This window comes from Papio anubis, chromosome 7 (genome assembly GCF_008728515.1).
Source record: "Papio anubis isolate 15944 chromosome 7, Panubis1.0, whole genome shotgun sequence".
Lineage (NCBI taxonomy): Eukaryota > Metazoa > Chordata > Mammalia > Primates > Cercopithecidae > Papio > Papio anubis.
In genome coordinates this window covers 3,330,813-3,469,619 of record NC_044982.1, presented here as the reverse complement: position 1 = coordinate 3,469,619, position 138,807 = coordinate 3,330,813, and the positions used below count along the sequence as shown (strand labels likewise).

Here is a 138,807-nt window from a genome sequence, read left to right as displayed (position 1 = left end):
CGATGTATCAGAGGTTTCAAATGTCATGGAGTGGTGAATCCAAAAACTGAACAGTCCACTCACTGACAGCCTATATGTGTTTCCTGAGCAGAAGTAATTGAAAGTTAGAGTACCTAATATTGCTCTATAAACAGTTTTATTCAAAAGCATTATTCTGTGCTTTCCAATCGAAACAACTAGGCATTTCCAAGCAACATTAAATACTAACTGCACACACGTTAACTAGAAATACACCACTTTAGAGTTACAATGATGTATATGTTAACATAAATGAGTTTAAATACTTGTAAAATATATTGATATTTCATTAAAACACCACCTTCTAAGTTCATTCTTCTCTATAACTGAAAATTTATACTTTTGTGCAAACTGAGTTCCTAAGAGAATAATGTAGTTTGTAATCACAATTTCCAAAGAGCCAAAATACAACTTTGAAAACATGTCTATGTTATAGAACACAGTTCCTGTTTAGATTTGGAAAGGTCAGATCTCATAAAATATGACCTCCACACATGGTGAGAAGAGCTTCCTCCAGGGAAACCCACCAGTAATGCCTGGTGGAGAGAGGCGGCTGCACAACGGCCCACAGGGCCCCAGCCCTCAGACTAATCTCCTTCTAGGTACCAGGGCAGAGGCCAGTGGGACAACACCTTCCCAGCAAAACCAACTTTCTCTTTGTTTCCTCCTCCCAGTCACACTCACAGGTGGTGCACCAAGTTGAACCTGACAGTGGAACTGTGTGGGTTTCAACATCGAGTGATCAGAAAGGAACGGTAAACAAGCTGGATGCAGTGGCTCACGCCTGTAATCCCAGCACTTTGGGAGGCCGAGGCAGGTGGATCACCTGAGGTCAGGAGTACGAGACCAGCCTGGCCAACACCGTGAAACCCCATCTCTACTAAAAATACAAAAATTAGCCGGGCATGGAGGCGCGTGCCTGTAGTTCCAGCTACTCAGGAGTTTGAGGCAGGAGAATTACTTGGACCCAGGAGGTGGAGGCTGCAGTGACCCGAGATCGTGCCACTGCACTCCAGCGTGGGCAACAGAGCAAGACTCCGTCTCCAAAAAAAAGGAAAGAAACTGGAAACAAAATATTCAGATTTTAACATGCACCAAAGAACTCACTTTCAAAGCAATAGTGAAGTCAATTAATTATTCAGTTGGAAATCATGTCACTGACAAAGGATGCTAGAAAGTAAATATTCTTAATTTACTGATACTATAACTAACCAAGAATGGTAGTTCCCACAGAAATAAAGCATCACAGGCTGTCCTTGATCTCAGGGCCTCTTTCTACTGCTGCTCTCACAAGATAGTGTGTAACATTTCACTACAGAGCAACTCAATAGAAGCCCTCTAAAGAATACTGCAACTTAAATTTTATTTGTAAACAAAATTCCAAATTCCAGTTACCAATCTGGCAGAGCAGGAGGCCTCACTGTGGAACACTTTCACTTGTTTCTTCGTATAAATATCAGCTTTATCAGCCCCAAAGATTAGAAATTACTGGTTCAAACTGAACAGTCCTAGCCCAGTGACGCAAATGACCCAAGGATAAGGTTTTCATAGGTCTGGCCTGAACATACGCATTTCCTCCTCCTACTCAGTGGTTTTAGGTGAGATAGTCTGAGGGTCTTGACAGCACACCCCTGTTAGGGAGAGATGAAGTAAAAGAGTTTCACTCTGCGCTTTTACCTGTCTTTAGGATCCTAATTATCGTTAAATGGTTTAACCAAATTTTTGTCCTAAAAAAGCATAATCGGTTAGCTGACCAATGATTAAAACACAGATCCCGAACTAACTAGAGAAGGCATGCAAAAATCAGATGAGAAAGTTTTTAAGTGATAGCTCCAACTACCCCTCCAAATATCACAAAGGTCTAGCAGAATTGGAATTTAAAAAGAAACAAAAAAAAGTCCTCTTGCACGGTTTATTTAAAATAAAGCCTTAACCTTAAAATCCCCTTGAAGGTGTTACAGCAAAGTGGGTGTTCAGGCTATGGCCAACAAGGGGATGTAGACAGGCTGTCACCCAGGAGGGGCCGTTAGTGCTGGGCTCGCTGGAGATGCAAGGGGGTCCCATGGGGCAGTAGGCGAGGCAGATGCAGAAAGCACACCCAGCTGCCCCCACAACGCAGAGGAGCGTGGGGTGGGGAAAGCGAACTAATTCCACGCTGCCTCTGGACCCCAAAGGCGAGGTGCAGGGGCGGGGGCGGGGGCGGATATCCCAGGGAGTGCTGCAGGAAATGATATCCAGACTCGGAGGGTGGATCTAGGAAGCGGCCAGGGCGAGGGCCCGGCAGGGGGGGGGGGGGGGGAGTGGGAACGTAGGATGTGGCTCCGAGGGGCAGGATGAGGGGGCGGGACGATCGAACGCGGATGTCCAGGCTGGGGAGGGCAAGGAGGGATGAAGAGCTAGCGGAGGAACGAGGGCGCACGGAGCGGCTGGAGAAAGATGGGCAGCGGGCCCGGGGACGCTGCCGGGGCGAGAGGAGGCGAAGCCCACCGGCTGGGTGGGCAGGAGGGCGGCAGGGTCTGCCCGGGCGGGCGTGGGGGTGCGCGGGAGGGGGCGCAGGGGTCGCAGGGCCGCAGGTCCGGCCCGGCCGGCGTGCACTTACCCCACTCGAGGAACTCGGCCACGTACTTGTCGCGGCGCAGGGCCGAGTGGCTGCACTCGGTGTACAGGCAGACGAGCACGTCAAGCAGCGTCTCCACGCTCAGGGCGCTCTCGTTGCGCCAGGGCCCGTCCAGGAGCAGCTGCTCCAGCTTCTTGAGCCGCACCTTGGCCGACATGGTGCCGCGCGGCCCGCTCCCGACGCGCCGGCCTCTCGCAGCCCGCTCGGCCAGTCCGTCAGGGCGCGCCCTCGGGGGCTCGGCGGCCGCGAGCCCCGGCAGCAGCGGCGCCTCCTCGCCGCCCCGTCCGCGTCGTCGCGCCCCGCCTAAGGCCGATATCTGGCCTCCATCCCGCGGCGCAGAGCCCAGCGCCGGGCCCCGCGGGTCCATGGGCCGCTCTCCTCCCCTCGGTGCCGCCGCCCTCCCAGCTCGGGCGGCCTGCCCTCACCTCGCCGCGCCCCCGCTGTCCACCGCCCTCAGCTCCTGCCTGCGCCGCGTTCTCCCCGCCGCCGCCGCCGCGCCGCCGCCGCCGCTGACTCAGGGAGCGGCGAAGAGTTCCAGCGCTGCAGCAGCCCGGCTGGCGCCTGAGCCTCGACTCCCAGCCCCGACCTCGGCGGCCCAGCCCCGCGGCCCGCAGCCAACCAGGGCGCGGCCAGCACCGGCGCAGCCAACCACTGCGGGGCCGGCCACTGCCGCGCTGACCTCAGCGCGCCGCCCCGCCCCGCCCCGCGCCCGGCTCCCAGCTCCCGGCGGGCTCGGGCCTCGCCGCTTGCCGTAGGGAGCCGGGATGCTGGGAAGGCAGGGCCGGGCCCGGGGAGCGGCGCGGGGGGGACGGGAGGGGCGGGGCGAGTGCGCCGCCGAGATTGCGGGGTCCGCGCATGCGCAGAGCGCGCCCCGGTGGGCGTGTGCGCCTTCGCCCAGCGGACCCGGTTCCCTCGGTGTTTGGGGTCCGACCGCGTGCGTCTCGGATCCTGGGGCCGAAGACGACCCCAAGTATCGAAGAAGCAGAATCGCGATCTCAGGCCGTCGGGCCCCGTCCCACAGTCCCCGCGGGCCCATGTTGCCTGGGGGTCTTGGACCGGCCCGGCCGAGGTGGGTGTCGAGGGCCGCCCGGCAGGCGCAGCTCTGATGGCCTCGGCGGGGCTATTTAAAACGGCTTGTCCCAGCTCGAATTGGTCCTAGAAGACTCGGGTCCTACCCCTGACTTTACCGACGAGAGATCGAAGCCCAGACGGTGTGGGGTCAGGGCCCAGGCTTGTGGGGGCTGCTGCCAAGGCGGGAGCCAGCGTCCCCAGTGCCCGGTGGATTCGTGATGGCTTGCAGAGGGTTTCAGTTTCCACTGTCCAGCCCTCCCTGCAGACCAATACCTGGGTGTGACAGTTTGGTTGCGGGGCGGATATTTGTCTCCAGGCTGGGTTTGCCTGGCGAGTAGCTGTATTTACTAAGATTGTTGGTTAATTTGGGTGGCTGGGGGAGGGAGGTTGATGGAGATACCCCCCACCCCAACAAACCCTTGGCGTCAGGAGAGGAGGGGCTATTCCTGAAGCTTGCGGAAGGTCACTGAAATCGTGGGGGTGGCTGAGAGCTTCTGGGGCGCGCGAGTACAGGGGAAGGGGTGGAGCCGATGAAGGGGCAGATAGGGGTTTGAAGCCGGAGGCTAAGGGAGCCTGAAACATAACTAATCTCTAGAGCCAAAAACAGGAATGGGCCCGGCGCGGTGGCTCACACCTGTAATCCCAGCACTTTGGTAGGCCGAGGGGGCGGATTGCCTGAGCTCAGGAGTTCGAGACCAGCCTGGGCAACACGGTGACACCCCGTCTCTACTAAAATACAAAAAATTAGCCGGGCGTGGTGGCGCGCGCCTGTAGTCCCAGCTACTCGAGCGGCTAAGGCAGGAGAATTGCTTGAACCCGGGAGGCGAAGGTTGGAGTGAGCCGAGATCGCTCCACTGCACTTCAGCATGGGCAACAGAGCGAGACTCCGCCTTAATAATAATAATAAGAGGAGTGGCTGCCTATGCCGGAGTTGTTGACCGGAACAGGGCGAGGAGCCTTCTGGGCTGCTGGTAATGTTCTATGCCTGGATTTGGGTAGTAGTTACATGGGAGTACGCATAAGTAAACATTCTTCAAATTGTCTTCTTAAGATCAGTGCATGTCACTGTGTGAATATGTATATAATACCTTCATTTCTTAAAGGCAGGTGAAAACAATCTGGTGTTAGAGGTGAGAGTACTGGTTGCCTTTGGGGTATGAACTGGAAGCAGACTCAAGGAGAGGCCTCTGGGGGGCTGGGTACATTCTGTATCTTCATCAGAGCCATCTTGTAATGTGGGTCTGTAAAAGTGTATAAATTCATCAAACTATTCTAAATATTTGCATGTTACTGTATGTGTATGAAACCTTAATTAAAAGTTGTTTTAAAAAGTCTGAGCAGATCACCTGGCTCAAAATCAAAGACTTCCCACTGGTTTTAGAATAGACACCAAAGTTTTTTGTTTTTTGTTTTTTTTGAGACAGAGTCTCCCTCTGTCGCCCAGGCTGGAGTGCAGTGGTGTGATCTCGGCTCACTGCAACCTCTGCTTCTTGGGTTCAAGCGATGCTCCTGCCTCAGCCTCCCAAGCAGCTGGGATTACAGGTGTGTGCCACTACTCTTGGCTAATTTTTTTTTGTATTTTTAGCAGAGACGGGGTTTTGCCATGTTGGCCAGGAGGGTCTTGAACTCCTGACCTAAGTGATCCACCCGCCTTGGTCTCCCAAACTTCTGGGATTACCGGAGACCAAATTCTTTACCAGTAGAATAGCCAGATATCTGCATTTGTAGATATCTGGCCTCTTTCTTTCTTTCTTTTCTTTTTCTTTCTTTTATTTATTTATTTTTTTTGAAACAGAGTCTTGCTCTTGTCGCCCAGGCTAGAGTGCAATGGCATGATCTTGGCTCACTGCAACCTCCGCCTTCTGGGTTCAAGTGATTCTCCTGCCTCAGCCTCCCTAGTGGCTGGGACTACAGGCACCTGCCACCATGCCTGGTTAATTTTTTTGTAGTTTTAGTAGAGACAAGGTTTCACCATTTTGGCCAGGCTGGTCTCAAACTCCTAACCTCATGACCCACCTGCCTCAGGCTCCCAAAGTGCTGGGATTACAGGTGTGAGCCACTGTGCCTGGCCAGATCTCCATCTTTCATCCTGTCCCTGGGTAAGTTTTAACTGTATCCTCACAGGTGACTGGATGTAGACAATGTGCTCCCATCTCCTGATACCACAGGCTCTGCCTGGCCTGCCCAGCCCTCCCACCCTGTTCTCTGCCATGTCTCTTCAGCCTCTGACTCCAGTCTCCCTGATCTCCTTGCTGCTCCTCAGTGGTCCCTACTCCTTCCTGCCTCCCGGCCTTTGCACTTGCCTGCCCCTCTGCCTGGGATGCCCCTCCCACACTGCCTCCACTTTGTCCACTTAACCAAATCTCTGTTTCCACATCGCCTCTTCAGGGCAGCCTTACCTAACTCTCTGGGCGAGATCAGGCCCCAGTTCGCCCTGCAGGTTTCCTTCTCGGCACTTGATACAATGGGTATGTGGGGGTCTTGCCTCCTAGCCTGGACTAGAAATGTTTTTGTGCCTCAGTCTCAGATGTAAAGGCGGAATAATAGGACTGACTTCGGCATTTCAGTGAGTTTGGGAGGGGATTGAATGAGTTGATACCCAGGGAACACTGAAAACAGTGCTTGGATCATAGGAGGTGCTGCTATCATACATTAGAATGAGTATTTCAGAAGCCAGGGACTCTATGACCAGCTGACAGATGGAGCAACCATGGGTCCTGGCTCTTGGCCCCTAGGCCAGGGAAGCCCAGCTGTGTGTGTCCTCAGGCACCTGTGAACTTCTGCTATATCCTCACAATAAACTTCTACTTGACTGGCTCCAGTCAATTTCTGGTCTTTGCAACACACCAACCCCAGACTAAGCATAGTCTTATCCCCAGTAACCTAAAATGTATGCACTCTACAGCTACTGCAAGCCAGAACTAATAAATTTGTTCCGAAATCAGAATGTTGAGATTTGCAGAGCTAAACCTCTGGCCTTAACTTTAAATCTTCCCCCTTGGACCCCTTAGGACCTGAGATGAGCAAGGGGAAAGGGGGCTGTGCCTGGTGCCATCTCCTTCTTCCCCAAACCTCCCTTGGCTCGCTCAGCCCCCTTCTGCCCATCTAGAGCCACCACCGGGAGGGGAGAAGTGGGGAAGGGCTCCCATCCCATCTGGATTGGCAGAGGGTAAAGTTGACCCTCTCTCTCCTGGGAACATTCATGGGCTCCTTGGTGGTTCCCTGCTGCTTTGTCTCCCGAAGTCCCCTTAACCCAAGCAGGTGTGCCACTGGGTGGGTGCTTACCTGGTGACTGTGGAGGGGAGGGGCCCTCTGTTCTTCCTGAGGGACTCTTGGACAAGACCTCAATGGTTCCATGGGTCTCGTGCTTGCTCATCCACCCAGCTCACATCTGTCCTCAGGAAACACTGGCACACTTCTCGCCCCAACGTTAATGAACAGGTGGATCCCAGCACAGCAGCACAGCTCTGCCTCCGAAACAGCACGGGAGCCCCTCCTTCCTGGCTAGGAGCCAACCCCTAGGCCACTGTGCCCTCCAAATGGAACACCAAATATTGAGCTCTCTGAGAAATCCCTTGGAAGCCCCCCTCACAGGCTTACAGTGAAGGAAGGAGGGCCCGTCCTCTGTGTCCCCGGGCGGGATCACCTCACCAAACCTTCTCTTCCACTCTCATCTTTTATTCCTGAGTGTGGGGCAGATTCCCAAACATTTCCCTTGACAATCTACACGTGGCGATCTGACACAGCCTTTGAGAAGTCCACATCTGCTCTCTCTTCTTGCCTCCTGGAAATTTCCATGTACTGTTCTTATACATTTACAAATGTACGCCAAAGGTCATTGTCCCTTTGGTGGACAGTCCTTGTATTGGTCTGCCCTCACTCTCTCTGTCTCCTGAACACCATACCCTGTGAGTCTCCGCTCCAGCTCCACTCTGATCATAGGATTCTAGAGGGGCTGGCACCACATGTGACCCAAGACCCTAGTCAGCACTTCATCCCCCTTCAGTCATCATGTGACTGAAGCCAGGCCAATCAGAGAACTTATTTATGTATTTATTCATCTATTTTTTAGAGACAGGGTCTTGCTCTGTCATCCAGGCTGAAGTGCCTTGACAGAATCATAGCTCACTGCAGCCCCGAACTGCTAGGCTCAGGCAATTCTCCCATCTCAGCCTCCAGAGTAGTGGGGACTACAGGTGTATGCCACCACATATGGCTAATTTAAAAAAATTTTTTTAGAGAAGGGGTCTTGCTATGATGCCCTGGTTGGTCTTGAACCCCTGGTCTCAAACGTCTTGCTCCCTCAGCAGATAACTTATTTAAAATGTTTTATACTGGCTGGGCGTGGTGGCTCACACATGTAATCCCAGCATTTTGGGAGGCTGAGGCGGGCAGATCATTGGAGGTCAGGAGTTCGAAACCAGCCTGACCAAAATGGTGAAACTTCGTCTCTACTAAAAATACAAAAAATAAGAATAAAAAATTAGCTGGGCATGGTTGTGCACACCTGTAATCTCAGCTACTTGGGAGAATGAGGCAGCAGAATCACTTGAACCCAGGAGGCGGAGGTTGCAGTGAGCCAAGATGGTGCCACTGCACTCCAGCCTGGGTGACAGAGCGAGACTCCATCTCAAAAATAAAAATAAAATTAAAATTAAAAAGAAGGCCAGGCGCAGTGGCTCATGCCTGTAATCCTTGTTTTGGGAGGCACTTCGGGAGGCCGAGGCAGGTGGATCACTTGAGATCAGGAGTTTAAGACCAGCCTGGCCAACATGGTGAAACCCTGTATCTACTAAAAATATAAAAATTAGCTGGGCGTGGTGGCGCATGCCTGTAATCCCAGCTACTTGGGAGGCTGAGGCAGGAGAATTACTTGAACCCGGGAAGCAGAGGGTGCAGTGAGCAGAGATTGTACCAGTGCACTCCAGCCTGGGCAACAGAACAAGACTCCATCTCAAAAATAATAATAGTAATAAATAAAATAAAAAGTAAAAAGAATGTTTCATACTAAAAATGGGGGAGCTTCTTATCCCTTCCTTTAGACCAGGGGTGGGTAAACTTTTTCTGTAAAAGACCAGACAGTAAATGTTTCGGGTTTTGTGAACCCTATAGTCTCTCATCTACCATTATAGCAAGAAAGCAGCCATAGACATTATAGAAAAAAATGAGCATGACTGTGTGCCAGTAAAACTTTATTTACAAAACAAGCAGCAGGCTAAATTTGGCCTGCAGACCCGTAGCTTGCTGATACTTGCTTTACAACACAAGCTGTGATGGTGAGACTTACGATCAACAGCCACAACACCCGTTAGAGAAAGAGAGCAAAATGAGAGAGAGATCTGGTTAAATGAAACAATAAATTTTCCTTTTTTTCTTGGCCAGGTGTAGTGGCTCATGCCTGTTAATCTTGACATTTTGGGAGGCCAAGGCGGGCGGATTGCTTGAGCTCAGGAGTTCGAGATCAGCCCAGGCAACATGACAAAACACCATCTCTACAAAAATGCAAAAATTGGCCAGGTGTGGTGGTGTGTGGCTATGGTCCCAGCTACTTCGGAGGCTGAGGTGGAACCATCACTTGAGCCCAGGAGGCAGAGGCTGTAGTGAGCCAAGATCACACCACCGCATTCCAGCCTGGGTGACAGAGCAAGCAAGACTCTGCCTCAAAAAGAAAAAGGAAATTAATTTCTGCTTCTAGTCTAGATGGTGTGATCGGGACCAGATTTACTCTCTTACCTGAAACAATGAGAGAGAAAAAGAAAATGGACAAATCACCTAAAACAAAGATTTTCATGACACTGGAAATCAGGCATCAAAGGACAGTAATTAGCCAAGTGTGGTGGTACACACCTGTAACTCCAGCTACTCTGGAGGCTGAGGTGGGAGGATGGCTTCAGTTCAGGAGTTCAAGGCTGCAGTGAGTCATGCTTGCACAATGCACCCCAGCCTGAGCGACAGAGCAAGACTCTGTCTCAAAATATACATATTTTTGACAAAGTACAGTGATCCCTATCCCTGAGACATAGTAAAGAAAAGAGGTGGTTCTATGACTGCCCTGCCAGGGAAGGGGAACTGAGGTGGAGCTCAGTGGACTCCCTTAGGTGAGGAGACAGAGCAGAAACTGGGGAGACCAAGGCAGCTAGACCTCTCAGGACAGAGTACCATAAATGGAGTGAGCTGCACAGAGAAAGCCCTGGAGATTGGTAGAGAGTCTCCTCAGGCAGCCAGCAGCACGCTGGCGAGTGCTCACGCGGATGGAAGCTACCACATGCTGGATGAGGGGAAATAGTGCCAAAAAGGATTGGAGGAAATGGTGCCTGATGCTCACACAGACTGAGAGTAGTGTTGTTTTCCACTGGCCAGACTGGAAAAACTAATAATTCACAGGTATTGGGTAGAATTCTCAGGAAAGTTGTGCCTTAGTAATAGGATTCTATCACTAGGAAGTCATCCACTTGCCTTTCCCCCAGCATCCCAGAAAAAGTTCTAGACTGAGCACTGCTCCAGATCTGCCTAACAAATTACAAATATAAGACACGAAAGTATTAAACAGTTTCCAAGTAATTTCATCCCAGAACAAAACTCAAGAAAATGTATAGGAGGCCGGGCGCGGTGGCTCAAGCCTGTAATCCCAGCACTTTGGGAGGCCGAGATGGGTGGATCACGAGGTCAGGAGATCGAGACCATCCTGGCTAACACGGTGAAACCCCATCTCTACTAAAAAATACAAAAAACTAGCCGGGCGAGGTGGCGGGCGCCTGTAGTCCCAGCTACTCGGGAGGCTGAGGCAGGAGAATGGCGTGAACCCGGGAGGCGGAGCTTGCAGTGAGCCGAGATCCGGCCACTGCACTCCAGCCTGGGCGACAGAGCGAGACTCCGTCTCAAAAAAAAAAAAAAAAAAAAAGAAAATGTATAGGAATACAAAATATTCAGCACCCAAAGAGGTAAAATCACAATGTCTGGCATCTAGTCAAAGATTACCAGACATTCAAAACACAGCCTATGATGAGGATGTCATCAGTTAATCAAAACCAACCCAGAATCCACACAGATGTTAGAATTATCAGAAAAAGACATTAAATGTTATTATAACTGTATTTCATGTGTTTGAAAAAGTTAATAGAATCATGAAAATCATTTTTAAAAACTAATATAATTTCTAAAGATGAGAAAACTATTTCTGGGATTTAAAATATACTGTATGGGGTTCATGGCAGATTAGACATTATTTAACAAAAGGTTAGTGAATCTGAAGAAATAGCAATAGAATTTATCCAGAATAAGACAATGAGACAAAAAAAAAAAAAAAAGAATATGAACAGAGTATCAGTGAACTGTGGGACTATTTCAAGCGGCCCAATACATGGATAATTGGAATCCTGAAGGAGAAGAGCAAGAAAGAGGAGGAACAGAAAAAATATTTGAAGAAATGACTGAAACATTTCCAAACACAATGAAAATTACAATCTCACAAATTCAAGAAGTTCAGTGAATCCTGAGAACAGGAAATATGAAAAACAACAACAAAACACCAAGGCACATCATCATCAAATTGCTCAAAACTAGTGATAAAGAAACAAAATAGGCCGGGCACGGTGGCTTATGCGTGTAATCTCAGCACTTTGGAAGGCCAAGGCAGGCGGATCACCTGAGGTCGGGAGTTCGAGACCAGCCTGACCATCATGGAGAAACCCTGTCTCTATTAAAAATATAAAATTAGCTGGGTGTGGTGGCGCGTACCTGTAATCCCAGCTACTCTGGAGGCTGAGGCAGGAGAATCACTTGAACCTGGGAGGTGAAGGTTGCAGTGAGCCGAGATTGCACCATTGCACTCCAGCCTGAGCAACAAGAACAAAACTCTGTCTCAAAAAAAAAAAAAAAAGGCTGGGCGCGGTGGCTCACACCTGTAATCCCAGCACTTTGGGAGGCCGAGGTGGGCGGATCACGAGGTCAGCAGATCGAGACCATCCTGGCTAACACAGTGAAACCCCGTCTCTACTAAAAATAGAAAAAATTAGCCAGACGTGGTGGTGGGCGCCTGTAGTCCCAGCTACTCGGGAGGCTGAGGCAGGGGAATGGCGTGAACCCAGGAGGTGGAGCTTGCAGTGAGCCGAGATCGTGCCCATGCACTTCAGCCTGGGCGACAGAGCAAGACTCTGTCTCAAAAAAAAAAAAAAAAAAGAAACAAAACAAAACAAAAAACCAAACATACCCAAGAAATAAAACACATTACATACAGGGAAACAGAGATAAGGGTGACACCAAATTTCTTACTGGAAACCACTAAGTGAGAAGACATTGAAACAACATCTTTATTTATTTATTTATATGTATTTTTGAGAGAGTCTCGCTCTGTTGCCCAGGCTGGAGTGCATGCTTACTTCTGCCAACAAGTTTTCTTCATTTCAGAGGCAGCTACTGGCTTACTACTGGGTCTTAATATAAACTGAATCTTCGGCCAGGGATACCAAGAAACTATGTGACCCAAGCTGTTTGGCCGTCAAAAAGCAAATGCTATCTTATCCACTGACTCATAAAACTAGATATGTGGCAGGGTATGGTGGCTCACACCTGTAATCCCAGCACTACAGGAGGCTGAGGTGGGTGGATCACCTGAAATCAGAAGTTCGAGACCAGCCTGTCCAACATGGCAAAACCCTATCTCTACTAAAAATACAAAAATTAGCAGGGCATGGTGGTGCGCACCTGTAGTCCCAGCTACTTGGGAAGGAGGCCAAGGCAGGAGAATTGCTTGAATCCGGGAGGCGAAGGTTGCAGTGAGCCAAGATCATGCCACTGCACTCCAACCTGGGCGACAAAGCAAGACTCTGTCACAAAAAAAAAAATAAACACACACACACACACACACACACCCAGCAGCATTCCACTGTAAGATGAGAGTAGGCCCAAACATTTCCAGGAGGAACAAGTAAACTTCCTGAGTAGGTGCCCTAGACTCTTAACAGTATTTGCTCCTACTGTTTTGCAACATTTGTTTTCTTTTTGGTTTTTTGTTTGTTTGTTTGTTTTGTTTTGTTTTTGAGACAGAGTCTTGCTCTGTCATCCAGGCTGTAATGCAAAGACTCAATCTCGGCTCACTGAGACCTCTGCCTCCTGGGTTCAAGGATTCTCCTGCCTCAGCCTCCCAAGTACTGGGATTACAGGCATGCGCCACCACACCTGGCTAATTTTTGTATTTTTAATAGAGATGGGGTTTCACTGTGTTGGCCAGGCTGGTCTTGAGTCAACCTCAGGTAATCCACCCACCTTGGCCTCCCAAGCATGAGCCACTGCGCCCAGCCATTTTGCAACATTTCCTTTTTTTTTTCTTTTTGAGATGGAGTCTTGCTCTGTCACCCACGCTGGAGTGCAGTGATGTGCTCTTGACTCACTACAACCTCCACCTCCCAGGTTCAAGCAATTCTCATGCCTCAGCCTCTTGAGCAGCTGGAATTACAGGCATGTACTACCACACCCAGCTAACTTTTGTATTTTTAGTAGAGACAGGGTTTTACCATGTTGGTCAGGTTGGTCTCGAACTCCTGGCCTCAAGTGATCCACCCACCTCAGCCTCCCAAAATGCTGGGATTACAGGCGTGAGCCACCGCGCCCGGCCCTGCAACATTCTTAACCTGCAGCTATGCCTTCATGGGGAATACTTTGTGATCAGTCAACAGAAGATGAAAAAGTGGGTCTGGTCCGAAATTTTTTCTGCCTGGAGTGCTAGCTTCCATTAGAGGTAGACGTCTAGTGCTTTACAGACATAGGAGAGGCCCAGAAAGTCAGCATTGAAGAAAAATCCTTGCAGAAGACAAAACTTGTACAGTGATTCACAGGCTCTAGCTAATGGGTTGGCTGGACAATTAGAGACTTGACTAAAATGTTCCAGGTGGTCTTCCGGACAGGCAAGGGGATGGATTTCTCAGAATGGACACAGAGTACCCACAGGAATGAATGCTCATTCATTCACGGGCACTTACTGCGGAGGAGGCTCTCAGTACCCAGGCAGACAAGACGGCCTCTTCTGAGGACATCCATTGGCCTCCTCCCTCCCCTTCCCCAGTGCTGCTCAAAGAGCCTGTGGACAGATGACTGAGGCAGCAGAGAGGGAAGCTATGTAGGGGCTCAGAAGCATGACCTTTCCTCACCGAGGCTGATTTGGTATCCATATGGCTGAGTGCCCAACCCTCACAGCAGGGACCCACCCTGAGCTCCTAATGTGGTGCCGTTCCCACAAGGTACAGTTGCTGGTGGCCAGCTTGATGACATTGGACCCCTTCCATCACGGAAAGGGCAGTGATTTATCCTCACATGTTTTAGGTAAGGACTTGTTTTTCCAGCCACATACTTCTCTCAGCACTACCATGTGTGAACTCGGACAGCGCTTTATTTATCCATCATCATGGCATCTCAAACACCATCACTTTGGACTGAGGGACTCATTTCATGTTGAAGGAAGTATGCCGGAGAGTTCATGGCTGTGAAATTCCCTGAATTTACCATGCACCCCATCACCCAGAAGCAGCCGGTTTGAGAGAATGGAGGAATCGTCTGCAACAGACGCAGTTAAGGTGCCAGATGAAAGCCAATAGCCTGTGAGGTTAAGGTACCATCCTACAGGGTGTGGTGTGTGCCTCAAGCCAGCAAATGGTATGTGGTACCATCCCCCGATACCCTGAATGCATGGGTCCAGGAACTGAGCAGTGGAGGCAGGAGGGGCCCTTCCCATTACTACACCAAATAACATACTGGAGGAATTTTGCCTTCCTTCCTGTGTGTGACCTTGGGCCAGTGTCCAGGAAAATGTTTCCATCAGGAAACACAGTCATGGTTTCGATGGATTATGGTGGAACTGCCCCTCCCCCCACTGGCAATTTCCAGTTCCTCGTGCCACTGAACCAACAGGCAGAGAAGGGATCACTGTGCTGGCTGGGATGACAACCCTCATCCTCAGAGGGAGTTTGCATTGAATCGATTCTCACACTGAGGCAAGGCGCGACTTACCACAGTCATGCACCACGTAATGGTGTTTTGGTCAGTGACTACCGCATACATGACAGTAGTCCCATAAGATTATAATATTATGTTTTTACTGGACCCCTTCTATGTTTAGAGACACAAATTCTTGCCGTTGGGATACAGTTGCCTACAGTGTTCAGTACAGAAACATGCTGCACAGGTTTGTAGCCTAAGAGTAAGAGCCTGTACCGTACAGCCTGGGCATGTCCCGTCTAAGTTTGTAAGCTCACTCTGTGATGTCCACGCAACAACATTGCCTGATGACACATTTCTCAGAATGCATACCTGCCACTAAGTGACGCATGACTGTACTTTCTTTTTTTCTTTTTCTTTCTTTCTTTTTTTTTTTTTTTTTTTTGAGAAAGGGTCTTGCTCTGTCACCCAGGCTGGAGTGCAGTGGCACAATCTTGGCTCACTGCATCCCTGACCTTCTGGGCTCAAGTGATCCTCCCACCTTAGCACCGACACCCCACCCCCGCCCCTTTTCAAGTAGCTGGGACTACTGGTATGCACCACCATACTTGGCTTTTTTGTTGTTGTTGTTGCATTTTTTTGTAGAGTTGGAGTTTCACCATTTTGCCCACGCTAGTCCCAAACTCCTAGGCTCAAGTGATCCGCCTGCCTTGGTCTCCCAAAGTGCTGGGATTACAGGCATGAGCCACCACACCCAGCTGTGACTCTACGTCTTGCTTAATATTTTTTATTATCAGGAAAAGGGAAGGGAGCTCATTAAAGACAAGAAATAAAGGAATCAGATTCTGAAGGAACAAAAGTTTGGCTATCCCACCAAGGCTTTAAAAAAAGAAAAAAGTGCTGGCCAGGCACGGTGGCTCACACCTGTAATCTCAGCACTTTGGGAGGCTGAGGGAGGCAGATCACTTGAGCCCAGGAGTTAGAGACCAGATTGAGCAACATAGGGAGACCCCCTTCTCAAAAAAATACAAAAACTAGCCAGGTACTGTGGCTCACGCCTGTAATCCCAGCACTTTGGGAGGCCAAGGCGGGCAGATCATGAGGTCAGGAGTTCAAGAGCAGCCTGACCAACATAGTGAAACCCCATTTCTACTAAAAACACAAAAATTAGCCAGGCATGGTGGTGAGTGCCTGTAATCCCAGCCACTTGAGAGGCTGAGGCAGGAGAATTGCTTGAACCTAGGAAGGCTGAGGTGGGAGGATCACCTGAGCCTGGGAGGTAGAGGCTGCAGTGAGTCGTGATTGCACCACTGCACTCCAGCCTGGGTGACAGAGTAAGACCCTGTCTCAAAAGAGAGAGAAAAAGAAGTGTTGCTGAGGAGCCAGCCGAGGGGAGAGGCCATGGAATGGCGGCTGAGGAACGCGGCCTGGGCAGCGTGGCTCGGGAGCATCCGTTGGCAGGTTGCTTCCCTCCTGCCCATTCCCACCCCCTCTCACCTCAGTGAAGAGGCTGGCAGTGCCCGGCTCTCAGCCTCAGGTTGGTGCACACACAGTTGAGGGTGACAGGACGTCATGTGCCCTGGGTGCTGAAGACACAGGGCAAGCGTGGAGACCAAAGGGCAGCAGGGTGGATAGCTGCTGGATAGCTGCCTTTGCCCCTCCAGACCCACTCTCCACCCTGCTCTGTATCCCAGATGGGCTGCGCCCACAGGCCACCTGGTCCTCCAACTGCTGGGTTTGGCCAGTGGGGGCTCTGGCATGTGGCTGGGAGCTAGGGGAGAGGGGGGGAGTACTTGTTCCCCAGATTTCCCTGGGAGCTGCGCCTTGGCCACGTCTTTCTACTGAAGTCTGGGGTCCCTCTCCTCGGAGCTTTTCTCTCCAGGATCCGGCCACTCCTCCCTCCTGCCGTCCTCAGAGGACCCAAAGGTGGAAACAGCTCCCTCCCTGCCTGACATGCTGGCACCCTGCCCACACCTTGGCAAGGTGGCCTCTCTCATCCTCTCCTCCATCCCCTTTGTCAATGTGAGCCCTTCTGGGACTGCCTAAGACACAACATGCACAGTGACACTCATTGCAGTGCTCCTGGTTTTAAAAATGAAAGCTTAGGCCAGGCGCAGTGGCTCACGCCTGTAATCCCAGCACTTCGGGAGGCTGAGGCAGGCAGATCACGAGGTCAGGAGTTTGAGATCAGCCAGACCAATACGGTGAAACCCTGTCTCTACTAAAAATATATATATATAAATTACCAGGCGTGGTGGCGTGCTCCTGTAGTCCCAGCAACTCAGGAGGTTGAGACAGAAGAATCGCTTGAACCCAGGAAGCAGAGGTTGCAGTGAGCCGAGATTGAGCCACTCTACTCCAGCCTGGGCAACAGAGCGAGACTCCTTCTCAAAAAACATAATAAAGGCCAGGTGTGGTGGCTCACTTTGGGAGGCTGAGGCGGGCAGATCACAAGGTGAGGAGATCAAGACCATCCTGGCTAACACGGTGAAACTCCGTCTCTACTAAAAACACAAAAAAATTAGCTGGGCGTGGTGGCAGGCACCTCTAGTCCCAGCTACTCGGGAGTCTGAGGCAGGAGAATGGCATGAACCCGGAAAGGTGGAGGTTGCAGTGAGCCGAGATGGCGCCACTGCACTCCAGCCTGGGCGACAGAGTGAGACTCCATCTCAAAAAATAAAATAAGTAAACAAACAAATAAATAAATAAATAAAAATAAAATAAAAATAAAGATAGCCTAAGTGTCCATTGATAGACAAATAGGTAAAGAAATTATGGTGCATCTATAAAATGGAAGCCAGGTAGCACTAAAGACGTGAGGCAGGGCCACTCGTTCCAGCAACCCAGCGTGGCTGGCCACCCACGGCATGCACAGTTCTGGGTGCTGAGGACTCCAGGGTGTCCCTTCTGGTCTAGGGGCAATAGGCCGCGTTCACCAGGACACAGGGGAGTAAAAGAGAATTTCGGAGAGGGATGAGGGTTGCAAGAACAGTGGACGGTGTAACTGGTGTGTGAGGGGTGCCTGCCTTACAGATGGGGGAGGCTAGGAAGCCTCTCTCCAGCGGCGACTTTTTAGGGAGATGCAAACAGCCAGGAGGAGGCAGCCCTGTGCAGCCTTCCAGGCACAGCAAAGCTCGGCACAGATGGGAGCCGAAGGTGGCTGCCGTGGGATGCTGGGGTGGTGCACAGGGCCAGCCCTACAGGCCTGGACGAGCACGGCTGGGCCTCATAGGTGGGAGTCTCTGCAGTTCCCCTTCCCTGCCCGGCATGGAGGAGTCTCCAAGCCCGCGGCCATGGTGACCCTGGCATTGGTTCCTAGGGTTTCCTGCTGCCTAACTCTGCAGCTCTTCTGAACGGTGTTTCTCCTCATTCTCAACATCCATGCTGACCACATTGAAGGTCAAGCAATTGAAGGTCAAGGGCCAATACCCTGCCAGGGCCAGACACAAAGAGAGTGCCCACAGAAGTGTCTGTGAGATGGAAGGAGGCAGAGAGCCTGTGATGAGGGGGACAGGAGGGGATGCGAGGGGCCGTAAGTGCTGCGGGAGGTGGGGGGCCATCTGGAAGGTGGCTGGGTACATCAGGTGGTGGGGTAGGGGAGGGCGACAGCCTCTCTCCTCCTCTTTCTTCTACTCTGCAGTGGTGGTGGTGGCCAGGGAGTCAGGGGAGTCATTATCCTGGAGGCCCAAGTAGCCAGGGACACGTGCATAGTCTCAGAGAGCCAGGAGGCCGGTCCTGTAGACCCACCAGGACCCGGGAGAGGGGAGCCAGGCTGGGGACAGCCTCAGAGCAGAGCTGGACTGTGGGCCAGTGGCCCTGTATGCAGGCTTAAAACTTTGCTGTCAACCAGGGTCCTAGCAGGAAAGAGCTGGCACCCTCAAATTAGGGTGAGTCCAGGTGCGTCTATTTGGAAAGAGCCCAATGGGGGGTCCACCAGGGCTGGTGCAGGAAGGAGCTGGCAGCAGCACAGCTGTCACCACCCATGTACCACATCTTCCAATGTCCTCAGGGCCACTGCCACCTCTCTCCTGGCTCTGTGCCCTCTGGTTTGCACTTGGGGTCAGCTCCTGGAAGTCCTGATGGAGGTCGGGAGGGAGGGAGGAGACAGCAGAGGGTTTTTATCTCCCGGTTCCTTCCCTGCTGCATGGCCCCGGGCAGTGACCCCGGCCAAAAGTCACTGTCCTGTCCAGACAGCCAAGAGTCAGCGACACGGTTTGCTCTGCGTTCCAGTCTCTGAGGCCTTCACTTCTTCCTTCTAGCCGTGGGTGGGGCCAGCCCTGGGGCTGGCAGCTGTGCCAGGCCTACACTGTCCTCTCTGAGCCTGCTGCCTCTCGCTTCTGGGCACCTTGGTCTAACCCTGGCCACAAGCCCTGCCCTCCTGATCCCCTCGCAAATGTCCTTCAGGGCAACGCTCCACTGCAGCTGAGAATGTTCCCTGCATTGAAGAGCAGTGAAGCCAGCAGGGCCCGCCTGAGACGCCCTGTGAGCTGGGAGAGGGCTCACCCACTGACTCTGTGACCTCCTTCTAAGGGGAAGAGGAGCATCTGTAGTCATCCTTGTGAGGTTTCATGGAGGTTGCGGGTGCAGCCCGCAGTCACACTGGGGACAGAATGTACAGACAGCCCTCTGTGGTGTTAACAGGCAGCAGCTGATGACATGACGCAAGGTGAGAGGCTGGAGGCGCTGCCCAGCACAGCCTGCGCAACCCGTCTGAGCACCACTGCACTCCCCTCCCCAGTGGCCTCGCCCAGCTTCCCTGGGCTGCCAGAGGCATCTTCCCCAAGGCTGACTCTGTCCACCTCTCTCTCCTGCCCAGAAACCCGCCAGGGGTCCTCGGGGATAAAGGGGGGCTCTTGGGCCTCCAACCAGGCCCTTTGGAGCCTCTGATCTAGGATTCTCTTCCCAGAGCCCACCGTGTGACCTGAGGGAATTACTCATGCCTGGGTGGGGTGGGTGTGGAGGCTGGGCCAGGAAGGCAGGGAGGGGCCATTAGGAGGCACTAAGGATTCACAGTCATGGCTGCAAACACTCCACATCAAGCCTGTCCAATCTGCCGCAGCTGAACGGGGCTCAGGACGACTTTGGATACGGCCTGACACAAATTCATAAACTTCCTTAAAGAAAGGCTGAGCACGGTGGCTTACGCCTATAATCCCAGCACTTTGGGAGGCCGAGGTGGGCGGATCACCTGAGGTCAGGAGTTTGAGACCAGCCTGGCCAATGTGGTGAAACCCCATCTCTACTAAAAATTCAAAAATTAGCTGGGCATGGTGGTGCACGCCTGTAGTCCCAGCTACTCGGGAGGCTGAGGCAGGAGAATTGCTTGAACCTGAGAGGCAGAGTTTGCAGTGAGCTGAGGTCATACCCCTGCACTCCAGCCTGGCGACAGAGCAAGACTCTGTCTCAAAAACAAACAAACAAGCAAACAAAGAAACAAGAGCACCATCTCAATGGCCTCTGTGTGCCCAGCGCTTCCCTCACATCTGCTCAAATAGCTGCACGTGGCCTTGCTCCCCTCCTCACTGTGCCGATAAGGAAACTGAGGCTCAGAGTGGGCAAGAGACTCGCTCGGGGCACCCGGTGAACTGAGGGAGGTGCCTGGACTTCATCTAAGCTGGTGCGGTTGGCAGAGGCCGGGCATCGCCCCTGAGCACAGAGATGTCCACAGAGGCTGCAAAGCTGTCATATCCTGTCTGGGATGTGGACCAAGGAGGCCCCCTCTCTGGGAGAGGCAGTCTGAGGACACTCCTGTGGACTGGCAGCAGCAGCGCTTGGAAACTTGTTTGAAATGCACCCCAGACCCACTCACCCAGAGCCGCTGGGGCTAGGCCTGGGGGCTGCAGGCGATTCTGCTGCACACTCCAGGTTGAGAGCCCCCGCTGTGGGCTCTACAGTGATGCCTGTGGTGCAGTTTCCCTTAAGGGCCTCTGCTGTTGGCCCGGATAGGCACTCACCTTCCTCCTATTCCCAGCACCACCCTCCACCTCTGGCCAGGGCGAAGCGGAGCGAGAGTGGAGGGAGGGAGGTTTGGGGACATTCAGGGTGTTGTCAAGTTTGGACAGCTGCCATGGCCAGTCCACCACCTCCCCTGTCTGAGCCAGGGGCAGATCAGACACTCATTAGCAGATTGTTACTCATCTGCTAACTGGGTACAACTTCCGCCCCACCACACAAGGCTGTGAGGCTAGGGTGGGATTCTGCACCGGGCGGGGTACGGGGTGCTCCATATCCCAGGTCTCCATCAGTTACCGCTATCGTGGGCCTGGCCCCGTCCCTCCCCAGTGTTCAGAGGATAGTCTCCTGACACGGTCTTGGACACCCGGCTCACTGGGTCGGGGAGCCTGAGGCTGGGAGGCCAAGCCTTTGCACGGAGACTGTCCCAGAGGCCCCCCCTCCCACCGGCACTTCTCGCCTTTCTCCACCCTCACACCCCACCCAGCCAGCCCAGGCTGCACACCCCTCAGGCACAGTGTTGGCACTGAGTCTAGCGACCGCTCGCTGGGAGGAAATGTTGACCTGCATGGCTGAGTGACCTGAGTGCTGGGAGCAGGGGCTGGGGGAGATGGGATGTGGGGGGAATGGGTGCCCAGGCCAGGACAGAGTGCGCCCAAGCAACCCAGCCTCAGACGTCGGTTCTCCCTGACTACTCTGGGGCACAGAGGCAGGGCAGGGCCCAGGATGGCAGGCCCCACCCTGCAGCCATGATGTAGGGCTGAGGCCAGCCTGGCTTTGAACCCTACCCCCAAACCCTCGCAGGTGGGGCCAGGGCCATGAAGGGCTGGACCCCTATCTCCCTGGTGGCACAGTCACATCTTTGCCCCTAGGGTGCAGGGGATTCACTTGGAGGGTTTTAGAGCTCAGCAAGAATCAGTTTAGCCTGTGCCTGCTGGGGAGTGGGCGGGTTCTGCATGATTTGCAGGCCCAGCACCCATCATGCCTGTCCTCAGGACTCAGCGCCCCTGGTGCAGGAGGAGAGGGAGGGTGACAGGGCTCCCCTGTGGGCTGCTGGCCTTGGAGGTTCCTCCCTTGGCTCTGGGCTTCTCCAGCTGTGGTCCCAGGGCAAGTCTCTTTCCCTCCCAGTCTCAGTATCTGTTCCCGTACATCCCCAGTGCTGTCCTGGGGCTGGAGGTCTCCAGGCCCCAGCTGGGGTGTGGCCAGTGTCAATGTGGCTGCAGTAAGAGGCTGTCTCCCCACCCCAGCACCTTCCTGCCCTCGGGCCCCGCAGCCCAGTGCACAGTGTCATGGCACATTCTAGGATGGAGCTCTCCCCTCACAAGCTCTGTGACCCTGGGCAGGCTCCTCAGCCTCTCCGTCGCTGGTTTCCTCCCTGTAAATGGGATAATATGCCATCTTTATAGGGTTTCCATGATTCAGTGAAACTATCTAGTTTCAGGCCAATTGCCTGGAGAGTGCCTGCTCATAGGACATGTGATGAGAGCTGAGCTAGGATTACGGCATAGCTCTCCAGTACACTTGTGCGCTATACACACACATAGGCATTTTTGTCTTACCCACCACCGCACTAAGGAGGACTTTGTAAAAAGGGGCACATACTTTAGAGTTAATGTTTGTTACACAAAGGTGGCCCACGACAATTACTGCTCATTTAGCACGTGTCTGGCAGCAGGACCTGCCCACCTCTGTGAACAGGAGCTGCCCCTTAGTGGGGTAAGGCTGTGCTGGCCACATGGCAGGACCTGGCCATCCCCAGAGCTTCCCAGCTGGAGACTGCCAGCCGCTGCCCTCAGCAGTGAGGAGTCCTCAGAGGCTCTGGAGGTTACAACCCTGACCCTGTGCCTGAGATGCCAGCCCTGCCAGGCGTGTCTGTGTGCACAGCACCAGGGTTAAAGTGTGACCAAGTAGGGCAGGCGACAAGCAAGGTCCCCTGCGGTGGGCAGGCCGAGGGTGGTGCAGGCTGAACTCTGCCAGCTCAGGGTGGGCCCGATGAACTCAGCCCCGGGTGACACCGGTGGGCGTCGGGCGTGGCCTCAGACAGCTCCCTTCCTCCTGGGCTGGCTGCCAGGTCAACACTGGGAGGGACTAGCCTCGGTGTCGGCAGCAGTCCCATGCTCACGGCCTTTGGGTTCTTGCATGCGCCGTCCCCATCACCTGGCTGCCCCTCTCACTTCCGTCTCCACCTGTCCCGGGTCACCTGTCCTTCAAGCCAGAAATCAAGGACAGCACCGCCTGGCTGCAGTCCCGGGATGGGTGCTCCTAGCACCTAGATCGGCACCCCCCTGAGCCCGATCCCCTTCCCGGCTCCGTGCGGGAGCAGAGCTCCCTGCGCCGGACCAGCAAGCGCCCGGACCTCGACTTCCCCTTCCGTGCAACGGGAAGCAAGCCTCTCTTCCCTATGAGCAGGGTGTCGGCTCCGCGCGGGCCCCAGCCCCTGGAACCTGCCTGGCTTTGCCTGGAGCCTCATTCTCTCCGGCTGTGCCGGGGGAGGCTGGAGGCTGCGGCGAGGGGGACAGGAGTGTCGCCCGGGCTCCTCCGCCCTCGGCAGCCGAGGGACGTGGTCGGGCGTTCGTTTCCCGGCCGGGAGGGGGCGCTGGAGCACGGGAAACCCGGGGCCGTCAGCACCGCCCCTCCTGCCGACGACCCCGCTCCGGCCGCGTTTCCCGCGGCCCGGTCCCGCTCCACTCCGCGGCGCCTCCTCTCCGCACCTCCCATTAGGAGGGCAGACCCTTACCCCGAGCCGGAGGCCGAGTCCGCGCAGTCGGGGTCCCGCGGAGCGGCGAAGCGTCGCTCTGCGCCGGGCAGGGCCTGCTCCGCGCCCCGGGGCTGCCCCTGTGTGTGGAGCCTCTCAGGACGACATCCAAAAACTCTGGGCCGGCGCGGGGCTCACGCCGGGAATCCCAGCACTTTGGGAAGCCGAGGCGGGCGTATCACCTGAGGTCAGGAGATCGAGAGCAGCCTGAGCAACATGGTGAAATCCCGTCTCTACTAAAAATACGAAATTAGCCGGGCGTGGTGGCGGGCGCCTGTAGTCCCAGCTATTCAGGAGACTGAGGCAGGAGAATCGCTTGAACCCGGGAGGCGGAGGTTGCGGTGAGCTGAGATCACGCCACTCTGCACTCCAACCTGGGCGACTGAGAGAAAAACAAACAAACAAAATAACTCACCAAAAAATAAAATCTGAAACCGGATTTTTTTTTTTTTTTTGATAGGGTCTTGCTCTGTAACCGAAGCTGGAATGCGGTGATGCGATCACGGCTCAATGCAACCTCAACCTCTCTGGGCTCAAGTGATCCTCCCACCTTAGCCTCCCAAATAGCTGGAACTAGAGGCGCCACCACTCCTGGCTCTTTTTTTTTTTTTTTTTTTTTTTTTGAGACAGAGCCTGCCTCTATCATCCAGGCTGGAGTGGCTCGATCTTGGCTCACTGCAACCTCCACCTCCCGGGTCCAAGCAATTCTTCTGCCTCAGCCTCCCGACTACAGGCGTGTGCCACCATGCCTCGTTAATTTTTGTATTTTCAGTAGAGACAGGGTTTCACCATGTTGCTCACTCAGGCTGGTCTTGATCTCCTGACCCAGATGATCCACCCGCATCGTCCTCCCAAAGTGCTGGGATTACTGGCGAGAGCCACCGTGCTCGGCTAAATCTTCTTCTCCCGGGTTTATGCCATTCTCCTGCCTCAGCCTCCCGAGTAGCTGGGACTACAGGCGCCCACCACCACACCCGGCTATTTTTTGTATTTTTAGTAGAGACGGGGTTTCACTGTGTTAGTTAGCCAGGATGATCTCGTGACCTCCTGATCCACCCGTCCCAGCCTCCCAAAGTGCTGGGATTACAGGCATGAGCCACCGCGCCTGGCCAATTTTTGTATTTTTAGTAGAGACGGTGTTTCACCATCTTGGCCAGGCTAGTCTTCAACTCCTGACCTCGTGATCCACCCGCCTCGGCATCCCAGAGTGTTGGGATTACAGGTGTGAGCCACTGCGCCCAGCCTACTTTTTTTTTTTTTTTTTAATAATACTTTTTGTAGAGATGGGGGGATCTCACTATGTTGCCCAGGCTGGTCTCGAACTCCTGGGCTCAAGTGATCTACCCGCCTTGGCCTTCCAAATTACAGTGGCGAGCCACTGCTCCCGGCCATAAAAAACCCCTCTGAAACCAGATGATTTATAATACATCCAGAGAGAAACATCTGGAAACTGCTGTCAACCAACACTTAGGGCTGGGGATTTAGTGTGGGAGAAGACAGCTGGAAGTCCCCGCACCAGGGCTTCCTAGCAGGGTGAGACAGTCCCAAGAGGGGCTGGAGGCTTCCTCCAGTCACCTTCTTCTTTCACTCTCCATTCACCCCCCGGGCCCCTCCAACCTCCACCAGGGTCATTTATTTAGGACCCCCTGCCTGCCAGTCTGCCAAGGGGCACAGGAGTTGGTCCTCGACCTGCCTTGTCAGAGGATCAGCATGAGGACAGAGCATAGGGCCACAGTGCTCACATGGCCTGGCCTGGTGGCATGAGCCTGTGCAGTCCCAGTTACTCCAGAGGCCGAGGTGGGAGGATCTCTTCAGCCTAGGAGTTCGAGGCCAGTTTGGGAAACAGCAAGGCTGCATTTGTTTAAAAAGAAAAAAGAAAGAAACATGTAGCAGAGAGGAAGGAAGGAGGGAAGGAGAGGAAGGGGGAAGGGAGGAGGGAGAGGAAGGGAGGGAGGGAGAGAGGGAGGGAAGGGAGGAAGGGAGGAAGGGAGGAAGGAGAATATGGAAGGATAAAATGGAAGGGAAGGAAGGGAGGGGGGAGAAGGAAGGAAGGAAGGAGGAAGGAAGGAATGAAGGAAGATAAAATGAAGGAGGGAGGGAGGAGTGGAAGGAAGGAAGGAAGGAAGGAAGGAAGGAAGGAAGGAAGGAAGGAAGGAAGGAAGGAAGGAAGGAATATATGTAGCAGAGACATGCAGGTAAACACCTAAGTGGTGTATTGTCACGGCACAGTCCTCGATGTTGCCCAGCGAGTCTGTGGTGTCTTACTCCAGGATGGTCACAAGAGGGTGCCAAGAGCAAGCCTTTCTGGCCCAGGGCCAGGCTTTCTGCTTCCAGCGGAGCACCCCAGCAGATGCTCATTCCACCCTCACCTCTGTTCTTTTTTTTTTTTTTTTTTTTTTGAGACGATCTCACTTTATCACCCAGGCTGGAAAATGCAGTGGGGCAATCACGGCTCACGGTAGCCTCGACCTGCTGGGCTCAAGTGATCCTCCCAACTCAGCCTCCTGAGTAGCTGGGATTACCAGCATGCACCACCACACCCAGAAACTTTTTTTCATATTTTTTGTGGTCCCACTATATTGCCTAGGCTGGTCTTGAACTCCTGGGCTTAAGTGATCCTCCTACTTCAGCTACCCAAAGTGCTGAGATTATAGGCATGAGCCACCGTGCCCAACCTGTTCAAGCTTTGGAAGGTGTGGAGGCTGGGGAGCAGGGCTGGAAGAGGGTAACGATAGCCTCAGTGCAGCCAGAGGACGTCAGGGATGATGCTCCTTCACTTAGTCCACCTCATGCCCTTAACTGCATTGGCAGGGATAGGGAGGCCCAGAGAGGGTCAGGGGCTCCATAGACACACAGCAGACATTGGGCATGGCCAGGCACAGCTCCTGCCTCTGGATCTGCCAGTCTCCTGTGGAGAAAGGCCCATGGTGGTGGCAGGAGAGAGGGGGAGAAGCAGCATTTCCGAGGCTCGAGGCAAAAACAGGCCCTGAGGCCAACTGTGCAGCTCTGCTATGAGCTCCAGGCCTGTCTTTACAGATGCTCCCTGCCCCAGCCACCATGGCTTGGTGCCTCAAGGGGCTTCAGCACTTCCCGAGCACCCCATGCCCCATTGGGAGCAAGCCCTAGAAGCTGGGAGGCCCCGGCCCGCCAACACTTTGGATGACAACTAGCACCTTAGGTGATAGTTACCACTTGCACTAACAAGTTGGGAGAGCAATTTCTGCCCAAGTGGCAAGGGGGTGGGGTGGCCTTTTGGGGGATAGGGCAGTGGAAAGGGAGCATGCCAGCTGACTTTCCTGACATGAGGGTGTCTGGGTCTTCAGAGGGTGCAGTTGCAGTCACAGTGATCAGGGTGTCAGGTGTCAGACCTACTCTGGCATTGGTGTGTGACACTAAGGCAGGCCACTGTCCTTCTGGTCTGTGCTCTTGCCTGCAGTAGTGTACAGATGTGGGGAGCCCCTTCTCAGAACGTAGCTGACTGGGGTTCTTGCCTGCCCCAAACCCTCTCAGAACTCCTTGCTGCCCCTACATCAGGGATTGGCCTCTCTGCCAGGCATTCTCAGCCTTGCACAATCTCTGTTACCTTCTTTATCCAGTCCCACCTCCCTCTATGCCCACATCTTCAGGTCTCCCGAGCTGCAGCCACAGTGCCCAGGTCAGGCCTCCACTCACCCTGCTGTGATGCCCCCTTGCCCATCCTCCTCCCGGAGAACTTGTGCAAAGAGCTCCATCCATTCCACATCCAGGAGAATCCAATTCACATTTTCACACAGACACTTCTCTGCCTGACCTGGTTCTCCGTTTTGGACCATTGGATCATGAATTTGGATTGGGTCTTAGTTCTCTCAATGATCCCAGAATCTAGCATTGACATGGAGTCAAAAATGCTTAATATTAATATTTATTAATACATGAATGTTTTGTTTATGAATGAATGGGCAAAAGAATGGTGAGAAGATGGATGGATGAATGGTGGGGATAGGTGGTGGTGAGATGAAGTGAGAACAGTGGACTGATGTTTATGTATATGGATAATATAAGAATGTAACTTAAGAGTAATAGATGAACACATGGATGAGTTAATTATTAGGTGACTGACTGACTGGTGGGGGACGAATAACTGTCTGGGTGAGTGATAGTCGAAGAATGATGGACATAATGATGGAATGAGTATGTGGTGGGTAGAAGAATGTATGGATAATGATTGGATGGGCACTGGAAGCATGGTAGAGGGTGATCCTAGATGGTGGATGGATATAATATGATGGATGGTAGATGCATCTATGTAGTTGGTGACTGATTAAGTGATGAAGAATAGATAAATACACTGTAGATTGATAGATGGAAAATGGATGGACATGGATGCTGAATTGATGGATTGATGGATACCACATGAATCCATACATAGTGGATATAAACTGCAGGCAATAAGTATTAATAGTAGATGGTGGATGCTTAGTGGGTAGATACATCATGGAAGTGAGGGTGGATGGTGGATAAATAGAAGTGGATGATTGTGATGGATCTATCCACAGAGAATGGATGGGCAGATGGGACAGAAATACCAATGAGTATATGACTGATGGATGGATCATGAGTGGCGGACAAGTAAATGGTGGCTGCCTGATGCATGAATGGGAACTGGATGGCAAATAAATGAATGATTGCTAGCTGGATGAATAACGGGTTGTGTGCTGTGGAGGTATAGATAGATGGATGTGGATAGATAACAACTGGATGGAATCTGGATGATGAATGATGAATGGATGTTGAACGGATGGATGAAGGTTAAACAGCAGATGGCTACAACTTGGAAATGTGATGCATGAAAGGTGAATGTGGGTGGGTAGATGGAGAGGTGGTAAATGGATGCTTTAATGTATAGATGGAGGAAGATGGATACATAGCAAGTGGACAGTCAGTGGATGTTGAATGAAGATGAATACTGAATGGAGAGTGAATAATGAATGTGGGATGGTGCATGAATACTGACCAGATTGATGGTGAGTGGATTGTAATGGTGGATGGATAATGGTAAATAAATGCTCACTGCTGTCTCTCTACTCTCTCCTCAGCACCTAGGACAATGTTTGGCACATAGAAGGCAGCCAATATTTTTTTTTCTAGAATGGGTGAATATGAATGGATGCTAAATGGTATTTGGATGGATTTCGGATGAATAGTGAATTTTGGCTGGATGACGGGTGGATAGATAGAGGATGTTGTGAGATGGACAATGAATGAATAGGTATGTGGTGGATGTGGATAAGAGATGGTGATGGTAGTCTGGGTGTGGTGGCTCATGCCTATAATCCCAGCACTTTGGGAAGCCATGGATGGTGGATCACCTGAGGTCAGTAGATAGAGACCAGCCTGACCAACATGGTGAAACCCTGTCTCTACTAAAAATACGAAAATTAGCTGGGTGTGGTAGCAGCCACCTATAATCTGAGTTACTTGGGAGGCTGAGGTAGAACTGCTTGAACCCAGAGGCAAAGTTTGCAGTAAGCCAAGACTGTGCCATTGCAATCCAGCCTGGGTGACAGAGCGAGACTCTGCCTCAAACAAACAAACACCAAAAAAGAGATGGTGATGGTAGATGGTTGGTGGATGGATACAGGAATACAGTTCATAGAAATATGAATGGATAGCAAATGGTGAAAGACTGATGGCTGAATTGTAGATGGATGAATGGTAGCTGATTTGATGGAGGTTAATGGGATAAATGAATAGTAAATAGATTGATGATTCACAATTAGATATGTGGATGGAGATGTGAATGGTAGATGGATGTGTTAAATATCTGATGGAAAGCTGTTACACAGTGAGTGATGGATGGATAGGTGGTGGATGGATGGTTGGTGAATGAATGTTGGATTGATGGGTATTTAGTGGTATACTGATGCTTGGTAAATGATGGGTGCTGGTGGTGAATGGATGGGTGCATGATGGATGGGCAGTGATTGGATAGAGAATGGTGACTGGAGATGGATGGTTAATGGACATTGGATACCAGACGGTGGTTGAATGGTGGATTGTGAATGGATGGCTGGTGGTTGCATGAGGGAAGGTAGATGGTAGATTGTGGATGGGATGGATGTTGGGTTATCGAAGGTAGATGGTGAACTGTGGATGGGATGGATGTCGGGTTATTGAAGGTAGATGGTGGACTGTGGACGGGATGGATGTTGGGTTATTGAAGGCACATGGTGGACTGTGGATGGGATGGATGTTGGGTTATTGATGATAGATGGTGGACTGTGGATATGGTGGATGTTGGGTTATTGATGGTAGATGGTGGACTGTGGACGGGATGGATGTTGGGTTATTGATGATAGATGGTGGATTGTGGATGGGATGATGGGATGGATGTTGGGTTATTGAAGGCAGATGGTGGACTGCAGTTGGGATGAATGTTGGGTTATTGAAGGTAGATGGTGAATTGTGGACGGGGTGGATATTGGGTTATTGATGGTAGATGGTGGACTGTGGGCGAGAAGGATGTTGGGTTATTGATGGTGGATGATGGATGGCAGATGGTGGGTCTCAGATGGTGGCAGGATGGCAAAAGATAGATGAATAGCTGTGAATGGTAGACGGACAGTGGCTGGACTGTGGATATTGAATGGAAGTGGGATGTTAGATAATTGATGGTGGAGGCTTCCTGGTTGCAGGCTGGGAATTACATGGACCAGAGATTATGCACCTTGGCTTTAGGTGTCAGGTCTGTGCACTGGACTGAACCAGACGGCTTGTCCCAGGGCTGTTTTGCTCCTTTTTGGGAATGGAACTGGAAGTGAAGATGAGAGGGGGGTTGCAGGGTGATCCCCCCTCTTCCTGCAGCCCATCCCAGTTTTTTTTTTTTTGTTTTTTAGACGGAATCTCGGTCTGTTACCCAGGCTGGAGTGCAGTGGCTCCATCCTGGCTCACTGCAACCTCCGCCTCCCGGGTTCAAGCGATTCTCCTGCCTCAGCCTCCAGAGTAGCTGGGACTACAGGCACCTGCCACCGCACCTGACTAATTTTTCTTTTTTGTGTATTTTTAGTAGACACGGGAGTTCACCATATTGGCCAGGCTAATCTCGAACTCCTGACCTCAGGTCATCTGCCCGCCTCCGCCTCCCAAAGTGCTAGGATTACAGGCGTGAGCCACTGCGCCCGGCAGTTGCTTTTTTTTTTTTTTTTTGGTCCTTTTTACTCCTCTCTTATTCCCCAATAGGAGGGAGTCCTCTTTCCATGTATCTGGCCCCACCGAATTCTGCACCTCAAATTTCTGGACGCCAATCTTGAGGCTCAGTCTCAAGTGGCCGGGGGCAGGTCCTTGGGGAGAGGTCGGCTTAAGGGAAGATGAGGCTGGGCCCTATCTGGGGGCTGGAGCTGGGAGGGCGGAGGCGCCGAGGGCGGGCGGCCAGACCCGTGGAGGGCGAGTGCGAGGGAGGCCGGGAGAGCGCGCGTGGGCGGGGAGCGCGGAGAGGAGGGCGAGCCGGGCGAGCGCCGAGCCAGCGGAGCGCGGAGGCCCCAGCGCCAGCACCCGCGCGGGCGGTGAGTATGAGTGTGAGTGTGGCGCAGGGTCGCCCCGTCCCCAGCCTGGCCCCGGCAGTGCGGGCCCCGGGCGCGCCCTGACGGCCAGGTGCGGGGTGGTTGGGAGAGGGAGGAGCATGGGGGGATTTGGGGAGTTCTGAGTCCAGTTCCCTGGGGAAGGGGACGGCGTGGGTTCGCAGGGTCAGCCCGGCTGTGGGACGCCATGCCTCCGCGCGCTTTTGCCCCCGCGGCTGTGCCCGGCAAGACCTGGGATCCCGCGGCGCTGGGGGTGGTGGGCGCCCTCTATGTGTGGTGCCCCAGCTGGCACTGGACCCTGGCGCTGGGCAGGGCAAGGCAGCCCTTGGGCACTTGTTTCCTGATTGCCTGCTCCCTCCCCACCCGCCCCCACCTGGCTCAAGCAGACAGCTCTATCATCTGCCTCTGTCATTCTCTGTCTCCGGGCCAAGTGTCATCTGCGGGTCTGTTTCTGTCTCTCTCTCTCTCTTTTCTCCTCTGTCTCCAGCTCAGTCACCTCTCGCCTGGTCTCTGTGGCAATATTTTTCTTGCCTCTCCCTCTGCCTCCTTCCCAAGTCTGGCTGGGTCTCTGTCCTGGCTGCCCTGGGTTCTAACCTGGGTTCTGGGGTCCTGGGATGGGATCCAGGAGAGGCTTGATGGAGGGCTGGACCTAGGCGCACTGAGACACCCCTGGGCTCTGGGGTAGGGCAGAGGAACCAGAGGGTGCGGCTTCGCTGCCCCGAGAGGCCTCCTGCACGGTGCGCCCTCCTAGCCCTCCCTGGGCCCTCGGTGGGACCCCAGCTGACCTGAGTGGGGTGTTTGGTGAAAGAAACCTCATTTCCCAGAATAGCAGCCCTCTGCTTTGCTGGCAGCCACAGGACCACCCTCACCCACCCCAGCAGGACGTCACAGGCATTCCATCCTGCTGGTCTCTGTTCTCCTACTGCCCCGTCCCCTTCCTGCAGGGCTGCCCCTGCCCATGGCCCTCTGCTGCCTGCATGCCAGCCACTGCCAGACCCAACCCCCATTTCTGCCTCTGACCTGGGTGTGGCCCCAAGAACCCACACGGCAGGTGAAGGGTCTGGCTGGTGCCGACTCCTGGCAGGGGCTCTCTTCCCAGAGCCCTTGCTGCCAGGGCTCCAGCGGGGCTCCCTCTGCTGTGGCCAGCCTGAGTGGGCATGGCCAAGTGCAGGCAGGATGTCAGTTTCCCTTGGGCTGTGGGTGCTGAGGGCCTGGCCCCGGGGTGTGCAGGGTACGTGTTCTCAAGGAGGAAATGGGCACCTTGGTCTCTGGCTGACTTGAACCCAGTCCCTACTACTACCAGCCTCCTGTCTCAGAAACCCATTTAGGTCCCTTGGACGCTCTGTGTCCTTCCTGAACTGTTCCTGTCTCAGAATGCGCTTCTGTCCTCCCAGCTGGCCTGGCTACCTCCTGCTCATCCCTCAGGCCTCAGATCAGCGGACTTCTTCCAGGAAGCCTTTCCAGGTCTCCCCTCCTGCCTGTGCCCTCTTGCAGGCACACTATGCGGCCAGGGTCCAGTGCCCCCTCTGGCAGCGGGCTCAGGCAGGGAGCAGTGCATTACAGGTCCAGCTGGAGCCACAGGCACTGGGCCTGGGCTGGGGTGGAGTGGGGTGGGCTCAGTGCCTGAAGCCTTCGGGGGAGGGTAGATCCAGCATCAGGCCAACAGCAGACACCCCATTTCTGCTCCCAGTCCTAGTGCAGCTTAGTGGCGCAGTGGCAGCAGCAGCATGAGCACCCCCCGGCCTGCTTCACCACAGCCAGGCACTACTGAGGGGGCTGGAGGCCCAGCAGGGAAGGTATGTGCTTGGGACTCTGGGGGTTCGGGAGGGAGCAAGTCTCAAACTCTGTCCCATGACTTGGGGCATGCCCTGCCTTGCTGCTGGCCTCAGTTTACCCATCTGGGTGGGGGAGATCATTGCTCATTTATTTTTTTATTTATATTTGACATGGAGTCTTGCTCTATCACCCAGGCTGGAGTGTAATGGCGCGATCTTGGCTCACTGCAGCCTCCGCCTCTGGGCTTCAAGCAATTCTCCTGCCTCAGCCTCTGGAGTAGCTAGGATTACAGGTGCCCACCACTATACCCGGTTACTTTTGTATTTTTAGTAGAGACAGGGTTTTGCCGTGTTGGCCAGGAGGGTCTTGAACTCCTGACCTCAGGTGATCCACCCGCCTTGGCCTCCCAAAGTGCTGGGATTACAGGCGTGAGCCACTGTGCCCAGCTCGTTGCTCTTTTATAAAAATATAAAGGATAAAACAATTGAAGGCCAGCATTCCTTGCTTACTGAGCACCCCTTCCTGACCTGAGGACCCCAGGGATTGTCCCCCAAGGCACGCTTTGCTCTCTGCTGAGTGAGGAAATGCCAGGGTTCCCTGCCCCTAGCGTCACATTTCGGTGGGGGATGGGGTGGTGCTGATGAAACGTAAAAAAACCAAGCTCCCTACACAGGGTTGCAGCCTTAGTATTCTGAGTGCTAGAGCCCAGCTAGAGCCCAGCCGTTCTCCTTGTCAGGGAGCGGTGGGGCCAGAGAGGGGAACCAGCCTGGAGTGACATAGGGACAGTCTGGAACTTGGGGTTGCAGACACAACCTCCCAGGCAGGGTGGACAGAGGTGAGCACCAGGCCTCAGAGCTGCAAACACTGCTGGCCTGGACCTCGTTCACCCCAGTGGGCAGACTTGGAGAGGAGCGCCCTTGGTTGGGGGCAGGAAGGAGAATGGCACATGGGGAGGGAGAGCAGGCTGGGGAATGAGCCCCTGGACTGGTAATGCCAGCATGAGGGTGGCCCCCGGGAGGGTCCAGCCTTTGCGGTAGGGATGGGGTCCCTGCTCTGCTGTCCTCTGACAACTCCTTCATTCCACAGACATCCCAGTCCAGTGACACCTGTTCTCACAATTGAGGGTCGCCTGTGGTCCTTGGTTAAAAGAGAGTCTGGGCTGGAGCTCAGGAATGTGTACTGTTCAGGGATCTTGCCGCAGTGGCTGAGGGCCGTTCAGCTAAGTCCCCCCTGCTGCATGGCTGTCCTTCCTCGAGGCCCTTGTGCCCTTTTGGGAAGGTGGACCCAGCAGCTGCCTGCCCTTCTAGGTGAAGAGAAGTGAGACAGGGAGCTCCAGGCAGGAGCATCTACCTGAGCACAGGCGTGGGGGTGGGACAGGGCAGGCAAGTCAGGGCCACTGGGGTGCTGAGGCACAGAGTTCTGCACGTAGCACTGCAGCCTCAAAGGCCTTGAATGGGAGGTGGAGATGCTGAGGGCACCAGGAAGGCCTGGGGATGCAGCCCCCGCACACTCCTGTGAGCACTGAACAATGAACCAAGAGCGAGCCCAGAGCCAGCCGCTTGGGTTGCCATGGCAACTGCTTCCCAGCTCCTCTGAGCCTGGAGGAGGCCAAGGGCCCAGCAGGGAAGACCCCAGGAAGGGGCTGGCAGGAATCCGGGTGCAGGAGGCAGCTGGGGGTGCGCAGAAGCCTGGGCTCATTCCTGGTGACCTTGGCCTCTCTGGCCTCTGGCTCTGGCTGTGCAATGGGCTCCTGGAGCTGAGCACAGCTGCATCCTATGGTGCCTCCTGAGAGCTGTGCCCCAAGAGCTGAGCACCCTACCCCCAGGGTTGGGACCTGGTAGGGCCTGGGACCCGTCTCAGGGATGTTCCTGTGCGAACACACATGTGCCCATCCTTGCCCTAGGGACTGGGTGGGAAGGGTCTCTGATCCCCCTAGTGGGGCAGTATGCAGGACGGGGGTAGGAGGGAACAGGAGTACCAGGCCTGGCATGGCCGTGCTTCTGCTCACCCTCCCTGCAGGCTGTGGCGGGTGCCCGGGAGAAGGGCCCTAGACTGGGCCAGCGGCTGCCCTCAATCGTGGTGGAGCCCAGTGAGGCGGACCCTGTGGAGAGCGGGGAGCTGCGCTGGCCCCTGGAGAGTGCCCAGAGGGGCCCCTCTCAGAGCCAGGCTGCTGCTGGTAAGTGAGGGCACCTGTGGGGGTGTTGAGAGGAGGAAGTGGCCACTGCCAGGGTCAGAAGCAGGGCATGCTTCCTGCGGCTCTGGCAGACAAGGCCTTCCTGCCTCCTGCCTGTTCACACTCCATCCTCTGCCCACCTTGGAGCCTCTGCCTGGGGCTCTAGGTGCTGCCTGGCCTTGACTCCCCTCCCTAGCACCGTCCTCCCTCCCACCAGCAAGTGAGGTCCCTCATCCACTCTCAGTCGCAGGCCTGGGCATGGGAGGTGCACGTTGCATACTTGTTGAATGAGTGATGCCACATTCTCGCCCCTCATCATCCAGTGCTTGCTCGTCATCACCTTTGGAGCAAGTGTGCCTTGCTCACTAGGGCCTGGGAGGCTGTGAGGGTGCAGGTGTACGTGGTGGGGGATGGGCTGGCCTGTTGGCAGGCTCCATCCGGCTGCAGGTGCCCTGCTTAAAGGCTGAAAGCAGGCCAGGCGCAGTGGCTCATGCCTGTAATCCCAGCACTTTGGGAGGCTGAGGCAGGCGGATCACTTGCGGTCAGGAGTTCGAGACCAGCCTGGCCAACATGGTGAAACCCCATCTCTACTAAAAATATAAAAATTAGCCAGGCATGGTGGCGGGCGCCTGTAATCCCAGCTACTCAGGAGGCTGAGGCAGGAGAATCACTTGAACCCTGGAGGCAGAGGTTGCAGTGAGCTGAGATCATGCCACTGCACTCCAGCCTGGGCGATAGAGTGACTCCGTCTCAAAAATAAATAAGTAAAGGCTGAAACTTCGGGAGAATTGTGTGAGCAGGAGGGGGCAGCTGGGGCCAGGCCCAAGGGGCAGGAGAGGCAGCAGGCTGGGCCATGGGGACCTTGTGGACGGCTCTGAGGGCCACTGCAGACTGAGCAAGGGGCATGAGCTGTGCCCTGGGAGATGTTGTCCCCTGGAGACCCCTGGGAGTCCCTGAGGAGGAAGTGAATTCGGCCACAGCTGGCGCTGCTCAGCACCTTGTCTGCCCGCTCCCATCCCCAGACCTCAGCCTGTACTGGCCAGGAAACCCCCTTTTCAGTGTGGCCAGAAGAGGTTATCTGTCTGGACCCATAACCCCCACCTCTGCCCAAAGCCCCCTCGACCTCTTGTCAGTTTCTGCCCAGGGCCCAAGACAGCATCAGGGACCACCCCTTGGGTAAACCCTGGGACTTGGGCTCTGGGGAGGTCCTTCAGTCTGCCCTGGACTTCCCTTCCCTCTGCCACCCCTTCATCTGGTGGATGTGGGAGCTGCCCCTGCTTGCAGAGCCCAGCCTCATTCTGCCTCCCGGGCCAAGCACCCCTCCTGCTTCTCATCACCCAAGGGGGCCTCCTGGCCTGCCCCAGCCCAGTTGCCTGCCAAAGGCTCATTTCAGGCCCCTGGGATCCTCTCAGGCTGCAGTACCCCCCACAACCAACACGGCCGCCTTTATGTTTCTGCAGCCTCCTCCCCGAGTCTGCCTGGAGAACCAGGGAAAGCTGCAGATGCTGCTGGCAGAGAGTGTGCCTGCTCTGAGGACCCAGCAGCCCCGGCCCGGGGATAGGACAAGGACGTGGCTGGGCTCTGCTGTCTGACTGCTGAGGGCTTCTGCCCCAGGGTGGCCAGGCTGGTGCACAGGAGGGCCGGGCCTGCCCAGCCGGGAGAGTCCAGAGGCTGCTTCCTGTCTCATCAGGTCTGACCAGCACTGCAGCCCTGTCCTCTCCTGCCCATGGCCCAGGTCTGGATCACACCCTGCTTTGTTCCGTGGTTTGAAGCAGAAATAAAAGCACTTCCTGGTGGCCAGCAGGCACACTTGATGGGGATGCAAGAGACTGAGGACAGTTTGGGTTCTGCCTGTGGCCTTCCAGGTGAGGGCCTCAGCTCCAAGCCCAGGCTGGTCAGTCCAGAGCACCTCTTAGGTGACCACTTGCACATGGCACTGGGGCAGGCTGGGCAGGGCTGAGTTGGTTCTGTGGCTGGTGCCTCTGCCCAGGGACCCTCTCTCTGCTTCGGCCAAGGCTGCCCAAGGCAGAACCAGCCTCCTCCAGGTGGCCTCCCAACCCTCCGTGGGGCCTCCTTGGGGCCAGGGCTGGACCTGCTTGCAGGAAAGCACAGCTGTGGCACCTGGGGTGGGCCACACCATTCCAGGTTGGATCTCGTTAAATTCTTGTGAAGGTCCCATTTTACACGTGCGGGAACTGAGGTGCAAAGCAAGGTGCCCAAGGCTAGGGGCTACAAAGGGAATCCCTGAGGTCAGGAAGCCACAAGGCTGCCACAGAACCCACATCAGAGGTTGGTTGAGCAGGCATCTCTTCCTGCCCTATGTGGGGGTCCTGTCCCTCCACTGGGTCCATCGATACGGTCTCTGGGCTCCGTTCTACTGCAGGAGGGGAGCCGTGCTGCCTGGTTGCAGCTGGCATGGGAGCAGAGCCCTGAGTGTGGCCCAGGGCCCCCTCCCCAGGTGTGTCCCCCCAACGTGGCCTTCTGCCCTTAGCCAGCCTGAGCCAGGCTGAGGAAGCTTAGGGCCGGGCAGTGAGACACTCCATAAATGTCAGCTCTGCCAAGTCCATGGCCCTTTTGTGGCCCAGGCAGGCGTGCCAGGGACCCATGAGCGGTGGGAGGCAGGAGACACTGCCCCTCTGTGCTTTCCTGCTGCCTCGGCAGCCTCCAGGAGGAAGACGCACTTTCTCCTACAGCCTTCCTTCTAAAAATAGCCACCCCCCGCCCCCCATGCGGGAAAGGTGGGAGGCAAGGTGCGGAAGTTGGCCTGGCAGCCTGCTTCAGTTTTAAACCTCAGGACCCCGTGAGCTCTCCCCTGGACTATAGCTCAGGAGAGGGGTGGGGTGGGCTTTCAGTCCTCTCCGTCCTCCTCCAGTCCTTCCTGTCGGTTCTGGAGCCAGGGAGGGAGAGGCTTGATCAGGATGGGGGACATGGGGGTAGTTTTGTGAAAGGGGACAGACATTTCGCAGGATGCCTTGCAGACACGTGGGATGTAGGGTGCAGGAGGCCGGCATGTGACTGGGCGATGACGCCATTTACTGAGATTTAATCCTCACCACATGGCTCCAGGGCGAGAATTATGACACCCATCTCAACGCCACTGCCCGGGACCCACACAGCCTAGCGCCCGAGCTCCGGAGGAGTCCCAGGGCACCCACAGCGCCCCGCTGGCGCGCCCAGTCCAGCAGGGCAGCTTTCGGGCGGGGCGACCCCCGCCGCAGGTCCCACGACCCTGCGTGCCCTTGAGCCAGGGATGCGGAGGCCCGACCGCGGGGCACTGCTCCGCCCCGCCGCCCTTCACCGCCCGCCGGGGCCCAGAACGCCCAGCCACGCCCAGAGCCCGCGGGCGCAGACGGCAGGGGCGGTGCCAGCCAGGCCCCGCCCCCGGCACTAGGCGACCTGCTCCCACCTCAACCCTGAAATATGGGATTGGGGCAGAGTGGTCTGCTGCCCGCTGCCCGCAGCCGCTTCGAGTTAGGGAGGGAGCCTGGGCCTCCGGGGCTCACGCTGCGCTTAACGCTGGTCGGGGCAGCAGTGAGGGTGGAAGCGGCCGCCTCTGGCTTCTACACCCCAGGTGTGACAGCCTGGCCTCTCAGCAAGCCCCCGGTCAGGCAAGCATCTGGTGGTGGGGGTCCTGCTCCCTGGCCTTCCCTACCTGGGAGCCAGGTCCTCAGCCAAGGTGAACCCATTTGATCCCGACGACAATCCCATTTTCTGGAGGAGCAAACTGAGGCTCAGAAATTGAAGTGCTTCTCCAAGGTCGTGGGGAGCTGGGTTTGCCCTCTAGTCAGTGTCCCTGCCTAGGCCTCTTCCCTCCTAATGGCCCCTCACCCTGCCTTCTCCTGACCCCAGACCAACCCTGTGCCCAGGCTTCTTTGAGACAAGGCTGGGTTTTTCCAAAGGGATTTTACTGAGAAACTTTGGGAAAAACATGGACCTAGCATGAAAGAAACATTGCAACCTCATGCTGAGAGCGGGCACAGGCTCAGGTGGCTGTGGGGAGCAGATGGGAGTTGACGGGATGTCCAGGAGCAGTCCCCAGGCCCTGGGCACCACCAGCTTTTCAGGCACCTGTGTACTGAATGGAGCGACCCATAATGGGAGGTCCCAGGACCCCAACATGCCCTGTGAGCTGGGAGGTGGGAGGATCAGACCAGGAAGTCTCCAGTCCACCAGGGCCTGGCTCTATGGGAAGACCCAGTTCACAGAACCAGAGATCTAGGTTGCAGTCCTGGCCTCTCCGGGCAGCTGCGTGGCCGAGAGCAGGTCACTGAGCCCTGGGAAGCCAGCTACCTTGGACCCCGGCTGTCTCTGTTCAGTTGTACTTATTCCTTGTTACCCCTCATCTCTGCCTGTTGGAGACAGGTGGGGTGGGACAGGCCAGCAGGTGGGACTGGGCTGGGAGGACAGGCCTGTGGGCTGCTGGGCACCTCTCGGGCTTGAAGTGGGACTCTTAGCACCCCACTTCACAGAGGGAACCCAGGGCTCAGGGTAGTGACTCGAGTGGTTAATTGGTGGGCTTCCTGGAGGAGGTGCTGGCATCTTTGAGTCTAATTTGGCCCCTCTGCAGATGGTACTGCAGCATCTCAGGCACCTTCTGGTCTGTTACGGGCTGCTTTTCCCCTATACAATTCGTATGTTAGGTGGGCGCAGTGGCTCACGCCTGTAATCTCAGCACTTTGGGAGGCCTAGGCTGGCCAATCACCTGAGGTCAGGAGTTCAAGACCAGCCTGGCCAACATGGTGAAACCCCATCTCTACTAAAAATACAAAAAATTAGCTGAGTGTGGTGGTGCGTGCCTGTAATCACAGCTACTCAGGAGGCTGAGGCAGGAGAATCGCTTGAACCCAGGAGGCGGAAGTTGCAGTGAGCTGAGATCGTGCCACTGCACTTCAGCCTGGGTGACAGAGAGAGACTCTGTCACACACACACACACACAAAAAAAAAAAGTCCAGTCTTAGAATGTGACCTTATTTGGAAAATTCCTTATAAAAACATGTGACGTTTAAAGAGGTAATAAGTTAAAGTTAAGTCATTAGGGTGGACCCCAACCCACATGAAGAGGAAATATGGATGCAGACGCAAAGAGGAAGATCCTGTGGAGACCCAGGAAGAAGGGGGCTACCTACACACCAAGAAGAGAGCCCCAGGAGAAACCAGCCCCACAGATTCCTTGATCGCGGGCCTCGGGCTTCCAGAATGGGGAGAGAATAAACGTCTGTTGTTGAGGCTCAGTCCCTGGTCTGTTGTGGCAGCCCTAGGATGCTAGGTACATGGGACCATCCCTGCCCTCAGCCCTAGGACGCTGGTGCACCAGCCTGTCTCTGCCCTCAGCCCTAGGACACTGCGTGCATGGGGCCATCCCTGCCCTCAGTTGTAGGACGCTGGTGCGCGGGGCCACCCCTGCCCTCAGCCAGAGGATGCCGGCGCAGGAGGCTATTTCTGCCCACCTCAGTACCCTGCGGCGGCCCCGTCGCACACCCTTGTGGCCCCAGCCCAGGCTGGGACAGGCCTGGATCTGTCCTCTTTGGATTTTCCCTGAATTGTTTTCTAGGACGCTTGCTGCGGAATCCCCCTATGCAGGGGTGAGGCTGCCTCTTCTGGGAAGTGTCAGCGGCCCTCCTGGCAGCAGTTGCCCGCCTGACCCCCCGCCTCCACACCTTTGCCCCTGCCCAGGATGCCGTCCCTCCTCACTCCTGAGTGTGCCCTGTCTGTCCCTAGGACCCCGTCCCTTCCCCCAGCTCCTGAAGCCCCGAGGAACGGCCTGCGGCTCTCAACTGCTTCCTTCACTGTCACCATGAGCTTCCCTGACAGGCAGGGAGCGGGGGTCTTGGGATGAACTCGATGGACTGGCCCTGTGCTAGAGCCTCTGTCCTGGAGGGAGGGGTCCTTCTGGGCTCTGGCACTGTGGGCTGAGTGTCGCCCGAGGCCAGCGCCTGCTTCCGCTGGCCTCTGAGCAAAGGAGGGGCCGGTGGTGTTTCAGGTGGCAGGCAGTGTCCACCCCTGCTGCCTCGAGCCCTGAGTGCCGAGCTCTACAGCCTTCCCCTCCCTTGTTCTCTGACCCTTGGACGGAGCCCTGAGCTGTCTGGAATGGAAAGCTGGAGTGACTGCCTCCGGAACGAAAAGGAAGTGGGAACTTCTCTGAAAGTGAAAGTATGGGGTCCTGGCGGAGGGTAGGGCTGTGGGTGGGGCCGGGTGGGCCTGGCAGGCACTGACCATGGCTGGGAAGTCCCAGCTGTTGGTCACTCGCTCGGGCCGCTCTGGAGGCTCGATGGCCAGGGCCCGGCTCTGAGGGCCCCACGGGCCGGCTTCTCAGGTGGCTGCGTTCTTCCTGGGCCAAGGCTGTGTGCCCAGCAGGTATGTTCTGGCCAAGTGGAGCAGGAGGGCATGGGGTGCTATGGGTGGGCGGGGGTGGCGACTCATGGGCTTGAGGACCATTTTGGCTCTGCATGTGGCCTTCGAGGCCAAGGGCCTTACTCAGAGCCCGGGCTGACCAGGCCAGAGGGCCAGCGCAAGTCACAGTGGACATAAACACACCCGATACACAGGCAGACACGCTCAGGCAGAAGCACAGATAGACAGACACAGAAGACACCAAGATGGGCATGCGGGCACAGACACAGACTCAGAAGCACTGGCAGGCCCTTTGGGGACACTCCAGGGCAGAGTCACGCACATACAGGGAGACACTCTCAGGTCAACACACAGATGTGCAAAACCGATGCCCAGAAAAGTGTGCATATACCCGTGCGCTCACGCTCAGGCGTCAGATTCACTTGCCTGGTTTCCCTGGGAAAGTGCCGAGTACTAGCCATGGCTGGGGACTGAGTCAGGCTCACTCCCTGCCTTGCGAGTCTCCTTGTCTCCAGGCTCTGTAACTGTCCCTCCGTCATGGCAGGTGTGCCCAGGGCTGGGATCAGGCCCAGAGCAGGAGGTGCCGAACATGGTATGGGCTCAGCTGGTCGGGGAAGGCTTCTCACGGGAGGAGCCATTTCTGCGAGCCTTCAATGAGTTGACAGCTGAAGAAGAAGGGGCTGAGCTCACTGTAGGCAGAGTGCAAAGGTGTGGAGGAGAGGTGGGTGCTTCTGAGTGATCAGAGCGAGGGAATAAGTTGGAACTGAAGCCAGAGGGGTCATTAGGAGAGGCCTTGAATGTCAAGCTAAGGATGGAGCTGTGCTGCTTCTGAGGGCAGCGGTGGCCCAGGGGGCTTATGCTTTGTTGCTACTGTGAAGGGAAGTCTTTTAAGTGTCTCTTTCTAATAGGCTTTGCTGGGGTACAGGAAAGGTATTGCTTGTATTTACATAATCAATGCACAAAACTTACTAAACCCTTTTATTATCTCCAATAATTTTCAGTCTCAGATTTTCTAAGCCAACAATCATATCACCTATGAATAATGACAATTTAATCTGCTCCTTCCCAGTGTTTACATCTCTTATCTATTTTTCTTTCCTTATTGCCTTAACTTGTTCTTCCAGGCAAATGCTGAGGATTCAGAGTGGTGAGAACAAACATCCTTGTCATTTTCCTTATTTGCAGGGGCTGGAAGGAAAAGGAAAGCTTACAAGGAAAGCTTTCAAAACCCGGTTTTACACGTGCCTGGGTTTATATCCTGATCATTGTCCCTCCCGCTGTGCTCTCAGGCGATAGATGATTGGCTATTTCTTTACCTCCTCTTTTTGCCTAATTAGCATTTTTGTGAGCTCTCTTTACTACTTGATTGGTCAGGTGTGAGCTAAGTTGCAAGCCCTGTATTTAAAGGTGGATGCAGTCACCTTCCCAGCTAGGCTTAGGGATTCTTAGTCGGACTAGGAAATCCAGTTAGTCCTGTCCCTCAGTCCCACCTCTCAACAGGAAAACCCAAGTGCTGTTGGGGAGGTTGGCCGATGACCGCTCTAACTGCTAGGCAAGATTCTTATGACTGATCCTAGGAGGCAGCATCGAGGGGTCCTGGAAAGGAGAGCAGCTCAGAGGCTGTGATCAGGTGAAGGTGGATTGCAGGCGTGGAAGTGAGAGGGGACAAGCCCCGCACAGGGCTTCAGCCCAGGGCACAGTACAGGCAGTCACCTGCAGAGGCTCCTTTGGAGCGCTGAGGAGTGGAGCGATGGCCCAGTCCCAGCGTAGGTGGGGAGGCTGGGGGGTGGGTGAGCACTGCAGAGTGATCGGGAGGATGAGGAGCAGCTATGGGAAGGAAGGTCTAGGGGAAAGTGGGGAGTAGAAGCTGAGGCTGGGGGTAGGGAGGGTGGGGAGGTTCAGACGTGACTTCTCGGTCACAGCTAGGGTGGCCCAGGGTGGGAGGTCTCAGTGACTGTGTCTCTGGGTGGTTTCTTGCCCCTGCTGCTGGCCCCACAAAGGGGGTATTAGCCTGACCTGGGGAGAGTGGGACCCGGGGCTCAGGCCGGGCCTCAGTCTCCAGGGTCTTACAATCAGGGAGCGGCAGCATAGGAGCTGGGGCCCCCTGGACCCTCCAGGCACTGGGGACAGAGAGACACAGAGAGAAAAGAGAGCCAGAGACAGTCCAGGGGTGTGTGTGGAGGCAGGCACAGGGAGAGGCCAGGCGAGAGCCTTGGGGGTGGAGGAGGGAGCTGAGAGGGGCCTTCAGGTCTCAGCCCAGCAGGTGCCAGCATGGCAGCAGGCAGGCCAGTCGGAGGAGGCAGGGCGACCCTGACACCGATGTTCCCCCTGCTTCCAGGCTGTGCTCTGGGGTGACAGGGGTAGATGGACAGAGGCTGCCAGGCCAGTGCAGGAGGGCCACATCATCACAGGGACAATGCCGAGTGCCCACTGAGCGGATAAATGGTGACGGCAGGCGGTGCGAGGCATCTGAACCCCGAGGTCCTGAAACCCAGGTCAGATTTGGCGAACAAACAGGGTGCAGGAAAGGGAATGGCCGGAGGGGAAGCCGGAGGCTGGGCGTGCAGCTGGGAGGACAGAGAGGAGGCTGGGTGCGATGCAGGTTGTCTGTGAACCCCAGGGGAAGCTGGTGAGGTGTCATCAGCTAGAGGTAGAGGTGGAGGAAGGAGGTTCCAGGATGGATGCCTGGCTGTGGGGCTCGGGCAGGAGGGAACCATGGAAGGGCTTAAAGCAGGGGAGTGACCTGGCTGGACTTTTGCTTTGGGAAGGTCAAGAATGGCTTGGGAAGCTGTTGGGAGCTGCAGGGTCAAATGAGGCATGGCTGGAGGCTGAGGGGCCATCTAGGGACCTTACTGGCCCTTCAGCGAAGTTCTAGTTTGGGACAAAAGCAGGCTGAGTGGCCCCCACGCCTCTGCCTATGTAACCTCCTAAGAGATTCACTCCCACAGCTGCCCCTCCTTACCTGGCCTCCCTCTAGGCTTCCTGGGAGAGGACCTCCACATCTGACCCCACTCTGGGACCTGCTGACACCTGGGGTCTCCTCGCTGGGAGGGGGGCTTCTGGGCAGCAGTTCTGATTCCCTGGAGGTGGAGACATGGCCGGTCCTGCCTCTGCTCCCAGCTCCAGGCAGGTTCCCCAGCCTGAGCTACGCGGCCAGGGGCAGACTCTGTCCCTCTGTGGGCCTCAGGTTCCTCGTCTGTGAAATGGGCAAATGATACCCCCTAACTTTGTTGTCACAGTAGCTGATCTGTGTCAGGCATCGAGGTGGGCACACAGTAGGTGCTTACTAAGTGTGAGCTCTCCCAAACAAGAAGGCGGGGCTTGACTTGTCCTTGCCCCACATCCCGGCCTCCGTCCCTTTGACAGGGGTGGATGCGGCGTGTGCCAACACCCCTGTCCGGCTGGGCGCCAGCCCCCATGCCAAGCATGGAGGGGCACCAGGGAGAGGGGAATGGAGGCTGGGACAGATGGCGCCCTGAAGTGTGTGGGTCATGTCCGAATCAGGCAGCGTCCCTGAACCTTGGCGCTGGGGGAAGTAGCCAACCTGTGGCCAGGGCGGGGCTGAGAAGCCCCATCAATCACCTGGCTGCCTCTCCCACCCCGCCTCCATCCAGCTGCTTAGCCGCCTCCGTGTCTCTCCCACCCCAGCCTCCATCCAGCTGCTTAGCTGCCTCCGGGAACCTCAAGGAAGGTAGGTGGGTAGGCCTCTGCTGGACCCAGCAGGCACCTTGCTGGAGGGCGAGGGTGGGTGGGGGTCTGGGCCCTGCCCACCTTGGTGTCATTCCACCCCAGCAAACTGGGGCCTGGGGAGGCACACTTCCTGCCTGATGTCACCCAAGGGTTGGGTGGTGGGTCAGGCGGGGGCTTTGGTCCTGGCACCTGGGTCGGGGGCCCTGGGGCTGCGCTAGGGGCAGGTTCAGCCCTTCTTTGGCCCCAGTTTCTCCCAGGGGAAAGTGAGGCTTTGCCAGCCTAATGCCCTCCCCAACCCATGGCCCAGCTTGTGTAATGGGGTGGGTGGGAGGCCCCCTCCTCTCTCCCAACCTAAAGCCAGGAAAGCAAAAGCTCCTAAGGCTGGAAGGGGGTGTGGGTGGAGCCTGGCAGGCCAGGGTGCTGAGGGCCCTGGGGGAGCAGGAGCAGCCACAGCTCAGCCACTCCCGTGTCCCTGGGACACTCCCTCCATTCCCTGTGTTGGGGAGGGGCCAGAGCACACTACGGTGAAGAGGAGGAGGAGTGGGGGGAGGGGGAGAGGCAATGGATGGGAAACAGTGTTGAGAACCCCCCAGTCCCTGGTTAAATATAGACCCGAGGCTCCTCCTGCTGCCGGCCCTGCGGCTGCACAGCCATGATAAGCAGCAGGGTGGCCTTGGCCACTGCCCTCAGGCCCCACACCACCTCAGCAGACTCTGCGACACCCGGGGAAGGGGTGGGCTCTCATGGGGGTCCCTGCCCTCCCCTTGGAGCCAAAGTAGTCAGGCCTTTTGGGCTGAAGTGGGGTGAGCTGAGGGACCTGGAGGGCAGTGAAGGAGCTGGTGGGGGATGGGGGGAGGGTTTTAGGCCTCAGGACCTAACATCTGGGAAGGCCTAGATGTGGCTGCTGGTCCTGTCCTCGCGTGTTATGAGCTGTGGTCTGGACTGGGCCCCAGAACCTGCATGTCAATGCCCTTCTCCAATTCTAATGGGAGGGTCTGGCCTGGTAGGCTAAGTGATGGTGGGCACCTGGGGAGACCCTCTTTGGGGGATGGTCTCAGGAAAGGCTCCTGATGGAAGCAGCTGTCTATATCTCCATGCCCAGCTGCGGCCTGGCACACTGAGGGCTCTTGCCAAGAGAGTGGCCTGATGATGCTTCTTTTTGACAGCCTGAGGGCTGCCTCCTCTGGGGAGCCTTCCTTGACCAAGCCCCTGGGTGTGGCCAGGCCCCACAGGGCCACACCACGTTTCTGCGTCTGCTCCTGTGGCCACTCCTTCTTGCCCTCAGCTCTCCTGCTGCCAAGATGCCATCGCCACAGACAGAGACTCCTGGGCTGGAGCTGCAAAGTCCCAAGGAGGCTGAGGAGTCGCAGACTCCAGCTCAGGGCTCCCGGCGAACAAGCAGCAGGAAAGAGCCCAATGCCCACTGCAAGGATGGCACAAGGCTGGGCCTGGGCTCCTTGAGGCAGGCCTTCTCCCGGGCCAGCCAACGGGCTTTGACCCAGGTCTCCAAGGAGGATACGGGCCTGTTCCGGCGAAGCTCCTGCTCCCTGTTCCGGTCCTTCCGGCAAGCCCTGGATGAAGGCCCAGCTGCCGGCCATTTCCAGGCCACTCCTGAGGTGCCCTCGGGGGTCATGAATGGTGTCAGCCAGCAGGCATCCACTGGGGCAGCGTCTGAGGAACTGAAACCCGAGGCAGGTAAGGGCCTCAGAAACAACACTAAATATGAAAGGAAATGGGTGAGAGGTTGGGGCAGCTGAGCTGAGGCTTCTGGAAAGGCTCTCCTCCCTGGCTCCCCAAACCGTGGCCCCGGACACGTGCACTTACTTATTTATTTGAGACAGGGTCTCCACTCTGTCACCCAGGCTGGCATGCAGTGGTGCAATTACAGCTCACTGTGACCTTGACATCCTGGGCTGCAGTGATCCTCCCACCTCAGCTTCCTGAGTAGCTGGGACTACAGGTGTGAGCCACTGCACCCGGCTAAATTTTTTTTCCTTTTTTTTTTCTTTTTTTTGAGACTGAGTCTCACTCTGTTGCCCAGGCTGGAGTGCAGTGATGCAATCTCGGCTCACTGCAAACTCCACCTCTCTGGTTCAAGTGATTCTTCTGCCTCAGGCCCCCAAGTCGCTAGGACTACAGGTGCCCACCACCACACCTGGCTAAATTTTTTTTTTTTTTTTTGTATTTTTAGTAGAGACGGGGTTTCACCATATTGACCAGGCTGGTCTTGAGCTCCTGACCCCGTGATCTGCCCCCTTGGCCTCCCAAAGTGCTGGGATTACAGGCGGGAGCCACTGTGCCTGGCCTAATTTTTTAAATTTATTTTTATTTTTTGTAGAGATAAGGTCTTGCTATTTTGTCCAGGCTGGTCTCAAACTCCTGAGCTCACTCAATCCTCCTGCCTTGGCCTCCTGAAGTGCTGGGATTACAGGCGTGAGTCACCATGCCCAGCTGGACAATTGCACTTTAAATTCTTGCAATATCTCTGCAATGGGAGCTCCCGCATTGGGCAGATGAGAAAAGTGAGGCTCAGAGAGGTGGAGTGACTTGCCTCAAGTCTCACAGCATGGAGAATGGGACTTGAACCCAGATCTGCATGGCCGGCCCTAGATACCCAGCCTCTCCATGACCTGTCATAGCCTGGCTCCTGGCCAAACTAGGGCCATGCACATAGCTGATCACAGGGTTGCAGAGGGTGCAAGGCTCGCAGAGGTACCCGGAGGGAAGGTCGGGGGGATTGGCCAGAGGAGTATACACTGGGGTTGAGAAGAGGGGGACATGGTAGAGGTGGAGAGCTCCTGTTGGGTGGAGGCTGGTGGAGAGCGGGGAGCAGCAGGAATGTAAAGCTGGACAGGGCAGGAAACGCCCCGCCTGAGCTCCGACCCTATTAGACCTGCAGTTAGGGCTGAGCATGAGGCTATCAGGTCCGGCTCAGCTGGGAGTAGAAGGTGGGCGTGGGAGCCAGGCGGAAGGTAGGGGTTCACCCAAATTGCTCTGTTCAGGCAGGCTTGGGGCCCCAGGGTCTGCCTCTCCAAAGGTGACTCTAAGGAAGGGTTCCTGGCAGCTGGGGCCTGTTGTTCCTGGAGCAGGCCTTCAGCTGGGCTGGGGCATCTGGTAGAGGCCAGGCAATCCAGCCCGGATGGACTCAGTCGCGGCCTGCAGGTCTTCATCCAGGTCGGGGTCTCGGGGCGGTCTCTCTCACCGCCCCTCTTCTCGCCTGCCTGTGCAGAAGGCAAATCCGTGGCCGACCTCATTACTGAACGGCAACTGCTGGCGGCCTTCGAACAGCTTCTGCGCCTGGAGACACGGCTGGTGGCGGAGAAGGCCTCGCGCACCTTTGAGCAGGACCCCACGGCCTTCGCGCGGCGCGCCATGGACGTGTGCCTGCATTACGACGGGCTGGCAGCCGAGCTCAGCGCCATCGTGCGCGAAACGCTGGGCAGCGACGGCGTGGACGCGGCCGTGCTGGCCGAGCTGGCCCGCGTGGTGAACGCAGAGGAGGAGGCCCACCCCTCGCCCCCCGACGACGGCGACTTCCTGCGCACGCCGCGCCACTGGCGCCAGCACTGGGAGGAGGCGGTGCGGCGGAGCGCTCAGGAGCGCGTGCGGCGGCCGGGCGCGGGGTGGGCCTCTGCGGCGGCGGAGGGCGCCTCGGGTCTGGCCCAGCTTCTGGCAGAGCTGGGCGTATTGGTTCGCCGCGATCTGCAGAAGGTGTGGCAGGAGGTGCAGCCCGCTTATGCGGCGGCCGGCTTTCCGGCGTGGGAAGTCTATCTGCGCGCCTTCCACAGCGCGGTGGCCCAGCGCCTCCAGGAACTCGCGCGCGACGCCCGCGGCTGCGAGCAGCTCTATGTCCTGCTGGACTGGGCCGCCAACGTCTATGGCAGGTGAGCCTCGGCCAGGGCGCCAAGTGGCGAGGACGGCTGCCGCTTCCCCCGCAGGCCTTGGGGAGCCCGCTTTGAGGAGCACCAGGCCTTTCTTCTCTGTTCCCTCCCTGGGAGAGGGCTGAGAGCCGAGAGCTTCGACATGCTTTCCTCGGCGGGTTACGCCGTGGGGCGCTCCCGCCCCAGGTTTTCTAGGGGTCACCCATACGCAGTTCCAGAATTTGAAAAGTTTCCGCGGGGAGGTTCCCATGGGAGTAGGGCCTGTGCTGGTCCACCAAGTGCCTTTGGGCGCATCAGAAAAGGGCACATCTTGGCCAGGCACCGTGGCTCACGCCTGTAATCCCAGCAGTTTGGGAGGCTGAGGGGGCTGATCACGTGTCAGGAGTTCGAAATCAGCCTGGCCAACACGGTGAAACCCCATCTCTACAAAAATACAAAAATTAGCCAGACATGGTGGCATGCACCTGTAATCTCAGCTATTCTGGAGGCTGAGGTAGGAGAATCACTTGAACTCGGGAGGCGGAGGTTGCAGTGAGCCGAGATCACGCTACTGCACGCCAGCCTGGGCGACAGAGCAAGACTCAGTCTCAAAAAAGAGAAAAAAAAGAAAAAAGAAAAAAGGAAAGAAAAGCGAAAAGGGCACCCCGCTAGACCGGACTCAACCCCCGCGGGTTCGCAGCGCTTGGCGTGGGTTCACCCGTGCTATCCCCTTTGGACGGGCATCTGGGTTCAGGGTGCAGCCTGCGGGGAGCGGCTGCCTCTAGCTCTGTGCCTGGGATGAGGGTGGATTGCGTCCCCTGCAGAGCGGTTCCCAGCCCCACCAGCAGGAGCGCCCGCGGAGGTGGGGGGTGGGGTTACCTGAAGTCCCGCACTCCTTAAATTTCTCCTTAAATTGTGTGGGGTCAGACCTATGTCCGCCCCGCTGTGGGCCTCCCTGCTGTGGATTGGAGGTTGACCGACCCCTGAGCTGTGTTTGAGGAGAAGGCGGAGTGCCATCTGGGTAGCCGCCCTTCAGCATTCTGCAGGAAAGCAGGAACCCAGCTGTCAGAGGCTTCCGGGGAGGGAGTGTGGCATGGCAGCCTGGAGGCGTGTGTGCGTGTGTGCGTGTGTGTGTGTGTGTGTGTGTGTGTACAGATGCGCAGGTTCGGGATTAGCGTTAGACTTTGAGCCTGGCCAGAAGAGGGGCAGCTGCTGCCGCATCAGAGCCGCGCCCGCCCTCAGCCCCCTGCCCTGCCTTCCAGTCCTGACTTCCTGGGCCCCCCGGGCCTGGCGCTGCCCGCCGAGCCCCTGCCCCCGCTCCTGGCGCCCGACGTGTGGGCCCGACTGGAGAGCGACTACACCAGCTTCCTGGAGGTCAGGCCCGGCGGGTCAGGCTGGGCGGGCCAGGCTGGAGGGGGCGGGCCCTGGGGGGATGTGCGGCGCCCAGGCTAGCCGCCGCCAGAGCTGGCGCTGGTTCATCCTGTGGCCCCCGGCGCGGGCTTGTGACCCGACAGGGCGGCCCTAATCCCGGACGGCGCGGGACGCAGTCCGGGAGGGTCTCACCGCGGCCCCATCCCTTCTCCCGCAGGCCAAGATCACAAGCTGCTTCGACAACATCTTGCAGCTGGAGCAGAGTCACTGGGCGGCCGCCAAGGACCCCGAGGTGCTGCAGGGCCTTTACCAGGCGCCGCTCTCCATGGACGTCCACATGGTGCGGCCGGGAGCAGGGGCTGAGAAGGGGCGTGTGTTCAAGCCTCACGCACACGGTGGCGATACCCAGAACGAATTCCTATCCAGTCCCAATCAACCCTTCCGTTAGATGGGAGCCTGAGGCCCCACGTGGGGGGAAATCGGGGACCCCCGGCGCGCCGACGGGCTGGGAGGCTGCAGGGTGGGGGTTTGCAGGAGTTGACTCTCGGATGGGCGGCTGAAAGCTGGAGGAGCCAAAACTGAGAGACACGGGATGGGCTGGAGGTGTGGGGGGACTACCAGGGGAGCTGCGGCCTCAGGTCTTCGGCTGGGACGCACGCTCAGTGCAGGACTTCGCTCGCAGCTCGTGGCTGAGCACGTGAAGGCGGCCGGCGCCATCTCCGCGGAGCTGGAGGCTACCACCCTGCGAATCTGCACGCGGGCCCTCGGCCTCTTCGTGCCCAGGTGCGGACGCATCCTAAGTAGGGGAGCGACCCAGCCTGGTGTGCTCTGCAGGTGGGAGGGAGGAGTCTGCGTAGGGACCTGATTGGGAGGGTGGACCCAGGGTCATCGCGCAGCCAGGGAGGGTCCCCAAAGGCTCTGTGGATCCCGTCCTAGGTTTGAAAAGGCTTTTCTGGCGTCAGAGGCGGTGAGCGAGCCCCACCTGGGCGCCTACATCAACGCCTGCGAGGAGCTCAGGTAGGGCTCGCTCGCTCCTGCACAGGCGCGGCGTGGCCAGCAGGGGGCGCGCGAGCGCCGGGAAACTGGATGGAAGGGAGTGCGCGCGCGTGGAGGGGGCAGCAGTGAGGAGTGTGTGTGTGTGTGTGTTGGTGGATCTGAGGAGTGTGTGTGTGTGTGTTGGTGGATCTGAGGAGTGTGTGTGCGTGTGTGCAGCAGAGTTGGGGGGGGTGTGTGTGTGTGCGTGATGGAGCTGAGAGTGCGTGTGTGTGTGCATGTGTGGAGAGCTGAGGGTGTGTGATGTGCGTGTTTGGCAGAGCTGAGGGGGGGGTGTGTGTGTGTGTGTCAGAGCTAAGAGGTGTGTGTGCATGTGCGTGCAGGGGTGGAACTGAGTGGTGTGTGTGTGTCAGAGCTGAGGGGCGTGTGCCGTGTGCGTGTGTGTGTGTGTGTCCATCTGAGCGGAGGCCCTGGGGGAGTGTGGGTGGCTCTTCAAGGCTGAGCAGGGGGCGAGGGGTTCCAGCTCCCTGCCTGCTGCCCTGGGTTTTTCCCTCCCTTCATCGCAGACTGCATTTCTTCCATTTCGGGACACCTCCTCCTCTGGGAAGCCTCCCTCAGCCTGCACCCTGGGCTGTGCTGGGGTGAGGTCTGGGTCTCTGTGACCGCAGAAGGCAGAGGCCCTCCCTGTGGGCTGCCAGTGGCTGTCGGCCTTCTGTGCCCTGAGCTCCAGGCCAGGCCTCAGCAGATGCAGCAGCGTGGAGGGCGGCCAGCGCCGGAGGCACAGACTGAGCCACCCCGGTCTGGGTTCATCCTTTTTCAACAGTTTGTAAATTGTAATGTCCCGAAGGACTTCTCATTTATCTGACTTCAGAGAGCAGCTGTGCCACCTGCTGGCTGTGTGCTCAGGGACAAGCCGCCTCCCCTCTGTGGCTCTTTTGCCACCTGTCAAATAGGATCAGAGCACCTGCTCCCTGGGGCGGTGTGGGAACTCTGTGCCTTAGGGGACTCAGTTCCCATTGGCTTTTTGTGAGCATTCGTGAGTGCCAGGCACTTTGTGAATGCCTTCCCTGCCTGACGGGTCTCCTCCCAAGTGCAGTGTACCCACGCACAGGTACAGAGCACAGGCCTGGAAAGGAGGTGCCGCTTGCCCATGGCCATGCAGCCAGGAAGTGGCGGAGCTGAGACTTGAACTTGGCCTGCCTATATCCAAAGCATGACCATGAGGCATGGCTTCTCCAACACTCTCTTGTCCTTAATCTGTGCCAGGCTTGTCCTTGGCCCTGGGACCCTGGGGTTTCAGCTCCAAGGAGCATTCTCTGACCCTTGGTAGGCAACCTCTGGCCAAACCCTTGATGGAACTCTAGCCTGCCCTACTGTGTCCCTGGCTGTGGGGACTAGGTGTAGCCTGGCCCTCAGTTTCCTCAACAGTGAAATAGGGACATTGTCACTTTCAGGGAGCAGTTATGAGGCTCAAGGTAGGGTGTGTTCCAGGCATGGCTATGCCGCACTGTTTATTACCAAGAGGGGTGGAAGGTCTGTCCCAGAGCTGCCAGAGGGGAAAGGGTCACCCGCCCCTGACCCACCCCTCTGTGACTGGCTCCCTGGGCTTCTGTGCTATCCCCCACTTGACTCTGCTTGCAGGCAGCTACACTGGGGAGCCCTATGGGCTGCCCTTCACATTGTAGTCTTAGTGAGTGGAGCTGTGCGCCTGGCCCTGTTCCCCAGCCTGGTCTCCCTTGCCCACTCATCGCTGGTCCTGGCCACTCCGCAGGACCAGTATTCTCTCTAGGTTCCCAGGAACTCAAGAGGAGCTGGAGAAGCCCCTGGTGGCGGCCACCTGCAGCTTCCAGAAGCACCTGCTTCAGGGCTTGCAGCGTGAGTTGCAGGTGACTATGACAGGCCCTCTCTCCCCACTTCCCATGCCCAGGAGGTACCCCCTTTTTCCTAGAGCCTGGAGGCCCAGGTCACAGCATTCATTTATTCCAGGGGCCAGCTCATGGGTGTGTGTAGGGTAGTGGGCAGGGGACCCAGGTGAGGTCCCAGCTGAGCAGGGGCGGCTGGGAGACACCTGCCTTCTCACTTCAGTCTCCAGCTCTTAGTGGTCACCCCCGAAGCCTGGGATGGTGGGTCCACGGATCCAGGCCCAGGGTCCTCACCCAGTCCCTCAAGGCTTCCCCGGGGCACACCCTGAGCAAATCTGACTGGACAAACCCTGCCCCTGGATCATGGGGCCCGGGAGAGGCATTCTGGGAAAGGGCTCCTGATATAACCTGTGGCTAGGAGGGCGAATGGCACCCCAAACCCAGGAGGGAAGGGGTCAGGAGTGGCACACTGGGCTTTGAGGAGGGGTTAGGTTGGGGGGGTAGTGCACATTTGCAGACTCCCAGCCCCTCTTTCCCCAGCCGCTCTTCAGAGTTGTGTGCACCAGGGACTGGCTGACGCAGGACTGGCTGCGTCCCCTCATGGACAAGGTAGTGAGGTTCACCGGTCATCTCCAGCGTGTGGCCCAGCCACGGGCACAGGTACCACAAGGGGGAGGGCCCTGGCAGGGCTGTGCCCATGGTTGGGGCTGTTGACTCTGACCCTGACCCTGACCCTGGGTCGCCCAGGAAACTCTGCAGGAGGTGCACCGGTTCGTGGTCCGCGAGTACCTGGCACAGGCGCTGAAGCCACGGAAGCGGTTCTGGGCCATGGAGCGCATGCGTGGCTCCCAGAAGATGAGCCTGGATGCCCAGGCCATCAGCGACACCTTCCAGGGCCTGGTAGGGGTGACATCTGACTGCCCCTCAGTGCTCGCCTCTGTGTGGGGAGGGGTGGCAGTGACTAGGGCCATAGCACCAGAAGGGCTTTTGGCGGGAGTGGTTCTCCTGACGCTGGATCAGGTGAAACAGGGACTGGGGCACCTGTGGGGCTGGGGGGTGGGGGGAACCAGGTGGGAGGGTGGCACATTGCAGACATTTGCATACAGTTTGCAGGGCCGCAGGGAAGGGGCGAAGGTCACAGCCCCATCTCATGGTCAGGGTCTGTGGGAGGTGTTCCCCACCTCAGGCCAGAGCCCTCAGAGTGGAGGCACCAGCGCCCTGCATACCCCTTGTTTGCCCCCAGCAGCAGCACGCTCAGGCTGGCCTCAGTTTTCCTGTCCGAGCAGGATGGGATGGGAGGGGAGATGAATGCTGTGTGGCCCACGAGCCCTGGGTGCCCAGGCACGCTCCTGATCTGTTTTGGGGGAGGCAGTCCCAGCGCCGAGCTGAAGTGACTGCAGGAGGGCTGACGCTGCGGGAGGGCTGACCTTGCGCTGACCTGGTGCTCCTGCAGGAGTTGGAGCAAGGGTGGGGAGAGGGCTCCTGGGGCAGGTGGCAGTTCTGTCTCGCAGGGTTCCGAGGCCACATGGTTGGACCAAGCCATCCAGTGCGTGGCCGAGATCCTGGGCGAGACTTACAAAGACGACATCCAGCGGCACCTGGAGACTCTCATCCGGAGCTACCCCGACATTAGGTGCGTACCCTACCTGCTTCCGTTAACTTCCTACCAGAGCTTCGGGGCCAAGGGGCTGGTATTGGAGGGACCCCAGCCCGTACCTGACTGCCCAGGGGCCTGGAGACCAGAGGCAAGAGGTAGGCCTTGGATCCTCAGACCCTCAAGGCTGGAGGGGGTATGGAGAGCATCCCTTCCTTCTCCTAATCTGTTCTCGGCCATCCTCCATCAGCCCTACGGGGGGTGGCGCACCTCCAGTCCTGGAATCCAAGGGGGAAGGCGGGTCCCCCACCCCTGGAGAGAAAGCCCTCTCTGAAAGCCAGGGGATTCTGAGATCGGGTCAGGAGGAAGGGTTTTGATCCCGGGTTGTGCTGGGGCGATGGTGAGTCTTCCAAGCTTTTGGAAATCCCAGTTCAAATCTCTCCAATTCCATTCGTTTGAAGATTCTGGGATGTGGAGCTCACAGAAAGTCCCTGGTTCATCCCCTTCCCTGGGCCACCCTGCCATGGGGTGGGGAAAGATTCCCTGACCCCAGCTGGCCTGTATTCCAGGCTGTGGCTCAGAGAGAGAGTGGCCCTCATGGCACCCTGGGGGTTCCCCTCCAACTACTCCCCCACCCCATCGGCCCATCACCCGCAGCTGCATCACCCCCTCCCTCCCTCTCCACCACCTGACCCCCGTCTCCCTCCCTCCCTCCCTCTCCACCCTGTCCTCGGGTCTCCCTCTGTGCCTCTGCGTGGGCTCTTCCCCACTCTGCACACCCCTCTCCTGTGCCCCTTCAAGCCCAGCTATGGTGGCCCCCCTTCCCCTGCCGGCCCACGCTCTGCCCCCTCCCCCAGCACAGCTCTTCCTGACCTCAGTCAATCTGACCTCCCTGACCAACTCCTGGAATGCAGAGTGACTCACGCTAACTCCCAAGCCCATGGGTTCCCCTCATCCTGGGGCTGGGGATGTTGCGGAGGTGTAAGCCTGCAGTGAGCGCCGGCATGTCTCTGCAGGCGGGACCACATACTGGCCATTCTGGCGCTGCGCCGACTGGGCTGCCGGCGGAACCAGCATCTCTTGCAGCACACCCAAGACCTGCTGAGAGCTGAAGCTGGGGTGGTGGGTGCGGAGGCCCCCCGGGGCCGTGTGCTCTTTGAGGAGATCAAGGTGCCCAGTGCCATGGCTGTGCGGATCACCTGTATCTAGTTCTCTCTGGCTCAAGAGGGGGCCGGCCGCCGGCAGGGGGCTGTGGTCAGTGGGGGTCAGCCAGGAGCCCAGGGAGTCACTCTGGGCCCTGCCCCCAACTCTGACACTGCAGTTAGGGAATTTTTGTCGTCAGCAGCCAAGCACAGCTGTCTGGCCAGAAGGAGCAGCCGTGCAGGAGGCATTTCAGGCGTTGGTCGGGAGTGTTTTGGGGCCGCAGAGCTCTCAGTGCTGCCTGTCATGGGGAGCCTCCCGCCCGACTGTCTGGCTTCACCCTCCAGTCTGAAAGTGAAGAGCAGAGTATTTATTTAAAAAATAAATGTGAATTAAAATGGTGCCTCCCTAAGGAGTGGGCAGGGGATGGGAGGCCTGGGTCCCGGTGTGCTGAAGGGCCAGGCCGGAGGCTCTCTGGTGACACCATTTGGTGGGTGGCCCTCTGGTGCCCGTGGAACCCATGGGAAGACTGAGGCAGGTCCAGAGCAGGGAGGGCCCATGCCTGTGGATGCCCCCACCACGGCCCGGGTCCACTGGCCTTGTGCCCGCTCAGCCTCATCTCAGCCAAGGCAGAGTCGGGGCTTCCTGGGGACAAAAAGAGGCCAAGACTGGTCCTGCAGCTTGAAGAATTTGGGTTAGATGTAGGAGGGACTTCCCAGCAGTGAAAGTTGTCAAGTTACTGCAGGGGGTGTGTCACCCATGGAGTGTGTGTCCGGGAGTGAGCATGAGGTGTCAGCAATGGAGGCAAGCATAAGGAGACTGCTGCAGCGTGCACCTGCATCCCCGCTTCTCCGCAAAGCTGCCACTGAAACTTGAAGCCTTGAAGCCTGCGGGCTGGGTTGCTGGGAAACCCATTTGCATTGGCAGCCGGGCTTGCTGGGGAGGCTGAAAGTTGAGATGGGGAGATTTCCAGGGAGCAGCTGAGACAGGTGGTGACAGGTGCCCCTCCCAGCCCTCCACAGTGGGCCCCCATAGTGTCTCTGGGCCTGACCCTGACACTGGCGGGAGTGGGGGGCAGGTGACCGCAGGTGGGCTAAGGTTCCAAGAGCTCCACGAATTTGGGTCGCCTGAGGACAGGGTAAGGGGTCTGAAAGCCTCTGGTGCCAGGCAGACAGGGGGCGTGTCTCTCCCTGTTCCCTCCAGGCCCCCTCCCTGCACTGTGGACAGTCAGGGGGCAGTTCCCCGGGCAGACCTGCCCCGGTTCCTATGCCAGGGCTGGGACCTGGAGCCTGAGTCTTGCTGGGGATAGAGCCTGGGGGTTGAGTGCCCAGGGCTTGTCTGTCTCTTCTGGGAGCAAGTGCTGGGGCAGTACCCTCCTCCATGGAGGCCAGGAGCAGGGCAGGCTGGGGCAAGGGAATATCCAGACGTCCCCTAGCAGGGTGGGGCAGGTGGGGCAGGAATGAGGAAGTGGGAGGGTTGGGGTTCCCCATCTCCAGGGTTGAGGTGGGGGCGGGTGTGTGATGCTAGTGCCGATAAGCGATTCCCGTCCCTGATGGGAGGACCGAGGCTGGCAGAGAACAGGGGTCGGCACTGCGTGGTGCTGGGGATCTTCCCAGCCAGGCGCCAGAGGGCATGTCTTTTCCTAGGGGAGGGGTCCAAGAGATGGCAAGTGATTGACAGGTCGGCCTCTCCCCTGCTTGACCCCACCGCTGACCTGGTGGTGGCCATGAGTGTCCCAGGCAGGGTGCATCAGAGGGGAGAAGGGAGGGCTTGGCCTGGTCTGGTCCTGGTCAGGTTCTCCCCAAGGAGCTCCTGCCACTCCCTTCCCCACGCTTCTGTCTCAGACTCCCCACTGAGGAGCTGGAGCCGGAGGGTCCTGGGGCTGGGCTGTGGGGTTGGGGAGGGGGTTCTGTCCTGGCTCTGCCACTTCCCACCTGTGAGAATGCGGGCAGGTTCCTTTATCTCACTATGCCTTGTTTTTTTCCAGCTGTGAAATGGGGGTGCTGTCAGTGCCTCCTCGGCTGGGGAGGGTGAAGTCAGAGCCAGTCATAAGGCCAGGGCCCTGGCCGCCCTGTGACGCCATGTTCCCGGAGGCCCACCTACAGGAAGGCCCTGGGCACCCTGGGGTTGGGGTGGTGGGGTCCTGAGGCTGGAGCAAAACCTAAGTTGAGTGGAGGTCACTGCAGGGGGAGGCCCCAAGAGAGGCTGGGAAGAGGTGCTGATGGCTGAGCAGCTGATGGCAGAGGGAGGGGGCCAGCTTAGACCATGAGAGTTCCTAGGCCCGGATACAGGAAGTCAGAGTTTTCCTGGCAGGAACTGTGTGCACATGTGTACCTGTATCTCCATTCCAGGAGGGTGTGTGTGCCATGTGTGCAGATCCTTGTGAGCCCAGTGGTGCCTGGGGCTGGGGGCTGCAGGCTGGAACTTCCCAGGCCAAGCCAGGCTGAGCTGGGGGTGGGATGGCAGCTCCTAGAGGACGCAGTCAGGGAAGCTGGGGGTAGAGGCGGGGCCGAGACCAGGGCATCCTGGGTGCCTCAGTCCTGGGATCTGGCCACTGGCCTTTCTGCCCCGGGGGTGGAGACTGAGCCCACAAGACCTTGCAAAGAGCCTGGAGTGCTTCCTTGGCCATCTGTTGTCCAGGCCAAGCCTGCAGGGTTCGGGCTGGCTCTCAGAGAGGTACTTGGGTTCTCATCGGCCAGGTCATCTGGCTGATAAGCAAGTGTGTGTGTGTCTGTGCACGTGCACCTATGTGCACCAGCCCCTGTCAGCACCCCCAGGATGGAGGCCCTTGCCCAGTCTCCTCACTCCTCTCAGAAAGCAAGACAGCCTGGAACCATCCTACTTGCCCCCAAGCTCAGCCCCAGGCCCTGCCTGTCGGCCCCTGGCCCCCAGCCTCTGCCGGCCACCTGTTCCCTGCTGCATGGCCCAGTTCTCCTCCCTCTTCAGGGCTAGCTGGGTTTCCCCCAGTTTCACCGTGGCCTGAGGCTTCTGCATGTCCTGGGGTTCCCTCTGGTCTCTGTCCCTGAGCTTGAGGTCCTTGAGACTGGGTCTGTTCTGTGAATCTTCTGGGGCCCCATCCCAGGCCCAACTCGGGGGGCAGAGAGAAGATACAGAGAACCCACATGCCCCAGGCCCGCATGCTGTGGTCTGCAGAGATGATCCACTCTGTGTGTGTGTGTGTGTGTGTATTTGTGTGTATGTATATGTATATATGTGTGTGTGTGTATGTGTGTACGTATGTGTATGTGTGTGTGTGTGCTGCACGCACACACACCTGCTGGCTCAGGGACAGCGTGTGTAGGGTGAGAGGAGACTGGAGAGCTGCCCCCACCCCAGCTCAGGCTGGGGCCCAGCAGCCCTCTGCGACCATCTCTCCTCCTGGTCTTCATGTGTCTGGGCCTGTCCCCTGCTTGAGTGTGTCATGCGGGAGACACACGAGGCTGAGCCACGCAGGCCTGTGTTCCAGTCTCAGCTCTGCCCCTTCCAGCCGGGGGACCGATCCAGTCTTCTTGTTGGTAACGTGGGAGGGAGTGCCCAGTAGGGAGCCAGTGAACCTGTCCACAGTAGTCCTGGCAAGAGGGTGTGCTGTGAGTGGCGGTCCGTGTGTCTCCTCCAGGCCTGCACAGCTCACCCTCTTCCTTCCTCACCTGGTGACCCCAGCCCCTTCCTTCCTGGCTTCAGTACTCAGCAGGCCCCTGTAGATGGTGGCAATATCCCCAGCGGCTGGAAGGTGACTGCAGGACCCCTCACTGCTGCCCACATTGGGAGAGGAGGCTGCAGGGTCCCCAAGGCTACCCCCGTCCCCAGTCAAACTTCCTTCCTTTGCAACCACAAAGAAGCCCCAGGGCCGCCGTCGGTGCACACAGCTCACAGGCCATCATGAGGCCCAGGGGGTGGCCAGGAGTGGCCTGCCTCATAACACTGCCCGTGCCCGCCCTTCCCTGTGGAAGACTGGTCAGTGAGCACCTGCCGGCCACTGTGCTGCAATAAGACGGCCACTGCAGAGGGCAGGGTCCACAGCGCCCCAGGTCACAGGACCAGAGCTCGCTGGGAGCCACCCTATCTCAGCCTGGCCTCCTGGGACCCTGGTCTTGTGAAACACTTGGAGGGAACTGAAACTTGGACAAGTCACACACACCCCTCGGTCCATCCTCTCCTGGGCCCTGGGGGCCTGGGCCTCTCCAGGAACACCCTCCCTTCTGTCTGCACATATGCCCACCCATCTAGTAACAGCCTTAAAATGTGTTAAATGCTTAATAATGTTTTGGGGAACAATACATTCACGTAGGTCAAAATGTAAAAGGTATGCAAAGGGTATAAGTCTCCTTCTTATCTCTAGTCTTCCTGCTCCCATTCCCAGAAGTAACCAAGGTTCCTTGCTGGACACTTGAGTTGTTAAAAACTGATTCTTGCCCAAGGAATTTATATGAACGGTGACATTCTGGGCATTGGTGGGGAAACTGTTTTTGCTGGAGGTGGTTGGGAGGATAGGGCAGTTGTTTCTCTTTTCTTTTCCTTTTTTTTTTTTTTTTTTGAGATGAAGTCTCACTCTGTCACCCAGCTGCAGTGCAGTGGCGTGATCTCAGCTCATTACAACCTCTGCCTCCCAGGTTCAAGTGATTCTGCTGCCTCAGCCTCCCAAGTAGCTGGGATTATAGGCACCCACCACCTTGCCTGGCTAATTTTTTATTTTTAGTAGAGACAGGGTTTCACCATGTTGGTCAGGCTGGTCTCAACTCCTGACCTCAAATGATCCGCCCGCCTCGGCCTCCCAAAGTGCTGGGATCACAGGCGTGAGCCACTGCACCTGGCCTGGCAGTCGTTCTTGATCCCTGTAAACATCAAATGAGGAACTCAAGGCTCTTAGATGGATAGAATCCTCAAATAATGGACTTAGGATCTTAGGGAAGACAAAGGTCACCAGTAGAGGGTCGTGACTGCAAGTTGTCCAAGTTCTTGGCGTTTTGAACAAAGAATCGGACAAAATGCCCAGCAAAGCAAAGAAAGAATGAAGCAACAAAAGAACGAAAGCAGGGATTTACTGAAAATGAAAGTACACCCCACAGAGTGGGAGTGGACCGAGCAGTGGCTCAACAGTCCAAATACAGAATCTTGTTGAGTCCAAATATCCCCTAGAAGTTTCCTGTTGGCCACTTCATGCTCATGTCATGTAAATGAAGTGGTGGTCTGCAATCAGTCTGATTTGTTGCAGAAAGCAGCCAACCAGAGGCTGAAGTGAAGTTACAAAGGTCACACTCCTGTGCAAACATCTGATTGGTTGTAAAAAGCAACCAATCAGAGGCTAGGGTGAGGCTGGCGCGGTGGCTCAAGCCTGTGATCCCAGCAGTTTGGGAGGCTGAGACGGGAGGATCACCTGAGATCAGGAGTTCAAGACCAGCCTGGCCAATATGGTGAAACCCCGTCTCTACTAAAAATACAAAAAAAATTAGCTGGGCATGGTGGCGGGCACCTGTAATCTCAGCTATTCAGGAAACTGAGGCAGGAGAATCACTTGAACCCGGGGGCAGAGGTTGCAGTGAACGGAGATAGCACCATTGCACTCCAGCCTCCCTAGTAGGTGGGATTACAGGCGCCCACCACCATGCTCAGCTAATTTTTTGTATGCGTTTTCCTTTCAATATAGTTCTAGGAATTTGGCATGAAACAGCCTTAGGTTCCCTGCCTCCAGACCCTATTCTGCTTCATCATGAGAAGCCCTGCCGTTTGTGGGGTGCCCAGTGTGTGCCGGACTCTGCTTGGTGGCGTATGATGTTCCTGCTTTCTCTGGACTCAGGGCTAGCATTTCGAATCAGCTTCTGGACTCATACACCTCTGGGCTGGAATCCCAGCTCTGCACCTTCCTAGCTGTGTGTCCTTGTGTGAGTGACTCCACCTCTCTGGGTTCCATCTCCCTGTGTAAACTTGGGAGCATTACACAAGAAAATGCAAGAGTTGGCTGGAGGAGGACCTGGCTCTCCGAGAGCATCCTCCTACCTGTGGCATTCATTGTTATTTACCTGCACTACCTCCTTTAAGCCATCCCTGCCAACCCTCTGAGTGTGCCAGCGCCATCTCCAGGAGGTCCCAAGGAAATGTCACTGTCCCAAGCAATGTGTGGAGAGACACAGCTGCAAGGAATGGAGTGCCAGGGCCCAGGTGGTCTCCACGCCTGAGCCCACAGAGGGATGCCCTCCTTCTCCAAAGTCTGGAAGTCAGAGCTCCTGGCCGTCTGACAAGAAGGGGGCTCCCAGAACCTGGGCTGGAGGCAGTCACAGGGCCTGCCTGTTTTTTGAGCAGCCTCTGTTACAGTAGACAGATGTGAGCAGGGCAGAAGAGCACCCAGGAATGTCATGCGACCATCAGGTGATAGGCAGTTGTTACACTGTCTCTCTAAAATAATAATTGATCGAACCAGCACCAGGAAAAGGCAGTCTCCCAACATAGGTGTTTCTTCTACATAGAAGCACCCAAAACTAGTGATCAGCAACTTCCCGGTAAGATCTCAGGAGTCGGGTGAGTGGGCTCAAGCATAAGCACTAAGAGGCAAAATGGCAGAGCCTAACTGGTATATGACCTTCCTCAGGGAAACCCTCGACAGTAAGGGAAGAGCGCCTCAGATGAGCACGTGCACCACTTCAGTACACACACCGCGCATGCGGCCCCTCCCAGGTGCTGGTAGGCCACGGCGGTGCATGTGGACAGCCCAGCCCAAGGGAAGAATCTGGAGAAGGAATGCAAGCTTCCCCCACCCTGGGAACTGGAAGCATGTTAATGTATAAAACCCCATGTCAAGGGTCCCTTGAGTCACCTGCTTGGCCTTCCAGGTGTACTTTCCTTCCTTTCATTCCTGCCCTAAAACTTTTTTTTTTTTTTCTTTTTTTCTGAGACAGAGTCTCACTCTGTCTCCCAGGCTGGAGTGCAGTGGCACAATCTCGGCTCACTGCAACCTCCGCCTCCTGGGTTCAAGCAATTCTCCTGCCTCAGCCTCCCAAGTAGCTGGGACCACATCTGACTAATTTTTTATTTTTAGTAGAGTCAGCGTTTCACCATGTTGGCCAGGCTGATTTAGAACTCCTGACCTCAGGCGATCTGCCCGCCTTGGCCTCCCAAAGTGCTGGGATTACAGGCATGAGCCACTGTGCCTGGCCGTTTTTTTGTTTTGTTTTGTTTTGTTTTTTGATAGGGTCTTGCTCTGTAGCCCAGCTGGAGTGCAGCTGCACGATCTGGGCTTACTGCAACCTCCACTTCCCGGGTTCAAGTGAACCTCTCACCTCAGCCTCCTGAGTAGCTGGGACCACAGGTGCCCACCACCATGCCGGCTAATTTTTGTGTTATTATTTTTATTATTTGGCAGAGGCAGGGTTTTGCCATGTTGCTCAGGCTCCTTCTCTAAAGCTTTTAAATAAACTTTCACTTCTGCTTTGAAACTTGCCACGGTCTCTCACTTTGGCTTAGACCTCTCGGTTGAATTCTCTTTTCTGAGGAGGTAAGAACTGAGGTTGCTACAGACCCGTATGGATTTGCTGCTGCTAACATACTTTGGTGCTTCATGACTTGGATACAGTCCCTCCTGGTAACACCTCCCCTCCCCTCCTGTTCCCTCCCCTCCCTTTCCCTCCCCTCCCCCTCCCTTTCCCTCCCCTCCCCTTCCCTCCCCTCTCCTCCCCAACTCCCTTCCCGGAAAAGCCCCATGAAGCAGCGCTGGGCTTCCCAAGAGAGCTCCTGCCACGTGATTGGCCTCGGTCATTGGGAGAACCCTGCATAGACCGTGGCTCTGCAGCTGTTTTCCTGGAACTCATGCCAACTCTGAGAAGGGCCCGTGTTCTATAGGAACCCCGGGCAGAAGGGACCAGAACTGAACTTGGGCATTTTGCATCACTACCAGAGAGCTGTGGTCAAAGACTGGAGTTTTAGGAGAGCTGAACTTGGGGAGGAGAGTGGCTGCTTGCAGCGGGCATAGGGAACTTCCTATGCCCATGAGTTCCACCAGGACCCACGCCTCCAGGGAGCCCTCCTACACCACACTATTTGGGAGGCCACTGGTGTTGGGGTCCTGCTGCCCCATAGGCCCTGCTTTCTCTCCCTTCGCCCTTCTTAAGCAAGGACAGTGGGCCAGGCTCATGGAATAGCTGCAGAAGCCATACCTCATCAGGCCTCAGTTTCTCCATCTGCCAAATACGGAAAGGAATCCTTGGCCCGGCTTCCTCCTAGGAGGAAGGGGAGGGGCTATCAACAAGTCAACAGTGTCCCGTGGGGCTGGGGTGGGGCACCGCCTGATGGTGCATGTCTGGGCTGCTGAGGGTCCTCATGCCGCCTCCTTTGCAGGAGGGGATATGCCGTGAGAGTGGCTCCTGGTCAGCTGTCCTGGCCATCCCACAGTCCCGGAGGAGGTCAGCAGACTTCAGCCAGGGTCTCATGAAGCTGCAGGTGACGCTGAGTGAGCCACTGCTCCTCTTGGGGAAGGCTGGGTGGCAGCAGGGATCCCAGCCTTAAGGCCTCAACCTCTGTGCCTGCTTCTTTGAGACTCAGTTTCCTCATCTGTCAACAGGGGACACAATGGCCCCACCCCATGCATTGAGTAGGGCATCCCCGGGGGAGCAAGAGGCCCCGAGAAGAGTTTCAGGGCTGGTGACAGCCTGAGAAGTGAAAGGGAGAAGCAGAGTGAGTGTTGGGGTCCTGGGAACCAGGGTTAGGGCAGCGGGAAGTGCAAGTCATCATGCAGAGGGAAGTGGTCCCGGGATGCTGGGGGAGGGGCTAGGTGACCCACTCTGAGGTCAGCAATGCTCTTGTGACCAAGGCTAGCAGCTGCAGCCATGCCTCTGGCCAGGCCCAGCCACCTATGGGCCCTCTGACCCTCGTGATCACCCACCACCCTGGGCCCTGCTTCAGGTTGCTCTCCCTCCTGCCTGCCTTCAATGCCCTTTTCTTCTTCTTCTTCTTCTTCCTTTTTTTTTTTTTTTTTTTTGGAAATGGAGTTTCACTCTTGTTGCCCAGGTTGGAGTGCAATGGTGTGATCTTGGCTTACCGCAACCTCTGCCTCCCAGGTTCAAGCGATGCTCCTGCCTCAGGCTCCCGAGTAGCTGGGATTACAGGCATGCGCCACTACACCCGGCTAATTTTGTATTTTTAGTATTTTGTATTTTTAGTAGAGACAGGATATCTCCATGTTGGTCAGGCTGGTCTTGAACTCCCAACCACAGGTGATCCACCTGCCTCAGCCTCCCAAAGTGCTGGGATTACAGGCGTGAGCCACCATGCCCGTCCCCAACTGCCCCTCTTCTAGAGAACTTTCCTCTAGGTGCCTTCAAGAATGCAGAGAGAGGGCCAGTAATGCGCCTGCCTGTGTTATTCTCTGGTCCGTGCTAACTCAGCCTTTCCTGCTGCCCTACAGGGCGCAGGTGGAGGTGCAATTAATGGACTAAATGAGGTAATGAAAAAGATTGAGAAAATTTTTTTTCAAGATGAAAAAGGAGTGGAGGATAGTACCTCCCATTTCTGCATCTAAACTCTTTGGTCTGGAAGTCCTTTCTTGTGTCTGACTTAAATACATCAAGCTGAATTTCAGACGTTGAGCAACGTTGGAGGAGAAGCAAGATAACACTGTGCTTAGTGAAGGGGCTCCAGCTTCACCACTGGCTGGCACATGACTGGACCTCTCTGTGCCTCAGTCTCCTCATCTGTAGAAAGAGGAGAGTTAGTGCCCACTTCATTAGGTTGTCCGATGAAATCGGCTAATGTATACAAAACACTTAGAACAACGCCTGGTACTGGTGGAGATCAACAAATGTCAGCAGTCTACCCGAAAGAATTGAAAGCAGGAACATGAATAGATGTTTGCATACTCGTGTTCTTTTGTTTGTTTTTGTTTTGAGACAGGGTTTTACTCTGTTGCCCAGGCTGGAGTGCAGTGGTGCAATCATGGCTCACTGCAGCCTTAACCTGCCAGGCTCAGGTCGTTCTCCCACCTCAGCTTCCCATGTAACTGGGACTACAGGTGCACCCCACAACACTCGGCTAATTTTTTGTATTTTTGGTGGAGACAGGGTCTCACTATGTTGCCCAGGTTGGTCCTGAACTTCAGGGCTCAAGTGATCTACCTGCCTGGGTCTCCCAAAATGCTGGGATTACAGGCATGAGCCACCACACCTGGTCTACACCCATGTTTTATAGCAGCACTGTACGCAGCAGCCAAGAGATAGCAACAACCCAGTGTGCACAGAGAGATGAATGGATGCACAGTGTAGCCCATCCATACAATGGAATATGATTCAGCCTTAAAAAGGAAGGGAATTCTGACACCTGCTGCCACATGAATGCATCTTGAAGACATTATGCTGAGTGAAATAAACCAGACACAAAAGGACACATGCTGTGTGACTCTATTTATTTGCAGTACTGAGAATAGTCAAGACCACAGAGACAAAAGGTAGAGTGGCAGTTGCCAGGGCCCAGGGGAGAGGGAGAGGGGTGTTAGTGCACAGTGGGTAGAGTTTCCGTTTTGCCAGGTGGAGATTTCTGCAGGTGGAGGGCGATGTTGGTTGCACAACCCTGTGAATATACTTAATGCCACTGAGCTGTGCGCTTAAAAGATTATAAATTGCATTATGTATATTGTACCATAATAATTTTTAAAAAGTCAGCTGTCGTTACTCTGGCAGAGGGAAGGGAGGGACATCCCCTGTGTCCTGGCCTCTGAGGCCCTGGGTTGCGTGCGAGGAGCTGATGGTGGCTCCTGGCCAGGTGCTGGCACACTCGCCTTCTAGGCTAAATGGGGAGGTCACTGCCAGTCTGTTCCTGTCTGCTGCCCTCCCCGCCAGGCAGAGGTCCCCACTCGCTGCCCCTGGCCTATGCCCTGGGGAGCTGGGGAATGGGACAGCCGCTGGCCACTGGTCATAAACATCCCCACCCAGTATGCGATGCTGGCTTCTCGCTCGGGTGGAGCCCTAGGCTGGCCTTTGGCTCCTCTGGAAGAGGAACTGTTTTCTGCATCTGCGAGAAGAGGGTAAGGACTGCTCCTGCCCCATGGGCCCCATTGGCTGTCATCCCTGGGCCCTCCATGCTGCCCCATTTTCAGAAGACTTTCTTTGTCTTGAGAACTTCACGCATGTGACCATTGACCCTCATGCCTGAGCTTAGAGAAGGGGAGTGACTGGTGCAGACAAAAGTCCAAGGCAGCAGCCTCATTTCCCAATCCCTGGCCGGTGCTCTGGGTGGGCCACTGCCGTCAGCGGGTGACAAGGGTGGCAGCCCCTCCTCAGCCCTGCAAAGCCTGTGCAGACCAGGGGCTGCCTCCAAGGGGACAGTAGGGCCTAAGGCCTGACAATGCCCTCCTGGCAGATACAGACTTCCAAGCAATTTCCCGATCTGCTTGGGGCTGGGAGGGGAGGGGGGGTGGGGTGGGGGAACAGAGTCTGGCAGGAGAGTCTTGTGGGGATTGCACAATGAGGCCACAGCAGCCAGCCATGAAGGCAGCCACGGGCCAGGGCCCCTCAGGCAGTATCCCCATGGCCCCTGTGTGGATGAATTCCATCTGTGCAGTGCCGATGGAAGGACCCGCCCAGCCCCAGGACACTGTGGCTCTGTGGACTCATCTGAAAAATGTCATCCCTGGAGCCCTAGGAGAGAAGGGGTGGGGTTGGCAGCCTTAACGCCCCATCCTGGCGGCCTCCTGCATCCGCTCCCCCACAGGTTCCCCAGAGACAGGATGGATGGCAATCCAAGTGCAAACCTGGCGCTTGGCCACCACCCTTGAAGAGGAAGTTCTCAGTTCCCAGGGCACCCTGAACCCACACCGCCCCCACTCCGCTGGCCCCCCTGGTCCTGGAAGACCTGCTGCTAGGCTGGAGAGGGAATAGCAGAGTGAGCAGGGGGCGGGGAAAGAGGCCAAACAAAAGAGGGGAGGAGCAGAGGCCCCAGTGAGGCAGGAGGGAAGCCCGTGCCCAGCGGGAAATTCCTAAATGACGGGGGCCTTTCCAGAGGGCAGAAATTCCTAGCGTGTGAAATAAGGAAGGAAGTTAATCTCCAGTGGGTTCCCTTCACAGCCCCCTTCCATCCTCCCCACATGCCCCACCTCCACATCTCCCAAGACAGACCCTGAGAGACAGTTTGGATGGGGAAACAGGCCTGGAAACAGAGGCCTGCGCGGAGTGGGCAAAGTCGGCTTGATGATTAAGACGAGGCCCTGGAGTCTGGGCTTTGGACCCCTCCCCTTCTGCCTGTTCCAGCAGCCTGTGGGTCCAGCCCTAGCCCTAGAGGGAGAAAGGCTCCAGTGGGAGTCCCGTAGGCCTGGCTAGGAACCCCACTCCGCTACTTGAAGCGGTGCGACCCGGGTCAGCCACTTCACCTTTCCGCATTTACGCATTTCAAGCAAGGCTTGACGACGGGAGGGGCTCCAGGCCCTGTGCACAGCCGCGCGGCCAGCACTCTGGCCAGCCGTGTAGCCCCCTTCCCCTTAGGGGGCCTCCTCCGGGAAGCCCCCGTGCCCTGTCTCCTTGTGGCCGCGGTGATACCGGAACACTTTAGAGGGGCGGCTGGGGGAGTTGGAGTGGGAGTGGCGCTCCCGCAGCTGGAGCCAGTCTGTGACGCAGGAACGCGGCCAAGCGCGCCCCTTCCAGGCGGCCTATCAGGAGCCGTCGTCCGACAATGGTCCCGCGCCTGACAGCCCCGTCCTTCGGACTCCCGAACTCCACATACCATGCGACGTGCGGCCAGCCCCCCGCCCCTGCCCGGCTGCTGGGAGGAAGTGACCGCGCCCCGCATCCCCCGCTGGGCAGGCCGGGCGCGCCCGGCCCCCGGGACGCAGAGACACAGCCGGGCCGCACTGGGCCTTGGCCTCCGCCCGCGGGTTTTCCGCGGTTGCGGGGGGCGGGGCAGGCGGGGCGGGGCAGAGTCTGCGACTATTTCAGGCCTTGCGGAACTGGGGCCAGGACAGCGGCGGCCCGGCCAGGACACGGTAAGTGACCTCCGCCTCCACGCGTCCATTCCCCGCCGCTCCGCGCGGCTCCTCGCCCGCCCCGACTCCATGCCCCGCCGGATTCCCCTAGGGAACAGCCTGTCGCGGCGGCGGGGACAGGACCGGACTGGACGCTCCCACGGACCCTGGCCTGGGGCAGCCCGGCTGCCAGGGAAACTGAGGCCCTGGCGCCCAACGTCCGCGCGTCCGGGCGCACAGGCGCCAGGGCTGGCGCTCGCGGCGGAGGGCCGGGTCCTGCCAGAGGCAGGGAGGGCGGGGCTGGGGCAGTCACAGGGATCTCCCCTCCATTAGCAGCAGGAAGGCCCCAGGTCCGGCGTTACTCTCCGACCGGGCGACACAGGCCAAGTCACCTCCTCGCCTGTGCCCGGGTGTCCTCATCGGGGGATGGGTCCGCCTTCCACATCTTGCCCAGGACTGAAGGAGCCGGGCCCAGCGAGCTCCCGGGAGGCGCGTGGACATCAGGCGTGTGGCGGGGAAGGCGAGCCAGACCAGTGGGCCTGAGCAGAGGCAGGGCAGCGGGAGGCTGGGGGGCGCTGTTGAGCCACGGGCTGTGACCACACTACGAGCCTCGGAGCAGGGCCCTTCCTGCCTCAGTGGGCCCAACCAGCCGCAAGGCTTAAAGGAATGCCCCTCCTCCCCTTCCCTCCTGGCTGCACCCACTCGCTGCCGCCTGCAGGACAGACTCAGGACACAGGAGACTCACCCCCACTGAGGCCCAGATAGGCGCCCAGCCCTTGGCCGGGCGGTTTGGCCACATCCCCTCAGCAGCACTGTGAGGTGGGGGTCCTCATCCCCATTTCAAAGACGGGGAAACTGAGGCTTGTGAAGGAAGGAGGTGTGCAGTGCACGCACTAGTGAGAGGTGTGCTGAGCCTGCACCAAAACCGTTTCTTTCCAAGGCACCAGCTGCCTCGGAGAGCGGAGACCTGGGATGAGGCCCAGAGGGCTGCAGCAGGACCTTCAGGTGCTCTGGGTTTTGTGTCACAGACGGGAGAAGGTGGCGATGCTATGAGTGTCCTGTGGGAGCTGCGCCTGGAGGTGGGACAGAGTCTAGTACATGTGGAGTGGGACAGAGCCTAGTACATGTACGGTGGGACAGGGAAGGCTGAGGTGAGGCTGGCAGGGAGCATTGCTGGTAAGGGCCACCCTTCCCCACTCCAGGAGAATGGCAGAGGTGGGGCCTGGGCACCTAGGGTGGGGCTGAGCGGCCCTGCCAGACAGACCAGCTCCTGCAGGTGCTTGGCATGCACGTGAGAGGGGCTGGGAAGCGAGGTTGGGGCACTGGGTGGGGAGCAGAGGTGCCCCATGGCCTTGCCCCTGAGGCTCCCTGGAGCATGCCCCTCTTGGTCCTGGAGTGGAATGTGCAACCCAAATGGCACCAGGGAGGCCAGTGCCATCCAGGAGTGTGGGACTTTGCCCAGGGCATTGGGTGAGCATGGCAGGAGCTGGGGGTGGGAGGAGCCCGGGCTTCCTGTCCCTCAGGCGGCTCTGGCCAAGCCCCTCCAGGATGGGGACAGGGTAGTGGGGCTGGTGGAGGCAGCGGGGCCATGGGAAGAGTCTGATGGACCCAATCTGAGCCCCCATGGCTGCTGTGGTTGGGGCAAACACCTCCTACTCAGCCTCAGTTTCTCCTTCTGGATGATGGGTCATCCTGCCTGCCTTGCCGGACTGTTTCAGGGGTCACTTGAAGTTACCGTGATACATGAGACAAGGCTGCATGCATTTCATTTTGGGGTGAGTCAGACAGGTGGTGTCATGGTTACAGGTCACCCCAGTTCTCGGGGAGGCCCAGCCCCTGCCTGCTTCCCCCTTTCCGGTCAGTCATGGTCTTCTCCAGTGGACTTGGTCTTGCTTTGACAATGGTCAGGTGCTGGGAGGGGACTTGGGGGAGGCTCAGGTCTTGCCTCTCTGGATGTAGCTTGGAGGACAGCTGGGGATGTGGAGGCAGGGGGAGAGCTGGGCTCTGGGACCGGGTGACCTGAGTTCCAAACCCAAGCTGTTCGCCATAGGGACAGTTTAAGCCAAAATAACACCCTTCCAGATGAGAGAAAGGAAGAGATGGGATGGGCACCCAGGAAGGCTGCAGAAACTGGAAGCTTTTGTGATGATGCTATCATCCCATATGGGAGCGGGCAGAGGGGGTGGGAGCCAGGAAGCCTGGGTTCTGGACCCTAGTTGCTGTGTGACTTCAGGCAGCCCTGTGACTTGCTGAGCCCCTTGCCCCCAGTGATGTGTGAAAGGCTCTCTGAGGTCCCACCCACTGTGGCTTCTGTAGACCCCAGTCAGGCTCTGCCCGCTTCGTGGCCCAGCCGGAGCAGCTGTGTTTCTGTGACCCCACCGCTGGATCAGAACTGGGCAAGATGGCAGAGGGGCTGGGTCTGGGCAGGGGGAGGCTGGTCTCAGGCCAACTTCTGGTGTTCTAGACCCCGGCATGTCCCTGACCTTTCTGGACCTCTGTTCCGCTCTGTCCAAAGCGACAGAGCACATTCCCCGCCTCTTCCCTAGGGTCCCGTGGGATCCAGGGAGGTGTTCACTCCCTGCTTCCTGCCTAGAGAGTGGGCTGTCAGGGAAGGATTTGCCCAAATAAAGTGAAGGCCCCCCTCTGTGTGGCAGGCTTGGCATCCCCGGCCTCTTCCCTGCTTCTGGGACTGTGAAGTATTGGAAGGGAAGCTGTGTGTGGTGAGATGCTCATGGCCAAGAAGGGAGTATGGTTGTTGGTGCTCATCTGGGCCAGGAGATGAGCAGAGCCCTAGTGGTCTAATGGGTGAAACAGACTGAGTGCACTCAATGCAGCCAGCACAGCTGTGTGCTCCGGCCTGGGAGCCAGGGCCGGTCCATGGTGACCACTGATGCCTTCACCCCCACCCCACAGGAGCCTGCAGGCCTGAGCCAGGGTGATGCTAAAGATGATGACCTTCTTCCAAGGCCTCTCGGGCCATCAGCCTGTGCAGGGCACCCTCGACTTCCCCAGAAGCCCCCAAAAGTTGCCGTCCACATCAGAGGCAGAGTCAGAGACCTCCATGTCAGTGGCCTCCTCTGAGGACCTGGTGCCGCCCCTGGAGGCTGGGACAGCCCTATACAGGGAGGAGGAAAAGACAGTGAAGAAGAAGAAGGAGAAGAAGAAGAAGTCCAAAGGCCTGGCCAATGTGTTCTGCGTCTTCACCAAAGGGAAGAAGAAGAAGGGTCAGCTCAGCTCAGCGGAGCCCGAGGGCACAGCCAGGTCCAGGCAGGGGCTGGATGGCCCGCCCCCAACAGGTGCGCTGGGACCCTGGGCTAGAGCTAGTCTGGGGCCTGGACGGGGTTGGCGCTCATCCGCGTGAGTGAGCCACTTGCACAGTGGGCCGGCAAATGGGGTTGGAAGGCGCATCTGTTTCTCTGCTTTCACCTGTGCCCCAATCTGCGGGGCTGGGAGGGGGGAGACCAGGCTTTCAGCCCAGTCCGGGACACCGACATCACCCTTTAGGGTGTTGGCCGCCGGCCCTGTGCGCGTCTAGGGGACGACGGCCCTGCCGGGCGCTGGCTACCCCCCCTCGGTGACCGGCGGGCTGGGGCCCGGGCTGACGCGACTTTCCCGGCGCAGTGGAGGAGCTGAAGGCGGCGCTGGAGCGCGGGCAGCTGGAGGCGGCTCTGCCGCTGCTGGCGCTGGAGCGGGAGCTGGCGGCGGCGGCGGCGGCGGGCGGTGCGAGCGAGGAGGAGCTGGTGCGGCGCCAGAGCAAGGTGGAGGCGCTGTACGATCTGCTGCGCGACCAGGTGCTAGGCGTGCTGCGGCGGCCGCTGGAGGTGGCGCCAGAGCGGCTGCGCCAGGCGCTGGCCGTGGTGTCGGAGCAGGAGAGCGAGGACCGCCAGGCGGCGGCGGCGGCGGCAGGGCCGGCAGGGCCGGGGACCTCGGGACTGGCGGTCACGCGCCCGCGGCGCTGGCTGCAGCTGTGGCGTCGAGGTGTGGCAGAGGCGGCCGAGGAGCGCATGGGCCAGCGGCCGGCCGCGGGCCCCGAGGTCCCTGAGAACGTCTTTTTGCACTTGGGCCGCACCATGAAAGAGGACCTGGAGGCCGTGGTGGAGCGACTGAAGCCGCTGTTCCCGGCCGAGTTCGGCGTCGTGGCGGCCTACGCCGAGAGCTACCACCAGCACTTCGCGGCCCACCTGGCCGCCGTGGCGCAGTTCGAGCTGTGCGAGCGCGACACCTACATGTTGCTGGTCTGGGTGCAGAACCTCTACCCCAAGTGAGCGGGCTCGGGGCTGGGCCCGGACCAGCAGGGAGGGTGTCCTCTGTAGGAGGGGTGTCGAGGTGCCGCTGGCAGCTCTTAGTGAGGCTGGTGCTTACAGAGTTTTGAGTCGGAGAATGCAGGGGTGGGATTTGGACTCCCTGGGGCAGAGCCTGGACAGGCAGAGACTGGGCCTGGACACAGGGATAAGGCCGGGGCTGGGTCAGCTTTGGCAAAATCCTTAATTTCCTGGGCCTCAGTCACATTCTGCTGTTGGGGAAACTGAGGCACAGAAAATGGTAGGGATTTCATTCATTCACGAGCGCCCAGTCTGAGGAGGGGGCAAAGCAATCAATAACCATCCAGAGCCGGAAGGGCTGTGGCAGCAGAGGCCAGGCCCCGTGCAGAGCATGGGCCCAAAGCAGGCCTGGAGAAGTCAGGGAAGCCAGCCTGGAGGAGGTGAAAGCCAGCGGTCCTCTGAGCCGGGGAATCAGGCCAGGAGGCAGGAGGAGGGGTGATAGGGCACGCGGGGAAGAAGGTGAGAGGAGGGTCGGTGCTCCTGAGCATGTCCTCTTCCAGGGCACTCTGGAGCTGAGCAGAGCTTGTCAGAATGTTTGGATTTATTGGGCAGGCTATGCGGGCACCCCCAGGCAGCAGAGTTCAAGGGCCATGTGTCTTGTTAGACCCCCATTGTGTAGGGTTACCCTCTGAGCCCACGGCAGAGCTGGAGCCCCTCAGGTGGGAGGCTGGCTGTGCAGCTGATACCCCTGCTGAGCACAACCTCAAGCATCCCCTGACTCCATGGATCCCTGGGCATGCCCATCATTCACAGGGTCTGCATAGGGAGAGGCTTACTGCAATGTGGAAAGGCCCAGGGCAGGGGAGTCCAGGGGCTGTTATTGTGGGGCTTGGCCACTGCTGGCCCCAGATGCTAGTGTGAAACTTTAGGAAGGAAGCTCAGAGGTGTAGACAGTGTGGGCAGCGTCTGCCGTCTCGGGGGCCTTTGGGGGTCCTATGGGCTCAGTCACTGTTGAAGCGTCAGCCTCGGCACAAGGATAGAGAAAGGGTCCAGTGGGGAGGGTGGGAGAGGGGTCAGCAGGGCATAGGGGAACTGGCACAGGGCAGGGGCCGTGGGAGAGATAGCCCAGCCCAGAGCCAGTTCCCGCTTGCTCATCCTGGCTCACCAGGAAATGCCAGGCACCTGCACCCATGCCTGCCAGTCTTCCTGTCCCAGTGACCTCGGGGTCTGCTGGCCTGGGGTTAGCAACAGGCAACTAAAGCCAAGCTGGGCATGGAGCCCTGGTGAGAGGGTGTCCAGGGGGGCATCGTTGAAGCCTGTGTGCCAGAAATGTGGGGAATGGAGGGACACAGCTGCATCTGGATTGGGTGAGGGGCAGAGAGGTCATTTGTAAGCCTCTAGGCAGACAAAGGCCCCTTAGGAAGTGCCGGGGCTGGGCAGTGCCCTGGGAGCTCTTAGGAAGTGCTGGGGCTGGGCAGTCCCCTGGGAGCTCTTAGGAAGTGCCAGGGCTGGGCAGTCCCCTGGGAGCTCTGGGGCGCTGCAGAGGCGCCAGGAGAACGAGCCGAGATGCATCTGGGGAGCAGTTTGGGGCAGCCCTTCCTGCCCATTCTGGCCTACTCCTGGGATTGGGAGGTGGCCGGGGCTGTCGAGATGCCCAAGACTTGCAGGGCTGGAGCGCAGTGGGCTAGGAGTTGGCTGGATTCCAGGGCTGCTGGGACTAGGAGCAGGGTTTTATCTGGGTGACAGGTAACCTTGGAGCAGGAAGAAGATCAGATCTTAAAGGAGGCTCTGTCTGCTGGGTGGAGCAGGAATTGTTGGAGGTGAGGGAAGGAGCAGAGAGGCCGGGAGGAGGCTGTTGCAGTGAGCCAGCGGGAAGCTGGTGGGAGTCAGCCAGGGCGCCAGAGTGGCGTGAGGCTGCCGATTTTGGGGGCTCTTTTGGAGCAGGACCTAATGGGGATGGGTGAGAGGGTCAGAGGAGGCACGATGACTTCAGGGTTTCTGTTCCAAACCAAACTAAGTAGATGGAGGACCCATCATCTGAAATGGGAACAGGGGTGGGCGTGCGGGAGGGTGTGCTGGGCAGTCTGGGCCTGCCAGAGACCGAGGCTGAGGGCCTGGGCTCTAGCTTGAGGGGTGGTGCTGATTGGGTATACCTGTCCTCATGCCAGCCTCTCCTGCCTGCAGTGACATCATCAATAGCCCCAAGCTGGCGGGTGAGCTGCAGGGTGTGGGGCTCGGGAGCCTCCTGCCCCCCAGACAGATCCGGCTGCTGGAGGCCACATTCCTGTCCAACGAGGCGGTGAGTCTCCACCTGGGCCAGGGAGAGGCAGGGAGGTGGCGCAGGAGAGGCTCAGAGACAGGCAGGACATGGGCAGGGAGCTTGACGGGTCTTCCAGGTGAGCGAGGTGATGGATAGTGCCCCAGTGACCTGCCCTCCTCCCCCAGGCCAATGTGAGGGAGCTGATGGACCGAGCTCTGGAGCTAGAGGCACAGCACTGGGCTGAGGATGTGCCTCCCCAGAGGCTGGACGGCCACTGCCACAGCGAGCTGGCCATCGACATCATCCAGGTACTGCGATCTGCCCCAGGGCACATGTACCGCCCGTGCACTTGCACGGGAAGTGCCATGCACATTCCGTCCTGTGTGCATACCCATGCCCACCTCGGGGCACCCCCTCTGTTCCAGCCTGTTTCCTCCCTATCCCCTGCCCCCTTGTCCAGGCAAGCCCCTGCTCAGCTCACCCAACACCACCCCGCAGATCATCTCCCAGGCCCAGGCCAAGGCCGAGAGCATCACGCTGGACTTGGGCTCACAGATAAAGCAGGTGCTGCTGGTGGAGCTGCCTGCATTCCTGAGGAGGTGGGTGTGTGCCCAGGATGGGGTCCCTGTAGCCACCTCTCTCAGAGCCACGGCCCCTCCCTAGTGCCTCAGGTGGGGAGCTGAGCTGGCTCCCCGCCCTCCACCCCCGTCCCTGTCATTCTGAGCCAGGATGTTTCCCACTCAGCCAGGGCACTGAGATCCTCAGGTGGTCTGACCTCCACCAGGATTCAGTGTGGGAACCTCCTGCGCCCACCCCATCAGCAAAGCTCTCAGCAGAGCAGCCTCTAGCTTCCAAGAAGATGCCTCGAGAGGGACTGAGACCCCGCCACCCCTTCACACAACAGTCCCAGTCTCCACCACTCGAATTTTACCTGCTCTCTCCCTCTCAACCTCTGAGTGCTTCTCCAGCCAACCACACCCTCACTCGTACCTGGTCTGCCAGTTCTAGAGAGGGCCTGGGAGAAGGGCTGGGGGCAGCAGAGATGGGCTGGTACCCTCTTCAGGAGCCCTGGCCTTAGCTTGTGAAGCCAGTTCCATGATGCCCAGGGACTAGTGGCCCCTCCCTGGGCTATGGGCAGCCAGACAGAAAAGTGAACCCTGGGAGCTGGCCTGGAGGGCGGGGAGGCTGCTGCCGCCGTCCCAGCGTTTGGGCTGGTCCTGAATGTGCCCCTTCTGGTTTCACCAGCTACCAGCGCGCCTTTAGTGAATTTCTGGAGAGAGGCAAGCAGCTGAGGAATTACAGGGCCAATGTCATTGCCAATATCAACAACTGCCTGTCCTTCCGGTGAGAGTGTTGGGAGGGGCTTGCGGGAGTGGGAGTCACTCGGCAGGCAGGAGAGGGGAGCTGGGAGGTGGAGGGAGGAGGAGCTGCTGAGGTCAAGAAGTGGAATTCAAACCAGCAACATGTGTGAGGACGCCAGGGCCTGCAGCACCAGCAGCAAACATTTCCCAGGTGCTGGCTGGGGCAAGCACACGGGCAGATGTTTCAGCCATTATTTTATCCTTAAAGCAACCCTGTGAAGTAGGTGTAGTGATCTGTCTATTGGGCAGATGGGCAAATCACTGGAGGAGACTAACTTGCCCTCGGTTACAAGGGGATGTGGTGGAGGAGTGTCCTGAGGGCGTGGAGAACATGGATGGGAGGACTTGATCCCACAGAGAATGGGGAGCCATTGAGGGTTCTAGAGTGAAGAGAGGGGGCTGCCTGGCTCCCTGGGTACGGAGCTATAGGCTGAGCAGGGCTGGGGTGACCTCTCTGCCTCCACCTTACAGGATGTCCATGGAGCAGAAGTGGCAGGTACCCCAAGACACCCTGAGCCTCCTGCTGGGCCCCCTGGGTGAGCTCAAGAGCCATGGCTTTGACACCCTGCTCCAGAACCTGCGTGAGGACCTGAAGGTAGTGGGAACCTCTTGCCCTCAGGAGCCCAGTGTTGGGGGGCCCAGGGAGGGATTGGGAAGTGCCCCTGGGGAGGAGTGGCAGAGGCAAAGATGTGGATACGACGCGCTCCAGGCCTGTGAACGGCACTGCAAGCCAGCTCTGGTGCAGCGGTAATGCCCGGTTGGGGACCCTGGCAGGCTCTGAACTCAGCCCATCATGCCCTGGGGCTTGGCCTGAGAGGGGCCACCTGGGGCTGGGAGGGCCTGGAAAAGTTTCACTGCCCCTCCCCAATTCAGACCCAGCCCAGTCCCAAGCCTGCAGACATTTTTCCTCCAATCCCCGCAGCCCCTCCTGTCTACCCCTTCCCCGCTCCTGACTCCCAGCGACTGAGGCTCAGGGTCATCGGCAGCCAGGGTCACATCTGTTGTGGGCCAAGAAATCCACAGAAAATGCTGTGAAAACAAGCATATTCTTTAGCAGGGTGTAAAGTGGGGGTCTCTTGAAAGGAAGGGGAGAGGTTCTCTGCCTGGTGTTAGGGGCTAGCGGCCATGAGTGGCCTGAGTGTGGTGGAAGCCCGAGCAGTGACCCCAGATCCCTTGGCACTGATCTCCCAGGCCCAGCCAAGCACAAGGTCTTGTTTATGAAGGAATTTATTTATTTAAGAGGCAGTGGACTTGGCCTCCGGGCCGGCAGATAGGCTCTCCTGGCTCCTGAGCCGCAGCTGGGTGACCTTGGAGAAGGGTGCACAGAGCCGGCTCCCACTTCCTGTCTGTGAGCAGGGATGTGAGGTTGGCCCGGGTTCCCTGGGAGTCCTTGAGCACCCCCCCTGCTCCGCCAGGCACAGGTGTTGGTGTGTGTCTGTGTCTGCGTGTCTGCGGCTGGCAGCCCTTCCTCTCCAGGGCGTGACCAGACATCCTGCCCCTCCTGTCTCAGCCGCTATTCAAGAGGTTCACGCACACCCGCTGGGCGGCCCCCATGGAGACTCTGGAAAAAATCATCACCACCGTGGACGTCAGGCTGCCTGAGTTCTCAGAACTGCAGGACTGTTTCCGGGAGGTGAGGCGGCTCTGGGCTGGTGGCTGGGCCTCAGGGAATGGGGGCAGGCCGAACACGCACACTAGCATGTCTGTGTACACTCACTCACATGTGCTCACACACGTGAACACGTGTGTTTGAACACGTGTGTTTGAACACGCGCATGTGAATGCACAAGCATATGAACACACACGCGAATGCACGAGCATGTGAACACACACGCACGTGACCACACACGCACATGCGAACACACACATGTGAACACAAGAGCATGTGAACACATATTGAACACACGGGCACATGTGAACACTCACATTTGAACACACGAGCATGCAAACACACATGTGAACACACACATGTGAACACACACACGTGGATGCATGAGCATGTGTACAGTCTTTTGCTCTGGCATCTGCCTCTCCCTGGAGTCCTGGCTACAAGGCTTCAAGGGAGGTGGTGAGCTCCCCATCAGCAGACAGCTCACATGCCTCTGGCTGCTTGCCCTCCCAGGAGCTCATGGAGGCCGTGCACCTGCACCTGGTGAAGGAGTACATCATCCAGCTCAGCAAGCGGCGCCTCGTCCTCAAGACCGCTGAGCAGCAGCAGCAGCTGGCTGGGCACATCCTGGCCAATGCTGACACCATCCAGCACTTCTGCACCCAGCATGTAAGCCCCTGCCCACCTCTCCCAAGCTCCTCTGAAATGGCTGCCTCTTCTCCCCTAGCCCTTTCAGGGTCGGAGATAGGCCATTGGTGCCTCTCCAAGCCCAAGGAGTTGCTGACCCGAGCCTCTGGAGCCCTGGGTCCCTCCAACCACACCTCCTCCTGCAGGGCTCCCCGGCGACCTGGCTGCAGCCTGCTCTCCCCACGCTGGCAGAGATCATTCGCCTGCAGGACCCCAGTGCCATCAAGATTGAGGTGGCCACTTATGCCACCTGCTACCCTGACTTCAGGTGAGAGCATGGGGCACCTCAGGACCCCTGTCACATCACTGCGGCCAGGGCCTCACAGGGCTGGCTTTGGAAACCCAGATCCTGGCAGCTGCCCACGTGCCAGTCACTGTGTGAACCTCACCAGGGCCTCACTCTTGTGGCCTTCACCACAGCACTATGAGGCCAATCCTTTTTCCATTGCCATTTCACAGAGGAGGCCCGGAGAGCTCCCAGGATGCCTCCAAGGTGACATGGTTAGTTAGCGTCTGGCCATGCAGCCATGGCCCACACTCTTAGCTTTGCCTGACGCTGCCTCTCAGAGGAGACTGAGACCAGAGAGGCCAGGTTCGCCCAGTCTGGGGGCCTCTGGGGCCTGGGCCCATGCGCTGGGACCAGGGCTCATACTGGGGAGTGGAGGCTTAGCCCCTGGCTGCCTGAGGCTCTGGTGGGCCAGGGACATTGTTTCTTTCTGGCTGGGTCCTCTGACATGTTAGGTAAGTTTGAGTGGCTTTTGACGGGGTTGACCCCAGCTTAGCCAAGTCCAGCCCCTGTCTGATCCATTCCACCCATCCATTCATTCACCTACCATACAAGCACCCATTTACTCACCCACCCGTTCCTTCACCCATCTGGGTATCTGTCTATCTTCTCACCCATCCATCACCTGTCTACCCATCCACCCACCCACCCACCCACCCATCTATCCATCCATCTATTCATCCACCTACCCATATAAGCACCCATCCACCCGTCTACTCATCCATCCATCCCTCCACGCATTTAGCTATCCATCCACTCAACCACACATCCACCCACCCACCTACCCATCTATCCATCCATCTATTCATCCAGCTACCCATATAAGCATCCATCCACCCATCTACTCATCCATCCATCCCTCCACGCATTTAGCTATCCATCCACTCAACCACCCACCCACCCACCCATCCACCCATGCATCTACTCCATGTGCCCATCCCTCCACCCATCTAGCTCTCATCCATCTGCTCATCCACCCACCATCCATCTACCTATGCCACCAACAATTATAGAGAAGTCAGCTAGGTGTCAGCCTCTGTTCTAGTTACCAGGATGCAATGAAGTAACAAGAGAAGCCAGGTCTCAATCCTTCCTTAAGTAGTTCACATTCTGTTGAAGGCCAGCAATAATAATGACATAATCAGGCAAAGAAAAGACAATTACAAGTTGTAAATAGGGTTTAACCAAGGTTCTGAATAATAGGAGGTGCTGACTTTAGAGAGACGAAAGCCTCTTGGGGGTGGACATCTTAGCGGAGACCTAAGGGGTGGGAAGAGGTGGTCGTCTCAGGGCCTGGGAAGAGCATTGCAGGGGGAGCAGCCCGTGCAGAGGCCTGACACAGGCTGGGGCATGGCTGCTCTTGGAACCGTCAGGTGGAGTGCATGGGCGAGGCAGAGTGAAGTGCAGCCCCGTCGTGGGCTAGGCGTTGGCTGTGGGGCCCTATGGCACTGGCCAGGAGTGCAGGGAGCTGGTGAACAGGGCTGTGGGTGACAGGCTGGGCTGACGGGATGCTCTCTTTGCCAGCAAAGGCCACCTGAGCGCCATCCTGGCCATCAAGGGGAACCTATCCAACAGTGAGGCCAAGAGCATCCGGAGCATCTTGGATGTCAGCACAGGGGCGCAGGAGCCCTCCAGGTCCCTATTTTCCCTTATAAAGGTTGGTTAGCTTTTTCTGTGGCCTGACCTGCTTGTGAGTGCCCAGCACACCCCACTGGGAGCTGTTAAGAGCAGCACTGGCTCTCGGCTCCTCCCGGGTCTCCTGTGCTCTGATGCTGCTTCTGCCTAGCCCTGGCGGAGGTGCAGACCCTGTCAGCTGGAACTGGACAGACCTTGGTTTGTTTACATGTCCGATGGGGGCAGGAGCTCCCATTACGGGCAGCCAACCAGGTAACACCAAGGACTCTTTGTAAACAATAGCTGATCGTGTACACGCAAGCAAAGAACCAGGAGGGAGAGTGTGCCAGGCTCAGGGCTCCCCGGCCACCTCTGTCCAGGGCCCCTCCACCATCAGCCTCATGACTGTCCTCCTGGCGGGTGGGGACGAGGGCCCTCTCCGGCTCCCTGGAGACAGGGGCCGAGCCTCACCCGTCTGCCCTCTGCAGCCCAGGGCCGCCGTGAGCTGGGTTCAGCAAGGCTGGAATGGAAGACAGAACTGGAAGAGAACAAAGGAAAAGATGAACTCTTATCTGGCAGGGGCCTGTGGGGTCCTGTGTTGTGGCCACTGCCAGCATTAGACGTCATGTCCAGATGGCCCCACGGCCCCTACTGGCTGACCCTGCAATGGGGCCCTGAGCCCGCCCTCTTCATCCCCCAAGGCCTCAACCAGAGGGTGGTCCCCCAAGACCTTGGTGTCCACTACAGAAGGGCCCAGGACCTCCTGGGTCATCTCAGGCTCCCGCTTCCCAGAGGCAAAGACAGGCCCTGGGGTTGTCTCTGTCGGCCCTGCTACCCAGAAGTCTGGCTGAGGTCTGGGCAGGGGCAGGGCAAGCTTGATTTCTCACCTCTGACCCTTTGGCCTCTGTATTTATTTCCTATTGCCGTGACAGGTTTCCACAAACTTTGTGGATCAAAACTTGGTCTTCCAGTTCTGCGGGTCAGAAGGCTGACCCGGGTCTAAAATCTGGGTGTCGGCAGGCCTGCGCTCCTGGAGGCTCTAGGGGAGAATTGATTTCTGGCCTTTTCATTTTTCGAGGCTATCCATACTTCTTTTTTTTATGCTATCCATTCTTCGACAGGGTCTTGCTGTGTTTTCCGAGACGGAGTCTCGCTGTGTCGCCCAGGCTGGAGTGCAGTGGCCGGATCTCAGCTCACTGCAAGCTCCGCCTCCCGGGTTTACGCCATTCTCCTGCCTCAGCCTCCCGAGTAGCCGGGACTACAGGCGCCCGCCACCTCGCCCGGCTAGTTTTTTTTTTGGTATTTTTTAGTACAGACGGGGTTTCACCGTGTTAGCCAGGATGGTCTCGAACTCCTGACCTCGTGATCCGCCCGTCTTGGCCTCCCAAAGTGCTGGGATTACAGGCTTGAGCCACAGCGCCCGGCCCATACTTCTTGACTTCAGGCTCCTTCATCTTCAGAGCCAGCTGTGGGTAGTTGAATCTTTTTCCCATCACCTCATTGAGGCCTCCCCTCTCCTGCCTCCCTCTACCCCTTTTTTTTTTTTTTTTGAGACAGGGTCTTGCTGTGTTGCCCAGGCTGGAGTGCAGTGGCCTGGTCATGGCATCAAGGCTCACTGTAGCCTGGACCTCTGGGTTCAAGTGATCCTCTAGTCTCAATCCCCTGAGACAATCCCCCACGCCCAGCTACATACTTTCTGTGGATACAGGATCTTATTCCGTTGCCTAGGATTGTCTGGAACTCCTGGGCTCAAGCCATCCTGTAGCCTTAGCCTCCTAAAGTGCTGGGATCATAGGCAGGAGCCACTGCACCCGGCCTGCTCTGCCGCTTTTAAGGATGCTTGTGATCGCATTGCGCCTACCCAGAGAACCCAGGTCATCTTTCTATTTTAAGGTTAGCTGATTAGCCACCTTAGTTCCATCTGCAACTTTAATTCCCACTGGCTGTGTAACCTAACATGGTCACGGGCTCTGGGGACTGTCACATGGACATCTTTGGGAGGCTGTTCCTCTGCCCACCGGAGCCTCCGTTCATCCCCTGCCCTGCAGAGCACCTGGCTGTACCCCAGGAAAATGTGAGCTCGTTTTCCTGCTCGGCCTGTGCTACCCCTAAGGCCCTGCTCCTCCCTGGGCCTGAAAGTTCCTTCTCAGCCCGACAGGGGGCCCTTCAGACTCAGGCTTGACTCAGCCCTGCTGATGCCTCTGCAGGGCTGAGGCTGGGTTTCCGGCGGGCTCTCTTTGCTCCGTCCCCTTTCCCCAGGTACTGGCTTACAAAGCTGTGGCCAGAAACTGGCCCGTATAGATGATGCCCAAGGTCTTTGTACATTTGTAGGAGTTCGTGTGTTTGATATTGTTAATATAATAATTATTTTTTATAGTACTGCTTTTGTATGTATGTTAAACAGGGTCCAGGTTTTTATAGCTTGATATAAAACAGAATTCAGAAGTGACTGTGGAGTGGTTCATTTTGGGAGCTGAACAATGATGGGGGGCCTGGCCGGGCAGCCTTAGCAGCTTCGCGAGCCTCTTGGGGTCTGGGCAAACCCTGTCTACCTAGGCTGTGTGTCAATCCCCAGCCTGTCCCGGCCCCCAGAGCAGCTCCTGTGGTCCAGGCTGTGTGTCAATCCCCAGCCTGTCCCGGCCCCCAGAGCAGCTCCTGTGGTCCAGGCAGGAGAGGGCCCGCCAGCCCTCACTGCGAGCAGGAGCTTTGGAAGTGTCTGCCTGTAGGGCATGGCCAGTCACTTCGCCCTTCCGTGCCTCAGTTTCCTCATCTGTAAAAAGGGGACCATGACCCTTTGGAGTTTCCTTCACCGTCCTTTACTGAGGAAGAGGGTGGGGTGGACACGGGGCAGCCATTTCAACCCCATGCAAGGGACACAGTGGGACCTGACTCTCATGATTCTGGCGTTGACCTGGAAGCTACGGCTGTGGAAGCTACGACTCTGGTTTGTGTTCAGAGACGGCCGCAGCTGCCAGGGAAGGGTGGGCCTCTCTGCTGCCAACCTGGGAAGGAGCAGAGTCCTGGAAGGAAAGAAGGGCACCTTGATAAAGGTTGCACAGAGGCTGGGGAGGGCCCCGAGGGGAGCCCTGTGGGCCTGAAGAAGGGTGTGGGCTTCAGAAGGGCCTGGGACAGCAGGGAGCTAGGGTGGGAAGGGGAGGCCCTTTCCCGTGAGTTCCATTCTTGGGGCCAAAGCGGATGGCATGAGGCCACGGTACAGTGAGAGAAAAGGAGGGAGAGGAGGGTCAGGGCCAGTGCGGTTTGGCGCGGAGACCCTCTGCCCAGCTCCTGGACCGGCCGGTCCCTGCGGCTGCGAGGTCCTGGCCTTGTTGAGCCACGTGGGGAGCGTGGGCCTTGGGCGGGCGAGTTCCCGCTCCTCTCCTCGGAGCACAGGGTCGGAGGAAGTGGGGGCAGCGCGACCCTCCCCTGCATGGGCCCCCGACCCTGGGCGAGCCTGGGGAGAGACGGGGCCTGAGCCCCAGGGGAAGCTGTCAGCGGGCCCTGGCACACATTCTCCCACGGGGGCGGGCTTAGGTCCCAAAGCGACCCTCAGCCTCGCGGCGGCCAGGGCGGGCCGAGTCGTCGGAGCGCGGCGAGACCTGGGGCCAGGTGGGCGCCCCGGGCTGCGCCCACCCCTGGCAGAGGAGCGGGTTCAGGGCGCGAGGCCCCGGGCGAGGAGGAAGAGGGTGCGGGCGGCGCCCTGGAGGTTCCTGCTGTTCCTGCTTTTCGGGGCGGGGGCTCGCCGGGTCACTGTCCCGCCAGCGCTTGGATCTGCACCAGTATCTTCTCCAGGAAAATCCTCCGGAGAGGAGGATCTGTCCGGCGGCGAGGAGCGAGTCCCCCAACGCGGGGACAGGGCGGCCGGAGAGGGGCCTGGGCCAGCGCCTGCTGCCTTTGTGCAAGGACGGACCCCGGGCCGCCCAGGTTCCTGTGAGCAGGGGTTGAGCCGGGAGGACGCAGCCCCAGCGGGTCACCGGGCGCCCCTGGCCTCCAGCGGTGGGAAGCAGCCGGCCAGAGCCGGCTCCGGGACTGACGCTCCCTGCAGGAGCCAGGAGCAAGCAAACAAGCAGCTTGGGTGCAGGCGCGGGGGACGGGCCCGGGGTGCCTGCGGGTGAAGGGGCGGCTCGAAGGGTCAGTAGCTGGAGGCCCGGTCCTGAGGAGGTGCCTGGAGCAGACCCGGGCTGGGCGCTGCAGGGGAGGGAGGAGCTTGCGGAGGCCGGCGGGCGGGAACGGGGAGGAATTCCAGGTTTTAGGCAAAGAAAGACGGCAGGGCTGGGGAAAAGGGATCGTGGACGGGAGACCCCGCAGGAGGAAGGAGGGGGCTGGTAAGCGGGCTCCTTCCAGCTATGGAGGGGGGTTGGAAGGGGCTGGAGACGTGATTTTCAACTCATGGGATTTATGGCTTGGAAAGACCCCTCTGCCCTGCAGGGGCGCTGGGCTCCCTAGGGGAGAGATGAGGGCGGCAGCAAGGGCCCCACTGTACAGTGAGACGGGGCGAGCTCTCGGTGGCTGAAGGAAAGAGCAGCCCGAGGGAGCCAGGCTGCGGTGGGGCTGCTTCCAGGAACAGGGAGGGCCTGGGAGGGGAGAAAGGGGCTGAGGCGGCGCTTGGTCAAGTTAAGGGGGAGAGGTCTGTCCGCACTCGCAGCTGTGCGCGGTGTCACCAAGCTGTTGTTCCCACAGTATTCTTTTTTATTTTTATTTGTTCCTTCTTTTCACGGGTGTTGACCCGAAGTATTTTCTGTCATGCCTGGCCACTCTGCCCTGGACCCTCAATCCCGCCGAATAGGACACATCTCCAGAACCCCAGCAGGAGCCAGCTGCAGGGCTGGCCTTAAAATCCTGCTTCAACAGCAGCTCCTGGAGGCCTGCTTCAGTGCAATCGGCCTAACCACGGCCTAACCACCAGGGCTCATCAAAGAGGCGGCCTGGATGCGTGGGACCTAAGCAAGATCAGTAAAGGGTTATCCCAATTTCAGACTCGCTCCCAGAAAGTCACTCTTGGGAGCTCTCTGTGGAATTGGGCCCCCTTCTTCTGGTAGTATGTTTTCAAAACTGACAGGGGTATGAAAGAAAAACTTATCCCGGAAAGAAAATTGGGTTGAACATTTATCATCTCATTTAAGTCTTGCAATGATGGCTATATGTATTTTTGCTAAATAAGTCTTCTATTAATTTTTTTTTTAAAGTTTGAGATGTCTGCAGAATGGGCATGTGGTTCGTTAGAGTGGCCAATACCCCAGTGAGTGACAACACTTTGTGTGTGAGGCCATTGGCCGCCAGGCCATCTCACTCACTGCTTTGGGGGCATCATTTTGCACAGCCCCTGCAGAGGGTGATTTGGGCTCCTGGGTCACGCTGACAAATGCAGGAACCTGTGAGGCAGCCATTCCCCTTCCAGGAATGTACCGTATCCATGTTCTACCAGCTACGCAAAGCGACTTGAGTGCCAGACTAGTCACTTCAGTTACTGTAGCAAAATACTGGAAACTCCCTAAATGCCCATGGGCAGACACCAGGGAAATCACTGCAGCACGCCCAGACAATGGAGTACTATGTGGCAGTGAAAAAGAATAAGGAAGTTCTCTCTATTCTGATGTTGACATTCAGGACACATAATGTTAAGCAGAAAAAAGCACACTGCAGAGCAGAGTTTGTGGTGTGTGTGTGTGTGTGTGTGTGTGTGCGCACGTGCGTGCCTGCGGGGGGACAGGGCTGGATGGGGACAGAGGTTAGAAAGGAGCTGTTTGGCCGTATATCTGGTAACTTTTCATTATGAGCCATGTGAATGTGTTATACTATTAGCATTTTATAACTGAATGTGTAACTGAGAAAATGAAAGTGGTGTTGCTGGAGATTGGAGGAGAGGGGAGGAAGATACTTTAGTGTCCGGAGGTAGGCTCGACCAGCCACGGCCAGCGCCTCCTTGAAGTGGGTTCATCAGCAACTTGTGACTTGGTGTGAAGCCAAGTTCAGCGCCAAGGTGCAGGCTGTAGTAACAGGCCTGGGTTTAACCAAGACTCTGGTTTTGCCAGATGATCACTCAGGAGGATGATAGCTGAGCTGTGGGAGGGGCTTGCCAGGGAGAAGTCATACTGATGGGTTGTGGGGTCTCACTTCAGGGAGGGTGGGGGGCATGCACGAGGGGCTGAGGGACTGCAAGGCAGCACAGGGTCAGAGGATGGGAGTTCTGGGGGCAGCCAGAGACTGCTAGGTACAGCCACTGGAATCAGTGAATGCAGGGACGGGGACTCTGGTCACAGAGGAGGACCCTTGTAACTGAGGTTGTGGAGGCGCTGCAGTTACCGGTGAGGACACAATTGGAGTGTGACCCTGAGACTATGTGGCTGATATCGTCGGGAGCTGGGGGCTCAAGGAACTGGGAGGGGGCCTGTGGATGCTCATGGAGTGATGGAGGGGGCAGTGGGCAGGGACTGATGTCCACTGAGAGTGGACAGGAGAGGCCCAGAGGTAAGCAGATGACCACAATGATGAGAAAAGCGGAGATGGCTGAGACGTGGCCTGCCCTGCAGTGTGCGTAGCCACTGCTCTTAAGGCCTCAGCCTCACCTGCTAGCGTCTGCCCCTGGCCTTAGGGAAGTGGACGGTCCCCAGATTTAGTGGCTGGATCAGGCTTGTGAGCTGCTGTGCCAGAGCCTCAGCTGGGAAGGTTGAGGCAGTGGTGACTCCAGGAGGAAAGGAGCCGGGGTGCCCTGATTCCCTGAGCCTTCCAGGTGGGTGATACAGCCACTGCCAGCAACGCTATTCAAAGGGGAAGGACGGGAGGCCATGCTAAAGTTCAGCTGCCTCATGTGGCCAGGCCCCTCTCTGCTCCAGGAGAGGCAACTGTGCCTCCAGACAAGCCCAGGTGGGTAGTACAGACAGACATGCCCAGGTGGGTGGTACAGACGGACACGCCCAGGTGGGTGGTACAGACGGACACACCCAGGTGGGTGGTAGAGACGGATGAGCCCAGGTGGGTGGTACGGATGGATGCACCCAGGTGGGTGGTACAGACATTGAACCTGCTTAAAGGACTGCCGTGAATCAGGAGGTCGCTCCTCTACAGACAGTCATTGCTGCTGCAGACTCACCCGGAGGGCCTGGGACAATGCGATGTCGGGAGGATGCAGGGACGTTGTCAGCCAAGACCTCCATCCAGGACTCCATTCCCGCTGGGTGGGGGGCGCATTGGAGGATTGCTCCGGCTGCCCTGGAAGGCGGAACCCACAGCTTCTCTATCAGCTGCCCCTGGGCACACGGGTCTGGCAAGATCCCAGGGGAGGATCCTGGATGGTGGGAACTTTCAGGTTCAAGGGGGACCCCTGGAATAGTAGGTGTCCCATCTCCTAGGGCGCTAGCGTGGGTTGGGTCACATGGTGGTGGGAGAGGGCCGGCCGAGGGCACAAGTGCTTTTCAGGCTTCTGTTCATGTCACATTTGCTGATGTCCCATTGGTCAAAGCCAGTCATTCTACCAAGGTTCAAGGTTGGAGAAACTGGCTTCCTTGTGACGGGAGAAGCTGGAGTATAGTGTGACCCCCCACCCCTGCCCACTCACCACAGCTGCCCTCTGATGGCAATTATTTACATCCCCCCATGAAAAATATATTCACTTCCCTCTCAAACCCCCCAAAGTCTCCTCCCATTACGGACGATAGTTGCCGTTCACCATACTGTGACCTTCCATGGGACTGGATGTGAATGGAAAGGACACACTCAACACAGGGGACATGATGGGAACAGGACAGCCACTGCCAGCAATGCCATTCAAAGGGGAAGGATGAGAGGCCGTGCCAAAGTCCAGCCATCGCAGGTGGCCAGGCCCCTCCCTGCTCCAGGAGAGGCAACTGTGCCTCCGGATGAGCCCAGCTCTGCCCCCGGGGGTGCCCTCTAATCATCCGTCACTCTTGACAGCTCTTGGCTCCTCCACCTCTCCCCTGTGCTCCTGGCTCTGCCCTCTGAGGGGCCCTTTCTTTGCCATAACAAACAGTCCATGTTTGGAGCCCAGCAACCTTCTTGGTCTTTGTGTCAGTCAGGGCCTAGTCAAGAGGTGGGAACCACACAGCAACTTGAAAAGGGAATGTTTACTATGAGGAGTTACTGACTGTAACAGGGGATTGGGGTTAACAAGGGACTGGCTACTGAGGAATAAAGAGAGCTCAAAATAAAGGAATGGGAGATCCCCTAGGTCGAGGCAGAGCTCCATGGAAGGAGCAGATCTGGAAGGGTGCCCATCCCCGAAGGGTGCCCATCCCCAGGATGGGGATGCAGGCCTTGGTGGAGAGGATGCAGCCTTGGCGGCTTCAGCAGGTGCTCTGGAAAAACCTGCGGGAAAGAACCAGCTGAACCTGCTGGAAAGTCGCCTCCTGAGATGCCAGGTAAGCCATACACAGCCAGGTGCTGTGCCTCAAAACTTGCCGCAAAGCTACTTATGCAGAGCGCAGGAAGCCGTCCTGGGAGGCTGTGCAGGTTAGCAGCCAATGAACAAGTGAAAAGAAACCCCCCTCCCTCCTTGATTGTCTCTCCAGCTCCCTCTACTCACAGTGCACAGCACCGTGCCAGCAGGCCAGAGGATTCCAGAATCCCAAGCAGGGTAGTGAAAGATGGGCTTGGGTCAGAGGCAGTAGATTGATAGCAGGCAGTTGCTTTCCACATGCACCCTTTTACACACATTTAACCTTTTCTAAAAATCCCAGTAAATGCAATACATGTGTCCTTCCCGCAAGTGAAGATGCATTCGGGCTGTCTCCAAAATGAGGAGACAGTGAGGACAAGGTGCCAATGGTTACTGTAGCCACTGCTGGCTCTGTTAATTACACCACAAATTCAACCACAGTCCACTGAATATCTTGTTACCTGAAAACAGAATGGTAACACTAACCTCCAAAAAAGTGTGTATGCAATGCAGATGCCAGCTAGAGAAAACAGGAACATGGTTGGCATGTGCAAACAAACACGTACAGAAAACAAGCAAAGAAAACTAAGCAAAGATACTACAGTCCTTGCTTCTGTGACAGTCGGGAGACTTGATGCCCACGGTTCCTTCTCCCATCACTCATCCTGGATTTTCCCCACCCTCAGCTGGGACCTCAGCTAGTTGATCTTTACTTGATGAAACAACCAAAACTTTCATTTCAGAAGGTTCTGAGTCCTCAATTTTCCTGCCTTTCCATGGCTGGGGTAGTTTTTCATGAACCTTTTCTATTGGCCGTGGAAGTAGTCAGAAGTGCCGCAGAGAATGAATGCCCTGATTTCCAGACATAGGAGCAGCTGCCTGGTCTCCCAGGAGAACCAGAATCTATCACTGCAGTCAAGAGAGCAATCATGTTTTAGGTCTTTTGGTGACATGACAGAATGAGCCCCAGATGGCCAGGTGGCAGCATCACCTTTCAATTTAAGGAAACCACTGCTGCGTCCCCTGGTTGAAGGATGTTCCTCTCTGGGACTAAGACCTTCACATTGGCAGAGCTCAAAGTTGCTGCGACAGGAAGCCAAAATCCCGCCAGTTGGTTGTTACTAGGTGTAATAGTGAGTGGATCCCCCTCACATCTGCTGGTTGCATGGAGTTCCTAATCAGGGAAAAGGAGTCAGGCTGGGGGGAACAGGAAAAGCAAAACAAACAAAAAACAGGTAAGCTGTAAGTCTGCCTTTCTACATGGCCCAGGACACACAGAGCCCTCCTATGCAAATAACTCACAATCTTCCTGTGCCCAGTTTATCACCAGACCCTCGGCTGATAGACAACTGTAAGTTAGCTAACTGCAACCTTGGCATTGTCCGTACTGCTCGGGGCCCTCTCCAGCACAAGCACTGTTCTATAAAATCCCCCACGAGTCTTTGTCTCCTTGCAGTCAGCTCCCCTTTGGCTGATCTGCCCATTGCTTTCTTGCGATGTATTTTCCTACGTTCTCTAATAAGCCTGCCCGTCTTTACCTACAACTCTCTTGATAAATTCCTTTATTGCATGCGCCACTGCTCCTAGTTAGTCACTACCTGTGACAGCTTGGTTCCTGGAGCTATGCATTTTGGCCATAAGGGAAATAGAACCATGTGGTGGTCCCTGATTCATAGCGTATATGGAATCCTGTAAAATAGAGTCCATCCTTCCTAGGTACTGCCACTCAGTATTTTGCTGAGGCTAGCTCCTTCTGGGTGATAGAGTAATCGGTAAGACCAGTGGATTCCACGGCCACAAGCCACTGTGGCATTTCCTTGGCAGTGAAATGGGTTCCTTCGTCAGAAGCAGCCCTACGTGGAAGCCATGATGGTAGAAGGCATCACGTGAGGCTACGAGCAGCAGTGCTGCAGAAACACCCTGGGCGAGGGAGGCAAAGTGTGTCCCTTCCAGGAAGGTTAGTCCGTGTCCCCTCCATGGTGGAAGAGACCAGGATCCACCTGCTACCAGATGCTGGCTGCTTTCTGTCGGGGAAGGTGCCACTGGGCACTCAGTGCCGCTCTCTGGGGCTGTGAGAGGGTTGCCAGCAGTGAGATTAGTCAGACCAGCCTGAAGAGATGAGCTCATGTTGCTGGGCCCATGCATAGCCTCCATCTTGGTCACCATAAATACGTTGTTTCTGGGTTCATGGAAAAAGCACTGGTGTGGCTAGGGAATTATGTCCCCCCAAATTCATCTTAGAGTCCTAACTCCCAGTACCGAGGAAGGTGGCCCTGTTTGGAGCTAGGGTGTTCACAGAGGTAATCAGGTTACAATGAGGTCATTGGGTGGCTCTAATCCAATAGGACTGGTGTCCTAAAAAGGGGAAATTTGGAGACCGACACAGGGAGAACGCCGTGTGAGGATGGAGATAGACATCAGGGTGCTGCTCCTGTCAGAGGCGTTCCAACCAGAGTGACTCCATCTTGAATAGGGGCTGGGAAAAATGAGGCTGGGGCCTGCTGGGCTGCATTCCCAGGAAGTTAGGGATTGTTAGTCACAACAGTTTACGGTTGAGGGAGCAGATTAATAATGTTTACTAACAGACCCGGAGTGTCCTGATGTCCCAGTATCTTGAGAACGCATTCTTAGTTTAAGAAGTTTTGTTTTAAAGATAATAATATCGGGCCGGGCGCGGTGGCTCACGCCTGTAATCCCAGCACTTTGGGAGGCCGAAGCGGGTGGATCACGAGGTCAGGAGATCGAGACCATCCTGGCTAACACGGTGAAACCCCGTCTCCACTAAAAATACAAAAAATTAGCCAGGCATGGCGGCGGGTGCCTGTAGTCCCAGCTGCTGGGGAGGCTGAGACAGCAGAATAGTGTGAACCCGGGAGGCGGAGCTTGCAGTGAGCTGAGATCACGCCACCACACTCCAGCCTGGGTGACAGAGCAAGACTGCATCTCAAAAAAAAAAAAAAAGATAATAATATCGATTATTGTGAAATATGGTAATTACAAAGACTAACCCTTTATCACAAACCCTTGTAGTAAAGCACTTCTCATGTGATTTTCCTGTCTTAAACAAGCATTGTGCTTAGGCTGGGCATGGTCCTCCTTTTACTTTAAGGAATGCCCTACTCTGTCTACGGAGTAGTTGTTCTTTTTTTTCTCTTAAAAAAATGTATATATATTTTGGGGGCTCTATTTTATAGGATACTATATATATACACACACACATATATATGTGTGTGTGTATATATATATGTCTTTTGTCTTATAAGTACCGTGCGCTAACTGATTGCGCCACTGGAGCCACTATATATGTCTTTTGTATATATGTTTGTGTTACAGGCCAAAAGAATGAGGGTCGTGATCAACTCGGTATACCACTGGAGGCTATATGAGTAAACAGCAAACTGTTTCTCATAAATGCAGAATGTTGGCAAACTGACAAACTGTGTCTGCCACCCAGAAGGGACGCTGAGGGCAGTCACGCCGCAAACACAGTATTTCTTGTGATTAGGTACATCTGAAGCCTATTAGTAATAATATGAACCTGTTATCAATTGAGCAGCCAACCAATCGTTACCTCCTCCTCCCTGCTCTTGCTACCCAATAAATACGAAGGGCTGCGGAAGCTCAGGGGCTGCCTTTGCTCACTAGAAGCTCTCTTATTCCTCCCCTGGACAGTTCCTTTAAAATAGTTTCTTTTGTCTTTTCATTTCTACGTTTGTCCCTTCCTTCAGTCTTGTAATGATGGTCTCAAGTAGTAACAGTAGTAACTGTTGTAGGGATGGTTTCAAGTAGTAACCATGGCAGTCAGCCACATATTTGTATATATATATTTACAGGATACAAATTATATATATATATATATATATATATTTTAAGACACAGTCTCACTCTGTTGCTCAGGCTTGAGTGCAGTGGCGTGATCTTGGCTCACTGCAACTTTGCCTCCCAGGTTCAAGCAATTCTTGCCTCTGCCTGGCGAGTAGCTGGGACTACAGGCACACACCACCACACCCTGCTAATTTTTGTACTTTTAGTAGAGACGGGATTTCACCACGTTGGCCAGGCTGGTCTTGAACTCCTGATCTCGGGTGATCTGTCTGCCTTGGCTTCCCAAAGTGCTGGGATTACAGGCGTGAGCCACCGGGCCTGGTCAAAAAACAAAAACAAAAACAAAACAAAACATATATATAGATAGATAGATTAAAAAAACAGGCATGAGCCACTGGGCCTGGCCAAAAATATATATATATTTTATAGCGACAGGGTCTTACTATGTTGTCCAGGGTAGTCTCAAACTCCTGGGCTCAAGCAATCCTCCTGCCTTAGCCTCCCAACATGCTGGAATTATAGGCATGAGCCACCATGCCCACCCAGGAGTAGCTATTCTTTCATTCCTTTACTTTCTTAATAAATCTGCAGCCAGGTGTGGTGGCTCACACCTGTAATCCCAGCACTTTGGAAGGTCAAGGTGGGTAGATCGTGTGAGTCCAGGAGTTTGAGACCAGCCTGGGCAACATGGTGAAACTTGTCTCTGTGAAAAATTAAAAACAAATTAGCCAAGCATGGTGGTGTGCGCCTGTAGTCTCAGAGGAGGTGGGAGGATCACCTGAACCTGGGAGGTGGAGGTTGCAGTGAGCTGAGATCACGCCACTGCACTCCAGTCTGGGTGACAGAGTGACAGAGTGAGACCCTATCTCAAAAGATAAAATAAATAAAATAATTTATTTAAAAAAAAAACTTGCTTTCACTTTGCACCTTCTAACTGACATATGTTTTATTAAAGCTTCTAGAGGACATGCTGTTTCTTATCAGATCCAATTAGTTTTACATCACCAATGCAGGGGGCCAGTATAGTGGTGTGTGGAATGTTAAATAATAAGTATCAGTTTGGCCGGGCGTGGTGGCTCACGACTGTAATCCCAGCATTTTGGGAGGCCAAGGCGGGCGGATCACCTGAGGTCAGGAGTTTGAGAACAGCCTGGCCAACATGGTGAAACCCCGTCTCTACTAAAAATACAAAATTAGCCAGGTGTGATGGCCAAGCCTGTAATCCCAGCTACTCGGGAGGCTGAGACAGGAGGATCACTTGAATCCAGGAGGTGGAGGCTGTAGTGAGCCAAGATCCTGCCACTGCACTCCCGCTTGGGTGATAGAATGAGACTCTGTAAATAAACAAATAAAGATCAAGTCGTAGAGATGGAAAGTAGAATGGGGTTGCCGAGGGTTGGGGACAATGGGAATTTCTTGTATGATGGGTGCAGAGCTCTAGTTTTGCAAGGTGAAAGGAATTCTGAAGACGGGGGGTGGTGATGGTTGCATGACAATGTGAGTGTGCTGACTGCCACTGAAGTGTAGACCTAAAAATGGTTAAAATCGTAAGTTTTATGTTCTGTATGTTTCACCACTGAAGTGTAGACTTAAAAATGTTTAAAATTGCGAGTTTTATGTTCTGTATGTTTCACCACAATTTAATAAATAAATACAAAGTATAAAGGAAAAAAGGAACCGAAGCCTAGATTAAAACAAAGGATTTTCGTGCTATTTGACTACATTTTAGAAAGCAGTGTGTTAGGACCTTGATACTGTAAGAATGGTTAAGATATTAGCCACATGGGCACCGCCTGGAAAGGTTTTAGAAAGTCAGAATGCCCGCCTCAGCTGGGTGTGGTGGCTCAGGCTGTAATCTCAGCACCTTGTGAGACCAAGGCAGGCAGGTTGCTTAAGTCCAGGAGTTCGAGATCAGCCTGGGAAACACAGTGAGAGCTCATCTCTACAAAAAATTAAAAAGTTAGCCAGGCATGGTGGTGTGTACCTGTAGTGGGAGGCTGAAATGGGAGGATCACTTGAGCCCAGGAAGTGAAGGCTGTAGTGAGCTGAGATGGTGCCACTGCGCTCTAGCCCGGGTGGCAGAGTGAGACCCTGTCTCAATCAATCAATCAATCAATCAATCAATCAAAAGAATGCCTTCCTCAGACCTACGACATCAGAGTTTGCAATTGTACCATCCCCAGGTGACTCATACAAATTCAATAGTTCTCTGAGCTTTTTCTGAAGTATAAGGTACAAACAATAAAGCTTACTTAAATACAAAATAAAAGATAACAAAGCCCTTTCAGCTGGAACCGCCATTTTCCAAAAGTTCGCCAAAATGACGAATGCAAAGGGAAAGAGGAGAGGCACGTTTTCCAGGCCTTTTGGAAACCGTGGAATTGTTCCTTTGGCCACGTATATGTGAATCTGTAAGAAAGGTGACACTGTAGACATCAAGGGAATGGGAACTGTTCAAAAAGGAAGCCCCACAAGTGTCACCATGGCAAAGCTGGAAGAGTCCACAGTGTTCCCCAGCATGCTGCTGGCATTGCTGTAGACAAACAAGTTAAGGGCAAGACTCCTGCCAAGGGAACTAATGTGCGTATTGAGCAGATGAAGCACTCTAAGAGCCGAGACAGCTTCCTGAAACGGGTGAGGAAAATGATCAGAAAAAGAAAGAAGCCACAGAGAAAGGTACCTGGGCCGGGCGAGGTGACTTGCTTGCGCCTGTAATCCCAGCACTTTGGGAGGCTGAGGTGGGTGGATCACCTGAGGTCAGGAGTTCGAGACCAGCCTGGCTAACATGGTGACACCCCGTCTCTACTAAAAATACAAAAAATTAGCTTGGCATGGTGGCACACACCTGTAATCCCAGCTACTCAGGAGGCTGAGGTAGGACAATCACTTGAACCCAGGAGGTGGAGGTTGCAGTGAGCTGAGATCATGCCATTGCATTCCAGCCTGAGCAACAAGAGGGAAACTCCATCTCAAAAAAAAAAAAAAAAAAAAAAAGAGAAAAGTACCTGGGTTCAACTAAGCTCCAGGCTGCTCCACCCAGAGAAGCACACTTTGTGAGAACCAGCGGGAAGGAGCCTGAGCTGCTGGAACCCATGCCCTATGAATTCATGGCATAATAGGTGTTAAAAAAAAAAAAAAAAAGACCTCTGGCTGTAAAATAAAAAAATAAAGTAAAAAATAAAAAACCAAAGGTATCTGTGGACTATATTATAGCAGAGGCCAGGATTCATGTAGTTAAGACATGAAAGTGTACTGTTGGCCCTGCCAGGTAAAAGCAAATTGTTTTTGCAAATTAGTATGGAAATAAGGCATTAGCTAGGCCAAGAGCTGCATACCAAGTGCCAGGGACCAGGTGGATTTGCACCAGTAAAAGTGCTACATCTGGGACAGCAGCCATGAGTGGAGTCGGCCACCTGATCACATTTATTACAGGTCAGTCATTCTCCAAGGTTTGTCCAGCATCTGCACAGGTTGAGCTGGTGGGTTTTATGGTATGGGAATGTGATAGCCATGTCTCTGCTTCTTTCAAGGCTTTAGTGGTGGCATTAATCTCTGCAATTACCTAGGGATGCAGTCAAGGCCAGGATGAGAGGGAAGCTAGTGAGGCACCAGGGCACAGCATGGAAGGATCTCAGGATGATGCCAGAGCTGAGCCTGCACTTACATTCTGTGCCCAAGAGGCCTTACTGTTTTTTGTTTTTGTTTTTTTTTTGAGACAGTCTCACTCTGTCGCCCAGGCTGGAGTGCAGTGATGCAATCATAGTTCACTGTAACTGTGAACTCCTGGGCTCAACAATCCTCCCTCCTCAATCTCCAGAGTAGCTAGGACTACAGGCCTGTGCCTCATTGCCCAGCTAATGAAAACAATTATTGTAGAAATGCGGTCTTGCCATATGGCCCTGGCTGGTCTCAAACGCCTGGCCTCAAACAATCTTCCTGCTTCAGCCTCGCAAAGCACTGGGATTACGGGTATGAGCCACCATGCCAGGCCAATGTGTTACTCCTAAGGAGACCCTCACTCCAAGGCAGTGTAAGTGCAGTGTTGGAATCTGACACATGAATTCACCGTTGGTGGGACTGTAACCTAGCACAAACTTTACAGAAGGCATTTGATTGTTTATTTAAAAAAAATTAATTCTGGCTGGGCACGGTGGCTCACGCCTGTAATCCCAGCACTTTGGGAGGCCGAGGTGGGTGGATCACGAGGTCAGGAGTTTGACACTAGCCTGACCAACATGGTGAAACCCCGTCTCTACTAAAAATACAAAAATTAGCTGGGTGTGGTGGCGGGTGCCTGTAATCCCAGCTATTCGGGAGGCTGAGGCAGGAGAATTATTTGAATCCAGAGGCAGAGACTGCAGTGAGCCGAGATTGTGCCACTGCACTCTAGCCTGGGTGACAGGGTGAGACTCCATCTCAAAAAAAAAAAAAAAAAAATTAATTCCAAGGTTTCAAATTGTCACTTCTCACAAATTTGTTTCTTTCTGTGAATTTTAAATTCTTGATTTACATTTTTGCCAGAGTAGTACATCAACATAGTTTCAAAAATCAAATAACAGCTCTAGAACTTATATTACAATGTCCATCCTGCACCCCCTGCCACCACCACCTCAGGCCACCCCTTTCACCTCTACCTGTGTCTCTGGTCCTTCTTGAGTTTTAGTTTTGAATGTTCTATATTGAGTTGTTACTATGTAGGTCTTGAACAATTCTTTTAAAACATATTAACAGGCCGGGCGCGGTGGCTCAAGCCTGTAATCCCAGCACTTTGGGAGGCTGAGGCGGGCGGATCACGAGGTCAGGAGATCGAGACCATCCTGGCTAACATGGTGAAACCCCGTCTCTACTAAAAAAAAAATACAAAAAACTAGCCAGGCGAGGTGGCAGGCGCCTGTAGTCCCAGCTATTTGGGAAGCTCAGGCAGGAGAATGGCGTAAACCCGGGAGGCGGAGCTTGCAGTAAGCTGAGATCCGGCCACTGCACTCCAGCCCGGGTGAGAGCGAGACTCCGTCTCAAAAAAAAAAAAAAAAATATTAACAGAGCTTTTCATAGTTTTAGGCAATATCGTGAATCAGACCCTTTCCCCCTAAAAATTATCTAACTAGGTTCTCAGTGTAAAATGTAAACCTACTGAGTTTTTCATATTTATATTATAATCAGTGACCTTTCCAGATTGTGGCATTTGTTCTAAGAGACTTTTGGTTTAGTCTCTGATTTTCTGGGTGAACAATCCTGTCATTTGGGAGATTATACATTCATATACGCACTGTGTCACGTCTGCATAAGACACATGTGCCCTGTCTAATGGCACATATGAGACGCGTATAAACTGCTGGTATACAATCAATTGTTTGTTAGGGGTGCCAACAAATGACCTACCGAGGCACAACCTGAGGGAGGCAGGCAGGCGAAGATCAAATATAATCGTCATTCCTGAAAAAACCACTGTGAAGAATGTGGCTGCCATCTGCAGGCCACGGCTGCCCCATGTGAGTGCCACCAGCGACAGACAGATGCTTTGACCCAGACGTGGGCAGCAGAGCTTCCCCCAGGGAGACATAAGAAGGACAAACACGGAATAAGTTTAACAAGTTAAAGCACAAGAGAAATGGGCTTCATACCGTCACCCGTCTGCCAGTCAGATGAGTTCCCCTTCGCCTGGGATAGGGGTTGGAAAGGGAGAGAGAGATGAGGCCAGTCACGGCTCTGGAGGATCCTACACAGGGACAAAGCTTGCCGCCACCCGCTCTACCCATGGGCTTCCCCTCCACATGGCATCCTGGAGCAATTCCTGTTTTTCTTTCTCTATCTCTTTTCTGTTTTTGAAAGCAGCTTACAGTACTCCATTGTTTGGGTGCCGCGCGATGACTTCCCTGCTGTCTGCTCATGGGCATTCGGGGAGTTTCCAGTATTTTGCTACTACAATAGAAATGACTTAGCCCAGCACTGAAGTCACTTTGTGAGTTTTTCCTGCTTGTGTGTTTTGTGCTTTGTGGTTTTTTTATGAGTTGGAGTCTTGCTCTGTCGCCCAGGCCGGAGTGCAATGGTGCAATCTCAGCTCACTGCAACCTCCGCCCTCTGGGTTCAAGCGATTTTCCTGCCTCAGCCTCTTGAGTAGCTGGGACTACAGGCGCCTGCCACCACGCCCGGCTAATTTTTGTATTTTTAGTAGAGATGGGGTTTTACCATGTTGGCCAGGCTGGTCTCAAACTCTTGGCCTTAAGTGATCCGCCTGCCTTGGCCTCCCAAAGCGCTGGGATTACAGGCGTCAGCCACTGCACCTGGCCACTTTGCAAAGCTGTTAGAGAATGAATAAGATACATTCCTGGAAGCGGAATGGCTGACTCACAGGTTCCTGCATTTGTCAGCCTGACCCATGAGCCCAAATCACCCTCCGCAGGGACTGTGCAAAATTATGTTCCCAAAGCAGTGAGTGAGATGGCCTGGCGGCCGACAGCCTTCCCATTATAAATGTTAACTATTCAACTAAGATCAGATGGTACCTGGAGATGGGGGAGCAGGGAAGGATGAGAGGGATGGGTCACCCAGGGGCATGGTGAATCCTTTGGTGGTGGTGGATATGCTCATTATGCTGATTGTTGTGATACTCTCACAAGTATATACACATATGCAAATTAATTAAACACATACTTTAAATATGTGCAGCTTATTGCATATCAGTTATATCTCAATAAAGCTGTTTAAAAATCATAAAACATTAGTTTTTTGGTCCCCATCAGATTGTCAAAAAAAATAAACAAACAAGGTAATTGCCTCTAGTCCTGACAACTTGTAAGGAAGCCAGCTCCCTATCCGTGAAAGAATGAATTGGCATATGTTTTTTGGAATTAATTTTTGAAGTCTTCATTTAAAAAGTGTTTCTGTTCTTTGTGGAAGGAAAATTATATTGCTCCTCCTTCAGCTGTTGTAACTAAGATCCTATTAATGCATTTCATTTTTGACTGGGTAAAACCGAATTCCATGGGTTTGCTTTTTGCTTCTCAGGCAACTAATGAATTTTCAGATCTTGTCCTTAAAAATGAAAATGTGCATCAACGAAAAAAATCTAAGACAGGGTTAAAGATTTCTCCTTTCCCCTGAAATCGTGGAGGAGAGATATTCTAAATGATAAAGGCTGATCAAATGATTTGATGGATAAGGTGTGGAATTAAGACCATTTACAAGAGTATAAATCTTGTTTTCCCGTGGGAAATTAGGACTTGTGTAAAATTAGTAACTGTTATCAACTTTCCAATTTCTCGATTACCATGAACTGTTATTGAAACAGAAGAGCTTTGTAATGTTTCTAAAGCTTTAGAATTTGAGGCCACGGTTTTTGAAAATAACTTCAAATAAAAACCTGGAATTGTGGCTGGGTGTGGTGGCTCACACCTGTAATCCCAGCACTTTGGGAGGCCGAGACGGGTGGATCACCTGAGGTGAGGAGTTTGAGAAACCCTGAACTCCTTTAGTAGAGAAACCCCATCTCTCCTAAAAATACAAAATGAGCTGGGTGTGCTGGCAGGCGCCTGTAATCCCAGCTACTCGGGAGGCTGAGACAGGAGAATCACTGGAACCCAGAAGGCAGAGGCTGCAATGAGCCAAGATCACGCCATGGCACTCCAGCCTGGGCAAGACAGAACGAGACTCTGTCTCAAAACAAACAAACAAACAAACAAAAAAACCCTGGGATTCTGCTTGGTTGTCTTGATAACCTGCTGCCTTAGTAGCCCTGTTATAATTACATTTCTGGATTCTTAAGCCATACAGGTCCCTGGGAGAGTCCTCAGACAAACGAGATGGTTTGCATCTCTGCTAAATTTTTTTTACCTTAGTAAAGAGATTTCTTATCCTAGGCCGGGTGCGGTGGCTCACGCCTGTAATCCCAGCACTTTGGGAGGCTGAGGTGGGTGGATCACCTGAGGCCGGGAGTTCGAGACCAGCCTGATCAACATGGAGAAATCACATCTCTACTAAAAATACAAAATTAGCCATGCATGGTGGTGCATGCCTGTAATTCCAGCAGGAAAATCGCTTGAACCCAGGAGGTTGTGGTGAGCTGAGATTGTGCCATTGCACTCCAGCCTAGGCAGCAAGAGCAAAACTCTGTCTCAAAAAAAAAAAAAAATTCATATCTTAATAAAGAGATATTGAACAGGATCTTTGAGGTAATAATTCTACTTGTAGGGAATGTATGTTATCAGAAATATTAGGACAAACCTGTCATTATTCATACAAGGATTCTCATTGTAGGGAAAACTAGAAACTCCCAAACTATCCAGCAAGAGGGAAAGGGGAAAACAATTATGCTACACAATGCAGTGTGGCCATTCAAACAAGGAGGCAGATCTGTTTCCACTGATCTGGAAAAGTGTCCATGACATGACATTAGTGAAGAATGCAAATTTGTAGAACAGTATCTGTGCAGAATGGCTGTGCTGATATAGACGTGTTGGCACCAAAATGTTCAAGGGGAAGGGGAAGGTGGCAGGATCCAATCTGTACTTCACGTAATCCCTTAAAATGTGTGGGATGGTGGGTGACTCTTCCCTGTTCAGATTTTTGCAAACAAGATGGTATTTTGCATTAAGTATAGTGGGGAAAGGCATTTAAGACATATTCATGTTTGTAGTGCTTGAATAATTTAAAATTTCTTATTTTGATATTTAGTTCGAACATTTTCTATAAGAAGTGCTTTTAAAACTAGAAAAAATTTTTAAGAGTCTATATAATAAATTCCTACAGCTTTACTTGAATAAGGGTGCCTAGGATTTTTCTTGAATATGAACCTGTCATACGGCTGGTTGTGTGTTGAGGCCAGAGGGTGGGACCATCCCTGAGGGCCGGGCTGGGACATCTCCCCATGAGGTTGGTCAGTCCTTCCGCCAGCTCATCTGTGAAGACTTCAACCCAGGTCAGGGCCTGGGGCCTGGGAGGCTGGAGGCTTAGCGTGGTGGGCCCTTCCCTTTTCAAGGGCAAGCACTGTCAGGCACTTTGGTCCAGACTCCAGGCCTGCAGAGGCACAGAGTGCACCAAGGCGGGGCAGTGGGAGGGGCCAGGGTGCGACCCCAGGACAGGCTCCGACCCCAGGACAGGCTGGGCTCAGGCTGCACTTGTCCTGTGTCCTCTGGGTTGCTCTGTTGTTCCACAACCCCTAATCCCACAGTAAAATCCTGTCATCCTCACTGCCTGGTCTCCGCCCCTGTTGGGGGTGAATGAGCAGCTTGTCCTGCGTTTAGTGCAGAGGCCTGAAGGAGGAGCCTGAGCTGGGGGCAGCCATGTTCATTTGGGGACGGGGCAGGTTTGGTCAGCAGAGGGGCTCCCCTACCCGGAGGGCAGCTGATTCTCAGGGCTGAGCAAAGTCTGGAACTTCAAGGGCAGGAACCGTGTCCTAGGACCAACTCTGTCCACCCTCCCACACCCTCCCATGGCCATGACCTTGGCCCCACTCTCGGTCAAATAGAGAGCCTGGCCCTTATGTGTGCAGGAGCCCTGGGGTCCTTCCTGAGCCCAAACAGGGGCTGGAGGGTCCACATTTTTGCAGTGAAGGGCTCTGTCTAGGTTCAGCCCAAGCAGGCCTGGGCAGGGGCAGCTCTGTCAGGTGCCCTGTGTCCCCAGGTCTTTCCCCTGAAAGCAGCGAGCATCTCAGTCCCTCCCACTGCATGGGTGGATGGAGTTCAGAAGAGTGGGAGAAGAAGGGGAATGCTTACTTTTTCCAAAATGATCCAAGGATTGTTCTGGAATTGTTTGCCAAGGGCTGTGTGGCCATGTGTTTTTCTAGATTGACTTAAAGAAAAAATGGTGTTGGTGTCCCCAAGGAAACAGGGCATCCAGGCTGGAAGGACAAAAGCCAGGTGGGCTGAGGGGCTGGCGGGGCCACATCTCCCACGAGGGAAGGGAAACTGAGGCCTGGCCATGCAGGCCCAGGACCCACCCTGCCCCTTTGCACTGAGGGGAGGGAAGGTCTGAGTCCCCGGGAAGCAGAGCCAAGGCCAGCTGGGCAGGGGACAGAAGCTGGGTCACCCCTGGGACACCCAAGCAGAGCGATGCAGCCCCTGGGATGGGCTTGGCTGGGTCTCTCCTCGGCTCTTTTCTCTCCTGTAAGACGGGAACATGAAAAGTCCTTCCCCACGAGGGGGACGGCCCAGCACACTTCCCCATAGCTGGTGGCAATGCCCTGGAAGTCCCAGCTGTCACAGCTCTGGCTGCCCCTTTCAGATGCTATCTCAATGACACGTGTCCAGGTCCAGCCTGTTCACCAAGCTTCAGCCCTCCCATCCCTCACCCTGGGAACTAAGGGACAGCTCCGGACTAGCCCAGTCTTTCCCGAGTGCTCACGTGCTTCCCAGCTTCCTCCAAAGGCCAGCAGTCCCAGCGAAGTCCTGGGAAAGGCTGGCCAGCCTCAGGCAGCTCCAGTGAAGGCTGTGACCACCACAGGGAGCGCCTCTGCCAGCTGGTGGCCCCAGGGACTGCCCAGACTGTGGAACACTCAGCTTCCCAGGGGGAGAGACCCTGGCCCACTGTGGGCAGCAGAAACTGTGGCTGTAGAGGAAGCTCTGGGGGGCTATGGGAGCCCCTACCCCAGGGGACGCGGGAACTTGGCCGGGTCCAGGCCTTGCAGGAGGCTCCCTGCGGAGTTGCAGAGGGGCAGTTTCCCTTCCGCAGAGCTGCTTTCTCACCCTGGTGGTGGGACAAGCCCTCTCCTGCCTCTTCACCCAGGACCTGAGTACTTCTGAGCCACGGGTGGGCAATTTATGACCCACTTCTCACTACAGAGGAGCCAGGGCAGCTCACCAACGCCAAGTGATGGAGAAAATCAGTGGGAGGGAAGCACAGACTCCAACATTTTTTGCCAAAGTGCTGGTTGGAACACTTTTGAATTCTGGGAAGTCTTGTAATTATGTCAACATATAACCTTCTTTTAAAGAAGCACAAGTGTAATGGTATGGGCCTGTAGTCCCAGCTACTCAGGAGACCGAGGTGGGAGGATTGTTTGAGCCTTGGAGCTTGAGACTGCAGTGAGCCACAGTTGCGCCACTGCTCTCCAGCCTGGGTGACGGAGCAAGACCCTGACTCTGAAAAAAATTAAAAATCATGGAGCTTCCATCAGATGATCCCCTCAGATCAAGGCACCGAATTACTTTTTCCAAGCTACTTGGAAATATTGTCCTTTTGGGTCTTGCATGACAGGTCCATTAGATGAGACCCAGAAGTTTGGGCAATTCAAGGGAAAATGGGTGGCCGGGCGCGGTGGCTGACACCTGTAACCCCAGCACTTTGGGAGGCTGAGGCGGACAGATCACCTGAGGTCAGGAGTTTGAGACCAGCCTGGCCAACATGGCAAAACCCTGTCTCTACTAGAAATACAAAAATTAGCCGGGTATGGTGGTGCACACCTGTAATCCTAGCTACTCGGGAGGCTGAGGCAGGAGAATTGCTTGAACTCAGGAAGCAGAGGTTGCATTGAGCTGAGATCATGCCACTGCACTCCAGCCTGGGTGACAGAGTGAGACTTTGTCTAAAAACAAAACAAAACAAAACAAAAAGCCAAAAAACTTGACCAAGCCACAACTGCCATACTGGTCTGGGTCAACCTTAAGTTCTCCTTTTTTAACCAGAAACAATATTCCCTGAAACCAGAAGTTAGGAAAGGACTACAAGCCATCGTTGATAACTTAAGGTTGCAGGGCTTCCTCAAACTCTGCAACAGCCCTTGTCATACCCAATATTGGGGGTACAAAAACCCAACGAGGAATGGAGACTAACTAATTCAAGACCTCCATTATTCACCCAGTGGTTCCCAATCCATATACCCTGCTAGCTCAAATACCTGAAGGAACTAAATGGTTTACAGTCCTGGACCTAAAGAATGCCTTCTTCTGGACATTGTATACCTTGACTTTCAGTATTTGTTTGCATTTGAGGAGCCCTCTAACTAAACCACCCAGTTGACTTGGACAGTGTCACCTCAGGGGTTGTGAGACAGCCCCCACTTGTGTGGGCAGGCATTGTCAAGAGACCTCTCCAAGTTCCTTTATCCTCAGGTTACAGTTTTTCCATTCATAGGTGACATTCTCCTCTGTGCTCCAACTGAGGAAATCTCTCTGGAGGACAGAAAGGCTCTTCTTAATTTTCTGGCTAACAGAAGATATAAGGTTTCAAAATCTAAACCCCAGCTCTGTCAGACTTTGATGAAGTACCTAGGCCTGGTCTTGTCAGAGGAGACCAGAGCGTTGGGTGAAGAGAGGATTAAATCCATCTCCTTCTTTCCCCTCCCCCAAACCCTCAAGGAACTAAGGGGATTCTTAGGCATTACTGGATTCATAACTGGGTACAGTGAAATAGCTTGTCCCTTATATCACCTAACAAAGGAGACTCAGGCAGATAAAACTCACTGTGTAATTTGGGAACCAGAGGCTTTTGACCAACTAAACAAGCCTTGCTTAAGGCACTGGTCTTTAGTTTCCCCATAGGGAAGACATTTAATCTTTATGTGTCAGAAAGAAAGGGAATGGCCCTGGGAGTTCTAACACAGGCCACAGTCCAGCCCAGCAGCCTGTAGGAAGGAACTAAGTTCCTTACCTAACTAAGGAACTTACCTAACTAAGGAACTTACCTAACTAAGGAAAGTTCCTTACCTAACTAAGGAACTTGATTTGATAGCTGAAGGATGGCCAGCCTGCCTCCAGTCAGTTGCAGCAGTAGCCTTGCTGGTACTGGAAGCTACTAAGTTAACCATGGGGAATAATGTAACCATTTATACCCCACATAATGGGGAAGGACTACTTTCTTCTAAGGGGAGTCTCTGGCTAACAGACAACTGCTTCCTCTGGTATCAAGCTCTGTTATTAGAGGGATCTGCAGTCAAATTAAGAACGTGTCCCTTCCTAAATCCAGCCACCTTCCTCCCATAGGAAGCTGGGGAGCTTGAACATGACTGTGAACAGATAGTAGTGCAAACCTGTGCAGCCAGGGAGTACCTCAAGGAAACCGCCTTAGAGAACCCTCACTTTTTATGGATGGAAGTTCTTTTGTGGAGCAAGGGATCCATAAAGCAAGGTATGCAACGGTTACTCTGAATGATATTGTTGAGAATGCATCTCTCTCCTTGGGTATCAGTGCTCAACTAGCTGAGCTAATCACCCTGATGAGGGCACTAGAATTAAGCAAAGGGAAAGCAGTTAACATTTATACTGATTCTAAGTACACTTTCCTAGTCCTCCATGTCCATGCCGTTATCTGGAAAGAGAGGAACTTCTTCACAGCTAATGAGTCTCCCATTAAATACCATCAGGAAATTAATAAACTACTATCCTCGGTTTTCCTTCCACAGGAAGTGGCAGTAATACAGTGTAAAGGCCATCAAAAAGGGATGGATGAAGTAGGTGAGGGAAATAGGTTGGTGGACCACGCAGCTAAATCAGCACTGAGAGTGCCTCTGATTTCTGATACACTTGAAGCCCCACTGATCTGGGAGGGCCCCATAAGAGAAATAAAACCTCAATATTCTCCTACAGAAAAAGACCGGGCCATCTCTAGAGGATATATCCTTCAGCCCTCAGGATGGCCACAGTGTTGGTAGAAGAGCTGAGGTAGGACTGGCTTGTCTGTCATAATATAAAAGAGTCTTGGAAGATGTTCAGGGTCCAGGGTCTAAAATCTCTCGTGGCCTTTGGAACACCAAGCTCTGTGCCAAAGGTGGAAGGCTGCCCTGCTGTACCACAAATCTAATCCCATGGCTTGGATGGAATTCAGGGCACAGGGCACAAAACCCCTCGCAGCCTCTGGAACGTGCACAGACTTGTTGGTTGCTCTCCCAGCCTTGTAAACATGTTCTCCATTATCTCAAGCAGCAGAGCATATTCTATATGCGTCAAAGAAAACGCTAAACTGTCACAGCTATGCTTGATGCACCCCTACCTTTCTACCCCTACGTCCTCACCTGTTTACCACCACATCCGTGCATCCTCACCACTTGGTTTTTTGTGTGATCACCAAGAAAGAATGTGGGCTTCCAGAGCTCAGGGCCTTTGCAGCCTCCATACCAGCATTGGCCCCCTGGACCCACCTTATGCACTCTTAACTTGTCTCTTCTCATTCCTTTGACTCCGCCAGACTTTGTAGCCCCCATGGCCTGGTGTTGAGTCTGATCACCCCAACATTTCTGGCGCCTAATGTGGAGCTATGAAGACCCCAGTGAAGAAACACCAGAGTGTGCGGAAGCAGAGGATGCATTGTCAGAGGACACCTGAGGGCGACTGAAAGAAGCTTGGCGGGAAAGCTGAGTGCTCAGAAGAACCAGGGTAACAATGGGACAAAATGAAAGCAAACATTCTACTTATTTAAATTTCCCGAGGCATTTATTACAGAGAGGGAGAGTGAAGGTCAGTACTCAGAATTTATTAACACTCTTTCATACAGTAGAGCAGTTTTATCCATGGTTCCCAGAACAAGAGACAATGGAGTTAGATGAATGGGAAAGAATTGGCAGAGATTTTTTAAAGGCCCATACAGAAGATGCCAGAATTCTAGTTTCTGTTTGGTCAGTGTGGGTGTTGATAAAGGCAGTTCTTGAGCCATTTCAAACAGATGATGAGGCAGATTCAGATGAGAAAGAGGTAGATGAGTGTAAAAAATTAACTTCAGATTCTGAATATGAAGAACAGCAACTGGAAGAAATTAAAGAAAAGAAAGGGAAGCTGAAAAAGGTATATTTTACTAGCCTGTCAGTTCCACCTGCTGAATTAAGTGAATGGCCACCTTCTCCCTCTCCCCTTAATGGGCGAGAAGATGAATTAGCTGCAAAACTTACTGCTTAGTGGCAACATTAAATATGGGGAACAATTGGTGGTGCTACACAAAATTCTATTCAGAAGGCTAGAGCTGAAGAAGAGCTAGAAGCATGGCAATTTCCAGTTACTATAATTCAGCAAGGAGGACAAAACATAGTTAATTGAGCCACTTTTCCTTTTAAGATGTTAAAGGAATTTAAGCAAGCCATTAGTCAATATGGGCCAAATTCTCCTTTTGTACAAACTTTACTAAAAAATGTGGCTCTTGATAATAGATTAATACCATATGACTGCGATACTTTAACAAAGTCTGTTCTCACTCCATCTCAGTACTTGCAGTTTAAAACTTCATGGGCTGATGAAGCTCAAACTCAGACAAGAGAAAACACACAAGCACAGCCGCCTGTGCCTATTTCCTTTGAACAGTTAATGGGGTTGGGCCCTAATTGGGGCCAATTAGACAATCAAGCAGTAATGAAAAATGTTGCCATTGTTCAGTTATGCACTGTGTGCTTATGGGCATGGAAAAAAATAGATGTTACAGGGAAGAAATATCCTTCCTTCATTAGACCTATGAGAGGGAAGGCTCATTTGGCTGAATATATTAAGACTTGTGATGACATTGGAGGTAACTTACATAAGGCTACTCTTTTAGCTCAAGCAATGGCTGAATTAAAAGTGGGGGAAAATATGCCTTTTTTTTTTTTTTTTTTTTTTTTTAGAGTGTGGCTCTGTCTTCCCTCCATCCCCCAGTGCAATGGCACGATCTCAGCTCACTGCAAGCTCCGCCTCCCGGGTTCACACCATTCTCCTGCCTCAGCCTCCCGAGTAGCTGGGACTACAGGCGCCTGCCACCTCACCTGGCTAGTTTTTTTTTTTTGTATTTTTTAGTAGAGACGGGGTTTCACCATGTTAGCCAGGATGGTCTCGATCTCCTGACCTCGTGATCCGCCCGTCTCGGCCTCCCAAAGTGCTGGGATTACAGGCTTGAGCCACCGCGCCCGGCCAGGCTCTTGTTTTAATTGTGGGCAGTTTGGACACACAAAAAAGGAATGTTAAAAGGGAAATCAATAGGCAAGGGCTACTACCAGTAAGCAACGAAAAAGTCCTGGTATCTGCCCCCGATGTAAGAAGGGCAATCACTGGGCAAATCAGTGTCTTTCTAAATTTAGCAAAGATGGGCAACCACTTTCTGGAAATGGGAAGAAAGGCTGGCCTCAAGCCCCCTCAACAAACCAAGGCATACGCGGCACTGTCAGTGTCCCTACAAATGTACAGCAATTGTAGATCTGTAGATCTCTGCAGCACAATTCCTGCTTCCTAACTTCCTGGAGAGCCACCAAAGAAAGTCCCCATGGCACTTAGGGGACCTTTACCCTCAGGAACAGTTGGTCTATCACTTGGAAGATCTAGTTTAAATTTAAGAGGTGCCACTATATATACAGGAATAATTGATTCTGATTATACTGGAGAGATTCAATTAGTTATTAGTTCCTCAATTCCATGGTCTGCTTCCCCAGGAGAAAGAATTGCTCAGTTGTTACTGTTATCTTATGCAAAACTGGGAAGAAGCACGGTAAAAAGAATAGGAGGCTTTGGTAGTGCGAATCCAGCAGGAAAAGCTATATGTTGGGTTAATCAAGTGTCTGACAAAAGACCTATTTGTACAGTAACCATTCAAGGTAAAGATTTTGAGGGGCTAGCAGATACTGGAGCTGATGTTTCTATTATTGGTTTAAATCAATGGCCCTGGCATTGGCCAAAACAAGAGGCATCCATTGGTATTGTTGGGGTAGGGGCTGCCTCAGAAGTTTTTCAAAGTTCTTTAATTTTGCCATGCTAAGGGCTAGATGGCCAAGAAGGGACAATTCAACCTATTATTATACCTAGTCCTGTCAATCTATGGGGTAGAGACTTACTACAACAATGGGGTGCTGAAATATCTATTCCTATGGCTCAGTGTAGTAATAACAGTAAACAAATGATGAGAAAAATGGGATATCTCCCAGAAAAGGGACCGGGAAAAATGAAAGTGGCCAACCAGAATCTTTAGAACTAAAAAGGCAAATGGATTGAACTGGATTAGGGTATCATTTTTAGGAGCGGCCATTGCTGAGCCTCCAGCTCCCATTCCTCTTGTTTGATTAACTGCCAAACCAGTTTGGGTGGAGCAATGGCTGCTGAAACAGGAAAAACTGGAGGCTTCAAAAAATTGGCACAGAAACAATTGCAAAAGGGACACATGGAGCCTACTTTCTCTCCTTGGAATTCTCCTATTTGTTATTAAGAAAAAATCAAGGAAATGGAGAATGTTAACAGACTTGAGGGCCGTTAATGCTGTGATTCAACCCATGGGCACACTGCAACCAGGGCTGCCCCCTCCAACAATGATCCCCAAATACTGGCCTCTCATAGTAATAGATTTAAAAGGTTGCTTTTTTACCATTCCTTTAGCTACTCAAGATTATGAAAAATTTGCTTTTACTGTTCCCGCTATAAATAACAAAGAACCAGTGGACGGATACCATTGGAAAGTACTGTCACAAGGCAGGTTAAATAGTCCAACTATTTGTCAAACTTATGTCAGAAAAGCTATTAAACCAGTTAGAGAACAATTCAAAAAATGCTATATTCTCCATTAAATGGATGATATTTTATGTTCAACTGAAACTAGAGAAGAATTAATGTTATTCTAAACAATTGGAAAACACTGTAACTGCAGTGGGATTAATCATAGCCCCTAATAAAAATCCAAACTTCTGCTCCCTTTCAGTATTTAGGAATGAAAGTAGAACAAAGTACTATTAAGCCTCAAAAGGTTCAAATTAGAAGAGATAATTTAAAAACTCTAAATGATTTTCAAAAATTATAAGGAGACATTAATTGGATTCGTCTCACTTCAGGCATTCCTACTTATGCTATGTCTCGTCATTTTTCTACCTTACAAGGTGATTCTAACCTTAACAGAAAACATTCTCTATCCAAAGAAGCATTAGAGAAATTTCAATTAATTGAAAAAAAAATTTCAACAAGCACAAGTGACTTGAATTAACCCTATGCAGCCATTACAGTTTTTAGTTTTTCCTACTAAACATTCACCTACAGGAGTTATTGTTCAACAGAACGATCTGGTTGAGTGGCTTTTTCTACCTCACAATACAGCTAAAATGCTCACTCTGTACTTAGATCAAATTGCTGTACTAGTAGGACAAGCAAGGCTGTGCACAACAAAGTTAATGGGATATAATCCAAATCAAATTATAGTTCCATTAAACAAACAACAAATTCAGCAGGCTTATATTAATTCCCAGGAATGGCAAGTTAATTTGGCAGGTTTTACTGGTGTTCTTGATAATCATTATTCTAAATCCAAAATATTCCAATTTCTTAAATTAACATCATGGATATTGCCTTCCATTACTCAAAAAGCCCCTATTGAAGGGGCCATTATTGTTTTCACTGATGGATCTAGTAATGGAAAAGCCTCATTTGCAGGACCTCAACAGCAAGTTTTTCAAACTGACTTTGCTTCTGCTCAAAGGGCTGAACTTATGGCTGTAATAATAGTGTTAAAAATTTTTAAACAGCCAGTAAACATTGCTTCTGATTCAGTCTATGTAGTGCAAGCCACGCAAAATATTGAATGTGCCTGAATTCAAAATGTGACTGATGACCAACTTAATCTTCTATTTCATTCTTTACAGCAATCAGTACAACAAAGGCATTCCCCTTTCTATGTCACTCATATTAGAGCACATACTAACCTCCCTGGCCCTTTAACTAAACTTAATCCAAGGGCGGATAATTACATGGGGAAGAGGATTTGCTTGTGTTTCTCCAGGTGACAATCAGGTGCCTGTGTGGGTGCCCACCAAACATCTGAAGATCTATCATGAGCTACAGTAGGAAGAGAGGACTCTGGGAAGAGCCAGATATGAGTGATGGTGCAAATAAACATCTCAGAGACGAAGGAGAAAACTGATCTCCCCAAAACAACGCCCCCTGTCAGCAAGAAGTAGCTAAGATCAATCATTGTTCATATTCTAACAGCAGTTAGATGGGCCTCTTCCAAGGTGGGGAATGATAGGGACAGGAGGCAAGGAAATTCTGGACAGAAAAAGGCAGGTCCCCAGTGAAGGCCCGAACCTGAAGACTGGAACCATGGCCCAAAGTGAGAACATGCCTTCCTGGTTTCCCGCTCAAATGTTGCCTTTTCCAAAACCACCCGTGGCCCGCCCCCACCCCCCATCCTGTGCCTATAAAAACCCCAGGTTCCACTGGCAGAGAGCAGAGAAGAGGAGAAGCATCTGGACATCAGAGAGTACAGTTGGATGTTGGAGAGAAGCAGCTTGACTTCAGAGAGATGGCTTGATGGCATCGCTCCAGGGGAAGATCACCTTCCTGCTCCATCCCCTTTCCAACTCCCTTTCCTGATGCGGGCCGCTTTCATTGGCAATAAAATCCCCCGCATTCACCACCCTTCAATTTGTGTGACCTGGACGCCAAACAAGAGCTGAGGTACTATAGGTGCAGATGCAAAAGGCTGTCACACTGACCCCCTGCCCACACTGGTGGAAAGCAGCCACCTCATGAGAAAAGGCAGAGGGCCCACTGAGCTGTTAACACTTAAGCCATCTGTGGATGGCAGAACTAAAAGAGCACTGACTGTAACATTCCTTCTGGGGCTTTGAGGGTCATGGGTACTTCTCCCAGATGCTGCTGCAGGGCCCATGCAGTTTTGCCCCAGCTAACACTCGAAAGCACTCACCCTGGCTACTGCAACTGCTCACCTGCCTGTTCCCTCCCACAAGGGTTGAACACAAGGGGTTTGGGTGAGTGGAGTTTTCCCCTGCTGGTGCCGAAGCTGCCAGCTACCTCCAGTGCCTGCACTTCAGTTCCTGCCCACGAAGGGGTCAGGGGAAATTTCCTGCTTCAATGGCTGCAATATTCTGAGGCCTGCAAGGTGAGCACCTTCCCCAGAGGCTGTGCATGTGCTTCTGCCAGGCCCTGGCTGGAGTCAGTTTATTACACTTAGCAGTGAAGGAAATAATGTATACAGTGGTCCATTTCCAAGACAATGGGCCTTGAATCGGCTTGGGTCAGCAAACTACAGAAGAAACAAGATATACTAGGCCCCTGCTTGGATGGCTGATGCCTGCTTTTCACCGTCCCCCTGCCCCTTCTCCTGCTTCCCTCTTAGTTGCCCTCATCCAAACCAAAAAAGTTTAGTCTAAAATGAAAGTTTACTAGCCTGCAAAATAGCTTCCTTTGTCTGTTCTTAACAGCCTGCCCAGCTACTTAGGTCATAAGTCAAATACTTGAAGAGCCCCTGAGCTAACTAGGATTGCAATGCATTGTGGGCTGCAACAAAATGCAGCAAGACAACCCTAAAGAAAACACCTAAAGCCCCTGCCCAACAGCCAATAGGCGACGTCCAGGAAGGTTGTGACCCCACAGTACTCAGCCTGTGAGGAACCAGGGGAGAGACCTACACACTAGGGGATAAATTGCTTGTTGAAACTGTGCTGGGTGTGCCAGCCCATCAGACACCCGATCTTGCAAGACTGTCATTAAAAGTCTCATTTTCGGGCCGGGCACAGTGGCTCAAGTCTGTAATCCCAGCACTTTGGAAGGCTCAGAAGGGTGGATCACGTGATCAGGAGTTCAAGAACAGCCTGGCCAAGATGGTGAAACCCCGTCTCTACTAAAAACACAAAAATTAGCCAGGTGTGGTGGCGGGTGCCTGTAGTCCCAGTTACTTGGGAAGCTGAGGCAGGGGAATCACTTGAACCTGGGTGGCAGAGGTTGCAGTGAGCCAAGATTGCACCACTGAGCTCCAGCCTGGGCGATAGAGTGAGACGTCCAGGAAGATCGTGATCCCACAGTACTCAGCCTGTGAGGAACCGGGGGAGGGACCTGCGCACTAGGGGATAAATTGCTTGTTGAAACTGTGCTGGGTGTGCCAGCTCATCAGATACCTGATCTTGCAAGACCGTCATTAAAAGTCTCATTTTCGGGCCGGGCACGAAAATCTCAAAAACAAAAAACAAAAAACAAAAACCTCTCACTTTTGTTGTTCTCTGGGTCTCTGAGTCCGTTCTTTGGGTTTGGACAGATTAGTTTATCTCTCACATTTCTCACAGTAGGAAATGTGAGTTCCGGGGGAGCATTTGCCAAGTGTAGGTTCACTCTGGGTGACCCAACTGTGACTGTGAGACCCTTTGTGCACCCAGTACAATGTGGAGGGGACTTCCTTGGGGACACTCCACTTGGGCACACAGGGGTTTGTGTTCTGTTTCCCGTCCCCTGGAGCCCATGGCAATCAATGTTCTCATCCACCCCTAAACTCTCCTGGGCTGACCCCACAGAGTCCTGCCTCCCTTCCCTAGGGCCTGATTACCTTGCCAGCTCTCCAGTCTTTCAAAAAGACACATTTTAAAACACCGAGTCCACCGTAGGATCTGGTTTCAGTGGGAGTATTGGTCTGACCACACGGGTCCTCCCAGCTACTCTCCTCCCACTCCTGTATCTGTGGCCCGAGCCCACTTCCTGGCTCATTCCCCTAAGAGGCTGAAATCTGAAGCAGAAAGGAGCTGGGCCCAGGAAATTAACTCGGGGCATTTTTTTAATGCTACGCCCACATGTTCCCGTGTGACCGGTTATGGGAACCTGCACAGATGTGGCCAGGGGAGGGCCCTTTCCGCTGCCAGGGGGATGCCGCCACATGCAAGCAAGGGCAAGGGTCCTGCCCCTCCCTGCACCCAGGAGGCCTTCCAGAATCGACCCAGGGTTGCAATGACGGGTGCAGTAGAGACCAGGAGAATCAAACATGGGTGGGGCTGGGTGTGGAACCCCAGGATTCTGGCCCTGAGCTGCAGTGGGCAGGGTGGGAAGAGGGCGCAGTGTGAGGACCCCGCCCACCTCATGGGGTCCCTAGAGAGAGCCGGTGCCAGAAGTCCTGGGATACAGGAGGGTCCACCCCAGGGAAGGAGGCCCCATGGCTCCCTCAGCACCCAGGGCCTCAGGTGTGTGCTGGAAAATGGGGCCAGGGTCACTTTTAAATATTTTCAATGATTTCCTCAATTATTCAACTGGAGTTACTAAATATTCCAATTGTGATTACCTAATGATTTAAAAAGCTTTGTATTAATACTTTGAAAAAGTATAGACTCACAGGAAGTTACCAAAATAGTAGAGTCCTGTACTCTCCCCATTCCCCTCAATGGTGACATCTCACTAAGGATCAAAACTAGGAATCTGTGCTCTTTTCACTTTTTTATTTTATTATTTTTTTCACACAGAGTCTCACTGTATCACCCAGCCTGGAGTGTATTAGTGCGATCTCGGCTCACTGCAACATCTGCCTCCCAGGTTCAAGCAATTCTCCTGCCTCAGTCTCCCAAGTAGCTGGGATTACAGGCGCCTGCCACCAGGCCCAGCTAATTTTTGTATTTTTAGTAGAAACGGGATTTCACCACGTTGGCCAGGCTGGTCCTGAACTCCTGACCTCAGGTGATCTGCCTGCCTTAGCTCCCCAAAGTGTTGGATTAAGGGCGTGAGCCACCGCACCCGGCCTTGTGCTCTTTTTAAATAACACCTTATTCAAATATAATTCACGCAGAGTGCACAATTTCCTGGCTTTTATATATCTATAGGGCCGGATGTCATTTTTAAAGAAAGTCAAAATGGAGAATGGGCTGAGCCTCTCTCTGGCCAGGGGTTCCATGAGTGCACGGTGGGGTTTCATGGTTTCCTAGAATGATATCTGGAGGCCTCTCCCCTCTGTTGCCCCATGGCAGGGCTGCCTGAGCACCACAGATCATGCTGCCGTGGGTGGGCAGAACAGGCCCCTCCCGCAGGGGCACTGAGTGCTGTGATTTGTGCAGACTGTGTTCTGAGAGTTACTTTTGCTATTTGAAAGGCTATTTAGCCAATTTGACACAGAATTCCACCAGATTTGCATGTTTTAAGTCACTTATAGCATTGTATGTAATAGTAACATTTAATTTCCATGTAGTTCTAAATGTATTTATGACCTACTTACCAAAGTTTTTAAAATAAGAGATAGTGTTTCCTGGGTAACTTAATTTTATATAGAAACAGAGGGAGCCCAGCTCAGTCAGTCTGCATTATAATTGACATAATTAACATATGCACTTGAAAACTGAGTGCAAATAGTTTAAAAACGTTCTGGGGCCTCTTATTGGATTCTCCTTCTTGGGCAGGTCCTGGCTGTCAAATGCTGTCCCCAGCACCCCCAAATCTACAAAGTAGAAGCTTAAGATCTGCAGAGATGGGTAGAAAGCCTCAGTAAGACAGCTAGGTTGACCAACTTGTTCCAGCTGGCCTGGGATCCTGCCAGCTTTGAAGTGGAAACCCTGAGGTCTGAGGGCACCCTCAGTTCTAGGCAAACCGGATTGTTGGTTGTCCTTCCGGCAGCATGCGTGCTTGACTTTGATGCAAAAATTTCTTAACACACACATGCTTCTTCCTGTCAACACTCCAGCTAAAGGCCACTGGACGCACTTGTAGCTGAGCAGTTTGAGCTTATGCATCGCAGAGAGGAAGAGCAGGCACCACAGGAAGTGCCAGACATGCGCTCAGAGGGGTTAGAAAGAACTTGTACCCACACTGAGCCAGAACTGGGGGCTTGGGGGAGGGTGTGAAGAATCAGGGGTTCCCTGTAGTGTGGATGCTGTCAGAACTCAGGCTGGTTCTGTGATCAGGCGTCTCAACAAAGCTCCTCGGCAGTGGGCAGAGAAGAATGGAGAACCCGTAAAGCAGCTGCTGCCACTCATTTTTGCCAACAGAGGGGCTGGCTGGGAATTTGAGGGTGGCACAGTGACCTTGCTTTTGTCTGTGTTCGGACAAAGTTTAAAGTGGCCTTGTCTTGTCTAATTCTGTCGCCGTCTCAGAGACACCCCGTCTGATATTGGTGTTCTGTGAGGTGGCTCCTGTCCGACAGGAGAATAACTCAGCCCAGCTGTGTTACCACCAGCTTCTGGGGACAGGGCTGCTCCTTTTGTCTCCCCCCACAAAGCAGGGAAAGGTAAGGAGAATACTGTTAAAATGGGCCAGGCATGGTGGCTCATGCCTGTAATCCCAACACTTCAAGAGGCTGAGGTGGGTGGATCACTTGAGCCCACGAGTTCAAGACCAGCCTGGGCAATATGATGAAACCCTGTCTCTACAAAAAATACAAAAATTAGCCAGGTATGGTGGTGTGCACCTGCAGTCCCAGCTACTTGGGAGACTGAGGTTGGAGGATCGTTTGAGCCCAGGAGGTTGAGGTTGCAGTGAGAGGAGATTGTGCTATCGAACTCAGCATGGGTGACAGAGTGAGGCCCTGTCTAAAAAAGAAAGAAGGAAGGAAGGAAGGAAGGAAGGAAGGAAGGAAGGAAGGAAGGAAGGAAGGAAGGAAGGAAGGAAGGAAGGAAGGAAGGAAAGAAAGAAAGAATACAGCTAAAATGAAAACCTGTATTCCTCAAAGTCACTAATGTCAAATGACAAAATACAACAAATTCAGTTCAGATTGAATAGGTTTTTATCTGCAATTCTAGACTTGGACAACCCCTCATTCTCAGGAAATAGAAGGAGCATTTGGATGAGCTGAGCAGGAGAGGTTGGCAGGAAGGGGTGGAAGAAAGCAGGAACAGAGACCAAAAAGCAGATTGGTCATCTCGAAGTTACTTTCCTTGTCATGGTGAAAGCACAGTGGACTTCCCTTATCACCCCGGCTAAAACTGGCCTATCTGGGAATTTGGGGTCTCTCTCTCTCTCTCTCTCTCCCCCTCCCTCCCTCCCTCTCTCTGTCTCCTGAAAGAGGGTCAGATAAACAACTTAGTGTCTGCTCAGTGATGTGAAACTCCCTGCATGAGTAGCTGCATTTTGGCTTGGTCTGTTGGTCCTAGTGCAGAAGCTCAGTCCAAACCAATGGCATCCTCTCTGTTTATTTAACACCAGCAATAAAGTAAAAAGGGACGTTGCACAATTCCAGAAGATACCTTAATACGTGTATCTGAAAAATACTAGCGTCCAGAAAACACAAAGCACTCCTACAAATCAATCATACCAAGACAGGGACCCAGTAGAAAAATTGGCTTCTTAAGATTGAAATGGGAATGTCAAAAACGTACACTTCCAAATGGCTAATAAGAATATGAAAAAGTGTTTGACTTCCTCAGTCATCAAGGAAATGTCAAGTAAAATCAAAATTTGATGCAATTATGCACCCACCACTGGCTAAAATGGAAACAACCGAGAATATCAAGTGTTGGCCAGGATGGCACTCAGAGGCATCACACTTTGTTAGTGGGAGTGCACTTTGTACAAACACCTGGCAAAACTGTCTGGAAGTGTCCACTAAAGCGGAACCTACCCAAACCCTGTGACCCAGCAACTTGCTCCATGCACAGCAGAACCTGTATATATCTTTACCAGAATACATGGACAAGAATGGCTGGCCGTGGTGGCTCACGCCTGTAATCCCAGCACTTTGGGAGGCTGAGACGGGCAGATCATGAGGTCAGGAGATCGAGACCATCCTGGCTAACACGGTGAAACCCTGTCTCTACTAAAAATACAAAAAAAATTAGCCGGGCGTGGTGGCAGTGCCTGTAGTCCCAGCTACTCGGGAGGCTGAGGCAGGAGAACGGCGTGAACCTGGGAGACCGAGCTTGCAGTGAGCCGAGATCGCACCACTGCACTCCAGCCTGGGCGACAGAGCGAGGCTCCATCTCAAAAAAAAAAAAAAGAAAATCTTCTCTTTTAAGCTATCTATAATTTACTACAATTTGATAAAATAAATTTTTATAAACAAAGATAAAAAATTTGTGTTTTATCTCCTCACTTGATTCCTCCAAAATGTGAAAACTATATGTAAGTATATGTATGACAATATGGTTATTTATATAAGTCCAATAAAATATGCTCTCTTTATAACAAAATACAATGAAAAACACTGGTTTTACTACCAAGACTGACTAAAATGTCATATTTTAAAATACACATAAAATATCTGACTTCAAGGGTTCTCAGCCTCACAGTAAGTTAATAAAAACTGTCATTTTCTGGCAGGCCCAAGAACCTTAGGACTATGAGTAAAATCTAAAGTCTTACTTGGTTTGACTTTCTAGCCTCAAGAGATTTTTCATCTGAAATTCCTATATGATCAAGGTAAAAAAAGAGTTATATTCCTTAAAAAAAAAAAAAAGCTATAATACACCTGTTATTAGATTTTAACTCTATGCACTATTTTTGAGTTCTTATCTACTTTAGACTCGACTAAATCCTAAATTCTTCTAGGTACCTCCAATCCAACTTTCTTCCATAAAATTACCAAAATGAAAAGTGCTCTGTTCCTGAAGCCCACTAAGCTAAAACTAAACAGATATTACAAAACAAAGTCCAAGGCGGGAGGATCGCTTGAAGCCAGGAGTTTGAGAACAGTCTGGGCAACAAAGTGAGACCCCTTCTCTGCAAATAATAAAATAAAATGAATTAGCCAGGTGCTATGGCATATATTAATACCTGTAGTCTCAGCTACTTGGGAGGCTGAGGTGGGAGAATCACTTGAGCCCAGGAGTTAGAGGCTGCAGTGAGCTATGATTGTGTCACTGCACTCCAGCCTGGGCAACATAGCGAGACCCCTGTCTCTACAAAAAATAAATTAGCTGGGTGTGGTGGCACACGGCTATAGTCCCAGCTACTTCAAGCCTGCAGTGAATTTGGATTGCCCCACTGCACCTCCAGCCTGGCAACAGAGCGAGACTCTGTCTCTAGAAAAATAAAAACAAAAAAACAGTGACCAAAGCGCAGCATGGGGATCCTCTGCACCCCTCCCTATAAACATGGCACTGGGTGGCGCAGTGTGTGTGGGCTGTGGTCTGCAGCTTGAGCGGGGCCTTGGCACCTGCCATGCCTCACTGGCCGAGGTCTTGGTGGCTGGGGGTGGGCACGGTTTGCACACGGAACCTGCTCTGCTCTCAGTGCATGAATTCACAAGGAAGCATGATTGGAGAACAACAGGAAATGGTATGGGAACAGTGTGAATCAGGCATTTTGCACAGGAAGCGTTGGGAGATGTTTTTACTGTAGTCTGCCTGAAGCTGGGACAAAATTAAACAAACAGGATGAATTTGGTGCTTTGGAAAGTGTGAAAGCTGTTAGTGAACTCCATTCTCCTTTATGAGGAGAAGTAACTGAAATTAATGAAGCTCTTGCAGAAAACACAGAACTTATCAAAAAATGTTGTTATAAAGATGTTTGGCCGATCGAGATGACACTGAGTAACTCTTCAGAACTAGATGAACTTGGCCAGGTGTGGTGGCTGACACCTGTAATCCCAGCACTTTGTGAGGCTGAGGTAGGTGGATCATCTGAGGTTAGGAGTTTGAGACCAGCCTGGCCAACGTGGCAAAATCCTGTCTCTACTAAAACACAAAAATTAGCTGGGCGTGGTGGCAGGCGCCTGTAGTCCCAGCTACTCAGGAGGCTGAGGCAAGAGAATCACTTGAACCCGAGAGGCAGAGGTTGCAGTGAGCCAAGATCGTACCGTTGCACTCCAGCCTGGGCGACAAGAGCAAAACTGTCTCAAAAAAAAAAAAAAGAAGAACTAGATGAACTTATGAGTAAAGAAGCTTATAAAAAATACGGAAAAATCTATTAAGGAGTGAAAATGGAACCCCTAAATAAACTAGTATGAAATAATTTAAAATAGAAAAATAAAAAACAAAATTAATGAAGTAAAAAACAAGTCTTACGCCTGATATATGAACCATACCAAAAGTTCACCAAATTGCATGACGCCATAATCAGAGACAACCAAACCACAAACCAAGAGGAGAAGCTGGTGTTTTCCCTGCTACAAACAGCTTTTCCAGCAGGCATGGTGCCTGTAGTCCCAGCTACTTGGAAGGCTGAGGCCGGAGGAGTTAAATGTCAGCCTGGGCAACATGATGAGACTCCACTACTTAAAAACAAAAGTTGAAAAATAAACCTTAAAAAACGGGTTTTCCTAGGATGTTGTTATAAGGCTCCATATAGTAATGAGACTCTCACCCTCTCAATGCCACTATTTCACTTGGCAGGATAATGCCATAATTAAAATTTCACAATAAGTAACTGCTATAGGTAACTTGAGAAAACCTGACCTAAAAAAACAATCCTTTTAGTCCACCTAGTGGGCACATTTGGCATTTTCCCTAACACAATTTTTTGTTCGAATTGTGCTAGTGGTCCCTTTTATAAAGCTGGCGTCCGCTAGTTTAATTCGATCCTGTATGGAATACCACAGAGTGGCTATCACAGGCCTTTTGTTTAATTTACTGCCCTTAGGCTGGGCTGTTAGTTCAAAAACCATTTCTAGGAACTAAGTTTATTATATTGTTGCCAATTTTTTCATTGTAATTTTTAAATGTTGTTCTTACTGCCTGTCTCATCTCAACGAAGCCAACTCTCCTAACAGGATAATACTTGCTCAGCACTTCCAGGTAATGACTAATGCCTATAAAGCAGATGAAATCAAACTTAATACTGGACTCCAGATGAAACTGCTTTGAGGCCAGGAGCGGTGGCTCACGCCTGTAATCCCAGCACTGTGGGAGGCCGAGGCGGGCAGATCACCTAAGGTCAGGAGTTCGAGATCAGCCTGGCCGACATGGTGAAACCCTGTCTCTACAAAAAAAAAAAAAAAAAAAGAAAGAAAGAAAGAAAGAAAAATTATCAGCTGGGCATGGTGGCGCATGCCTGTAATCCCAGCTATTCAGGAGGCTGAGGCAGAAGAATTGCTTGAAACCAGGAGGCAGAGGTTGCAGTGAGCCAAGATAGTGCCATTGCACTCCAGCCTGGACTATAAGAGCAAAACTACGTCTCAAAAAAAAAAAAAAAAAAAAAGACTGCTTTGAGACATTTTTTCCTTCTGGCCTTGTGATTACACAAATGTGGCCCAGGTTGCTGACACAGAGCCCCCATGTTCCCTGCAATGTGGGACAGAGACAGCTAGTACAGGCCCGTCGCAGCACCAGGGACAGATGAGCCTGGCTGCGGAATGGCTGGTTAGCGATGCTTTCAGAGAAACATCTTGATCAAAAGGGAAAAATGTAAAGCTAATCACACAAACTGGGTCACTCTTGTCCTACGCAATCGAGGGTCAAGAGGCCGGCGGAAGGAGCACTCGGGGCATGTAGAATTTCTCCTAGAATGGCATTCTCTGTAAGCCCGGCTGCTGAAACTGCTGCCGCCCCCTGAACCCAGTTTACCTCACGCCTACTAAACAACCCGCTGACACAACTCACTCGCTTCACCCTCTGCCCTTGCAGCAGGACCAGCCAGTCGGAGCTTGCCAGCTCCCCAAACTCACCAGCGCCAATGAGCTTCCTCACAGAGCAGTAGTACTATTTCTTCTCTTTATAAAACCTCCAGCCTTTCTTCATTCTTTGGACATCCTAAACCACCCAGGCTACAGATACCCACAAATTACACTTCTTTCCCCAAATGAAACATTTTAATTTCAAGGATTCATCTCTGTGTTTAACTTCAACACTGATAACAGGGAAATATGCAGCTAAGAGACCTCCAACCCCCAGGGGTTCCCTTCTAAGCACCCCCTTAGTCAGCCCAGACTTCCTAGGGGTGGGGAATGACTGGGCAGCTCCACCCGTGACAGTGGACTCTGCCCTGTCCCTGATCGAAATGACTGACAGCAAGCTCTCCTTCAGGCCCGGCCTCCCCGGAGTTCTCACTTAGCAAATAACTTTCTAAAGAGAGCACAGTACTTTGTCCCTATGTGTGGACTGACAATGAATAAAAGCAGCAGAAATCCATGGTGGACTTTATCTCAGAGAATAGAGGACAAAGATCAACAACAGGTCCTGTAGGATTCGGGACACTGGTCACCCATGTAGGCACGGAAAGGGGAAAACAGAATCCACCTTTCTGGGGCCAACCTGACAATTTGTACGCAAAGCACAGGAATTCCACACAAGGAATTTGGCCTAATAAAAGTAATTAGGGCTCGCGTGCTGCCTCAGCCTGTAATTCCAGCACTTTGGGAGGCTGATGCAGGAGGACTGCTTGAGCCTAGGAGTTGAAGACCAGCCTGGGTACCATAGCAAGACCCTATCTCTACCAAAACAAAACAAAATAAAACAATACAAAAATTAGCTGGGTGTAGTAGCATGCACCTGTCTAAAAAGAAATGTAATTAGTAACAGGAATGCTCCAGACTCAGAAGAAAAAAAGAACAAAACAATATTTTTAAACTGCTAAGAAGACCAAAAAGTATTTTGAAACCATGAGGTAAAATGACTTCAATGGCATATGAAAAATCAAACTGTCAGCCAGGCACAGCGGCTCATGCCTATAATCCTAGCACTTTGGGAGGCTGAGGCTAGGGGATTGCTTGACCCCAGGAGGTTGAGACCAGCCTGGGCAACATAGTTAAACCCCATCTCTACAAAACTAAAAACCTCAGCCAGGTGTGGTGGTGCAGACCTGTAGTCCCAGGTACTTGGGAGGCTAAGATAGGCGGATCCCTTGAGCCCAGAGGTTCAAGACAGAAGTGAACCATGACTGCACCACTGTACTCCAGCCTGGGTGACAGAGAGACCCTGTCTCAAAAAACAAAAACAAAAATCAACAATTGTAGTGAAATAATTTAAAAAATAACATTGTAGAGCAAATGCTTCTCAGACCTCGTGGTGAATCAAATCATCCGTGAGCTAATACAATCTACAGGCTGGATCTGTGTTTTCCCAGGCACCCCAAGCAATTCTGATGCCCCCACACTTGAGACCACTCCCAAAGCTGGAGGAAGATTTCCGGGGAAAATACTATCTGTAGCCACGAGAAAAGTCATGTCAGTGACAGGTATCATTTCACTCTGTAAACACATTGAATGTATAGAGAAAAAGAGTAGGGAGAGAACCTCCTACTGAAACATCAGTTATCCTAGAAGCAAACAGGGATTTTATATCATCCTTCAGTTCACCTGAGACATCAGTTCCATTCATGACTAGACAAACATTTAACATGGTCAGGCCTGGGTCACAGGCCCCTGGGGCTGGCAGAGCCTTGCTACTTCAGGATCAGAGACACCCCGAGCCTGTTAGTAAAGGCAGCACCTCAGCCTCACCCAGGACACAGGACACTTTGAGGAAAAGGAAAGAGCCTGGCCTGGCAGGACCTTGGGTCTCCAGGAGCCACAGTGCAGGTCAGACAGGATCAGGGAGGTCTCCATGACAGAGGCATCCTCTTGCTGGAGCTGCACACAGACAGCCTGTCAGCACAGGAGGCCCTAGAATGACGGCACTGGGGGGCCTGGTGAACGTGGTAGGGCCCTGGATCCAGCCCTACCTGAAGCTCTCCTGGGATGTTCATCTAAATGCACCACTAAGATGCCCCACTATGTCTTCTTTCTCTTAAGACCTTTTAACGTTGGATCATCTAGCACAGGCAACCAAAAGATTTTTACCTAAAGCACTATCTTCCTAGAAGTGGGATTACTGCATCAACGGCGTCTGTAAGGTCACTTTGAGCAAGTGTGCGCCACAGGAGCCTCCTGGAGCCGCACAGGGGAGCCGGCCGCACGTGCTCTTCTACCACGAAGGGAGTCTGGAGAGAGTGGGCCGGGCTGCTGGGGGCTCTGGGGCATCGGCTGCCAGCGCGGAACTCAAGACCCAAGCCAGGTCGTTGGCCTCTCGGCCTCGGCTCCTCTCCTCTGAGCAACGTGAGTAGTAACATTGCTGCTCCAGCGGGTGCAGGTGAGGGGGAGCGGGAGGCTCCGGGCAGGCTGGGCGCAGGGCCAGGACACCCACTGTGCTCAATCCAGGGCCCAACTGTGATGCTGACAGTAGGGGAACCTCAGCGGGTCCTGCCACACTCTGAGCCTCAGTTCCTTCTGATCAGGGGGACACGGTTGCAAGCGGTCAGCACCTGAGGTCCCGCCAGTGGGGAGGGATATGGAGTCTCTGAGTGTGGCCACAGGAAGCAAGATTTTAGGAGGCTGCTGTTGGGGAGACTGGAGGTTCAGAAGGAGTGAAGGCACTTGAAGGGAGGGGCCTGGGGCGTGGCCTGTCCCGGGTGGTCCCCACCGGCCCCAACCTCACCAAGCCTTGGTGCCTATGGGAGGGGCTGCCGATGCCCCTGCTGCTCCCACTGGGTCTGGGACAGGCACGGGACCCTGGAGCTGGCTGCCCTCCCAGCTCTGCCCTCCTTCCTCCCAGCCCGGCCTTCCTGCTGCCCAGCCCCTCCCTCTGGCCTCCCAGCCCTCCCAGCTGGACTCACTCAGGCCAGCAGGTGAGCCCTGCAGGACCCAATCCTGGCTGGGGGAGGGGCATAAGGAGCGAGGCCCGAGGGTCTGGCTGGGCTCCTTGACGGTGCCTCAGTGGGTCCTACTCTTGGTCTTGCTGCCCAAATGCACGGCGGAGACCCAGGCCAAGGAGCCTGCTCCTCTCCAAACTTAAAGCAGTCCTGGGCCTTGGCCTCATTCCCCGGGAGGCTCCCAGAAAACCCAGCATATGGAGGGTGGAGCCCGTCCCCACCCAGAGGCCTCGAGCCCAGGACAGCCCAAGGCCTCCCTGATGACTCTTGGATGCTTCCCACGCCTGGGCCAGGGCCAGTGGCTTAGGGGGCTGTTTACCTGACATGGTGCTGTCTCCCCACCCGAGGACGGGGGACTCCTCAGTCTCTCCAGCCTCCTACCACCTGGACACCGGTAGTCTCAGTCCAGGGCTGGAGCACAGGGCAGTTACTGGGATGCTTCCTGGTCCATTCCTGTATCTGGGGGTCCTGCTTTGGTCTTCAGGACGTGTGTCCGGGACAGGGGACTGTTCATCTTCTGAGGATTTGTCCTGCAGGCGCCCGAGTCTGCAGATCTGTGGGCGCTGGTCCTGGCTCCATCTTCCTGGGCTGTCTAGGTTTGGGTCCGGGTCGGGGTCCAGGTGCGGGTCGGGGTCCGTGGCTGGAGCCCCCCAGGTGATTGTCCTGCGCCGTCATCCCCGGGCCAGGTGGGCAGAGGCTCTGCCTGCTCTCAGCTGTTCTCTCTCAGCCTGGTTCCATCGCAGCCGTCTTCCTCTGATTACTGCCGCCTCTCTGGCCTCCTCCGGAACCTGCCCAGGTGCCCCTCGCTAGTTCCCAGCTCCCCTGTCTACCCTGGGCCTGTGCTGTCCCTCCCTGCGGGGTTCTCAGTTGCCCCTCCCGTGGGTCAGGTCAGGAGAGAGGACAGGCATGGGACTCCGTCTCTCCCTCTGGGGCCCTCAGGTATGTGAAGAATGTCTGATGTGTCCAGACCCCTGCCAGGGAGCCCGCCACAGCCAGCGCCCCTCCAGCTGGGAGCTCAGACCCCTGCCAGGGAGCCCGCCACAGCCAGCGCCCCTCCAGCTGGGAGCTCAGACCCCTGCCAGGGAACCCACCACAGCGAGGGCCCCTCTAGCTGGGAGTGCATTCCTCAGTCCTGGTGAAGGGAAGATATGGGATGACCTTGTTGGCTGTGGCTGTGACCTGGGGCTCAGGCCAGCCAGAGCGGGGATGGTGGCTCCCCGATTCTAGAGCTCTGCCTGGGGGACACAGACTGCCCTGGGGCTGGTCCATAGCACAGTTGTCCTCCTGGGGCAGGGACTGGTTCTGGGCAGTGGTGGCAGGAGAGTCCTTGTGGTCTCCTGTGAGGCTCTCCCCACCTCTCTCCTTCCTTCCTGTGCCCTCCATGGCTCCTACCCCTTCCTGATGGCTGTGGCCTTCAGCAAACATCTGCCTCTCTCTGAGCCTCAGTGTCTCCATCTGTCATGGCAGGTGGACTGGCTAGGGGGGCCCTGCTCCCAGCAGCAGCTCCAGGAACCCCGTTGTGGGCACAGACCTGGCTCTGCCTCCCCTGTCCTGAACTGCTTGCGCCCAGGGCTCTGGTCACCCCTCTCCGCTCCATGACCATTCACACGCCTTATGGTCTACAGGGCCGGCCACTCCATGGCAGCAGCCATCATCTGCAGGAGAGGCCTCAGGGACCCCGGGCCTCCGTCCTCCCTGTGCCCCTAGACCTAGTGGACCCCAGGCCTCTCCCCCTCTGGCCTTGGAGGTGCTCACGACTTGTTCCATTCGGGCCCCATCTAGGTTCATCCCTACTCAGTCCTGCAAGCCATGGCAGCCTTGCATGTCCCATGTCCCTGCCCATGGGGCCGCCTGCCCCCCTGCCCCTGTACCCTCTAGAAGGTTCCCCCTCCCTCTGTGCCCTCTAGAAGTTCCCCTTCTCCTCCCCTCCCCCACCACCCCTGTGCCCTCTAGAAGGTCCCCCCTCCCTTCCCCTCACCCTAGGGCCTCATTCCCGCCTCCTGCTCACAAACACTCAGCACTTTGAGCAAGGACTTGTCCGGGGTTCACCGGTCACATTTCAACTTGTAGCAGCGTAGAGTCCCATGTCCCTGCCCAAGGAGCCCCTGGGCCCTGCCACCCCTGCACCTGCTAGACGGTCCCCTTCCCCTCCCTGTTAGAGCCCTGTCCCATCCCTTCCACAAATGCTGAGGATTTAAGTCTAACGACTCCTCTGGGCCCTCTCTTGGGGCCCTGCCCTCCACCTCCTGGAGACCCCAGGCCCTCCCCCCAGTGCTTCTGGATCCTTCCAGGTGAGTCAGCCGTGGGGCAGGTGGGAGGGAAGGTCTTCCAGGCAGCCCCTCCACCCAGGGACCGATGGCCTGTCCTGGTCTCACATTTCTTGCTGGGTTGGGGGGCATGGCCACACCCCCTCTGCTGGCCTAGAGACTTAGGGTCCCCTATAATGAACCTGAAGGGACAGAGCTGGAAGTCAACTGTGTGTGCAAGCCTGGGCTTGTGGGCCAGGATGGAGAGCAGGCACGCCTGGCCCCGCTTGAAGGCGAGGTGCTCTCCGGAGTAGGCAGACGTGACCCTGTTCCTGGGGTCTGGTCACCACGGGAAGATGAGAGAAGGGGGTCCTGTGTGGACTGTGGGCCTCAGACAGGGGCACTGTGGCCGCCCAGGTAGGGTGTGAGGAAGGAAGGAGGGAGGGAGGGAGGGAGGGGAGTGGACCCTGGATCCCCTGGCTCTCTGTCCCTTAGAGGACACTGCCCCTTGGAGAGCACCACAGTGGGACTTGGCCCAGGCAGGTCAGAGTTGCTTGACCCCAGGGCCTCCTGACCCCCTGACCCCAGGGAGGGACACTGAGGCTCAGAGTCCTGATATCTTGCTCAGGGTCACAACCTGGGGCAGCGCTGGGTCCCAAACCCCTCCCACCCCTGGACTCACTAACTGTCTGGGTCTCCTGTGGCCTCGGGAGGCCCAGAAGGATGGAGTGGGCCCAGGATATCTGCCCAGGCAGGCTCCACCCCGACCCAAGCACATGCCTGCCTGCTGGGGACACAGAGGCCTCAAGTCCAGCTAGCAGCAGGCCTGGGTGACCACGGAACAGGGAACCCACTGTCCCCTTGCCCCCTGGCTGCTGGCAGAAGGGCTGCGTCAGACCCGGCTTCATGTGGAGCTTGGGAGGTTGGGGAGGTTGGGTCTCCTGTCCTGAGGCTCTGGTGAGTGAGAGGGACTGTCCCTGGCCCTGGCCCCTGGTCACAGTCGCCATTGGATGCTGCCGCCGCCAGGCTCTTCCCTCCCTCCCTCCCACTCCCTCCTCTGCATCCAGGGTCCTGCCTCAATTGGGTCTCGCCTCTCTCCTGACTCCTGTCTTTCCCCCGACCTCCCTGTGGTGGCCACAGTGGCTCCTGCAATCAGGCCTCAGTGGTGCTGGGGGCTGCCTGTGGCTCCCTCCCTCTGGATCAATTCCCGGCTTCCTGTCTGCCCTTTGCCCCCTGTGCTCCTCAGGGATTCCTGTCATGGGTGCCACCTGCTCCAGGAAGTCCTCAACCTTGTGGTTCCCTCTGTCCAAAATCTCCAGCACCCTTAGTGCAGACTCCTCCCCTCCTTTGTTCCTTCTGTTTGCCCATTCTGTCTCCTGGGTCCCTGCTGAGTCCCTGTTGTCCGGTTGTCACTCTTTGGTGTCCAGGCCTCTGTCCCTGCAGCTCTGGTTCCCCTGTCTGTGAGCGTCCACTCATCCCTGCAAAGGCAGCATCTTCAGGGCAGGGGTTCCGGCTCTGCCAGCCGTCTCTGCCCTCTGCCTGGGGCTGCCTCCATATCAACAACTCCTTCTCATGTGTGTGGTGGGGTGACCCCGGCTGGCCTGCTCTGCTCAGGGGGAGGGGAAGTTTGGGGACCAGCACACAGGCTTTGCATCAGCCATGTCCATCAGGCCCCTGCGGCCAATGCCCTCCAGGTGGTGGCTGTGTTTAGGGCCCGGCGCTGAGTCATTGGCCGCCTGGGTCCCGAGACACTTTCTTCCTTTTTATTATCAATAAGTGTATTTGTATAGACTTATGGGGCACACGTGATGTTCTGTTCTGTGTATGAAATGTGTAATGATTGTCCGGGCACTGTAGCTCACGCCTGTAATCCCAGCACTTTTGGAGGCCGAGATGGGTGGATCACCTGAGGTCAGGAGTTTGAGACCAGCCTGGTCAACATGGTCTACTAAAAATCTCTACTAAAAATACAAAAATTTAGCCAGACGTGGTGGCAGCTGCCTGTAATCCCAGCTAATCGGGAGCCTGAGGCAGAAGGATCGCTTGAGCCTGGGAGGTGGAGGTTGCAGTAAGCCGAGATCGTGCCAGTGCACTTCAGCCCGGACAACAAGAGCAAAACTCCGTCTCAAAAAAAAAAAAAAAAAAAAAGGTGTAATGATCAAATCAGAATGTTCAGGGCACGCTGACCTGGAGCACTCGTCACCCCTACGTGGTGGGAACACTGCAATCTTTTCTTCTGGCTATCTTGGAGAATGCGGTAAATACAGCTGTTCCATGGCAGCCGGTGACTGCAGTTAATGTGAGGCTGTTCCCTGTACCCGTGTGTACCATTGAGCATCCTCTCCATCCGCTCCCCCCAACCCACATGCCCCCCCAGCCTCACGTCAGTATCACTCTCTCCCTCCCTGAGAGCCACGTTAGCCCCCCGCGAGTGTGAGGACCTGCACATTGTCTTTCTGTGCCTGGCTGATTTCACTTCACGTCGTGACCTCCAGCTCCATCCATGTGGCCGCATGAGGGGATTCCCTTCTCTTGATGGCTGAGTGGTACTGCATCGTGTGCACCACGTTCCTTATCCATTCTGCCGTTGATGCCTATTTAGGTGGATTTCAGCAGCTGAGCAGCGCTGCAGTGAACGTGGGGTGCAGGCGTCCCTGTGTGCTGACTTGTTTCCTTTGATAACTGCTTGGTGCTGGGACTGCCGGATCCTCTGGGAGTCCTATGTATGTAGTTTTGTTTCCTCTGGACACTCTGAGCTCTCCAGGGAGCAGCCCTTCCTGTGGCTCCAGCCCCAAGGGGGCCTCTCCTGCAGGGGTGGGCTGGGCAGAGCCCTGGGGGAGGTACCAGGGTGCAGCTGGAGGCCCCAGATCCTGCTTCAACTTGGGCTGGCCCTGGAGGAAGTGTAACTGCTGCAGCCCTGGGGGCTCAGGACCAGCAGCTGAGAGGCTGCCCACGGCAAGGGGAGTGTGTATGTATATGGCGGTGGTGGGGCTGGCTTTCTCTCCAGAGTGGCCTGAAATCCCATCTGACACAGGCCTGCTCCTGAATCGCCTGGCTGCTTATGAGCTGTGCGCTCAGGGAGAATACCTGCCCATCTCACCAGGTGCCCAGATGCCCCCAGTGAGTCCACCCCACAGCTTTCCACCTGGTCACCCCAAGCCCCAGGTGAGACTGAACAACCTGCCTCACTAGGGAGGCTTCCAGGCTGGAGTGGAGCAGCCCCGGGTGGAGCTCAGGCCTGCAGGTGAGTGTGCAGACCCAGGTGTGTGTGGGACAGAGCCAGCCCCTCTTGGTGACAGGGATGTAGGTACAGGTGACAATGGGAGGCTTAGCCCAGCCTCAGGTGCCTGAATAACTTCAAAATCCTTGTCGTCCCTGAGGCTTTGGACTGATGTGTAACTTGCAACCTAAGAACATTCTTCAGATGCCTGCTGGACAGCCCGAGAGTAGGAAACTCTGGGTCACCACCTGGCAGGACCCCGCCTCCCCAGGTAGGGCTGAGTGGCCGTGGCTGCACACGACGTTCAAGGTTGTTGAGTGCACTGTGCTGTCAGGAGAGTCTTAGTTTTGAAGAAATGGGGCAAATGAAGGGGTGTTTATGTGATAACAAGCGTGCTCTGGGAATAACCAAAAGAGAATAAGCTCGTCCTCAAGGCTGGGCCTGAAGGAAGAGAGGACAGGCTGGGGGATCTGGGAGCTCAGTCAGGCAGAGTTCTCAAGGCAAGTGACTCGTATCTGCCTGGGTCTTCAGTTCCTGCAGAGAAGTTTGACAAGAGCGAAAAAATAGTGTTAACATCACACAAGCTGCTCAGTGTGGATGCGTTTGAGACGTTACAGGCTCATGAATCCCTCAGAGCAAAAGGTTTCCTTTGACAGAAAACAAAAAGCTAGTGGTTTGTTTTGTTTTGTTTCTGTTTTGGGACAGAGTCTCGCTCTGTTGCCCAGGCTGGAGTGCAGTGGTGTGATCTCTGCTTACTGCAATATCCGCCTCCTGAGTTCAAATGATTCTCCTGCCTCAGCCTCCCGAGTAGCTGGGATTACAAGCACCTGTCACCACACTCAGCTAATTTTTGTATTTTTAGTAGAGATGGGGTTTTGCCATGTTGGCCGGGCTGCTCTTGAACTCCTGGCCTCAAGTAATCCACATGCCTCAGCCTCCCAGAGGCTTGGGATTATATGTGTGAGCCACCAAACCCACTGGGAGAAAATAGGAAGCGAGTTTTCTCTTTTATATCCATTACTATGACAGATCTTGGAGCTGGTCTCTTAGAACAGAGGGAACATATTTGTCCTTTGTTACATTCTTGAGTCCTTTTAAGTCTGACTTTGAAAACGCCAAGTTTGTAGCTGTATGTTTATTTATAGTTAGAGTAAACAGAGCTATTTCTTGGTCACGGACTCTGTGTGTGCGCAGTTCTCTCGTCGTCACTGCTCTGATCTTGTCTGTCCCACATTCAAGGCAAAAAGAGAGACAGAAACAGTTCTTCGAGGCCAGTCTCTTTCTGGGAACTCCTGGGTGGCCACTGGACTACATCAAGGATTTATTCTCTCATTGTAGGAAACAAAGGCTGCTTTTAAGTAACTGGATGTGCTTTGTGTTCTCCAGGCTTTAGTGCTTTGGGGAACTGCCCCACGGCCGATAAGGAAGGAATTTGGCCAGTATAACTAACAGTAATAGTTAACAGTTGTAGTTCTGGGTTTAACGTGCCTATCACCTGGTGACGAGACCAGCTCTGTGGGAGAATCTATCTGTCAGTTCTTCCAGTGTCCCCTCCCAGGGGCGTCACCGAGGAAGCACTGAGGCTGACGCTGTGTCTCCAGGCCTGTGCTCATCCCTGCCAACGTTGGGGGCTCTGACTGTGACTCATGACTTGGGTGCCCGTCATCAACAGGTGGTCTCTGCTTTTCCCTCAAGTTTACCCTGAGGACCTGCAGTTGAAGCTACAGATCGGAAGCAGAATCTTTCAGCACGAAATGAGTGAGGAGCCTTGAAGGACCGCGTCCTCAGCCCCTGAGATATGGGGAGTGGGCTCGGGACACGGGCTGCCCAGGGTCCTCTGTCCCCATCACCACAAAGGGACGCCGTGGACCGAGCCACGCCTTCCTGGATTCTCAGCCCAGACATAGTTCTGAACAACAGAACTAAGGACAGCCTCATCAGACTAAGCCGCTAAGCAGACCAAACGCACTGACCTCACACTGACTTCAATGTTCTGTTTGGGCTTGTGGGGCCAGGAGGATCGTCTGTGGGTGTTTTGTTCGTTTTGGTTCTTTTGTTTTTTGTTCTGGCGACAGGGTCGCACTCTGTCCCCAGGCCTGGTGTGCGGTGGTGCCATCTTGGCTCCTTGTATCTTCTGCCTCCTGGGCTCAAGTGATCCTCCCGCTGTAGCTCCACCACGCCTGGCTAATGTTTCCTTTTTTTTTTTTTGGTAGAGCTGGGGTTTCACCATGTTGCCCAGGCTGCTCTCGAACTCCTGGACTCGAGGAATCTTCCCGCCTCTGCCTCCCAAAGTGCTGGGATTACAGGCGTGAGCCACCCTGCCCGGCCTCAATGTTCTATTTGTTATGAGCCTGCAGTCAGCCTCGTCTTAATCTTAAATCCATGGCTGAAAGGTTCTACTTGTAGAAACTGGTTAAAATAAAATATTTCCAAAATGGTTTTGTGTTCCAACAGGCTCCTCAGAATTCCAAAACACCTCACCAAATTCTCAGATTGTTATGTAGATCAACAGCCAATTCACAGCCTAAAAGTTAAGGATGATTCCGTGGCAAATCTTTTTAAATTGGCCTTGGCAAAATTACCCCAAGCCATGAACATTGGTAATATCACGGTACCTTCATGAAATCTGCTTAACCCCTAACTAAGCTCGTGGAGAGTAAACCAGCTCTCCTCCTTACTCTGAGAGTGGCCTAAATCCACCCTGCAAACCATGAGCGCAAAAGAAACCTTCGGTCAGGTCTGACAAGCGCACGATAGAGGGACAAAGATTTTGTGTCCTGTGTGGAGATGCGGCCCGAGTTTCTCCTGGGAGCCTGGCCTGACTCTCCTCCGCGCTCTGGAGCCCCAGCCTGGAGGGTGGGGGCATCCCAGACAGTAGGAGCCCCTGTGGTTTGGGTGCAAGCACCACAGGTGGAGATGGATCCTGGGTGGGCAACTGGACCCTCCTCTGTTGCTCATCACTGCTATGGGCTGGAGCACAGGTGCCCAGATCACCGCTCTGGGCGTGGCACCACTCCCGGGCTCAGCTCTGAGGTCACGGAGTCCTCCCAACCACCTTGTCTCCTGAAAGGGAATGGATGCAGACTACTGGGAACAAATGCATCTGGGGAGATTTTTATCTCTTTTTTTTTTTTTTTTTTTGAGATGGAGTTTTTCTCTTGTTGCCCAGGCTGGAGTGTAATGGCATAATCTTGTCTCACCACACTTCCTGAAACCTCCGCCTTCTTGGGTTCAAGCGATTGTCCTGTCTTAGGTTCAAGCGATTCAAGTAGCTGGGATTACAGGCATGTGCCACCATGCCCAGCTAATTTTTTTTTTTTTTTTTTTTTTTTTGAGACACAGTCTTGCTCTGCCACCCAGGCTGGAGTGCAGTGGTGTGATCTCAGCTCACTGCAGTCTCCCTCCACCTCCCGGGTTCAAGCAATTCTCATGCCTCAGGCTTCCGAGTAGCTGGGATTATAGGCATGCACCACCACGCTAGGCTAATTTTTTTGTTTGTTTGTATTTTTAGTAGAGATGGGGTTTCACCATGTTGCCCAGACTGGTCTTATACTCCTGAGCTCAGGCAATCCACCTGCCTCGGCCTCCCAAAGGGTTTGGATTACAGGTGTGAGCCACCGGGCCTGGCCTGAGATTTCCCATTCTTGAGGGATGGAAGTTTCTAGATTGGCAGGGGCAAGCCGCTGCCCAGCTTAGTGAAGGAAAAAGATGAACTCTTCTCTCTAAAGGTTTGTCCTGTGGGTTTTGTTTTTTCTGTCCATAAGATTATCTTCCAAAAAACCAGGATTTTTTTCCCTTCCCCTTCAATCCTTACCCCACAATTTTTGCAAGGAGCTCTAATACTGTGGGAAATAATGGGACCAGTGGTGGCATCTTCTATCTACCCTCTTCTGTTGTTCTATTTACCTGTCGATAACATTTGCTGTTCTAACAATTCTTAGATATATTCTAAGGCATAAAGAACCGCAAATTATAAAGGTCATTTCAGAGTTGATTTAATATTTTTGACACAAATATGAAACTCATGGATATAAGATAGATAAAAATACTATGTCTTGAAGTTGTCAGCAAATAAGGTAACAGAACTATGAAAGAAGTAAAAATGTTAGATTTGGGCCAGGCGAGGATCACACCTATAGTTCCAGCACTTTGGGAGTCTGAGGTGGGAAGATTCCTCCAGCCCAGCCTGGGTAACACAGCAAGAACCCCCATTTCTTTTCTTTTTCTGGACACAGGGTCTCCTCCCGTGGCCCAAGCTGAAGTGCAGTGGTCACAACTCACTGCAGCCTCGACCCTCAACTTCCCAGGCTCAAGGGATTCCCCCACATCCCTCCTGCCCCACCTCGGCCTCCCAAGCAGCTGGGACCACAGGCATGCATCACCACACTGGGCTAAGTTTATTTTTTGTAGAGACGGGGTCTCCCTATGTTGCTCAGGCTGGTCTCAGACTCCTGGGCGCAATCTATCCTCCTGCCTCAGGCTCCCAATGTGCTGAAGTTACAGGCCTGAGCCACCGCACCTGGCCTGCCTCTACATATTAAAAAGAAAAGTTTATAATGCCATTCCTAATGAAAACCTGACGCCGACACACCAAAACCAGTCTGTACTTTCCACTTCTGTCCACTGCATGGCCTAGAAGCCTCAAGCCCTCGCGTATGCCAAGCACAGCCGCCTGCAGTGACTGGTTTCTGAAGACGGTTCCTGCTGCACCGTCTCGGGGAAAGTCACCAAGGAGCTGGGGCTGCTGCGTTGCCCAGAAGCCAAGGCGGTGCCTGCAGACTCAGGATGGCAGGTTACAGGGAGCCAGAATTCACTCTGAAGGCTCTGCTGGTCACATTCAGGGACAGTGTCAAAACAGATGACTGTGGCTCAGTGAAACACATGGAAAAAAAGCAAAAATTCCTGTCTCTAGAGACACAAACGAGAGGCTGAGTCTAGAAAGGGACAACAGCCAGAGCTGGAGACCAGAATCCCTGGCCACACCCTCCCAGCTGCTACTGAGGAGTGGTCAGGGCTTGGGCAAGGATGACACCTCCCCAGTCTGTGGCCCTGCCTCAGTGGCACCAAATTACACCAACCGGGAAAGCAGACCAAGTTCCCCAAGCACAGCACTTAGGAGGCCCCTCACCCAGGCCCACCACCTCTATTGGAGCCTGCTTGAGCCTCCCTGGTTTCCACTCTAAAGCCCTCCCACCTGGCCCGCCTGCCGGCCTCTGCCACGCCCAAGGGAGGGGTCCAGGCCGCTGCTCCACAGGCCCTGAATTAAAAGCCCCGTGGTCCTCATTTGGGTGGTCTTCACAATTTCCATATGGAAAGACAGAAAAAAATAGGACCTGCACAAAAGCTGTCTTCAGTCAGCAGGGAAATGCAAACCAAGCCCAGAGGGACAACGCCCAGGCCCCTGGCCATGGTTAGAAGGGACGTCACCCAGGCCCCCATCTGCGGTCAGAAGGGACATCACCCAGGGCCCCGTCCATGGTCAGAAGGGACATCACCCAGGGCCCCGGACATAGTTAGAAGGGACGTCACCCAGGGCCCCAGCTATGGTTAGAAGGAACATCACCCAGGGCATCAGCCATGGTTGGAGGGAAAACAGACGCCATCAACCAGGACTCTCGCTGCTGGGAGTGTCCAGGGACACCACATAGGTAAGACTGAATTTAAGTAAAACCACGACGGAAACGGGACTGTGGTAACCCCTCCACCCTGTGTGCTCCATCTCATCGTCCAGAGGTACACACTAAATAAATATAATTTCTATCTATCAATTACATCGCAATAAAGCTGGGGCACCATTTTTTAAAAACTACCTCTTGCATATAGCGATTGATAAGAACTGGCACAGCTGAGAAGCCACTGATTTAAAACTCGCGCCAACGCGGCTGCGGGCCTTGTCCTCCGCCCAGGGACCCTGGAGGCCAGGGCACTGGACGTCCCGCAGGCTGCACCTGGCGCCCCGCTGAGGGCTCCTGGACCCCCGCGACCTCGCTCCCAGCCGCGACCTCCAAGGCACGGCGCCACCCCCAAGGCTCCGCCGAGGCCGATGCCCTCGCCACGCCCTGGTACCCCGAGGAGTCGCCGGTTCCCGCGCGCAGAGCTCCCCAAGCCTGGGCGGGCGCCTGGACAGCGCGACCGGCACGGACCCGCACCGGGGCTTGGCAGAGACTCGCCGGACTCCGCGGGGGCACCTCCCTCCTGGCGGGCGGGGCAGGAAACGCGCCGCGAGGCTGCGGGGGGCGAGGGGAGGGAAGGGACGAAGGAACCTCAGTCTCCCCACCCCCGCCTCGCCCCCCGGGCCCAGCTCCGCCCCCGATGTGTCCCTGGGGCCTGGGTCCCAGGGTCTCTCCCGGAGTCTCCACGTCCCGATCTTGTCACCGGCCCGGGACCACCTCGCGGGCCAGGCGGGGTGAAGGGCGCTGTTAGGAAGGAGGGTCCCAGGGCATGGGGGGCCGGGGAACAGGAGACGCTCGCCGGGTCGGGAGAAGAGGACGGACTGGGCAGAGCGGAGGCCGCAGTTCCCACGCGGCTCCGGTCGGACCCCAGGGCAGATGGGGATGAAGAAGGGAATCGGGTCGCGGCCGTGGGCCCTCGTCCTCTCCAGCCGGGCCATCTCCAGGGCTTCAGGTTGGGGAAGGGGCTCCTGTGGCCTCCTGACCTCAGGCTTCGCAAGTGTCTGCCCTGGGGTAGGCACTGAATTGGTGTGGACTGATTAATTGTCGCGAAGAAGGAAGGCGCTCTAGGAACTGCAGGCTCTTCCACTCCGGCCTGGGTTTCAACTCAGTCCCCTCCCGCCACCTTTTCCATGTGTTTTCAACGCCCTGTCTTCACTCGGGGGGTGACCTGATCTGTCCAGAGGGCTTGCAGTCTTCAGGGACACAGTTTCCAGTTTCTGGGCGCCCATCTGGACTCTCCCCTGAAGCCCGCCTCCTCTTCCCCTGGGAGCAGGGGTCCTGCAGGTTCTCCCACCGCTCACCTTGCACTGGCTTCCTCTGCCTGTCCAGGGAAAGGCCCACCCGGCTCATCCCAAAGGCCCAGGGCCCCGTGGTGAAAAACCCCAAGGGGGACAAAAAAAAAGACCTCTACAACTTGGTTTAGAATAGACAAAGCTTCCCTTAAGCAAGTCACCACAAATCCAGGCAGGGCTTCTGTCTTTTTCCCTCCAGCCCATAGCTCATTTAAGAACAAACTTAGAGTTAGAAACTGGATACTGTAGTTCATATGGAACCAAAAAAGAGCCTGCATTGCCAAGACAATCCTAAGCAAAAAGAACAAAGCTGGAGGCATCACACTACCTGACTTCAAACTATACTACAAGGCTACAATAACCAAAACAGCATGGTACTGGTACCAAAACAGAGATATAGACCAATGGAACAGAACAGAGCCCTCAGAAATAATACCACACATCTACAACCATCTGATTTTTGACAACCTGACAAAAACAAGAAATGGGGAAAAGATTCCCTATTTAATAAATGGTGCTGGGAAAACTGGCTAGCCATAAGTAGAAAGCTGAAACCGGATCCCTTCCTTACACCTTATACAAAAACTTTAAAGTAGTTTTTTCCAATTCTGTGAAGAAAGTCATTGGTAGCTTAATGGGGATGGCATTGAATCTATAAATTACCTTGGGCAGTATGGCCATTTTCATGATATTGATTCTTCCTATCCATGAGCATGGTGGTGTCACCTTACACCTCAAGTCACAACCTTCTTCAATGCCAGAAGGGGTGGGTGAGGGGGAAAAAACTGATTTTTTCACCCCTCCCTGTAGTCCTGCCTTCCCAAGTGGCCCTGGAGGCTCCAGGTCTGCTGCTGTCGGAGGGGGGAGGGGGTGGGGTGTGGAGACACATCCACGCCTCAATAGTGAATCTGTGTCCCAAAGCTGTCCCCTGCCCTGCTGTTCTCTGACAGGGTGTTGGGCTGTCAGGGAAAAGGCCGGGGATTCCCATGGGACCGGCAGTGTCCTGGGCTCCCTTGCTGGTCTGGGTCTTGGCCTCTCTGCATGTCAGATCTCGACTGGGGAAAACGCACCAACTCCCTGCCTGAGCCATTCCTCCACAGCCCGCCCCACTCCCACACCCATCCCTGGACCCAGCTGTGCCCACAGGACCCAGGCCCACCTCCCCTAGCCCCCGACACCCCTCCCGTCTCCCTGCAGCCACAGATCCTGCTCTTTCTCTCTCCATGTGCTTTGTACGCAGTCCCCCCAGGTCACCTATACTCCCCTCTGGAGTTGGGACTGGCTTAACAAATTGACTCTGGAAGTTATGCTCAGAGGCCAGGCCCAGAACCGAC

General features: G+C 54.4%; 4 protein-coding genes and 1 long non-coding RNA gene across 22 annotated transcripts in view; 4 read left to right on the top strand and 1 right to left on the bottom strand.

The window, feature by feature from the left end:
• The window catches only part of CDC42BPB (CDC42 binding protein kinase beta), a 124,750-nt gene extending 121,705 nt beyond the window's left edge, over window positions 1-3,045 (bottom strand). Inside the window, exon 1 of the mRNA XM_031667762.1 lies at window positions 2,618-3,045. Coding sequence (XP_031523622.1) covers window positions 2,618-3,002 — 385 coding nt within the window. The 5' untranslated portion in view covers window positions 3,003-3,045. The remainder of the gene's footprint in view (window positions 1-2,617) is intronic.
• A 27,740-nt stretch (window positions 3,046-30,785) lies between these two features.
• Window positions 30,786-38,189, top strand: LBHD2 (LBH domain containing 2). 2 transcript variants are annotated; one of them, XM_017961570.3, is made up of 4 exons: window positions 30,786-30,883; window positions 32,589-32,694; window positions 34,694-34,850; window positions 36,308-38,188. In XM_017961570.3, exons 2-4 carry the CDS (start codon window positions 32,626-32,628, stop codon window positions 36,406-36,408), a joined length of 327 nt encoding a protein of 108 aa, XP_017817059.1. In that variant the 5' UTR covers window positions 30,786-30,883; window positions 32,589-32,625; the 3' UTR covers window positions 36,409-38,188. The 2 variants fall into 2 exon arrangements, with proteins under 2 accessions (XP_017817059.1, XP_017817060.1); XM_017961571.3 differs by lacking the exon at window positions 30,786-30,883 and adding an exon at window positions 30,969-32,362 and having other exon boundaries at window positions 36,308-38,189.
• Window positions 38,190-39,758: 1,569 nt separating this feature from the next.
• On the top strand, window positions 39,759-62,598 carry EXOC3L4 (exocyst complex component 3 like 4). Of its 14 annotated transcripts, none has more exons than XM_021941610.2 (15): window positions 41,040-41,201; window positions 41,743-41,906; window positions 43,537-43,693; window positions 44,813-44,889; window positions 46,174-46,583; window positions 48,118-48,772; window positions 50,011-50,122; window positions 50,337-50,459; window positions 50,802-50,902; window positions 51,056-51,136; window positions 52,884-52,998; window positions 53,515-53,634; window positions 53,722-53,874; window positions 54,486-54,607; window positions 61,353-62,598. In XM_021941610.2, exons 2-15 carry the CDS (start codon window positions 41,788-41,790, stop codon window positions 61,369-61,371), a joined length of 2,364 nt encoding a protein of 787 aa, XP_021797302.2. In that variant the 5' UTR covers window positions 41,040-41,201; window positions 41,743-41,787; the 3' UTR covers window positions 61,372-62,598. The 14 variants fall into 14 exon arrangements, with proteins under 14 accessions (XP_021797305.2, XP_021797309.2, XP_021797302.2 ...); XM_003902303.4 differs by lacking the exon at window positions 61,353-62,598 and adding an exon at window positions 55,585-56,106; XM_021941609.2 differs by lacking the exon at window positions 61,353-62,598 and having other exon boundaries at window positions 52,902-52,998; window positions 54,486-56,106.
• A 5,960-nt stretch (window positions 62,599-68,558) lies between these two features.
• TNFAIP2 (TNF alpha induced protein 2) lies at window positions 68,559-81,833 on the top strand. 4 transcript variants are annotated; one of them, XM_017961576.3, is made up of 13 exons: window positions 68,559-68,660; window positions 71,553-71,935; window positions 72,261-72,900; window positions 75,086-75,200; window positions 75,347-75,469; window positions 75,660-75,760; window positions 76,407-76,505; window positions 76,994-77,117; window positions 78,033-78,155; window positions 78,645-78,800; window positions 78,965-79,086; window positions 80,629-80,761; window positions 81,207-81,833. In XM_017961576.3, the coding sequence occupies exons 2-13, from the start codon at window positions 71,578-71,580 to the stop codon at window positions 81,336-81,338; spliced, it is 2,226 nt and encodes a 741-aa protein (XP_017817065.1). In that variant the 5' UTR covers window positions 68,559-68,660; window positions 71,553-71,577; the 3' UTR covers window positions 81,339-81,833. The 4 variants fall into 4 exon arrangements, 3 of the variants coding, with proteins under 3 accessions (XP_017817065.1, XP_031523642.1, XP_021797315.1); XM_021941623.2 differs by lacking the exon at window positions 68,559-68,660 and adding an exon at window positions 68,684-69,718; XR_004184754.1 differs by lacking the exon at window positions 81,207-81,833 and having other exon boundaries at window positions 77,938-78,155; window positions 80,629-80,775.
• A 3,147-nt stretch (window positions 81,834-84,980) lies between these two features.
• On the top strand, window positions 84,981-111,985 carry LOC116275680. The gene is made up of 4 exons (XR_004184753.1): window positions 84,981-85,040; window positions 105,847-105,991; window positions 107,048-107,316; window positions 111,566-111,985. It is a non-coding gene; the product is annotated as an uncharacterized LOC116275680 (long non-coding RNA).
• Window positions 111,986-138,807: the final 26,822 nt, after the last annotated feature.

What these genes read in the sequence shown, in the direction of transcription:
- LBHD2 (XM_017961571.3), top strand. Translation starts at nt 32,626, where the DNA reads ATGAGCACCCCCCGGCCTGCTTCACCACAGCCAGGCACTACTGAGGGG. An exon ending in CTGGAGGCCCAGCAGGGAAG is followed by an intron (nt 32,695 to 34,693) that starts GTATGTGCTTGG and finishes CCCTCCCTGCAG; the next exon opens with GCTGTGGCGGGTGCCCGGGA. An exon ending in TCAGAGCCAGGCTGCTGCTG is followed by an intron (nt 34,851 to 36,307) that starts GTAAGTGAGGGC and finishes ATGTTTCTGCAG; the next exon opens with CCTCCTCCCCGAGTCTGCCT.
- EXOC3L4 (XM_021941608.2), top strand. Translation starts at nt 41,788, where the DNA reads ATGGTATGGGCTCAGCTGGTCGGGGAAGGCTTCTCACGGGAGGAGCCA. An exon ending in GGAACTGAAACCCGAGGCAG is followed by an intron (nt 46,584 to 48,117) that starts GTAAGGGCCTCA and finishes CTGCCTGTGCAG; the next exon opens with AAGGCAAATCCGTGGCCGAC. An exon ending in TCTCCATGGACGTCCACATG is followed by an intron (nt 50,460 to 50,801) that starts GTGCGGCCGGGA and finishes CTTCGCTCGCAG; the next exon opens with CTCGTGGCTGAGCACGTGAA.
- TNFAIP2 (XM_017961576.3), top strand. Translation starts at nt 71,578, where the DNA reads ATGCTAAAGATGATGACCTTCTTCCAAGGCCTCTCGGGCCATCAGCCT. An exon ending in GTGCAGAACCTCTACCCCAA is followed by an intron (nt 72,901 to 75,085) that starts GTGAGCGGGCTC and finishes TCCTGCCTGCAG; the next exon opens with TGACATCATCAATAGCCCCA. An exon ending in ACCTGCTACCCTGACTTCAG is followed by an intron (nt 79,087 to 80,628) that starts GTGAGAGCATGG and finishes TCTCTTTGCCAG; the next exon opens with CAAAGGCCACCTGAGCGCCA.